General features: G+C 54.6%; 1 protein-coding gene across 2 annotated transcripts; it reads right to left on the minus strand.

Moving 5' to 3' along the window:
- Positions 1-6,753: 6,753 nt before the first annotated feature.
- On the minus strand, positions 6,754-92,105 carry RCAN1 (regulator of calcineurin 1). Of its 2 annotated transcripts, none has more exons than XM_036243871.1 (4): positions 91,863-92,105; positions 12,261-12,434; positions 10,432-10,591; positions 6,754-8,395 (listed from the first exon to the last, which is right to left on the minus strand). In XM_036243871.1, exons 1-4 carry the CDS (start codon positions 92,103-92,105, stop codon positions 8,229-8,231), a joined length of 744 nt encoding a protein of 247 aa, XP_036099764.1. In that variant the 3' UTR covers positions 6,754-8,228. The 2 variants fall into 2 exon arrangements, with proteins under 2 accessions (XP_036099764.1, XP_036099765.1); XM_036243872.1 differs by lacking the exon at positions 91,863-92,105 and adding an exon at positions 15,032-15,157.
- Positions 92,106-123,594: the final 31,489 nt, after the last annotated feature.

Here is a 123,594-nt window from a genome sequence, read left to right on the forward strand (position 1 = left end):
CTCGCCTGATTGATTAGGTCGGGCCGAGCCAGGATGCTTTTCCTTTTGCTGAGCTCAAGTCAACGGAATAGGGCACCGAGTTCTATTTGCAAACTTGCTTTTTCCATTTAAGTATAATCATGGGCGTGATGCCCTATGGGACTAGCAGGCCTGCCCACACTCAGGGGAGGGGTTGTCTAGGGCTTGTCCACCTGGGGGTAGTGTGGGAGTCTCAGGCCCCCCCCACCCCAGCTCACAGTTCCCTTCTCATCTACCTCGTCCGCTAAGCCCTGCCAGGCTGCTGCTAAGCCCGACTCAGTGAGCGATCATCTCTCCAGACCAGGACGCCCACCTGCTGAGCTCCCTTACCTCTCCACATGGCCCTGCCTGGCCTGCCCAGGTCACCTCCTGTGACTTCAGCCTCTACCCCAGAACTTGGGTCCCCACGCAGAGCAGTCTCCTCCGTCCCCTTGGTGTGTACAGCTCAACACAGGCAGCAGGGGGCGCTGCTGGCCTTGGCCAGGGGCAGCCGCATCCTTGCCCCGCTCACCTCCCCAGCCTCCCCGCTGCCTCCAGGCGGTCAGGACCCTGCACCAGGAGGCGGTGGGACGCGCTGTAGCCTGGGGTCTCCGGTGTCCCACCTGTCACTGCAGGTGGGTGGCAGAGGTCAAAGGCAGGGCTCCCAGGGCCAGGCCCCCACCTGCTGGCGTCCTGGGATCAGGGTGAGGATGCAGTTAGGCGAGTGGTGCCTAGCTAGGGCGGGGCCTGGACCACCCCTTCTCTTGTTCTTTGCTTGTCCCCGAAGACGCTGTAGCAGCCACATCGACCCAGGGTCTTCCCTTCAGGGTGGTCTCAGGAACGTGGCAGGATCACTCTGGTCTCAGGAACGTGGCAGGATCACTCTGGTCTGCGGGGTGGGCTCCAGGCCACACACTCTGTGCCCAGGCTCCAGGCGGGGCTTGTCTGTCTGGCAGCTTGCAGGGGCCCTCTTGCCTGGCAGTCGGCTGACCTGGCCCACAGGCGAGGCCGGGCATCCCGGAGGGCAGCCGTGAGCGCCTCCCCCCATCGCAGTTATTTCCAGGCGCCTCGCCCGGAGCTGTGTGGGTGGGCGCAGCGTGTTTAGAGGTGCCGGCCTCGGTCAGCTCACCTGTGCTGCCTCCCGTGCCTGGTTCTGCAGCGTGACCAGACTGTAAGAAGCATCCACACACCTACTTATGAGAACCTCTGCAAAGCAAATCACTGTCACGATTTCACAACCTCCCACGAAGACCCCAAACTGAAGCTGGCACTATTTTTACCTGATAAAAATCATGATTTCAAATGAACTCAGTTAAAAGAAGTTATTGGGCAACTGAGGCTGTAATAGAAGCACCTGAAAAGCGAAGTCTGTGGAAGACATGACCGTGCCCCGACGATGTAAGACCTGTTTATCATGTTTGCTGGAGAGTCTGTGTAGCTTATTCCTCAATTATAATGGATGGACTTCACTCCAGGAACAATATTGTATCTCTAAACCAGCCCATGTGCATACTTGTAAACAATAAAATAATTGTGCAAAACTAAAACAATAAAATAAAATAAAATAAAATAAAACGTGTTTCTATAAGAAAAAGAATGGTATATGTTTTAGTATAACTTGCAGGGGAAATGTTTTAGAAACTTCAGAAATAAAATAAACCTTGCAGAAAGTGTTTTGTTTTTTTCTTTTTTTCCAACAGTTGATTCATTTCAAATGCATCAGTGCAAATGTATTTTTCTGATCCAAAACGCCACTACTGCTCAAAGTCATGTGGCAGTGTGGGCTGACCCGAAAGACACGCTAAAATCCATTTCATTTACCACTGATTATGTGTGGGTGTATACTGTTCTTGAAGTAGCAGCGTGTTGGTTCTGAATATATAAAGAATTAGTCATATATTAAACTTTAAAGAAATGTGACCCAAGTTGGTTTTTAAAAATAAAACATGTCATGGACATATCAAGTTCTTTTGGAAAAGCTTACTTAGAATGCTCACACTAATTTGGGATACTGTTTGCTTACCGTAATATTATTTTAAGAATGTTATTTAGCCCTGGCTGGTTTGGCTCAGCAGTTAGAACATGAGTCGCAGGTTTGATTCCAATTAAGGGCATATACTTTGGTTGCTGTTCCTCCCCGGCCCTGGTTGGGTCATGCAGGTGGCAACCAGTCGATGTGTCTCTCTCACATTGATGTTTCTCTCTTTCTCTCACACCCTCCCACTCTAATGATAAATGGAAAAATATCTTCAGGTGAGGAATTAAAAAAAAAGTGTTAAAGTGTTTTCACTTGAAAAATGTTTTCACTAGGCTATGATCAGAGTTAAGACCTTCTCCCAACTTCTGTTCATTGTCCAAGATTTCAAGTTTTTCCTTTACCTTGATTTTGAAAAATTTAAGACATGCAGTTGGATGCGTTTGGGGGCAAACGCTAACCTGTTTCACTCCCGCTGTGTGCTTCTGGGACCATTACTGTGCTGCTCTCCCAGTCCAGGCCAATCCCATCACCCGGAAAGTCCTCTCACGCCCTCCCAGTCGCTGACCTTCCAGTCAATCACTCTGTTTTGAGGATGAAATTGAAAAACAAAGATGGTTTTTTTCTGTTCTAATCTATTGTCCACACCAACATAATTATGTCTCTTTCTCTCTCTCTTCATTCTTATTGCTCTAGCTGCCTGGAAATTTGTTGGATTAAAATACTGAAATGCTTATAGTTCTACTCACTAGAAAGAAGTGAACATGCCTCACGACTTGTCTGTTCTTTCTCAGTGACCTTTCACTCCTCTGCCTCTGAAATCCCCACCCATCCACCCATCCACCCATCCATCCACCATCCATGTATCCATCCATCCATCCATCCATCCATCCATCCATCCATCCTCCATCCATGTATCCATCCATCCACCCATCCATGTATCCATCCATCCACCCATCCATCCACCCATCCATCCATCCACCCATCCACCTGTCATCCATCCACCCATGTGTCAATCCATCCACCCATCCACCCATCCACTCATCCACCATCCATCCATCCATCCATCATCCATTCATGTATCTACCCATCCACCCATCCATGTATCCATCCATCCATGTATCCATCCATCCATCCATGTATCTATCCATCCACCCACCTATCTATCCATCCATCCATCCATCCATCCACCCACCTATCCATCCATCCATCCATCCATCCATCCATCCATCCATCCACCCATCAATCCACCCATCAATCCATTTATCCATCCACCCATCCATCATCCATCTACTCACCCACCCTCCTATTCATCCATCCATGTATCTATCCATCCACCCACCTATCCATCCATCCATCCATCCATCCATCCATCCATCCATCCATGTATCCATCCATCTACCCACCTATCCATGTATCCATCCATCCATCCATCCATCCATCCATCTATCCATGTATCCATCCATCTACCCACCTATCCATGTATCCATCCATCCATCCATCCATCATCCATCTACTCACCTGCCCACCTATCCATCCACCCACCCATCCATCCATCCATCCATGTATCCATCTATTCATTCATCCACCTATCCATCACCCATCTACTCACCCACCCACCTATCCATCCATCCATGTATCCATCTATTCATTCATCCACCTATCCATCATCCATCTACTCACCCACCCTCCCATCCATCCATCCATGTATCCATCCATCCATCCATGTATCCATCTACTCATTCATCCATCCATCACCCATCTACTCACCCACCCACCTATCCATCCATCCATGTATCCATTTACTCATTCATCCATCCATCATCCATCTACTCACCCACCCACCCACCCACCTACCTACCCACCTACCCATCCATCCATCCATCCATCCACCCACCCATCCATGTTCCATCCATTCACCCATCCATGTATCCATCCATCCATGTATCCATCTATTCATTCATCCACCTATCTATCATCCATCTACTCACCCACCCTCCCATCCATCCATCCATCCATCATCCATCCATCCATCCATCCATCCATCCATCCATGTATCCATCTATCCATCCATCCATCCATGTATCCATCTACTCATTCATCCACCCATCCACCCATCCATCATCCATCTACTCACCCACCCACCTATCCATCTATCCATCCATCCATCCATCCATCCATCCACCCACCCACCCACCCACCCACCCTTCCATGTATCCATCTACTCATTCATCCACCCACCCACATATCCATCTATCTATCCATCCACTCACCCACCTACATACCCGTCCATCTATTCAATCACTGTTGAATGTCTACTGTGAGCTACCAGGAATCCCACCTCCACTTGACTTATGATCTAACAGGAAGACAAACAATTTAACAATTCTGCTAAAAAGACAACACATATTACAGTGGGGAAATATGAGGCACAGTGGGAGATTCAGGAGGAGCAGCTGTGGGTGATTCTCAAGGGGAGAGACAGTGATGGAGCATGTAGAACAAAGCTTAGTAAGTCAATTCATCATCTCAGGAATATTTACTGAGTGTGCAGGCTGGGCATGGCGGCTGCCACTATGGATCCAGACAGAAGGACTGACCTGGGCCTGCCCTCGTGGGCTGCGTATCGTTGTGGAGTTAGCCCAGGCTGGGAGGGGCAGTGAGTGGGGCAATGTTCTAGGCAAAGAAACCATGGGTAACAGTATATAGGAAAGAAAGACCCTGGTGCGTTAGAAACCCTGAAAATGGCACTTAACCAGAATATGAATGTCAGCCAGAGGGGTGCCCTACTGGTCCTGAAAGAGCGAGCTGTGAGCAGCAACCCCTGGGCCCTCCTTTGAGGAGCAGAATGGTCACGGAATCTCTAATCAGAATCCGAATGCAGACTCCACATCTCAGTCACTTGCAAATCAGTTCCTTCTTTCCTAAACAAGGCCTCCATTTAAATGACCTTTGATCTTTCGCCAGCTGGGGGGAGGGAGTGTGAAGAGGAGGCCTGTGAGCGAGGTCCGCCCACCTGATGGCGCTGTAACGCTCAGATGTGGCTGGAAGACAGCCCACAGGGATGGCCTACTTGAAAAAAACTCCCTGCATGTCCTGCTTTTGCATCGGAAGGCGGGGAAATGGGGGAAGAAAGAGTGTTTCTTACTGATACTCTAAACTTCTGCCCAAAGAATTTTAAGGTAAATTACTTATGTGTAGTTTTCATTTGAATTGCTGAGCTTGAGATGTGTGTTACTGCACAGGCACTTGGTATATGGAGGCCAAGAGTCCACAGGGTTCTGCAGAGCTTAGCCCCGACTCATCTCTGGTCCTAACATGTCCATACAGTGTACTTGACTCTTTGCAATTTAATATTTAATGAACCTGTTTACTTTGTAGTGAGTGCGGCACATTTCTCCTGCAATTAAAGTTCCCTGAGCACCGGAGTCTCCTGTGGGCACTCACTCACACGCCTGCACACGTGCCGATTGCGCATCCCAACATTCCCTGCTGCACGAACATGAGGCTTGCCCGCTGTTCACCACCCTTCACTGGGTGGAGCACCTGTTTCAGGGGCTCATCTCTGCTTGGCTGGCCTTAAGCTACTTACTGTCAGGTGAGAAATACATTCTATCAAAACCTATTTAAGAGACACGTCCCATCTGCGGCAAAGGTGTTCTGCACAACCCTGCAAAAGTGTCTGTCATTTCTGCATTTTACTGAGCCCTCTCACAAGCAAGGCCAAAGAGACACGGGAGTCCCAGGCAAGCTCATGATTGAGGGCCTTCCTGTCCGTCAGCCTGGGGACCAGCGACTGAGCACCGTTGGTATCGGAACCTCAGCTGAGACTGCCCCATATACCTGCCACAGGGCAACTTATCAGACATTATCCAGAAGGAAGAGGTTTGCTGATCCGTCGTGATTTCTGCTCTCGGGTCTGCTGGCGTCACCGGCACATTCCCTCGGTTGTGGGAGGGGACCTGCTGGGAGTCCGGTGTAACTGACCACACTTCTCACCCTGATTCCAGGGTTATTTATGAAATAGGATTCCGGACCCCAAGCTTCACAAGCCACTTGTGGTCATCGCTGGGCTCCCAGCCATTCAAAAGGACAATAAATGACAGCCCCTCCTCCCTGGTGGTCAATTCGCGGATCTGTGCTCAGTCATCAGACTGGACAGATGGGACTGAAGTGCAGATTTTGCCAACATGTTTAAGCCTCAAATACACGGGGCTGTGAATGCGCTCACGGAGGGAGAGGAGCAGCGGCCTTTGTGGACAATGATTAATGTTCACCTCGATCAAGACGAAGGCCATTTGCCGGAGTTCAGCAAATCGATCCCGGGTGAGGTGCCTTGTTGGGCACAGAGAGCCCCCCTCCCCCCGTGTAAGAAGAGTTCCCCGTGAAAGGTGCCTGGAATTCAGACAGGGGCTTCCAGACAGACTCCGGACCAGGTCCCAGGGGCGTTTTTCTAACACCAAAGAGCACCTTTGGAATTCACAGCCACAAATGTTGCTGTTTAGGGGGGTGCCGGTGGAGAGGGTTCCCCATCAGTGTCCTCTGCTGGACAAGAGAAACAGACTTCGATCTGAGTTTCCTCCGTTGTCCCCTTTACTGAGTGACATAAGTCAGTGTGGTTGACCCTCCGGGAACCACAGCTGAGAAGCAGCAGTTTCTAACCGCAAACTGGTGAAGGAATGTGTCCTCCCAAGACGGAGGGCATCTAAGGGTTCACAGACTGATCGTTAGAAAGAAAGGGACAAACAGGTCACTTTTCCATAAGGGCATGTTGTGTTGGTTTATTATAGAATGCGGTTAAAAAATAGTCTGAGGTTGGCCTCTCCAGTTTAAAAGCACTTGACCAGGAACACTTGGATCTAGGCGACGGTCTCTCCTGCACCTGCCCCCACCCCCAAGTACTGTAAACAGGGTTTTGAGAACATTCATTTCTTGATAGGAACAACCGAACCTATTCACTCCTTAAGGAGAAGCACCTTCCCAGCTTCCAAAGCATGCACTGTTACTTGGCATTAGGTATTTCAAAAGGACAAACTTTGTTATGGTATTTTAAGGCCAAAAGTTAATACCTGTTTACCAGACATACACATGACAACGAGGAAAAAGTCACAGACGTTGACTGAGTGTACCAGTTCCATCGGGAATGAGTGGGGAAGGCACTGTGTCCCTCACGTCACCGCACACCCCCCGTCCACTCACATGCTTTGAATTCAAGTCCCGTCAAACACCGTAATGGTGTTTTCTATGACACACGAGTCCAGGCGGTTACTACAGCTCACTGTTCTTCCAGGCCACGTGTTTTCACCCGAGAGCACAACAGGTATGGATAATACACCATCAGCTTTATTTACAAGTTCATCTCCATGTTTTAGCAGAGTAAAGAAAAAACAAATCAACTGTCCTAACCAATAATTCCCAACGGTTTTGGCTGTGACTCATGATAAACCACCATGTGAAAGAAACAGATGAGACCGCTGTGCGGCCCGGACCCCTCAGCTGACATGCCTCACCCCCTCGAAGTTGGCAGTGAAACTGCTGTTCTCTGATTTCGGAAGCGAACCCCCACGGAGGGGCGGCCGATGGGCTTCAGTCCACGCAGGCTCCACGCGCGCCAGGCGGTGCCCACGGGCGGGCTCCGGGCACGGCCACACAGTGCTGTGTGAGGAGTCGAGGATCTAGAAAGGCGCCAGCTTCCAAATGCTCTCCTATCGTCCCAAAACATGCAGAACACGAGGGTGGAGCTCTACGGACAGAGGTTAGTTCTGGAGCTCGGGAATACACATGCACGGCCGCGGGGAGGGGCGGGGGAGCCCTGGTTTGCACACTGCACTGTGGTTCTCACCACCTTCCTGCCTCAGACACTTCGTGGTCACGAGGTGCCTCTCCCACCAGGAGAGGGTCCCCCTGGAGGGCTGCGTGGGAATGGACCCGGGTCCCGGACCCACTGACCAGCCTGCCCTTGGCAAACACAGAACCCACCGGAAAAGAACAAGTACAAACACTATCATTATCGGGTTTTCTCGAGTGTCCTTGTGCGATCACTCCAGACGCAGTGATGGGCCCAGGACATTCCCGGGACCACGGACAGTGATGTGCAGGATCAGAACCAGGACGCAAAGCCTGGACCCTCTTCTGAGCAACGTGAACTGGCACCTCCACCACCGTGATCACGGCTGCCAAGTCGTGACCGGCCACGTTCACAGTAAAACATTCCTTCCCGTGAATATGAGTTGGAATTCTTCGTCCGGGGGCCGGTTCAGCTTAAGTGGATAGGTGTGTACTCCGGCCTTCTGGTCTGGATGATCTTGGGTTTGGGTCTCTTCATTCTTTCCATCTCGTCCTCGTTCTCCTGGTCACTCTCACACACGTGGACCACCACGCTGGGAGTGGTGTCGGTCGCTGCGTGCAGTTCATACTTCTCCCCTAGAGAAAGAGATGAGCCTCAGGGTAACTGGGGCAGCAGCAAAGGAGCCACAAAGCCGGGGCACATGGAAAGGCACCTGGGGCCTGACTGCCAAGCGTCCGGGCACTCTCAGTGGGAACTGAGGGACCAGCCAGGCACGCTCTGGACCAGCATGTCTCCTCCTCCTCTGCTTGTGGCCAGGGAAGGTGCTTCTACTCATAAAAAAGATGGATGCCTTGTCTCTATCGCACAGGTGCGACTGGATGTGACTGTAACTGCGATTGAAAGGTGCAAGAGTGTCATCTGTCAGGGGAGAGTCACGGCGGAGGGTCAGACAGATCACTCGGGACCTTGGCCAGGATGCTCGTGGCGAATCCTAGCAACCTACCCGTCACTCACAACCCAGGGAGGCGGGTGTGGGGCCGTATCTGCACAACCTCTGCCGTTTCCTAGGCTGCGAAGCACAGCCGAGACATCAAACACCCTAGTCAAGCTCATTGTTAAGTGAGTGAAGGTCAAACTGATTCTATGATACCTATTTTCTTAAAAAGCTTCTCAAATAAGCCTTCTGCAAAGCAGTGGTGGATTCTAGAGTGTGAGGAATGGCCCTGGCCAGTTTGGCTCAGCGGTCGAGCGTGGGCCTGCGGACCACAGAGTCCCGGGTTCAGTTCCCGCTAGGGGCACGTACCGCAAAAAAAAAAAAGAGTGTGAGGAATTGTCGTCAGCAGTCTGACACTGCTCCCCGCAGAGACCCCGACTCCTCCTGCTCTAGCCCCGGGGACTCCAGCCCTCGGCTCTGCTGACCGCCTTGGCCAGGGGCTGCCAGGAGGAGCACACGCCTCAGACGGGCCACGTCCACCTTGACCTTCGCGCGCGATCAGCAGTAACGTGATCTGTGCTTTTCCACCACAAAGGAGACTCTAGTCTGGGCGATGTTTTCAGAAATGTAATCTTTCCAATATGAAACTGCTGATGGTTCAAGAAATTAAAACCCTCCACCCAAAGGGACATCCGATCGCTGGTTGAGGGGAAACAAGGAGCTCATGGTCTCAGCATGTCCATTTGCGGCATGGATCAGGCAGGAGGGGGGCTCACACCTCTTCCCCCCAAAACCCCCTCACACCTGCTTCCTCACCGGAACCGCTATCTGACAGGCCAGGAACCACTAACATTTTATTGTTCCCCCAAAACATGAACTGAGTGCTGTCTATGGGCCAGGCACTACTGGAGTTGCTTTTTTTTTTTTTTTAATCCTCACACGAGGATATTTTTCTATTTATCTTCAGGTAAAGAGAAAGACAGAGACAGGGAAAGAGGGAGAAACATAGATGTGAGAGAGACACATCGACTTCTTGCCTCTAGTACGACCCCGACCAGGGCCGGGGACAAAACTCAACCAAGAAACGTGCCCTTGGCTGGAATCGAACCCAGGACTCATTGGTCCCCAGGCTGAAGCTCTAACCCTGAGCCAAACTGGCCAGGGCTGGAGTTGCCTTTTACTGGATGAGCTCACATACCGCTCACAAGTGCACGGGGGATCGACACCCGTTTCGGAGGGGGAGCCGGGGCGGGCGCCGGTGTCCCCAGTGCCCACAGCGGTTCCCGCGGAGGGCTGGGGCCTCCGCTGTCTCGGGTGGGCTCCGTGGGCGCAGCCTGGGGGAGGGGCTCTTTTCGCTGCATCCCTCCCACACCGAAAAGGGCTGTGCGAATCGATCAATGGACAGAACTGCCTTCTCTGAACATTTCTAAAGGTGTGTGTGTGTGTGTCTGTTCCCTTCCATAGGCCAACTCTCATCCCCACCAGGAGCGACAGGACCTGGGTCTTCAGCAGCCCACCCAGACCGTGCTCAGTGGGCGAGGGGGTGGAGTCACGTGATGCAGGCCAGGAGGGGTCGGTGTCGGTCCGGGGTCGGTCCAGGAATGAAGCCAGAGGCAGGCCCGCAGCCTCCCGCACGGTTCCGCCGAACGGAAGATGCAGACGGAGCCGGTCCACACCGCGTCAAGCCCACGGGTGGGAGGACAGGGGGTCAGCCCGCCCCGCCCGAGGGCCGCTCACCTGGCCCGAGCTTGGAGATGGCGTATAACAGATCGTAGTTGATGACCGGGGTGGCGTCTTCCACTTGCTTCCAGCCCACGGGCGGCGAGGCGGGAGGGGAGATCAGGAACTGCTTGTCGGGGTTCGGCGGGGCCAGGTGGGAGCTCCCGATGTGGAGAGTCTGGGGGGAAGGAAGACGGGCAGATGCGGCAGCGCGGAAGGACACCCGAGAACGCGGGAGTGAGGGGCTGCGTGGCAGGGCGGCGCACGGTCTCAGGGTGTCAGCGCTGGCTCCGGGGTGACCGTGACTGGAGCCCGCCCAGGGCCGGGACTCACGGTACTCAAGCTCCACCGAAACGGACGGAAAATGAACAGAGGCGGCCTTTGTGTCAGTGGAAAAACTAAAGCCGCTGTCGTCAGGGTCAGGATGAATCCAGAACCCCCTCCTCCCAGCTCCCTCTACGGGAGGCAGAACCGGGTCAGGATGAATCCAGAACCCCTTCCTCCCAGCTCCCCCTACGGGAGGCAGAACCGGGTCAGGATGAATCCAGAACCCCCTCCTCCCAGCTCTCCCCACGGTAGGCAGAACCGGGTCAGGATGAATCCAGAACCCCCTCCTCCCAGCTCCCCCTACGGGAGGCAGAACCGGGTCAGGATGAATCCAGAACCCCCTCCTCCCAGCTCCCCCTACGGGAGGCAGAACCGGGTCAGGATGAATCCAGAACCCCCTCCTCCCAGCTTCCCCTACGGGAGGCAGAACCGGGTCAGGATGAATCCAGAACCCCCTCCTCCCAGCTCTCCCCACAGGAGGCAGAACCGGTTTCGGAGGCGGAGGCGGCTCCAGGCTGATGCTGGTCCCAGGACCCCGCCCACCCAGCGAAACCCCTCCTCTGGGCTCTGAATCAGATGCCAAAAGTGAGGAAGGAGATAAAATAATAACAACAAGGAAAAATAACCTACGATCCCAGTTTGAGGTTAATAAGTTCTACCAGTGATTAGAGGGCTGACCAGAAAGATCCTAATCAAAATCTCACCAGTTTGGGTTTTCTGTGTCCCCATGCCCCCCCGCCCCCCAATTTGCACAATGCATTTACTTGAATAATCAGAAAAGGTCGGGGAGGGCTAAGCAGTTTTTATACGAACCCCACCAAACGCTGAAAGGAGCTATTGTTCACAACTAAGCACCCTGAGTCAAAACCTGCGCCCCGTACACACCACTAGGGGGCAGGGACGGGCGTTCCAGCGAGTTCGCCTCTTCTGCTGTCAGGAAACTTCCCTAGAGGGGGGCTGCTCCCAGACTGGTGAACGCAGAGCCCCATGGGGCTCCCTTTACCAGGGAGCAGCACCCGGAAAGCTCCTTCCCCGCCCCACCAGCCCATTAGGCCCCGTTACACCTTCACGTGGAACTCGCGGGGCGGGCCCTGGAAGGGGGGTTGGCAGGAGGAAGGGCAAACCCAGCTCTGCACTGGCTGCCTGTGCCGAGGTGCGCGCCCAGCTTCAGACCACAATTCGCGGAGGGAGCACCTGCCCAGAGCCACGCTGGTCTGCCGCGTCTGGGCCCTGGAGCAGATTCACCGACACCCACTGCACAAACCCTGGGGGCCCAGTGGCCACGCCCACCCCCTGCAGGCTCCAACCTTTCTCCAGCCGTGCCCTACCCAACCCTTTAAAACACTCCCGGTGTTTTCTGAAAACAGGGGAGACGTGGCACATCTAGAGGATGAACTGGCCTTTCTCGGGATGAATTCCTGGAGTTTGAAATCAGGGTAGGTTATCACGGCAGGGAGCTCCTTTTCCAACAGGGCGGGAGGGGGAAGGGAGGAGCAAGGGTAGCGGTGACCTGCACTCACCTGAGCAAAGTACAGCTTCATCTCCTTCCCGAGAAACTGGGTCTTGTGCAGCTGCAGCCTGGCGTCTGCCGCAGACAGGGGGCTGCTGAAGTTTATTCTCACCCGTTTGAAGCTCTTGAAGTACTGGAAGGTGATGTCCTTGTCATATGTCCTAAAGAGAGATTCAAACTTGGCCTGGAAGACAAAAATGAAAGGAGTTAAAATTTACCTCCACAGGATCCTTGAGTAGATGGCTTGGTGGCATTTCTTATGGGGACAGCGGATCCTTCAACATCTCCAGAGCCCCTCGCTTCTCGGAGAAGACCGAGTTTCTGCCCCTTTCCCTCTAACAGAGGATTTTATAAGAAAGGAAGAATGGATGACTCACTACATCCACTTCACCGGTGGACAGTGGCTCACACTTAAACCACTTCTTTTGGTCACAGAAACATTCTTTTTAACGTAGAATGAGCATTTGCAAAGAGATACCCTCTGGTCACCTGTCACCCCTCAGCCTGAGGGGTGGTTCCTAAGAGCAGTGACCTTCCCCAGCCTGGTGAACTCCATTCCCACTCAGCTTAGGGACTCGTTCAAGTCCATCAAATGTTCCTTCAGGGCTTAGAAGCATGCTGCTCATCGGAGAAAACCGTCTTTGTTGAATTGGAAAACAATGACGTTAATAAGAAGCCTTGCACTTTCTAATGTAAAGGACTGGGGTTAAAAATGCTCCCACTATTGTTTTCTCACCCAACCTGTTGCTCTTTAACTCTCAGAAACAATCCTGGTCTAAAGCGAGTGGGCTGCGTGCCGGCTCCGATCTGCCTGGGCAGCGGCAGTGCTGCAGGGCTCACGGGAAGGGTGAAACCGAATGAGCTCCCAGAACTGACTTGCCAAGTTCAGTGACTACATGTTGAGGTTCAGGACAGAGCTCATCAGCCCCCTGGACAGGCTCTGAGCGAGCCCCCTGGGTGGGAGTTATCAGTAGGGCTGTTGTTGGGGGTGGGGCCTGACCGTCCAGGGCAGGATTCCAGCCAGAGGGGGAGTCGATGAATAGGAAAGCTTTGTGTGTTTTGGCTGACAGGGTGGGGGGCAGCGCGCCTTCCGCAAGGGTGAGTGATGCCCGGAGGAGGCAGCCCCACAGCAGCCTGGAAGGCAGTGTTTCTGCAGAGGGGAGAGAAGAGCATCTTCAGCTTGAGTATTTGGAGCTGGGAAGCGGGGAAGGAACGGGCCTCCGGGGCTTGTCTGCTCCGCAGGGCAGGGCTGCGGGTGGGGGGGTGCCAGCCGCCCGGGGAACTCTACCGGGCAGGTTTAAGGGGGAGTGGAACAACTCAAACTTTCACTCTTCAAATCCCCTGGCTTTTCTTGAGTTTTTGAAAACCTGTGACTTTCCCATGAGGCTGTTGCAGAGGCAGAGACTGAGAAAGTCGCCCTGGGCTTCTCGCGCCCCGTCTCTCAGGCCGGGCAAGTTCCGGGCACCGGGTGTCGGCATGGATTTGGTTTCGCAAGCCCTCGTTAATAGGCATTGTGACTAACTGCTCAATTGTGAAGTTATGATTCATAATTCAGGAGAGATGACTTTGACGGATATTTTTAGAGTCACGTCCGGGCTCAGGACCAGAACACGGGGAATGCGCGCAATCGGTTTCGTCCCTGCTGCTGTCGGAGCCCTCTCATAAACACTCTTATCTGTTCTCATAACTCGCGTCCAGTCACTGCGGCTGCTGGACGGCATCCCTGCCTCACCAAATAGAGCAGCAGCCTCACTCACAGGAGGCTAACAGTAAACACACGTTGGACTTTTACGCACAGAATCTGCTGTAATACCTCGTTCAAATACGGCAGCCCTGGCAAGCACAGTTCACATTATGGAGTTTAATTTGATTTAAAAAAAATAAAGTAACCTTCACACATCCCCATATGGCTTCAAGTATAAAGGACGTAACACGAACACCACCCCCAAACAGAACCTACACAATTCACTCATGTACAATACTGATAAAGATCAATGACGCAGCTGGGTAGGTACTGACGGAAAACCTTACATATTAATCAGATGAAGAAGAACGCTGTAGCAATGCAAATGACCAACTATTAATCACCAACATCGAGAGCTGCTTCCCAGGAGGGACACTCACCCCACACTTAAGTTATTTTTCCAGTTTTATTCTCTGTTGTGGCTGCGTTTTCTCAAGCTAGACAAACCTGGAATTACTACAAACGCACAAATACCTTGACAGCATTTATTTCCTAAGATAAAATCAATTTATCCCGAACTCTAGATGCCAAAGTGAAACATTCTGTTCACTGAGACACCTCTTCTGCAGTGGTTCTCAGCCTTCCTGATGCCGTGACCCTTTAATGCAGGTCCTCACGTTGGGGTGACCCCCAACCATAAAATTATTTTCATTGCTACTTCATAACTGTAACTTTGCTACTGTTATGTCTTAGGCGACCCCTGTAAAAGGGTTGTTCGACCCCCAAAGGGGTTGCGACCCCCAGGGTGAGAACCGCTGAAAGTCTTCACCCCAGTGGAAAACACAGTGCCTGGAGTCGGCCCCAGCTGGTCAAGGGACCTGGGCGGGTTCAAAACTGAGAGCTTTAAAAATCCCTTCACAGCCTTTCCCTCAGGCGACAGCTCGGGGTATTTAAGGCTCAAAGTATCTTGGATTTATTTCAAAAACCCCAGACCCACAAGAGAGCCACAGACCCGAGCCCCACTATCTCAGTTAGCAGTCCCAATCAACGTAATGCTTTGAACACTCGCAAAAAAATCAGTGGAGGAGAAGCCTTACCCTGGTTTCACTTTCGCTGAAGATCTCACTGTTTGCCACACAGGCAACCAAGGAGCTAAAGCTGTAGTTAAAGTTTCTAAAATGCATCTTGCCTGCTCCCAGCGAGCGCGGGAGTCGCCGCCCCAGCCAGGGAGGTCCCTCTGCGAGAGGCTGGGGCTGCGCGCGGAGCCCCGCTTATAAGGCAGCCGGTCCAGCCCCCGGGAGCGAGCGGGGCATCCTGTTTGGACAGCGAATTCCTGAGTCAAGGCCGCGAGCTGGAGGCAGACAGGGACACAGTGTGAGCTCCTGCTGGAAAGAGGTGACGTCAACAGCTGAGTCATCTTCCCTATGCTAATGAGCCGGGCCGGGAGGATGGAAACCGCCCGTGCGCGCAGCTGCTCCGCGGCCGGCCCGGCGGCATAATTTCCACTGCGAGTCACTCCATTCAGCGCTCAGCTCGCTCCGGCCCAGGCTGAACGGGACGCCCTCCTCGGCATGGAAAATGTTACCCAAGAAAAGGAGGAAGGGCCGAAGCGAACTGTAATTAGCCTCCGGGGACTTTTCCAGGCTCTGGGAAACCTGAAACCAGCCTTGGCCGGTTGTGTGATTCCTGTCACTTCCTGAAAAAAACCCATCAAAGTTTCAAATTGGGGTATTAGAGGGAACATCTGAAATCTGTCTTGGTCAATGAACACTGTTTTTTGTTTTGCTTTTTTCTTGTTTAAGTGGAATTCGTTTTGAAATACAGATTTTTTTTTTCTTTTTTCCAATTGAACTTTATTGGGTGAATGTCCTAATTCCCACTTGGATCCCACGGTGGCTACAAGGGAAGGGGATCCTTGTGCAATGGCAGGGTTTTCCCTGGAAAACGTCTCTGTTGTAATTTGAGAACTAGGAGTCTGCAACACTTTGATCCTTTTCTAACAGCGAATGAGTTCAGAGAAAGCTACAAAAACATTTTCGAGAATCTAGTGTCTGAAGTTGGGAAAAGAAACATTAAGAGGTCATCCTGCTTTGAGGATCACAGACTAAAAGGTTTTTTTTTTTGGTACGTGCCCCTAGCGGGAACCGAAGCCGGGACTTTCTGGTCCGCAGGCAGACGCTCCAACCGCTGAGCCAAACCAGCCAGGGCTAAAAGGTTTTCGTTTGCTTGTTTTCATAGGGAAGGATGAAACAGCAGGAAGAATGTCCACTCCAGTTGAAGAGCTGGTCCGACTGCCTGTCTGCAGGTCAGTGTCGAGATGGCTTGAACTTCTAGCCACATGGGTGGTTTAGGTCCTTATGTTAGCCTGGGTCCTGGGTCCTCCCCTCTCTCCTCAAATTCATTATCTCTCAAAAGCATTCTCTAGTCTAGAGCCACACAGAGACACCATTGAAGCTTCCAAAAGTTAAAGCAACCCTACCATTCACATTTAAAGATTAACTTCAAAGAATCATTAACGTCAGCCAATAATAAAAAGAATACATGCAACCGGAAAACACAAGCCGGAACATGAGCTCCTCCAAAGGAGGGAAGGGGAGTCTCGGATGAAGGAGCCTTGTTGAACTTCAAGGCTTGGTGCTCCCTGCCAACTGGAGTTATGGAAGAAACCAGGTATGGTGTTTGCTTTGCCAAATTACCCAAACTCCCAACCCGAAAATACCTAAATGCATATATTCTAAAAAAAGTTTGGAACACCGTGAACGGTACAGTACGCATCAAACACCACGGGGAAACGGGCACAGTGGACGGTGCTTGGATTGTGCCGACTCATGGCGTGTCCTGGAGGCGCACGGACTTGGGTGGTGTTGCGGGTGGTGTGGGTGTGGTAGGTGTTGGGGGAGCCTGAGGGGACAGGAGGAAGAGGCTGGACACGGAACTGCCCTCCACTCCTGCAGAGGGGCTGGACCTTCCCCAAGTGTCCTCCGTCCCCTTCCTGGAGCCTCCTCTGGCAAACAGTCGAAAGGATCAGAGGAGGGAGAAGGGGCTAGTTTCGCTGTCTTCTTTATAAACCGCCATGACAGGAAGTTCAGTTGTGGGGCAGACCTGGGGCATTTCTGTTCACCTGAGACAAGGGTGCTGGGCTCACCCACACTTGCAGCGTTGGCTGCGTGGAAAGAAAGAAAGAATAGTGAGGTATCCGGAGGTTGTTCAACTGTCTCTGCTCAGAGAAACACATGATACATGACTGATGTTCACTGGGCTGCCCCAAAGTTTAACAAAACGTGTCAGCCTGGCCGCTGTGGCTCAGTGGCTGAGCGTCGACCCTGCACCAAGAGGTCGCTGGTTCGATTCCCGGTCAGGGCACATGCCCAGGTTGTGGGCCCGATCCCCAGTGGGGGGCGTGCAGGAGGCAGCCAATCGATGTTCTCTGTCATCGATGTTTCTGTTGTCCTCTCTCTCCCTTCCTGTCTATCTAAAATCAATAAAGAAAAAAAATTGCAAGTGTCGTCCTCTGCCTGCCTTTGAACTGATTTTAAGCTCCCTCTGAATCAGATTCAGTGCCCCTGAGTGCTCCCATTTTTATATCAGGGAAAGGGCTCAACTATATTCTGATATAAAAATGGGAGCACTCGAGGCGATGGTCACCTGTAGGGAGGCTGCAGAGGATGCTATTTGGCAAAAATCACCAGGCCCAAATTACACCGGGACCCTGCACTGGGAGAGAGGGCACCGGGGGCTGGCACAGGCCTCCTGGGCCACAGCCGGGCAGGCGCAGAGCAGGTTCGCGCGCTCGGTGTGTCCGGCCGAGCGGCGTGGCTCCCTCGTGGTGCTACAACCCGGTGGCCAAGGGCACAGACACTCGCCCTGTACCCTGAGCTCACACTGCTTTAATCTCCCCTCCATGTCCTTTGGCCTCCTGACCTGACAGCTTCTGCAGGGACGCCCGTCTCTGACTGCGTGTCTGTCACACGTGGACTTGGATTTCTGGGCATCCTATGCAAAGGAGTTTATTTTGTAAATAGTGGTTTTCCCCACTAAGAATACAAATGGATCCAAAAGCAAGTATTTAAAAAATTGACTTTCAAAATAAAGAAGTGGGACTACATCAAACTAAAAAGCTTCTGCACAGCGAAGGAAACCAGCATCATAGTGAAATGGCAGCCGACTAGACGGGAGACAAACGTCCAGTCAGGGGTTAATGTCCCAAACAGAGAGAGCTCACACAACTCGACAGCAGAGGAGCAAAAAACCTGATTAAAAACTGGACAGAGACTCTGAATAGACATTTTCCCAAAGACATATAGCTGGCCAACACTGCAGGAACAGGTGTTCAAAATTACTAATTATTAGGGAAATGCAAATCAAAACCACAATGAGATGCCACCTCACAGCTGCTCAAAGGACTATGATAAATAAGACAAGAAATAGCAGGTGTTGGAGAGGGTGTGGAGGAAAGGGAACCCTTTCCTACGGGAAGGTAAGTTGGTGCAGCCACCATGGACAACAGAATGGAGGTTCCTTTAAAAATGAAGAACACAGCTACCATGTGACCCAGCGATCCCACTTCTGAGTGTTAACCCGGAGAACACAAAAACACGCATTTGAAGTCCTGTGTGAGCTCCTATGTTTTTTGCGACACTATTCACAGCAGCCAAGATATGGAAACAACCTACGTCCAGCGATGGATGAGTGGATAAAGAAGACATGGTACATATATACAATGGAATACTACTCAATCATTAAAAAAAAAATGGAATCTTGCCATGGGTGATAACGTGGACAGATCGGCCATGAGCCTTGAATACTAAGTGAACCAAAGCAGAAGGAAAGAGACAAACCCCTTATGATTTCACTCATATGTGGAATCTAAAACGAACAAACAAAATAAAACCAAATTTGCAGGTACAGAGAACAGATCGGTGATTACCTGATGAGAATGGGGTTGGGGGTGGGAGAAAGGGGTGAAGGGGTCAACTGTATGGTGAGGGATCGTAATTAGACCTCTGGGGGTGATCACTTTGTCGTAAACATAGTTGTCAAATTATAATGTTGTATACCTAAAACTTATATAAAAATAGTAATAAACAAAAAAGTCCAAACTGACCTATAGGGACAGAAAGAAATGAGTAAGTGCCTGAAGCCAGGGGTGGGGGTGGGGGGCAAGAGCTGTAAACCAACAGTAAAAATCTCTTGGGGATGATGAAAACCATCTTGATTGTACTGAGGATTTCCCAGTACACACCTGTGAACACGAACTGTACACTTCACATTTAAGAAATTTATTTTATGTAAATTATTTCTTAGCAACTTATGTTGCTAAGAAAAAAATGAAAATAAAACAGGTGGCTTTGCCCTGCCAGCATCGACCCTGCACCAAGAGGTCGCTGGTTCCATTCCCGGTCAGGGCACATGCCCAGGTTGTGGCCCGATCCCCAGTGGGGGGCATGCAGGAGGCGGCCCGTCGATGTTCTCTCTCCTCGATGTTTCTGTCTCTCTCTCCCTCTCCCTTCCTCTCTCTCTAAAATCAATAAAGAAAAAGAAAAGGTGGCTTTCCTCCTTGTCCACCCCTTGTGGTTGGGGACACAGGTTAATTCTTGCCTCTTTGCTGGGCGGATGTGAGTGGTTTGAAGGAAGCAGCGCTAAGGGCGACGTCTTGTGAGAACCCTCGAAAAGCACCCCAAAAACTGCACTCGAAACAGTCAAGCTGAGAACAGTGGAACAGGACTTGAAGGAGAAATGAAGTGCTTTCGTCAACGGAAAGCTTCAGAGGTCTTGCATTTCTTCCGTTCTCACCAGGGGAGTGGTCCGAGCATCTCGGCCTGCGCGGGCCTGCCCCGGCCCCAGGCAATTCATGCAGATTCTCATTACGAAGCTGCTGTTTCCAGGGAGGAAAACCTGAGGCTGACGTGGAATGCCACCGCAGCCGTGACAGCATTCCTAACGCATGATTAGGATGACCTCAGCCTGCCCACTAGCGGCCCCAAGGAGGCTGCGACTTCGCCAAGAATGTGGCCCCAGTGAAACTTCTACCGAGTGACCACAGCGGGAAAGTTTGACTTGGTTGTGCAAACCGAGGCAGAGTGAAGACGAGGGAGTCTGCAAAAGCCGCGGTGGGCGGGAAAAGGACACCTGCCGGAGACGGAAGGAGCCAGGCATGGACCTGGAACCCCAGGAAGCCTCGTTCGGGGGGCCGTAGCCTGGAGATCACGGGACGGCGCCCCTGCGACAGTGCACCTGCGGCTGCTCCCGCCGTCCCCTGGAGCGTGGTTCCCACAGCCTGAGCTGCTCTGCAGACAGACACACTCTTTCTCCCGCTGTCTCCTCGCTCCCCGTCTGCAAGCTGCTGGGAGCTGAGGACGGTGTTCCTGCTGTCAACTTGGAAACCGGGTTAAAATCAAATTCAGAGTTTTGTTGAGAACTAAACAACTGAACGTCGGCAAAATACCTAGCACGGTGCCCCAAACACAGCCCACAGTTGACGCGTGTTAGCTGTGTTTTTATTCCCATTTCACTGATAAAGACACTGAGGTTCAGAGGGGCACGCAGTGCTGAGGGGAGCGAAGATTCACCCTGGCCTTGCAACTGCAGATGCTACGCTTGTACCGCAAACCAGGCCCACAGAGCAGCGGTGCCGGCTGGGACTGCAGCTCATTCCCCTGCCTCCACTCCCTCAGGCCCTCGGGGACTGTGCAGGGCACCTCAGATGTCCTGTGCCCTGCAGGTCAGTGGGGAGGGGTGCACTCTCAGCACCCCACTTAAGGCGGCCCTCTGCAACGACACCACCTTCCTAACTGGCCTCTCTGGCCAACTTCCTGCTCTCCAACATAGTGTGTGATTCCCACCACATCGCACTTCCTGAAGCCAAGTTTGATCATGGTCCTCTCCTACTGCCCAAATTTCATGACTTTAGCTCATGAAAGATGAAGTTGAAGATGCCTTTTACCTAGTATTCATCTGTTCATTCATCCATGCACCCATCCATTTGTCTGTCCATCCATCCATCCATGAATGCATGCATCCATCCATTCATGCGTCCATCCATCCATGCATCCATCCATTCATGCGTCCATCCATCCATGCATCCATCCATCCATGCATCCATCCATTCATGCGTCCATCCATCCATGCATCTATCCATCCATGCATCCACCCACCCATCCATGCATCCATCCATCCATGCATCCATCCATCCACCCACCCACCCATCCATCCATGCATCCATCCATCCACCACCCACCCATCCAGCAACCCATCCATCCATGCATCCATGCATCCATCCATCCATCCATCCATCTATGCATTCTTTCACCCAAGCACCATTCTTGGTGTTGGGGGTTCAAAATGAGCAAAACAGACAAAACCCCTGCCCTGGTGGAGCTCACATCCTCAATGAGGAGAAAAGAAGAAGGAAACAAGATCAATGGGTCGAACATGGAGTGTGTTTAGATAACGGTGAGTCCCGGGAATGAGGCAGAGGGGATCGGGAACGCTGGGGAAGGGAGATGCGGAGAGACCAGCCAGGTAAGGCATCCCTGAGAAGTTGATGTGGCTGCATGGGACCTGAAGGGGCGGTGAACCAGGGGACTTAGGGAGCAGGACTTAGGGAACCCAGGAGACAGAAGCACAGAGGTCCCACGCAGGAGAGCCCGGCACACTGAAGGCCCAGCAGGCTCAGGGTGGGTGCAGAGGCAGGACGCAGAGAGAGTGGCTGGGAGCACGGCCACAGAGACCTGTAGGCGCTGGGAGGAGCCTGGCTGGTGTGCTGCCTGAGACGGCAGCCACCAGAGGGAGAAGGTTCTGGGCAGAGCAGGGCATGACCTGACTTAATGAAGCGCTCCAGTGTCTGGGCTGAGAACGGAGCGGCGGGGCAGGGTGGGGCTAGGAGTCCAGCGAGGCGGAGGCCTTCTCCAGCCAGGGGCCTGCACCCCCAGGTACAACCTCAGCTCTGCCGGCTGCCTCAGCTGGCTCCTCCCTCGCCTCCTCTCTGCCGGCAGACCCTAGGCAGACCCTACTCTCCTTCAAAGTCCATCACAGTCACCGCTTCTCTCGGAGGCTCCCTCCCCCCGAACCCCGGTGACCCCAGGCTCTCGCAGGGCTGCCGTGGCCTGGAGGTTCGGATAAACGCATGGGAAGTTCAGCGACTGCACTGGGAGGCCCACCTGAGGCAGGTGAGGGGTGTATTCCCCGCGTCGGGGCCACGGCCCTCTGTGTCCCTGACCAAAGGGCATCTGTGAGCGGTTTCTGCACTGGAGGGGCTATGGCACTGGTAACGACACACACCTGCCCAGTGGGCACCCGTCACATTCCCGGGTGTCCTTTCTCTGTCCTTGCTGTAGGGCTCGCAGGACCCCCGGGCACAGGGTGGCACCATCACCGCAGACACTGAGACCCCACCCAGGAGACACGACAGGGGGCGGGGGGCTTGTGATCTTTCTTACGGGTCCACAGCATTAGTCTCCACAACCCTTGACGTGTGGGCAGAACATATTCAACTCCACGCGTGTTCACCTGTCTTCTCTAGATGCCTGTTTCAGAGTGTGTTCAACAAGGTGCCCCGTGTAGAGCAGAAATTGTATAGAATTTACAAACACACTGCTTCTCTTTGTACTCAAAAACCTTTACCAGTGGGGTGCGTGATCAAAAACACTGGGAGACCCTCCATCTAGTTAGCAGTGTGATTAAATCCCCAACCTTCTCTAACTTCCTCAGAACGAGCGGATGGAAGAAAGAGCAAACTGACCACCCTTCCTCATTGCAGAGGGATGTCCACGGCTGTGCACGTCTAGAAGCAACCAGGGCGGGCTCAGGAGGCCAGGACCGAGCTCAGGAGCGTCTTCGGGTCTCGGCTGCGGCCCGGGGAGGGCTCCGTGGGAGAGCTGGGCCGTCCCGCAGGAGCCCCTCCAGACACAGGCAAGTCCTGGTTCTCCCGCGCAGAGGACGCCCGAGGATCCGAGTGAACTGAAGTGAAAGACCAGCTTAAGTGAAAATCGTCCTCACAGTCAATGAGCTTTAATCTCCTGAATGCGGAGGGTAACGACATTGAAGAGACGACACTGACCAGCCCGGCGCAGTTCTCACACTTAGAGAAACGGAAAAGCCTGCGCGGTCCCGGGACACCCTGCACAGCTCAGTGCGAGACGCGCACAGAGGCTTCTGGTCTGGGATCACGCGCACTTTCGGTGACTTGAGTGGAAAACACGGGTGGTTTCTTGAGGCCGGTGCTGAGGGGGCAGATGCCACGGGGACGATTCTAACCGTGCATCTGAGCAGAGCGCAGCTGTGTCTGTTAGCGCTGACAGTGGAAACGAAGACAATCATTAACAGAGGGAGGCTGGCCTGGCCGGTTTGGCTCAGCGGTTGGAGCGTCGGCCTGCGGTACAGAGAGACCCGGGTTCAGTTCCCGCTAAGGGCATGTACCTCGGTTGCAGTTTGTCCCCGGCCCTGTTTGGTCGTGCGGGTGGCAGCCACTCGATGTGTCCCTTCACATCGATGTTTCTCTCTCTCTCTCTCCCTCCCGCTCTATCTAAACAAAAAAATAGAAACATGTCTGCGAGGATAAAAAAAAAGAATAACGCTTCATACCAGATCTCCAACAGAGGGAGGCTGGAAAGAAGGAAGTGAAATAAGATAACCGACGGATTGGGGAGCAGGAGGGAGAAGAGAGCGTTCCGGTTCCCACCAGGAGAGAGGTCACAGTTCACACAAGACTTCACCCTGTTTGTTAGATTCCACGTGTGCTGGACATGCCATTAACTCTTGTTTCTTATGACCTTGATCTTTTCCAAGTACATAGAGATTAACCACCCTCCCCAACGTCTCGGAACTCACTGCCTGCGCGGCTGAAATGGAGGGACAGCCACAGGGAGCGGAGCGAGGGGCACTTAGTGACAGCTGCCACGGAGGCCGGCCGGCGCCCTCCCTCGTCCTTCCCCGGTTCCCCTTGGAGTCCTCTCGGTTGGAGTCCAGGCAGGGCCCAATCCCACAGGACGGGGCCGGTGACCCGCTGTGGCCCCTCCCAGCCCCAGACAGAGTCGTTCGCCCTGTGAGTTCCCCTGGCTGTCTTCGCGCTGCCGGAAGAGCTCGGTCCCTCCTCAACACACTCGTCTCGGGAGCCGACGCCCCTCGGCCCTGGCCAGACGCGCTGCGGTGGCAGAGGCCGGTGGCTCTGGGTGGTTCTCCCAGGGAACTGGGACCAGGCAAGGCCCGTCGATACCAGCGAGACCGGCTAACCTCCAGCAGGAGGCCGAAGGCCGAGAAGCTCACGGAGGAGGAAAAGGAGGGGCAAACAGAGCCCTGGCATCTTTAACTCCGGACAGACGTGAGCAGTTACTGAGCACCCCGCAATGCGGGTTTGGTATCCGCCCCCAGTTGAAAACCTGGGTCAGCTCAGCCTGTCCGGGCCACGTGCAGGACAGGAAGGCGTGCTCTGCCCTCTCCCCGCCGGCCTGCTTCCTTGTGCGGGGGACAGCTCCAGTGGCACGGGCGCGGTCCCTGCCCACCTTGCCCCTCTGCTGGTGACCGAAAGGTCTGCGAGTGACACACGAGGCTGACAGCGATTCACAACCACTTCGAAAAGCAGTGAGGTACAGCCACGGAACAGGCGACCCCGCCCCACCTGGACACACACATTCACCGTCAGAGAGGAGAGCGTGGGCCGACTGTCCACGAGGAACCGGGGGGGGGGGGCAGTGTCACGTGTGGCATAGACGTGGAGCCGCCCTGGCAGCCCCAACATTACAAACAAGTCAGGGACTTCCGGTCCAGATGGAGGGAGGTAAACGCGGTATCGCGTCCTCCCAAAACCACATCAAAGTTACAACTAAACTACAGAACAACCACCATTCAAAACCGCCTGAAATCAAGCTGAATGGAAGTCCTACAACTATGGAATTAAAGCAGCAGCCACATCCAGACTGGTAGGAGGGCGGAGGGGACGGGCTGGGCCCACACCCACGTGTGGCGGATAAAAATCAGGAGACTCCCGCGGCCGGGAAGGTCCTCCCTGAGGACTGAGGGGTCCCCGTCCCACACCAGGTGCCCCGCTCAGGGTTCCAGTGCCAGGAAGAGAATCCCCATAACTTCTGGCTGGAAAACCAGCGGGAACTGAGGCTCAGGGAGGCTGAGGCGGCTGGAGCCCCAGGCAGCTCCTTAAAGGGCCCGCGCACGGACTTCTCGGACTCTCTCCCTCTGAGCTTGGAGGGGAGGCGGCTCCAGGGGCACCAGAGTCATACAGGGAAGAACTGAGCTGTTTGGCACTGGAGCGAGGGCTGGAGAGGGGGCTTTCTCGGGGACAAACGTGCTGTAAGAGGCCTTTGTTCCTTTGGCGAGCCCTTCCCTGGGGCGGCAGATGCCCCCATATCTGGGACTCCAGCAACCTGGCTCACACTGGTAGCCCCGCCCTGCTGACTCCCTGAGGCCCCGCCCCACCCCACCCCACTTTCAAGCCCACCCAAGCTGTTGCCACTTGCTTAACCATAGGATTGGCCGGTCTCGGATCCTGCTTCAGGTTTTTCCTAAATTCTTTCAAACAAGCAGCATCTGGTCTCAGCGAGCCCCATACCTCTCATTAAGTAATACAAACACAGGGAGGCAGCCAAAATGAGGAGACAAAGAAACAGGTCCCAAATGAAAGAACAGAAAACCCCAATAAAAGAACTAAGCGAAATGGAGATAAGCAACCTAACAGATACTGAGTTCAAAATACTGCTTATAAGGATGCTCCATGAACTTAGTGAGAACTTCAGTGAACTTAGGGAGGGCCTCAAGAGCATAAAAAAGGACCAGTTAGAAATCATGGATACACAGTTAGAATTGAAGGAGGCATTAACTGAAATAAAGAATAATTTACACAGCTTCAATAATAGAGTACGTAAATCCAAGGAGCAAACCATCGATTTGGAATATAAGGAAGCAAAAAATGCCCAATCAGAACAGCAAAAAGAAAAAAGAATCCAAAAAAAGGAGGATAGTGTAAGGAGCCTCTGGGACAACTTCAAGCGTGCCAACATTCACATCTTGGGGGTGCCAGAGGAGAAGAGCGAGAACAAGAAATCGAAAACCTGTTTGAAACAATAATGGTAGAAAACTTTCCTAACTTGGTGAAGGAAACAGACATTCAAGTCCAGGAAGCACAGAGAGTCCCAAACAAGATGAACCGCAAGAGGCACACACCAAGACACATCATCATCAAAATGCAAAAGGTTCAAGACAAAGAGAGAATCTTAAAAGCAGCAAGAGAAAGGCAGCTAGTTACCTACAAGGGAGTTCCCATAAGACTGTCAGCTGATTTCTCAAAAGAAACTTTGCAGGCCAGAAGGGAGTGGCAAGAAATATTCAGAGTGATGAAAACCAAGAACCTACAACCAAAATTACTCTATCCTCCAAAGCTGTCATTTAGAATCAATGGACATATAAAAACTTTCCCAGACAAGAAAAAGTTAAAGGAGTTCATCACTACCAAATCGTTATTATATGAAATGATGAAGGGTCTTTTTGAAGAAAAAGATAAAATGTATGAACAAACAAAATGACAATGAATACATATCTATCAACAATGGAATCTACAAACAAAATGAACAGGTAGAACAGAAACATTCTCATAGATACAAAGAACATTTTGTTGGTTGCCAGTTGGGAGAGGGGTTGGGGGAATGGGTGAAAAAGGTGAAGGGATTAAGAAGCACAAATTCACTGCTAGACTGACAAACCTCAAAGGGAAAGGGGTTGGCGGGGTGGGAAAAAATAAACCAAAGAACTTATATGCATAACCAATGAACACAGACAATAGTGTGGGAAAAGGTGGGAGGGGGGGCGGGAGTGGGGAGGAGGGGGTCAATGGGGGAAAAATGTGGAACATCTGTAATACATTTTACATCCAACAATAAAGATTTGGGAGAAAGAAAAAAGTCAGGGGTCAATATTTAAAAACGGGGCGGCGTAAAGTGGACACCAGGAAAATCCTGCCGATTCTACTCCAAATCATTAGCTCATCTACCCACGCGAGGAATTCAAAGGCAAACGGTAAAATAAACAGCACACTCCACAGTTCAAACGTTCACCACCAACCACGTCAACTCAACCCTGAATACCGACCCCACAGTTTCATTCCCAGGAATGTATTCCAAGGAAATCCTCCTGGCTGCGGGCAGAGACTCAAATACAAACACACCCTCAAACTCCTGTATCTGGTATGATGAGCGCTCACCTGGCCAGATGTGTTGACTGAGCCGTCCACCCCGGCAGGTCGGGCTGTCCACCTGCCAGGAGAGCCGTGTGGCCGTGTCCTGCCCCGTCCGTGGGAGCTGGCCGAGCACGGCACGTTCTGCAGCCCCGAGTGCGCCCAGCGGAGAATTCTCATGTTCTCTGGGAAGCCTCCCCTCCAGGCCTTCCTTGCAAACGACCCCCAGTGCCACGCCTTCTGTGAGCAAAGCTATCGAGCTCCTACTGGTCACTGCTCCGTCCTCTCCTGCCTGCTTTCCCCATCCCTCCTGCTGTCCCAGGAGGACACCAGGCCTGTTGCTTTCAGGGACGGTCTTGCCCTCTGCGTCTCCCTTCTAACAAGACTGGAATGTTCCCTAACGAACTTCCTGCCATGGCAGCGTTAACGATGACGGCTGGTTAACGTCTAAGGCCTCCCGCGGAGTTGGTATTTACTCAGAGAATTTGGGGGATCAAAATCTCAGCCCCAAAGGGATGCATCACTTAGGGGGAAATTCCAGGCAGCGAGGAGCTACAGGGCAAATGCCCTGGACAGGTGGGCTCCTGTGGGGGGTGCTGCCTACCCGGAGAGGAGACACATATTTTCTGAGCCCCTACATTGAGCAGATTCTTGTGTGGCTATTTGGGGTTAAGAACAGACTTCCAAGCAAAAACACTCCTTTGTTCATTCATTCAACCACCGTTTATTAAGAATCTTCTATGTGCCTTCTTGAACTCAATGGCTGGGAAAATTAATATCTATTACATATTCCCGTAACACCGGGAGCCTCTAGTTCTGAGCATTTATTACATTTTAAGTGACTGGTTTCCCCCACTACCCTAAGGGCAGACCAGGCCATGGACCTGGGACACTGAAGACCGTCCACGGATATCTGCGGAACACATGCAGCTAAGTCCCCGACTCCCCGGAGACGCACAGAACAGTGAGGAGTGGCGTTCCTTCGAAAGCTCATCATCAGGTAAATCACGGCAGGCTGAGCCGTGAGCAGGTGCTTGGTAGAAAGCTTCGGTGCCTAAGACACAGTTCCTGCCCCTACATGAGCGTAATGGAGAAGCTTGGGAGACAGGACACAAGACTGCAACAAGGTAACACAGGTGCTCTCTGTCACTGCAAACAAGAGCTCGTGTTCTGGAGGTGCAGGGCGGGGTCGGTGGAGGGTAACTGAGTGAGCCCATCCCAGCAGCCAGTGAATCCAGCTAAAGACAGTCCCGTGACAAAGGCCTGGAGAAGAGGGGAGGTTTTACATGGGCGGGAAGAAGATATTTCCTTACATTTTCTCCTATCTGCTAGAAAAAAGGGTATTAGGAAAGTTAATATTTTCTTCATCCACTATCATGCAGAGTCTAAGGAGTTGCTTCTATTAAAGGGCACACACACTGTTTTCACTTTGAACAGGCCGTCAATAGTCCGCATCATGTGTGGCTTTGGTTAAGTGCTAATGTCTGTTACTCTGATGTGGATTGCCCAGGAAATCCTACTTTTGTGCAGTTTGACTTATTTCTAAAATACAAACAAGTCATGTTATACATCAAAACAAATACATGACAATATCAAACAAAATTTGCTGTGAGCCCATACACCCGAATGTGGGCCTGGAGGATCATTCATGTGTAAGTGTGGGTGGGGGGTGGGGGAGAATGCAGGCAGCTTCAATCAGGACAGTTGTGGCAGACGGGATCTTCCGGAGATGGCTGCCACATCTCCCGTCCCACATGCTCCTGTAGAACCTTGCCGTTCCCCTGAGGGGTGCGTCCCCTGCCCTTGACCACGGGAGGGCCTTGGTGAGGGCCTCCCAGTACTCTGTGGTGGACACACCACCACATGGCTTCTGAGGCCGCGTGGTAACAAGGCAGGCACTTCCACCCTGTGCGCTTGGAACCCGGCCACCATGCTGTGAGGAAGCCCAAGCAGCCGTGGGGAGGCCTCTGCCCCAAGCCCTGGCTGGGCTCCCGAGTCACAGCTGAACGACTAACTGAATTCATGACCATGCTCTCTGCAAACTCCAAAATATTGATAAAAAGAGAAATTTAGCGAAAGAAAGAAAGGTAATTGGGGCCTTTAAAACCTGTAAATGAGTAGGAGAAATTCTGATTTTTGGATTTTGGTCCCCCAGCATTCCCTTCCCCACTCCTTCGACAAGCATTTTCTGAGCCTCTGCCCCGGGTGGGGAGCCACGCTGGTCCCCAAGAGAGGGAGCGGGTGAATGAGCCAGACTGAGGGCCTGCACAGGAACTGCCCTGTAAGTCTCAGCAACAGCAGCGTGAGTGACGCAGGGCGAGGACACGGAGCAGTGATGCCCTTACAGGCTGTGACTGTGACCTTCAAGATCTGACCTCGAAGGCCAGGAAGCAGGTACACAGATGGAGGCATGTATACGTGACTTTATGCTGACAAGGCTTAAAAGGGTTCTCTGCCCACTGTCGGGGGGTGACAGCGCTGGGACCCCCTCTCTCCTGGGCCCTGGCCTGCATCACTCAGCAGCCCCACATGCTTCTCAGCTGGGCCTGGTCCCTCAGAAACCGAACCAAAGGGCAAAGCAAAGTCAAGTCAGGAAAGCAGCCCCGCTCCCCACGCCTGTCCTTCAGGTCCAGGCGCGCAGTGTCTAAGCCATCATCTGTGCGTGGGTGTGCTCACCACCCCAAGTCAGGGTCCCTCCATCCCCAGGGGCCCCGCCCCGCCCTCTGCTCTTCGCCTGCTGCGGTGTCTGTTAGGTTTCTTCTTTGGCTTAGTCCCTTCATTGTTCCACCCAGACGCCAAACCCCACTGGGAGTTTCTGGCTCTCGGGGGAGATCACAGCATTGCACAAAAGGGGCCATCTGGGCCACTCAGCCCGTGACCCGCACTTTCGAAAGCTGGAGAACAGTCCGCACCCCGGCTTGTGGTTGGAGTCCATGAGCCTTGGGCCCCCACAGAAGACAGACCTGAGCCATGACGAAGAAGGTCACTGGAGAAACGAGGAAGCTGGTCTCGGCTCCTGTGGTTTCTGGTGAGACGTTCGGCCGCGTGGGCGGAAGGAAAACCCTGCAACCACCAGGGTGGACCCGATGAGCAGACGGGAGGCCCTATATGTCCTAACCCGCAGGAGCCTACGAGCTCCCTCCGTGCTTCTTGACAGTTACATCCGTCGCCCTCGGAGGGACGCGTGTCCCCGCAGGCCTGTCCTTGGCATTCTAGACTGTGAAGCAGCCTGCAGTCTGCAGAAATCACACCAAAAGGCAGCAGCGAAGAAAGCGTCCCTCCCCAATGCCCAGAGCTCCCGGTCCCTGCCCGGCCCCACTGACTCCCTCGGATTTTCTGTAAGGATTTGATATGACGGGAGGGGAACAATTCTGGGATCTAAAACGAAGCGGGTTTGTTCTGACATCCTAAGAACAGCCCCGACGCATCAACTTCTCGTCCAACGGGAAAGAGTGACCTTTCAGCTGCGGCGCTCCTTCGAGACATGTCACTGCGAACGGGTCTGAAGCAGATGCTGACCAAATCTCAGCGGCTCGGCTGAAACACAGGTGGAGATGCTGAAAGACTTTGGTCAGTCTTGAACTGAACGAAATCCCTTACGGGTACCACGTGCTCTGTCATCAGATGAGGGTGGTAAAAAAATTCAATGAAAACGTAATTCACAGATATAAAATGAAAACAATAAACATTTCAGTGACTTGGAACATGGCTAGAAATCACATCAGGCCGATGTTCACTTTTTTTTCCATTTTAAAAAACAAAAAAACCTGCCCAACCGCCTCTTCCCCAGACATTTGCCAGCGTGCGGAGAAGTGGCTAAACTCTGTCTCGAAGAAGGATGACAAAAAGCACTGACTCCAGCCCTGGCCATCCTGCCCAGTGGTTAGCGTGTCAGCCTGCAGCCCGAAGGAAGGGTCTCGGGTTTGACTGCCAGTCAAGGGCGTGTACCTGGGTTTCAGGTTCGATCCCCAGTCCCGCTCAGGACACATGCAGGGGGCAGCCAGGGATGTATCTTTCTCACATCAATGTTTCTCTCTCTCTCTCCCTCCCTACCTTCTACTCTATCTAAAAAGAAATGGAAAAATATCCTCGGGTGAGGATTAACAAAAAACAAAACAAAAACCACTGACTCTATGCACTTGTTCACTAGTTCTTCCTTATCATTTGATTTTATTTTTTAAAACAATGTAGGTGCCATTTTCTTTGTTTAAAGTAAATAAGCTTTAACCTAAAATCATTTCCTGATAAAAGTGAGCATGGAATGATCTGAAAAATCCCAATAATGCTGCCAATATATTGTCAACAGGTGGAGAAGGATTATTTTAGAATTCAGAAGCTGATGTGCCACAAACATGTGCGTGGAAGGAACATCCTTGTAGCCTGGCAGCCAGTGGCCTTTGCGGTGTGAACCAAACCGACCAGCACTCTCCGCCGAGCACACGAGCTGGCCCAGCTCTGCCCTCAGAGGAGCCGTGGGCACTGGGCGCCTCTGCCAGGAACTGGAGAATAGGAGGAAGCAGGTTCAGAATAGCAGTGGCTTTTTCCCTGAGAGGCAGGTTTTACAAGAAATGTCCAGTTCCACTTGAGATGTGGAAAGATAGTGTGTTCTTCCCACTGGAGGGGAAACGGGAAAGGTTTGAGTAGCTTCACTTCTTTGTCCCATCTGGAAAATCAGAGAGGTGGAAAAAGCGATGAGTCACACTGCGTGACTTAGGGAAACGGCTTTCTGGAGCAACGCAGACAGACCAGCGTGAGTGAACCTTTGCCAGACCTCTGTGCTGGGGCCCAGACTTCTGAAAGGTCTATGCAGTGGGCAAGACAGCGGGTTTAGGGGTGGTGTGACCCTCTGCAACCCGAAGGGCCACAGAAAGACTCCCGCCCGGCTGCAGCCATGCCCCTGCCCCCGGCACCCGGGTACCTTGGGAGACTGAGCCCAGGCTTGGGGACTGTCCCAGCACCTCAAGAGGTCGGGGAATTTCCAGTGGAGCCAGGAGAAGGCCGGGCACGGCAGCCGGGGTGTGACTTAGGCCCTGCTCTCTGTACCCCTGGTACTCTCCCCTCTCCTCGGCCTCGCCTGCTCCCTGCCACACGGAACACCCCAGGAGACAGAGAATTTGGAACAAATAGTCTCGGCGGAAAGAGGAACACCTGTCCTGAGGAGACCAGGAGGCTGAGGTGATTCGTAAGAACCTTGTCCATGCTATGGACTGAACTGGGTCCCCCCGATTCACACGCTGGAGCCCAACTTCCCAAATGACAGTTGCAGGAAGGACGGACTGTGGGAAGTGACCAGGTTCAGATAAAGCCGAGAGGGTGGGGCCCTCCTGCTGGGTTAGTGTCTTTACCAGAGGAGGAGGGGGGAGGGGAAGACCGTGCCCACCAGGACCTGGGCCACACTGGCCCCCGGAGCTCAGACTTCCCAGCCTCAAACTGAGGAACAAATGCCTGTTCCAGCAGCCGGAGCCGACTAAGACCACGGTCACTCAGCTTCGGAAGCAGGACTGGAACCAGAGTGGGACCCCCTGTGGGAGCAGCACCGAGTTCGGACGGCCAGCGGTGTGACCCCGGGGCGCTCTCGGCTCCCGCAGCCACCGAGGACCTGGTTCTGCATGGTCAGACATGTGCCGGATGACTGGGAGTTTTGAAAGTAACATAGCAGTCATCAAATCAGGTCTCTCAATCAAATGACTTTTCTCTGTCCGGCCGGTGTGGCTCAGAGAGCTGGGTTTGCAGACTTAAACTGGGAAAGAACACAGTTTTCTAACGGGTAAAAATGATCAAAAAGGTTGAGAGTCGGCACATGTTCAGGATTTAAATTCTTTTTAATATTGAAATTTTTGAAATAGGAACAGAATATTTTTTAAACTGCTTTATCAAAATTTAACTTAAATACCATTATGGTTACTTTAAAAATCTTTGTCCTTAACTATGATGTGATGCAAATTCAAATTCTGCTTAACATCAGGAGAAATACTGTTTTAACCAAAAGCATTATTCATGAGCACTGACAAAGCTGCTATGGAATTCTACACCTAGCAGTAAATCTAGGAATACTCCGTGCAAAGTGAGCTGGCGAAAGAACGTTCAATTCTGTCTCGTGCCGTTCGAGTAAAAGGGGCGTTTCTTCTGAGTCTGCGAGGTCACTCTCGCAGCGGACCACCACGGAGCAGAAGCACTTACGGAGGAATGCGCTCGCCCTCGGAGCCCGTGAGCCTGCTGGCTTCTCCTTCTGCGTAGTTCTGATGACGCAGGTCTGATGCTTTTGCTAAATCCCATTGCTAACCACTGGGCTGCGGCCACCCACCCAGGAGAGGCTGAGATTTACTCAGGCCCTTCCGTCTCCCTCCTAGGTGATGAAGGACAGTGGTGTGTCCGTGGCCAGTCACCAGGGTGGCATGCCCATGCAGGCTGTTGCGTGCTGGTGCCCTCTGACTCACGCTGCCCTTGACCTCGAAGGTGCCGGACTGCCGGTCGCGATGGCTGCGGCAGCCTAGGTCCAAAGGGGTGAAATCTGTCACAAGGGAGCTTTCTAGGACAGACCACGACTTTATATAATTATTATTTTTGATCCTTTATAGAAACCTTCACTTTCTAACCTGGTGGTGGTTAGGTGATGCTAATCTGCTTCTGAGTTTGAACACGCATCTACAGGTGACTCGCTGTGGTTACTCAAAACGAGGATTAGTGCTGGGTGCCTCAGCTCACGAAAGGACAAGTTATGAAGATAAACTTGGAAAATTAATCCTCTCCCCAGCCAGGGTGGTGCTGCTGCCCCTCCATCCAGCGCAAAACCGCACACTCCTGCCTTGCTTCCAATGGACATAAAACAAAGTGAGGCTTAACTCCACTGGTGTTTTCTACAGCTATGACCCCCAAGGGACTGCACAGCGTGAAGGAAAATGACCAAGAGCTAGGAGGAGGCCATAACCTCAATGGCTAACATTCTTCTGAAATACTTCGGAGTAGAGGTAGGTGTGAAGTGGTTTGCCATTTTTATCAATCCATCCATCCATTCATTCATCCACCCATTTGTCCATCCATTGTCCATCCATCCACCAATCATCCATCCATCCATCCATCTATCATCCATCCATCATCTATCCATCCATCATCCATCCATCTATTCATCATCCATCCATCTATCCATTCATCATCCATCCATCCATCCATCCATCATCCGTCCATCATCCATCCATCACCCATCCATCCATCCATCATCCATCCATCTATCCATCCATCCATCATCCATCCATCCATCCATCATCCATCTATCCATCCATCCATCCATCCAGACATCATCCGTCCATCATCCATCATCCATCCATCCATCCATCCATCATCCATCCATCATCCATCCATCACCCATCCATCCATCCATCATCCATCCATCATCCATCCATCCATCCATCACCCATACACCATGCATACATCCATCCATCATCCATCCATCCATCCATCCATCCATCCATCCATCCATCATCCATCCATCCATCCATCATCCATCATCCATCCATCCATCATCCATCCATCCATCCTCCGTCCATCATCCATCATCCATCTATCCACCCATCCACCCATCCATAGAATATCTACCACAACCAGGTACTGACTATGCCAGGTGCTGGGCCCGGAAACAAATCCATTATTGTTCCTTGTGGAGGCAACAGTCCCCCAGGGACACCTGGCTACTCTGGTGGTGGCCTCTGCAGGCAGCACACACAGGGAAGGTGAGGAGGAGCAAGTGGGAATGGGGGTGCACGGCCAAGACTCCTAAGTGGCAAAGGTTCACTCTGTTCTCTGCAGAGGAAAACCCGCGACGACCTCAAGCGCCCTATAGAGACTAAGTCACGCTGCTGCAGCCCTTCCACAACGACATGCCCAAGCGCCACCTCCCACTCCGAGGAAGACAGAACCATTCTTCAAAAGACACTGCATTGCTAAGTAACCCGAGCCAGAGAAAGAGTTCTGCCATTTTAAAGTGGTTTCCATGAACTTCGTCATGGGCTAAATTGTGTCCCTCCCACACTCCTAAATTCATACGTTGGTCTTAACCGCCAGTACTCAGAATGCGACTGTGTTGAGACAGGGCCTTTAAACAGGTGGTTGAAGTTAGATGTCAGGGTGGGCTGCAGTCCTACAGATCTGTGTCTTTACAAAAAAAAAAAAAATACGGGCGCACGGGAAAGACGGTGAAGACACAGTGAGAAGGGGCCGTCTGCGAGCCCAGAAGAGAGGCTGCAGAAGAAATCGATCCTGCTGACACCTGATCTCAGACTCCCAGCCTCCTGGACTGTGAGACAGTGAGTTCCACCACCTGGTCTGTGGTACTTCATGGCGGCAGCCCCAGGACACTGACACAACCTGACTCACGCCTGTGCAACAGTGTACATCGTGCCCATTCAACGACTACTCCGCTGAGCGCCCTCACGGAAGGTCTCTGCAGAAGCCCCCGTTCCTGTCTACATCTCCCCAGTGTCTGCAAGGAGAAGTCGCTGGAAGCAAACGATTAGACAGGAATGTAAGGACAGCTCCAGCCCCCACCTGAACACACCCGGCTACCTTCAGACACGGCCAGCGGTGGACACAGCGCTTGACCATCCCCCTGGCGCGCGTCATACCTGCCTTCCCCCAACACCACGCTGGAGGCCGGTCATTCATATACTCAAAGCCATGAAACACTTGGACGCTGAGAAAGTAAGACAAGCAAACTCCATGATGATGATTCAACTTGCTTTTTCAAATGCCACATTCTTGGCGGTCATTGGGATGGGGTACTTTTTTTTCTAAACAAAGACCCAAGGAAAACAGGAAAGGCTTTCAAAGTCACCCATTACATGAAAGGAAACCACGGAGGATGCATGCATGCCAGTGCTAACAACTGTCACTCCTCCTGCCGAACATGCTTCATTTCAAACCGGCAGGCGCGAGCCGTCTGCCGTGAACTGGAAAAGTCACAGAAATGCGCCCTGGCAGGAAATATCTCTAACAGTTTCTTCCTTGGAAAAAATAATGAAGGCCCTGAATCATATTTCCTAGGATCTTAAAATACTGATGTTGATTTGCTGGCTTATTTGAAAATTCCATGGTAATAAAGTAACCAGCTAAGGATTCCACCTATTTCCACAGGGACAGTCAGGGGGAGGGGTCACTGGCTCCGCCCTTCTGCAGCTGGTCCACAGGCAGCTCCGACCTGGTGATGCCCACACCGCAGCTGCTGGCGTTGCTCGAGTCCCTGGCTCAGTCTTGAGGAGCGCTAACCTCTCAACCTTCACTCATGAACAAGCAACACCCCTCGGTCATGGAAGTCCCTCTTGCACTTCTGACCCTCCTGAGCCCCCTTTCCTGCACACTGGAGGGAGAGGCCAACGGGCTGTGCCACAAAACCTCAGAACGAAGACCTAAGAGTCCGTGGCACGTGGGTCCCACGCGCAGACTTAGAACCAAGCACTCTGGGGGTGGTCTCGTGCTGACAGCGAGCCCAGTCAACAGGGACAGGGAGGGACTGCCACTCGGCTGCGGGGCTCCGGCAGAGTCTGGGCAGACAGCACGTGCTCTGAGGACAGTGTGGTGCAGGGTGCGAGAGGGACGGCCAGCGGGAGCCTCAGATCACGAGCCTGCTGGGCTTCCCCCACCCTGGTGTCTCCCGGCCCCACTGAAGGTGTCGTGATGTGGAGACGTGAGGTCATGGACACAGAGGGGCCTGTGTCAGCTCCAGGCGGCTGCGCCCTCTGGGCCTGGCTTCTTGCGGGCTCTGCAGACAGCTCGCTCGGCAGCTCTGGCCGGGTGCACGCAGGGCGGCCAAGCCAGCGGCACTCACAGCTGTGCCCTCATGGGGGACGCAGCACACGGGGCCCCCCTGCGACCTGCCTGGGTGTCGTGTGCACTGACCGGGCTCCGGGTGACTCCGGTCACACAGCCTCAGTCCGGCTCGGCTGCTGTGACAGAAGGCGATAGACTGGGTGGCTCAGAACCACAGACGGTGGCTTCTCCCCGTCCAGGCTCCCAAGTCCGAGATCAAGGCAGCTTCAGGGTCTGGTGAGGGCCTGTGTCCAGGTTCACGGACGGCTGTCTGCTCGCTGTGCCCTCGCATGGTGAAGGGGCAAGCCAGTTCCTGGGGGTCTCTCTTTTTTTATTATCCTCACCCGAGGACATTTTTCCATTTTTTGATCAGATAGAGTGGGAAGGAGAGAGAGAGAGAAACATGGACGTGAAAGGGACACATCGAGTGGCTGCCTCCTGCACAACACAACCAGGGCCGGGGACAAACTGCAACTGAAGTACGTGCCCTTAGCGGGAACCGAACCTGGGTCTCTCTGGACCGCAGGCTGACGCGCTAACCGCTGAGCCAAACCAGCCAGGGTCTGGGGTCGCTTTTATAAGGACACTAATCCCTCTCCTGAGGACTCTGATTTCATGACCTGATTCTCCTAAAGGCCCCACCTCCAAATACCATCACACTGGGGGGGTTGGGTGCCATTACATGAATTTGGGGGGTGTCACAGACACTGGGTCTACGGCGCACAGTAAGGTTGGAGAAGCATGGTCTCGGGTGGAGCAGGAGGAAGAATGTGCGGATTGTGACCACGTGCAGAGAACGGCAAACTGTTCGGGGTGTCCTGTGGGCCGGTCACTCCCCACAGGACCCTCTCCGGACTGTCACAAACGAGGCACACCTGGTTTCCAGGGTTCTTCCGAGAAAACGTCTGCCAGGTGGCCAAGCTCATCGGAGTCCACTGGAATTTCATCGACGTTGATGGGAGTGTGCGTACCCAGGCTCCGCTCTCACCGAGTTATTCCGTTACACACGCTGATTACAAACATGCGTGCGCGCACACAGCGGAGGGAGGGACAGAGACGTCTCTCCCCAGCTGTGATCACTGAGTCCTCTCTGCACCCATCAGGCACGACGGGTGACATCACCCGATCGACCGAGGCGGCCTCCACCGCCGACAGCGCAGCAGACACACCTCCCTCCGTGCAGCTTCCCAGGCTGACGACACGTTGTCAGCGTCTTCCCCGCAGATACTGTTCCATAGATGTCACGACTCAACTTCGATGTACCCCACTTCCCCCAGCTGTTTTCTCTTGAACGGGATGACGGGGGACCGAACGTGCTGCCTGACTCTGAATCTCCGGGCGCGGGACCCTCCTGAACCCCAGCAGCCCGAGCGGCCGCCCCCCGCGGACCACACAGGCTGGGCTCCCGCAGCCCCAGACCCGCGGGCTGAGGCATAGTACACGGAAAAGACACCGCAGACGCCGCCCTGGGGGGCCACTGCCTCTCAGACTTGACCCAGGACACCCCGTGGGCTTCTGGGTGAGTGTCCCCGTCCCACCTGGTACGGCCGTGGGTGCGAATCCCTGAGCTGACCACAGGGACGGCCGACTCCATGAAGGGCCCTGGCGCGTTTGCTCCACGGTGCTTCTCGATTCTATCTCCAACTTGTGATTGAATGGGACGGAGAGACTCCAGGTGTCCGGAGGGCTGTGCCACATGACTTACAGCCATAAAGTCATGGAAAGTCGCACCACTTCCTGGTGGCACTCGGCGCCTGCTGGCCACCGGAGCCTTCTGACTAATGTGTTCCATGTGGCAGTTCTCCACGGCTGACTCACTGCCATCTCCTACTTTCCTCATTTCCTGAAACGATTCTGATGAAGGTTATTCCACAGAAAATGTGGGACGATGCCTCAAACCCAGAAACCTCGGTACAACTTTAAAGTCTTAACTCCGGGTCCCAAACGCACTTCTGGCCATCGGTCCCCGGGATGGACCGATGTCTCCGGTTCCGATGCACAATCCTCCCCCTTCTCCGGGAGAACAGCCTGCAGCGCCGGGCTCAGGACCACCGTGCGTGGAATTCAGCTCTGCAATCAGATCTGCTGGTGAAGACACAGGTGAGCGGCAAACAAGAACCTTTTCAGACCAACGCGAGTTCTGACCTCGGGAAGCGGCATGAGGACAAGGGACAGGGACCCCGGCGGCAGGGAGGCTCCGCGTGAGTGCGGCCCGACAGTTGATCCCCGTTATTCACAAGAGGAACGTGGAGCCCTCGAAACTGCTTCCACCTGCGTGTGCTCCGGAAGACAGCGCTTTACAGCGACCCGTCCTCTGCGGACAGCGCACGTCTCAGACCTTAGCTGCAGCGTGGAGACGGGCAACAAGCCGGCCCCTCAGCAGCTATTGTCGGTCTTTATTTTTTTAGACTTAGAATTCTTTTTACTATTTATTTATTTATTTATTTAATTTTCTTTCACCGGAGGATCTTTTTTCCGTTGATTTTTAGAGAGTGGAAGGGATGGGGGAGGGGAAGAGAAAGCGAGAGAGAGAGAGAGAGAGAGATCGACTGGTTGCCACCTGCATGCTCCCGACCAGGGCCCAGGATCGAACCTGCAACCGAGGTATGTGCCCTTGACCGGAAATCGAACCTGCAACCCTCCAGTGCTCGGGCCAATGCTCTAACCACTGAGCCATGCCGGACAGGGCTATTTTTATGTTTCTAGTTAGCCTCCAAAAATATGTTTCTATTTTAAAATGTGAAACCATTTGGAATCATGCAATCACTTTCACCTAAAAAAAATCATTAGTTTATTAGAATCACTGAGAAATATTGTTAGAAAATCTTTCCATCTGAGCCCTGGCCGGTTTAGCTCAGCAGTTAGAGCCTCGGCCCACGGACCGGAGAGACCTGGGTTCGGTTCCCGCTAAGGGCATGTACCCTGGTTGCAGTTTGTCCCCGGCCCCGGTTGGGGTCTTGTGGGTGGCAACCACTCGATGTGTCTCTCTCACGTCAATGTTTCTCTCTCTTCCTCCCTCTCTCCCTCCTGCTCTATCTGAAGATAAATGCAAACAAAAATGTCCTCGGGTGAGGATTAAAAGAAAAGATCTTTGCACCTGAGCGATGCGCTGGAAGTTGCGGGCCAGGTGCTGAAACCCGGGTGAGTGATGACCGGAGAGGCCCCGTCAGCAGCAGCTGCGGAGACTGTAGGTGGGGCCGATGGGGAATCGTACGCGCTGGGTCAGAATGGCCACACCCAGTCCAGGGACACATCCCTACGACAGGTAAGCACAGAGTCACCAGCCACAGGACATCTCGGGTGAACAAAACCCTCTGACTGTTTTTTTTAATCCTCACCCGAGGATATTTTTCCATTTATTTTCAGACAGAATGGGAGGGAGAGATAGAGAGAGAAACATCTATGTGAAAGAGATACATCGGCTGGTTGCCTCCTGCACGACCCCAACCAGGGCTGGGGACCAAACCGCAACCAAGGAACGTGCCCTTGACTAGACTCGAACCTGCGACTCTTTGGTCTGCAGGTCGATGCTCTAACTGCTGAGCCAAACTGGCCAGGGCACAAAACCCTCTGATTCTGACCAGTCTCCCAGACCTAGAACTTGACGGTAGACAGAGGGGGGGCAGGGATTTGACAACGGACCCTGGAGGATGCCACCTCTGCGTTCAGACTGCAGGACGTCCCACCAGACAGATGGCCCCGTGTCTCGGACATGACGACGGTCAGGGAACCAGTGAGAGACAGAAGCACCGCGGGTGCATCTCCTCTGGGTTCTGACTCAAACACACTCATGGAGCCGCTGGGGGCTGTGCTCACAGAATGTCTGTCTGACATTAAGAACGTACTTTGATCTCTCTCTCTCTCTATTCTAGCAAGGAGTCTACCTCCTTGGAAGGCATGCAGCTGGAATGATATGATGCCCGGGGGGTGTGGGGAGGCCCCCCGCTGCGGACAACTATCGAGCTGGGCGGTGAGCTGAGTACATGGATTCACCAGACTACCCTCTATGACACTGTATGTGTTTGAAAACCTCCACAATAAAATGTTAGTTTTAAAAAGTTAAAAGGCTCCCGGCCAATGTGGCTCAGTGGTTGAGAGTGGACCCCATGCACCAAGAAGTCACTGGTTCGATTCCCGGTCGGGACACATGCCCAGGTTGTGGGCCAAATCCCCAGTGGGGGGCAGGCAGGAGGCGGCCAACCGATGTTCTCTCTCATCGATGTTTCTATCTCTCGCTCCCTCTCCCTTCCTCTCTAAAATCAATAAAGAAATAAAAAAATTTTAAGTTAAAAGGCAACAAAAAATGTAGTGAAAAACTGATGAAGGATTTCAAACAGGGCCAGCACTGCCTGCGCTCATTCGAAGTAGGTATAAGATGGTTTTCCTAACTAAGTGTGAGTCCCAGGAGCTGGAAATCCACAATTTGATTTTTAACCATTTTTCAAGGGAGCAAGGTCTCTATGAGAACTTTCCCTCTGACACTAAAAGTGACCTCAGAACGCTCTGGACATGGCTTGTTTTGCAGTCACTGAATCCAGTCCGCAGGGGTCACCTTGCGGACAGGTGTCCGCGTGCTAGAGCACAGGAGCGGAGGCCTGCCTCTGCCCACCCTTCGGGGGAGACCGAGTGGCCCCGAAGTTCTGTTTCTCACAGGATAACGGGCCTGCGTGGGACCCGGCACGTGGCCTCGCGGTCCGAGGGCCTGCCGAGAAGGGTGCCCTCCTGCACCGCAGCTGAGACTGGCCTCTCCCTGCATGGCGTGCTGTGAAGGCCACGCTGGAGCCACGGGGCAAGGAACGCCCTTCGGCGACATGCCGCTCAGACCCTCTGCTGGCATGGCTCGCCCCAGCCCCTTCGGAGGCACAGTCGAGCACCCATGGCGCCCCGTGCGTGTGGAGGGCGTGGAGCTGGAGACCTGCAGGTTCGGATCTCACCTGTGACAAGACTGACGGAGACCACGTGACTGCTCAAGTCCTGAGCGAGTCAGGGCGAAGACCAGACACAAACCCAGCCCAAAGCTCTGCACGCCCGGCAGCACCTGACGGCTGACCGGCCGCGGACCTTCCCCAGGCCTGGGAAGACGCTGAACTGAATGACATAGTAAGATGGGCATCAACGAGTATCAGATGGTGGGGTTGCCAGTTTCCAGATAATTTTTCAAAACAGTAAACACTAAAATCACTTTCACACTTAATGTATTTAAAAGGCGAGAGGTGGTATCCGTTTTTCACAGAGGATGACGTTCACACACTCGGCAGCAAACAGGGACGACGATGATGAAGACAGGGAGAGCATGCCCTGGCCGGTTTCTCAGTGGTTAGAGTGTCGGCCCGAGGGCCAAAGGGTCACGGTTCAATTCCCGGTCAAGGGCAGTACCTGGGTTGCAGATTCAATCCCCAGCCCTGGTCAGGGTGCGTGGGGGAGGCAACCGATAGATGTGTCTCTCTCACATCGATGTTTCTCTCTTTCCCTCGCTCCCTCCCTCCCTTCCACTCTATCTGAAAAATCAATGGGAAAATATCTTCAGGTGAGGATAACCAATCAATCAATCAATCAGAGACAGGGAAGAGCAGCCAGCAGCACTGAAGCTAACTTCCCACGGGACCGAGCAGGTCCACATACACCCCTCGGGCTCCCTCACACGCCGGGAGACACACTTTCTTCTTTGCGGACGGGGAACTAAGGCTGCACGTGAGGCCGAACTCGCTTGGACGTTTGACTCAGAGACAGAATCTGGAGCAAAGAGACAGTGAAAGTGTTCCTGGCCCAACACAAATTCTTAAAATAGTGAAGGCTGATCCCTCGGAGCCGGTGACAAGCCGCGCTGAGCTCGAGCTGTCAGGGGGTGCCCGTGGCCCGAGCTCCTGCTGGGAAAAGCAGGTTCTCCGAATGCCGCAGGCACGTCTGAGCCGCCGGCCCCTGAGAGGTGTCCCGCAGGGACGCAATGGTGACGAGCGTGCCAGACAGACAGGCCCGGGCCGGCAGCTGTGCGAGGCCGAGACCTTCCCTAGGAGCGCAGCCTCAGGCTCGGGTGGCTCTAACCCTCGTACCCCCCTCCCCCTCCACCTGCACCCCAGAGGTGACACAGGGCGCTGGTGAGCTGGAATGACTTAGGAAAGGCATTGTCAAGAACTATCAAGAAAGAAATGATGGAGAAAAACCCTTCATCCCTATGGAAGGAGTCGGAGTTGGACCATCCGTTGTAGGCACGGATTTCCCAAACTGGTCCTTGAACAGTGACCTGCTAGCAGGCAAACGGCTCCAGGTCCTGCCGCTCGACAGAAGGCCGGGCGCCCAAGGCTGTGGAGAGCAGGCCCCGGCTTGTTTGCCAGGAGCCGTGGCACCTTAAACAGGGGGCTGGCCCAGGAGTCAGGGCCCCGGCTCCCGGCCCGGCTCAGGCAAGAGCCACCCGGGCACATCTCCCCCTCCAGCTCCGACGCTCTGAACCCAGGGAGCCCCGGGGGGGGGGGGGGACAGCAGGGACGGGGAAGATCATCGTCACATACAATACAGTTTAGCTGCTAGGATGGGACACGGTATGGGAAAAGAGGGCAGACATTTTTTTTCTTTATTGATTTTAGAGAGGAAGTGAGAGGGAGAGAGAGAAACATCGATGAGAGAGAACATCGACTGGCTGCTTCCTGCACGCCCCTCACTGGGGATCGGGCCCACAACCTGGGCGTGTGCCCTGACCAGGAATCGAACCCATGACCTCTTGGTGCGTGGGCTGACGCTCAACCACTGAGCCACACCAGCCAGGGTTTTCTTTTTCTTTTTCTTTTTTTTATCCTCACCCGAGGACATTTTTCCATTTTTTGTTCAGATAAAGCGGGAGGGAGAGAGAGGAAGAGAGAGAGAGAGAGAGAAACATCGACGTGAAAGGAACACATCAAGTGGCTGCCACCCGCACGACCAACCAGGGCCGGGGACAAACTGCAACCGAGGCACGTGCCCTTAGCGGGAACCGAACCCGGGTCTCTCTGGACCGCAGGCCGACGCTCTAACCGCTGAGCCAAACCGGCCAAGGCGGGTTTTCTTTTTCTTTATTGATTTGAGAGAGAGAGGAAGGAAGAGGGAGAGATAGAAACATCGATGAGAGAGAACATGGATTGAAGAGGGCAGATATTAACACCCTGCTCATGAAGCACTATCCGGACATTTCACGTGAACACCAGCACCGGCTTCCACGGATCATTGTCCTCATGGAGCGCACACATGGCTGTCACCCCTGCTGCCCGAAATTCCCCTCAGAGCCCCTGGGAACTTTGCGAACACGGAGATGGGTACACGTCGCGACGTATGCCAGGAACCGCTGGGACACTCGGACCACGGCCAGGACTGGGGGGAGAAGGAAAACTTGCCTGACAGATTGAGTAGCGTCAGGAAGTTTCGTGCAATCTGTGCTTGACTCACAGCCCAGGATTCTTTCCGCAGGGACGCGCATCAGACCCTGTTTGTCCTGGAAGGCGGCCGATGCGCCCGTGAATGAGCTCAGACCCGAGCTCGTGCAGGGCTCCCGCTGGTGGGCGGTCCTGTGCCTTTCGCAGGCCAGGCCAGGAGAGGACCCAGAGCGCCTTGTGCGGTGTGCGGCTGTCCTGCTGGTGCAGGTCGACCGGCCCTGGGCCTTGGGTGCCTGAACCGGCCCCTGTTCCAGGGGATTAAGTCAGTGACAACATCCGGAACGGGGTCCCACCGACAGCTCTGACCTGAGAACGGAGCTCCCATCTTCCATTTACGTGCCGCGCAGGCTCTGGCCGACCCTAATCGTAAGTTCTGACCTGAGAACGGAGCTCCCATCTTCCATTTACAGCCGCGCAGGCTCTGGCCGACCCTAATCGTAAGTTCTGACCTGAGAACGGAGCTCCCATCTTCCATTTACAGCCGCGCAGGCTCTGGCCGACCCTAATCGTAAGTTCTGACCTGAGAACGGAGCTCCCATCTTCCATTTACAGCCGTGCAGGCTCTGGCCGACCCTAATCGTAAGTTCTAACCTGAGAACGGAGCTCCCATCTTCCATTTACAGCCGCGCAGGCTCTGGCCGACCCTAATCGTAAGCTCTGACCTGAGAACGGAGCTCCCATCTTCCATTTACGCACCGCGCAGGCTCTGGCCGACCCTAATCGTAAGTTCTGACCTGAGAACGGAGCTCACATCTTCCATTTACAGCCGCGCAGGCTCTGACCGACCCTAATCGTAAGCTCTGACCTGAGAACGGAGCTCCCATCTTCCATTTACAGCCGCGCAGGCTCTGACCGACCCTAATCGTAAGTTCTGACCTGAGAACGGAGCTCCCATCTTCCATTTACAGCCGCGCAGGCTCTGGCCGACCCTAATCGTAAGCTCTGACCTGAGAACGGAGCTCCCATCTTCCATTTACGCGCCGCGCAGGCTCTGGCCGACCCTAATCGTAAGTTCTGACCTGAGAACGGAGCTCCCATCTTCCATTTACAGCCGCGCAGGCTCTGGCCGACCCTAATCGTAAGCTCTGACCTGAGAACGGAGCTCCCATCTTCCATTTACGCACCGCGCAGGCTCTGGCCGACCCTAATCGTAAGCTCTGACCTGAGAACGGAGCTCCCATCTTCCATTTACAGCCGCGCAGGCTCTGGCCGACCCTAATCGTAAGTTCTGACCTGAGAACGGAGCTCCCATCTTCCATTTACAGCCGCGCAGGCTCTGGCCGACCCTAATCGTAAGCTCTGACCTGAGAACGGAGCTCCCATCTTCCATTTACGTGCCGCGCAGGCTCTGGCCGACCCTAATCGTAAGCTCTGACCTGAGAACGGAGCTCCCATCTTCCATTTACGTGCCGTGCAGGCTCTGGCCGACCCTAATCGTAAGCTCTGACCTGAGAACGGAGCTCCCATCTTCCATTTACAGCCGCGCAGGCTCTGGCCGACCTAATCGTAAGCTCTGACCTGAGAACGGAGCTCCCATCTTCCATTTACAGCCGCGCAGGCTCTGGCCGACCCTAATCGTAAGCTCTGACCTGAGAACGGAGCTCCCATCTTCCATTTACAGCCGCGCAGGCTCTGGCCGACCCTAATCGTAAGTTCTGACCTGAGAACGGAGCTCCCATCTTCCATTTACAGCCGCGCAGGCTCTGGCCGACCCTAATCGTAAGCTCTGACCTGAGAACGGAGCTCCCATCTTCCATTTACAGCCGCGCAGGCTCTGGCCGACCCTAATCGTAAGCTCTGACCTGAGAACGGAGCTCCCATCTTCCATTTACGCGCCGCGCAGGCTCTGGCCGACCCTAATCGTAAGTTCTGACCTGAGAACGGAGCTCCCATCTTCCATTTACAGCCGCGCAGGCTCTGGCCGACCCTAATCGTAAGTTCTGACCTGAGAACGGAGCTCCCATCTTCCATTTACAGCCGCGCAGGCTCTGGCCGACCCTAATCGTAAGCTCTGACCTGAGAACGGAGCTCCCATCTTCCATTTACAGCCGCGCAGGCTCTGGCCGACCCTAATCGTAAGCTCTGACCTGAGAACGGAGCTCCCATCTTCCATTTACAGCCGCGCAGGCTCTGGCCGACCCTAATCGTAAGCTCTGACCTGAGAACGGAGCTCCCATCTTCCATTTACAGCCGCGCAGGCTCTGGCCGACCCTAATCGTAAGTTCTGACCTGAGAACGGAGCTCCCATCTTCCATTTACAGCCGTGCAGGCTCTGGCCGACCCTAATCGTAAGCTCTGACCTGAGAACGGAGCTCCCATCTTCCATTTACAGCCGCGCAGGCTCTGGCCGACCCTAATCGTAAGCTCTGACCTGAGAACGGAGCTCCCATCTTCCATTTACAGCCGCGCAGGCTCTGGCCGACCCTAATCGTAAGTTCTGACCTGAGAACGGAGCTCCCATCTTCCATTTACAGCCGTGCAGGCTCTGGCCGACCCTAATCGTAAGCTCTGACCTGAGAACGGAGCTCCCATCTTCCATTTACAGCCGCGCAGGCTCTGGCCGACCCTAATCGTAAGTTCTGACCTGAGAACGGAGCTCCCATCTTCCATTTACAGCCGCGCAGGCTCTGACCGACCCTAATCGTAAGCTCTGACCTGAGAACGGAGCTCCCATCTTCCATTTACAGCCGCGCAGGCTCTGGCCGACCCTAATCGTAAGTTCTGACCTGAGAACGGAGCTCACATCTTCCATTTACAGCCGTGCAGGCTCTGGCCGACCCTAATCGTAAGTTCTGACCTGAGAACGGAGCTCACATCTTCCATTTACAGCCGCGCAGGCTCTGACCGACCCTAATCGTAAGCTCTGACCTGAGAACGGAGCTCCCATCTTCCATTTACGCACCGCGCAGGCTCTGGCCGACCCTAATCGTAAGTTCTGACCTGAGAACGGAGCTCACATCTTCCATTTACAGCCGCGCAGGCTCTGACCGACCCTAATCGTAAGCTCTGACCTGAGAACGGAGCTCCCATCTTCCATTTACAGCCGCGCAGGCTCTGACCGACCCTAATCGTAAGCTCTGACCTGAGAACGGAGCTCCCATCTTCCATTTACAGCCGCGCAGGCTCTGACCGACCCTAATCGTAAGCTCTGACCTGAGAACGGAGCTCCCATCTTCCATTTACGCACCGCGCAGGCTCTGGCCGACCCTAATCGTAAGTTCTGACCTGAGAACGGAGCTCCCATCTTCCATTTACAGCCGCGCAGGCTCTGGCCGACCCTAATCGTAAGTTCTGACCTGAGAACGGAGCTCACATCTTCCATTTACAGCCGCGCAGGCTCTGGCCGACCCTAATCGTAAGCTCTGACCTGAGAACGGAGCTCCCATCTTCCATTTACAGCCGCGCAGGCTCTGGCCGACCCTAATCGTAAGTTCTGACCTGAGAACGGAGCTCCCATCTTCCATTTACGCACCGCGCAGGCTCTGGCCGACCCTAATCGTAAGTTCTGACCTGAGAACGGAGCTCCCATCTTCCATTTACAGCCGCGCAGGCTCTGGCCGACCCTAATCGTAAGCTCTGACCTGAGAACGGAGCTCCCATCTTCCATTTACGCACCGCGCAGGCTCTGGCCGACCCTAATCGTAAGCTCTGACCTGAGAACGGAGCTCCCATCTTCCATTTACAGCCGCGCAGGCTCTGGCCGACCCTAATCGTAAGCTCTGACCTGAGAACGGAGCTCCCATCTTCCATTTACAGCCGCGCAGGCTCTGGCCAACCCTAATCGTAAGCTCTGACCTGAGAACGGAGCTCCCATCTTCCATTTACGCACCGCGCAGGCTCTGGCCGACCCTAATCGTAAGTTCTGACCTGAGAACGGAGCTCCCATCTTCCATTTACAGCCGCGCAGGCTCTGGCCGACCCTAATCGTAAGCTCTGACCTGAGAACGGAGCTCCCATCTTCCATTTACAGCCGCGCAGGCTCTGGCCGACCCTAATCGTAAGCTCTGACCTGAGAACGGAGCTCCCATCTTCCATTTACAGCCGCGCAGGCTCTGGCCGACCCTAATCGTAAGCTCTGACCTGAGAACGGAGCTCCCATCTTCCATTTACGCACCGCGCAGGCTCTGGCCGACCCTAATCGTAAGCTCTGACCTGAGAACGGAGCTCCCATCTTCCATTTACGCGCCGCGCAGGCTCTGGCCGACCCTAATCGTAAGTTCTGACCTGAGAACGGAGCTCCCATCTTCCATTTACAGCCGCGCAGGCTCTGGCCGACCCTAATCGTAAGTTCTGACCTGAGAACGGAGCTCCCATCTTCCATTTACAGCCGCGCAGGCTCTGGCCGACCCTAATCGTAAGTTCTGACCTGAGAACGGAGCTCCCATCTTCCATTTACAGCCGCGCAGGCTCTGGCCGACCCTAATCGTAAGCTCTGACCTGAGAACGGAGCTCACATCTTCCATTTACAGCCGCGCAGGCTCTGGCCGACCCTAATCGTAAGCTCTGACCTGAGAACGGAGCTCCCATCTTCCATTTACGCGCCGCGCAGGCTCTGGCCGACCCTAATCGTAAGTTCTGACCTGAGAACGGAGCTCCCATCTTCCATTTACAGCCGCGCAGGCTCTGGCCGACCCTAATCGTAAGTTCTGACCTGAGAACGGAGCTCCCATCTTCCATTTACAGCCGCGCAGGCTCTGGCCGACCCTAATCGTAAGTTCTGACCTGAGAACGGAGCTCCCATCTTCCATTTACAGCCGCGCAGGCTCTGGCCGACCCTAATCGTAAGCTCTGACCTGAGAACGGAGCTCACATCTTCCATTTACAGCCGCGCAGGCTCTGGCCGACCCTAATCGTAAGTTCTGACCTGAGAACGGAGCTCCCATCTTCCATTTACAGCCGCGCAGGCTCTGGCCGACCCTAATCGTAAGTTCTGACCTGAGAACGGAGCTCCCATCTTCCATTTACAGCCGCGCAGGCTCTGGCCGACCCTAATCGTAAGTTCTGACCTGAGAACGGAGCTCCCATCTTCCATTTACAGCCGCGCAGGCTCTGGCCGACCCTAATCGTAAGCTCTGACCTGAGAACGGAGCTCACATCTTCCATTTACAGCCGCGCAGGCTCTGGCCGACCCTAATCGTAAGTTCTGACCTGAGAACGGAGCTCACATCTTCCATTTACAGCCGCGCAGGCTCTGGCCGACCCTAATCGTAAGTTCTGACCTGAGAACGGAGCTCCCATCTTCCATTTACAGCCGCGCAGGCTCTGGCCGACCCTAATCGTAAGCTCTGACCTGAGAACGGAGCTCCCATCTTCCATTTACAGCCGCGCAGGCTCTGGCCGACCCTAATCGTAAGTTCTGACCTGAGAACGGAGCTCCCATCTTCCATTTACAGCCGCGCAGGCTCTGGCCGACCCTAATCGTAAGTTCTGACCTGAGAACGGAGCTCCCATCTTCCATTTACAGCCGTGCAGGCTCTGGCCGACCCTAATCGTAAGTTCTGACCTGAGAACGGAGCTCCCATCTTCCATTTACGCACCGCGCAGGCTCTGGCCGACCCTAATCGTAAGTTCTGACCTGAGAACGGAGCTCCCATCTTCCATTTGCGCACCGCGCAGGCTCTGGCCGACCCTAATCGTAAGTTCTGACCTGAGAACGGAGCTCCCATCTTCCATTTACAGCCGCGCAGGCTCTGGCCGACCCTAATCGTAAGTTCTGACCTGAGAACGGAGCTCCCATCTTCCATTTACGCGCCTCGCAGGCTCTGGCCGACCCTAATCGTAAGTTCTGACCTGAGAACGGAGCTCCCATCTTCCATTTACAGCCGCGCAGGCTCTGGCCGACCCTAATCGTAAGCTCTGACCTGAGAACGGAGCTCCCATCTTCCATTTACGCACCGCGCAGGCTCTGGCCGACCCTAATCGTAAGCTCTGACCTGAGAACGGAGCTCCCATCTTCCATTTACAGCCGCGCAGGCTCTGGCCGACCCTAATCGTAAGCTCTGACCTGAGAACGGAGCTCCCATCTTCCATTTACGCACCGCGCAGGCTCTGGCCGACCCTAATCGTAAGGTGCCTGCAGCCTACACTTTGCGGTTTGCAGTCTCTTCACGTCTATCGACTCCTCTGTCTCCTGAGGCCCTGGAGAGCACGGGGAGGTGCTCCGTCCCCCCACCTCTGCAGGAACAAACTCGCTGAGCTCAGACGACCTGAGCTGCCCAAGGTCATGCACCTCGGAGCTGGCAGCATCAGCATGCACCTTCACGCCCTCAATGCCCCCGGGGACCCAAACACACCTTCCTGTGGGTCCTTGAGACGGCGCTGGAAGAGGTGCGGCTGAGCTACACGGGCGTGCTCCCCGATTTCGGGGAGGAGTCAATAAACAGGGCTTAGAGGGAACTCGGTGAGCTCATCAGGCCTCAGGTTTTGAACTGAGAAAGGGTCAAGATCACTAAAAGACATTCCCCCAACTTATCTTTTACCCCAAGAAGCCAGGGTCCAGGCATTTTTGAGCACGTTCATACAAACCCCGAACCTGCCTACATGAGTAATGAGCTCGAAAGGTCTGTGGCTCTGAGGCTGTTTAGTCCGAAGGCATGGCTGGCGGGGCAGAGCCGGCAGGCGGCAGGCGGCCCTGGGGTGCAGTGGGGAGCACCCACGCGGGGAGGCTGGGAGCACACGAGGGGGCAGTTCTGGAACTCCTGGGAAGCTGCCCCGAGGGCGGGCGCCCACCCAGATTTCCGTAGACACGGAAAAGCCTGGTCTCCCGTCTTCCACGCCCACACACACGGGTAGCAGAGAGTAAGGAGAAAGAGGGAAGACAGCGAATGGGGGTGCCCCACTGACCCTGGGGCCCCGTTTCCAGGAACACTTCCTCCGAGAGCAGGGCTGCTACACAGTTTTGAATGATGAAAACAGGGTTTATAAAGGAAACCGCTTTGCAATTCTTTAATAGTGCTGATGTGTAACACAGCGACGTGAAAGGCACCAGGAGAAAATCTGGTGGGGTGACGAGGAGGAGGAGCTACTGCGCTGAAAACGGGAAACACTGACCTGGTTTCACCATGACGGCTGAAGAAGGTCCTCGCAGGAAGCACGTGGGAGCCGGGGGAAGCTGCCCCCCCGCCCCCTCCCCTGCCATCTAGGAAATACAGGGACAGAGGAATGTCCGCCAGGCTGCTCTGACCACCTTCCAACCGATGCTGGGCTGAAGGTACAATCAGCGTAAACACGGGAGAAAAGTTCCCCAGCTCTGCCAGGAAACTCTCTGACAAGTGGTCACTTTAAAACTTCTTTTTAGGACAAAGGAATAATCCCGCGCACACTCAGAAGCCCGGGGGCACCGTCCGTGATGTCCGCGAGGCCGGCGGCCTGCCTATCTGAGACGCCCTTCTCACGCTCCCGCGCGGACAGGAATACATTCGGATGGTTTCGCCTTCCCCCACGAGTCAAAAATACTGTTGCTGGTTTGACTTGGCTGGTTTGACTGCTTAAAAGCAGAACTGCAAGGACTTTCTGCAAAGTGCTGACTTCTTTGTGGGTGACTCCTAAAAAGCGCGTTACCTGAGTAATCGGTCGATGAAGAGAAGAGAAGCGGCCCCGTGTCGATGTCAGTGAACCTGAATGTGAACTCGGAGTGTTCGGTCACGCCTGGCCCCGTGCCAGGGCCACCCTGTCCCACTGCTCAGGAGAGCGGACGCCCACAGTGCCGGCGCCCACTCCACGGCACGCCCCAGGGTTCCCCTGGAGCCCCAGCTTTTCCAGTTCCGGATCCACCCAGAAAGTCCCAGGTCGCTGGTCACTCCAGCAGGTCCATCTGCTCCACTGTGACCCGTGAACGGGGGGTGGCACTCAGGTTTCCTGGGAGCTCACCCGAGACACATTCTTCCAGGGAAGCCGACCCGCTGCCCTGCGCACTCCGTTGTGGACAGAACGTCACCAACCCGCTCCGTTTGCTCAGGGGTCATCTCTTACACTCACAATTTGGCTCAAATTCAATGGAAACTTCCCAAAGCACTGGTTTACTCTGCAGAGGTACCAATTTGGGTACATTCTTATGCTCCAAGAAATCAAATTATTCTGTATTTCTCCCAAATATTCTTCTTCCTTTGGTCATAACGGAATGGACACCTACTACGTGCCAGGCGTTCCCAAGAAACTGCCTTTTCCAGGGGAGCCAGACCCGCGGCAGCAGGAGAAGGCAGCTGCGTGGCCGTGGCCGTGGCCGTGGGTCAGGGGACCCCCAGCAGAGAGGAGGCGGAGCCTGCAGCCTCCGGGCTCTCTTGCTCCCTGCACCGGCGACACAGGGAGGAGCCCTTCACGCGGCAGCGTGAGTGGACTCAACTCTACCGAACTGTACACGTGGAAGGGGTTAAGACGGTAACTTTGACGTGATGTGTATTTTGCCACAATTTAAAAAAATGCATGGCCCGAATTGAATCACGCGGAAACAGGAGACAAACGCAAACATGAGACACCCCTCCCCCACCGGGCCGCTGCCCCATTCACATTGGTTGGGGTGGGAAAGGGCCGTACATGGGGAACGACACCCTTTCGTGATGGCTTAGCTGAGTGTCCACACCTCGCGAGAGACCAGGAGACGCTGCCTCACAGGAGGGCGCCCTGAGCAGCACAGACCTGGTGCTGACCTGCCTCTGTCCTCTTCGTCTTCAAAGGCCGCTCCTGGCGGGACCGACGGCCCGCGCGCTGGAAAACCGGAGCCACAGAGAAACGACACACCTCTCGGTGTCTCAACAAGGGCGGTCTATGTTCGAGGAAGCGCCCCTGGTGGGCTCAGGTCTGGGTCTGCTCACCACGGTCCGTGTGCACGTGGGCACAGCACTGCCCAGGCCACGGAGTGCGCCACCTCCTGTCTGGGGTCCCCCACACTGACTGTGCAGAGCTCACCCGGCCTCCGGGCCGCATGGCTGGTCGCCATGCTCGCTCGGGACAGTTTCACTCCCGCCGGACAGTGGGAAGGGACCTTCCGGCTTACGAGGAGAGGGGACAATTTCAGCGCCGTCGAGATGAACCTGGCTGCCTGGGGACAGAGGAAGCCGCCCCTTCCTTCCTGGGTGCCAAGGCCGGGCAACCACGTGGCGCGGACAGAGGCGGGTGGGCGTGGCAGGCAGTCCACGCGGGTCTCCACGTTCTGTGTGGGGAACCCCAGACTGCTCAGAAGTAGAGCACTTGGGTCGGTAGCTGCTTTTCAGAACAAACGCGGGCCCATGTACCACGTGCCTGAAAGGTGGAAAGTCAGCCGCCATAAATCATGTTGAATAAAAGACGTTCTAGCTTCCTGCCTTGAAAGCAGATGGACACGGCAGTGGACTGAGGTTGTCTCCCATCAAATCCACCTGTCGAAGCCCTAATCCTGATGGGTGGGGTTAGGAAGTGGGGCCTCTGGGGGGTGCCTAGGTCATGAGGGTGGCACCCTCATGATGGCATTAGCACCCTCAGAGGAAGGGGTCAGAGGGCTTGCTCACTTTTTCTCCTAAGGACACAGGGAGAGGCTGGCCATGTGCCACCGGAGGAGGGTCTCACCCGATGGCCCCGATCTCAGACTGTCGCCTCCAGGCTGTTAGAAACGCATTCCTGTTGTTTACAAGCTGCGCCGTGGGTGGTACGCTGTTACAGCGGCCCAAGCTGACAGTCACAGTGCCTGAAGACCACGCAGAACAGAGAACTGACCCTCCTCTTCCTACCTCGCCTGCACCTCACACCCTGGTCTGCACCAAGTGAGCACCCAGAGGACACGAAGCTCTGTCCACACCCCGGGGAGAGCTACTCCGCAGTCCGCTCTGGCCTAGCGGGACACCGCCTGTGACGTTGTCCACGGATCCAGAACAGAGGCCCACGCAGACCTCGAAGTGGATTTGGGCCACTTGGAGAGGGAACTGCAGGGTACTGGACATGGGACATGAACGGAGGGTGTGGGGTCTGGGTGGCGTGTCCCCTTGGGCACATGGGGTGTGGACACAGGAGGGAGCACGGTTGGGGACAGTGCCTGTGACCTGGGACTATGGAGGTCCTGACACGACAAACCCGGCCTGGGCCCTGGTCCGCTCCGGGAGGGACGCGGTTCCTCTGGCTCCAGTTTTTCAGGACAACGCACCAAACTCTCCCTGCTCCTCCTCCTCCCCTCTCAGAGGCACACCTGCACAGGTGTGTCCCGTGCGTACGAGCACGAGCATGGGCGCACAGGTGCGGGCCAATCACTTGTTCCCCGTGCACAGCGGGAGGCGGTCGGGGCTTCTGACCCAGGACAAACACGGGACCGGCGGGTGGACCGGTGGGCGACACGCAAACCTGCCTGAAGAGGCCAGGGGAGGCCAGCACCACCCTCAGCGCCCCCGCCTGGCCTCCTCCGACCTGGCGGCTCGGGACTCAGCATCTGACAAAGGCATTGCTTGCCTTCCACCCACCCCCACCCCGCCCCACACTGCGTTTCTGCAGCTTGGGGCTCTGCATGGGCACAGACCAAATGCTTCCAAGTAAGAAAGGCTCATCTCCCCGAGGAGAAACCGGGAAGACAGAAAAGCCAGGGAACACGCGCTGGGAGGCGCCCCTCTGTGAGGCCACCACCCACTCGAAGACGCTCAGGTCCGCCCTCAAGCTGACAGCTTCAGCCTGGCTGCGCACCGGCCAGACGCTCAGGGGACTCTTCGCCAGGCTTAACGTGCAGCCGAAGGAGCCTCTAAAAGTACGGGCTCTGCTGGCCTCTCCTGCGTCGGTGGATGGTGCGGAATGAGGGGCAACACGGGGACGGGGAGGGGCCGTGGGCTTCTCCTCTGCCGCTTCCAGTCCAGCCTGCGAGGCCGGAGAGGCCTGGAGGGAGACGGCCCCTGTCTTGCGTCTCTGCATCTCCTGGTCCTCCCCGCAGTCGGGATGGAACCTGAACCGCTGGACGACGGCGCGGCGGGGGCTCAGCTCTGAGCAGGGGAGGCGCTGGCGTTGCTGGGCCGCAGTGCACTCAGCACCGCTCCACTGCGCCCGAGGACCCAAGGGTCACGGGTTCAATTCCCGGTCAAGGGTATGAACCTGGGTTGCAGGTTCGATCCCCAGCCCTGGTTGGGGTTGTGAGGGAGGCAGCCAATCCACGTGTCTGTCTCACACCGATGTTTCTCTCTCTCGCTCTCTCCCACTCCCTCCCTTCCACTCTCTCTAAAATTCAATGGAAAAGTATCCTCGGGTGAAGATTAACAAACACAAAAACAAAATTAAGCAGCTTTCACCGGGACATGCGTCTCCTACTCGGGCCCGGGCTCAGCTGCGTGGAGAGGAAGCGGGCAGCACCCCCGGAAGCTGACCTCCTGCTCCTACTCTTCAGCGGGTGGCGGAGGGGGCCCCACCGGACGCCTCACCAGCCCCCCAACTCTCAGCACCCCGCCCTGGAATCTAGACCCGTGTGGCCCTCAGGCAGCAGGCTGCTCTGTGCGCTGTGACCCTCCCCCACAAACCCATCGAGCCCTGCCAGACAACAGCCGGCACAGCTGCCCTCGGTGCCTTAACCTCTCGGACGCGAAGCTGTCACCGGTCTAGAAAGTGTGTTTGGCGGTGGCGCCAGGCAGTGTGGGCGATGCCTCCGTCCCTTGGCACAGACAGCAGACCAGTCCTGAGACGGGCACCAGAACATGGTTTCTTTACAGAGGTTACACGACGTGGTGTATGTTTGAGAATCCTTTCCCAATCACTGACTCAAGCCACTGCAAACTTGAACAAAAACCCACAGAAAAAGGAGCCGTGATCACGCAGAGCTCTCAGAGGGAAGCTGGTTTACGAACGAGGGGGCCGTGTTTAAATATGGCAAAACTCAGGTTGGTTTCCTGATGAAACTATGCCGAAAAAAATCAAAATAAATCACCACTTAAGAACTGATTAACCACTTAAGAACTGATTAAACGTAGTCCATAAAAATTAAGCTTACATCTTCCTCTTTAAAATAAGTATCACATCGAAGCATGAACGTACTTTTAAAGAAATCAATTCCCCTAATAACGATGCCAAGCAATTCATTTAAAATTAAAGCTATGCAGAGAATACAGATAAAAATGTTAAATGACTTTACAGTGAATCGTTAGAACGATTTATTTAATTTCATAAATTACAGCAAACTGCTTTCAATGGCAAGCCTATCCAGGACCTAATTTAATTACCACGAACATAACTGGAGACCAAGCAGAGGCAGAGGATGTGCGTCCCGCTGCAAGGAGAGGCCTCCCGTTGCTAGGAGACGCAGCGCCAGCGGTTCCCCGGACGGCAGGCTGGAGAACACGCAGGAGGGACCTGCCCTCTGTCTGAAGGGCACAGGGCGTCTGTGAGACAGAACACAGCAGGGACCTCCCTCGAGACCCTGAGATTCCTAAGAGCCCGAGGCAAGATGGCCTGGGACTGACCTCCGGAGCTGGCCCCTGCCGTCCCCTTGAGGGGCTGGGGGATCAGAGTTTGAAAGCAGGTGGGTGACGTTTGGTCCAGGACCCTCAGCTTCTCGGCTGGCAGGGGAACACAGAGAACAGAACGTGAGGGATGGGGTGCAGCTCTGACCCTGCCTGCCCTCTTTGGGGCTCGGGTTCATCAATGATAAAATAAGGACAGTCCCCAGAGACTGGCAGTACCACAGGGGTGAAGGGCGCTCTGAGTGGGGCTACGGGACAGTCCCACTGCACAACGGGGCGGCACTGCTTTGCTGTTTATGTGTTGGGTTCGGTGGAAAAGTTCATTTAAAAAACACATTTCAGTCCCGCTGGTGCAGCTCAGTGACTGAGCCTCGACCCTGCACCAAGAGGTCGCCGGTTCAATTCCTAGTCAGGGCACATGGCCAGGCTGTGGGCCCGATCCCCAGTGGGGGCGTGCAGGAGGCGGCCAGTCCATGTTCTCTCTCATCGATGTTCTCTCTCTCTTTCCCTCTCCCTTCCTCTCTCTCTCAAATCAATAAAGAAAAAATATTTTTAAAAAAACACACCTGGAGAGAACATCATGCTAAGTGAAACAAGCCAATCAGAGAAAGACAAATACCACATGATCTCACTTATTTGTGGCATATAATGAACAAAATAAGCTGATGAACAAAATAGACCAGAGACATAGAAAGGAGTACGGTTCAGACGGACAGACCTCAGAGGAGGGGGTGAGGGTGGGATGAGATGGACCAAAGAACCTGTATGCATGTCTGTGTAACCAGTGGACACAGACAACAATGCTGGGGGGGGGGGGGGATAGAGAGGAGGGTGTCGGGGGGGGAGAAACATCTGTAACAAAAATAAATTAATTAATAATAAAAACAGAAAAACAAAACACACATACACACATTTCATTAAAAACAACAAAAAACGAGACCATTTCAGAACCACGGAGGTGGATGGCTGAGGCCCTTCCAGTGTGAACGTTCCGAGACCCAGGACGTGGGCGAATGCGGCTGGGCTGGTCTCTGCTCCCAGAGCCCGGCCACTCAGCCGGGAAGCCTTCGGGGACACCGCTGCTCTCGTGGGCGAGGCCTCGGCATCACCAGCCGTCGGAGGACGCTGGTCGAATACGGGTTTGATGGAAACGTAAAGATTTCAGAAGAGACCCTCCAATTTGGGGACCGAACGTTTCCGACTTCTTTTCTGTCTCAGTTCCTTTGGGACACACTGTGGCACGGTGACGGTGATGGGGAGGGGAGAGGGACAATGCAGAGAAAGAACATTAAGTCTCGAACCCGGACAGTGGCGATGACCCAGCAAATCTCTCAGCACTAACCATCACTCATGAAGATGCTCCATCTGGTCTGGTTGGGCCCCTCTTGAATGTCCTGTCGCCGTGCTTGCTTTGCCAAGTTTCCCTCCGGGCCTGCTCACAGGCCCTAATTATCGGATGTTACAAACCAGGCCAGCCGGGCCCCACAAACCCACCCTATCCAACTTCGGGTGGCCCGGCCCACCATCCGCGGCCTCAGTGGATGTTTCACACCTTTTTGTGTGTGTGTGTGGTACGTGCCCCTAGCGGGAACCAAACCTAGGAGACTCTGGTCCGCAGGCCGACGCTCAACCACTGAGCCAAACTGGCCAGGACATACACCTTTTTAAAAAAATTTTTTTTTCTTATCCTCAGATAGAGCAGGAGGGAGCAAGGAGGGGAAAGAGAAAGAAAAACTTCGATGTGAGAGACACATCGAGTGGCTGCCACCCACATGACCCCAACCGGGGCCGGGGACAAACTGCAACCGAGGTACATGCCCTTAGCGGGAACCGAACCCGGGTCTCTCTGGACCGTAGGCAGGCTGATGCTCCAACCGCTGAGCCAGACCGGCCAGGGTTGCACCTTCTTATACCCCGGAGTCTTCAGTTGAGCCGACGGCCTCGGCCTCCGCTTTCCGAGACCATCGAGGCCAAGAGGCCGCAGGACCGTCTCCGCTCGCTCCGCGGCATCTTCCCTCTCAGGCCGACAAGGAACCGCCCGCCTCCTTCCCGGACACCAAGTCCTCATCTGCCCCTCGGCTCTGCCCCGCCTCCTCCACGCCTCAGTCCCCCTTGTCATCGCTCCTACTCACAACTTCCGTTGTCGCTGGTCCTCTGTACTTGCCCCTCTCGTTAGAGAACCAGCATTATCCGCCCTGGAACCCACGCGGACGAGGCTAAGAGCCGCCGGCGCAGCTGGGAAGTGCCGGCTCCGCTCGCAGGGCCCCAGAGAGACAAGTACAGAAGGGAGGGGAGGAGGACACCTAGCAAGTCCTCCGGCTGCAGGGGCCGAGGCCTCGGGCGGAAAGGGCTCAGCGAACGAAGCCCACACGGACAGAGAGCGGACGGAGCAGCTCAGAACCCCGTCACCCACGCGGGCGGCGAGCCAGACCGACAACCTTCACACCGGCCCCACGACCTTCACACCGGCCCCACGACCTTCTCACCGGCCCCACGACCTTCACACCGGCCCCACGACCTTCTCACCGGCCCCACGACCTTCTCACCGGCCCCACGACCTTCACACCAGCCCCACGACCTTCACACCGGCCCCACGACCTTCTCACCGGCCCCACGACCTTCACACCGGCCCCACGGACCTTCACACCGGCTCCACGACCTTCACACCGGCCCCACGACCTTCTCACCGGCCCCACGACCTTCACACCGGCCCCACGACCTTTACACCGGCCCCACGGACCTTCACACCGGCTCCACGACCTTCACACCGGCCCCACGGACCTTCACACCGGCCCCACGACCTTCACACCGGCCCCACGGACCTTCACACCGGCTCCACGACCTTCACACCGGCCCCACGACCTTCTCACCGGCCCCACGACCTTCACACCGGCCCCATGGACCCAGGAGACACCAGGCCCCACGACCTTCACACCGGCCCCACGACCTTCACACCGGCCCCACGACCTTCACACCGGCCCCACGGACCTTCACACCGGCTCCACGACCTTCACACCGGCCCCACGACCTTCTCACCGGCCCCACGACCTTCACACCGGCCCCACGACCTTTACACCGGCCCCACGGACCTTCACACCGGCTCCACGACCTTCACACCGGCCCCACGGACCTTCACACCGGCCCCACGACCTTCACACCGGCCCCACGACCTTCTCACCGGCCCCACGACCTTCACACCGGCCCCCACGACCTTCACACCGGCCCCACGGACCTTCACACCGGCTCCACGACCTTCACACCGGCCCCACGACCTTCTCACCGGCCCCACGACCTTCACACCGGCCCCATGGACCCAGGAGACACCAGGCCCCACGACCTTCACACCGGCCCCACGACCTTCACACCGGCCCCACGACCTTCACACCGGGCCCACGGACCCAGGAGACACCAGGCCCCGCGCCTTCCGAGAGCGGACTGCTCGGCAGGGTCCTCCGCGCAGAGCAGCGCGGCCGCTGTGCAGGCGACCTACACACACTCGGAGGTCCTTTCGAGAAGACAGCTGACTCCGTGGTCGCTCTGGGGGGAGAAGTTCGTGGGAATGCCGTCCAGCAAAGTGAAAGCCGAAACCACAGGGGAGGAACACGTGGGATCCAGGAGACCCTGGATGCGACTCGGGGTCAGAGAAGGCACCTCCGGGGCAGGTGAACCTTGGATCCGAGAAGCCCGGTGCACAGTGAGGTGATTACACGGGGCGCAGGGTGGCTGTGGGGCCTGCGGGGACCAGGGAAGTTAGGAAGGGGGGGATGTAGTCATCCAGGCAGGTAGCATGCTGACACAGCATGCTGACACACTGAACAGGCAGTCACCTGAGGACAGGGAAGAGGAGGCAGATGGAAAGCACTTTCCAATGTGAAATCTACAAAACTTTTGGCTGAATAAGGATGAGAGAGAAGGTGTCAACATGTCCCGTTTCCGGCACGAAAAGACTGAGTGGACAGGAGGACAAAAGAGGCAGCGATGGCCAGTTCTCAGCCGTGAAGCCACAGCCGGGCTCGCCAGGCAGAGCTGGAGGGGCTGCAGGGCGTCGGTGGGGGGTCCGAGCCCTGCGGGGGGTGGGGGGAAGGGAGGGGAGCCCACACTCACAGGCAGAGCTGGAGGGGCTGTGGGGCGTTGGTGGGGGGTTCGAGCCCTGCGGGGGGGGGGGAGCCCACACTGGCAGGCAGAGCTGGAGGGGCTGCAGGGCGTCGGTGGGGGGGTCCGAGCCCTGCGGGGGGTGGGGGGAAGGGAGGGGAGCCCACACTGGCAGGCAGAGCTGGAGGGGCTGCGGGGCGTGGGTGGGGGTCTGGGCCCTGCAGGGGCGGGTGGCAGCCCACACTCGCAGGCTGTGGCTGAGCAGGATCAGTGGGCTGACCCGGCCAAGGTCAGAGTCCGGAGCACAGCCAACGTGCAGGTGGCCGGTCAAACCTGTACAGGTCAATGTCTGCCGTGCAGATCTAAGATTTCATACTGCCCTGGCCCCTGCCATCTCTCTGACTACCTCCCTGACGACTGCTTTGCTTTACAGAAGACAGAATACAATGAATTAGTCAGGGGTCCTAAAACAGACGGGCCTCTCATTCCCCGTGAACACATGTCCTGAAACTGCCACAGTGTCAACAGGCCCCGGGCTCAGAGGTGGTGGCCTGGCAGGTCCCGGCCCTGAGCTCTAACTGCATCTGGACCACTGATCTGCAATGACCCTGAGCAGAAGAATTTTTGTTTTTTTTTCTTTTAAAATGCTTTCTACTCTATTAAAAAAAAAAAAAATCACAACCGCCGATCTGTCTCCCAGGCCGGCGAGATTCGTGTGGAACTTGCCGTCGGTCTGTCTTCACTCTGACACCGGGGGCAGGGAGCCGAGGGAAGACACATTCGGCATTACTTTCAGACCCACAGCGTCTGCACTGCGACTACCTCACCAGCTCAGAAGAAGGGAGCCCGAATGAGGGTTCCGGGGAGCAGGGAGAGGCCCTGACCTCTGCCCTCCCAGCACACTGACAGCTCCCTCCTCTGTCCTCAGGTGTGCCGGGACGGGACGGGACGGACGGGCGGTCTGCGGCCGCACAGCACGCGTCCTCCAGCGAAGGTGCCAGCGGCTGGGGTCTGGGCCTGCCGGAGCAGAGGCGGGGGAGTGGAAACAATGACAGCGTCCCCCCCTCCCCAGGCTCGCTGTGCGGAAACCGGCTGGCCCTGCGGCCGTGGAAAGTGTGAATCCGTTCTGGCCGGGGGTTCGATGGCTGCAGGATCAGATCAGGCCTGATGTTCAAATATCACTGCGGCTCACTTGAGCCGGTATCCAGGTATCCAGGCACGTCCCCTGCAGGGGCTGCGGGGATTCTATGCTGCAACCTGATCGGCCCAGGGCAGAGCTCGCAAGAGCAGGCGCCCGACGGGCTTCTGAGAACGAGGCTGGAGGTGGGCTGGGAGTGGGGCCGCCTGGGCCAGTCACCTACCAGTGTCCCAGGCCCCTCAGCTCGGTGGGACCTCGCCGTGACCCTAAGAAGTGTGCGGCACGTGTCCTGCGCTGTGGATGAGGACCCAGAGACCTGGATGTGGCACAGAGCGGGGCTCAAACCCCGGGCCCTGTGAGTCGCCCCCTGAGACGTGCCAGCTGTCCCCGCCCCGCGTGTGCCCACTCACATGGTGTACGAGCAGCTGAAGGTCCGGGGAATCACAGAGAGGCAGGCAACGGGGTGTCAGTGGACGGGGCCTGGGGAGGAGGTGAGAGGGGGCAGTTTCAGGCTGAAACGTTGAAAACGTCCTCTACACAGCGGCAGGTGGAGGACCTGAGAAACAAAAGCACTGAGCAGGAACCCGTGTTCTAGGCCCTTCCAGAGAGGGGCCCGGCGTCACCCCAAGATGTCTCGGTCTCCGTGGGAAGTGCCTTCAAGCTGCAACGTTTAAATAACATGTTTGAGCTTCCTCACAATGTTTTTCCCAAAAGTGTCTTGGAGTCGAAAGCCACCTGTTCCGACGTCTCAACCAACTCAAGGCGCTGCTCTCGGGCCACCTGCTCCCGTGCAGGTGACAGCCACAGTGGAGCCCCCTGCTGGAGACAGAAGGGAGCGATGGCTGCTCCGCGTCTAACAAGGAGTTGATACTGCCCTTCAAGATCTTTCCCATCTGAAAGAGCGTTCTGCACCCCCTTTCACACTTGAGAAGCTCCCTCTGGGGAGGAGAGGAGTCAGAGGAGGGGGAGGGGAGAAATACTTCCAGCCCGCTGGCCCCCGGCTCCTCTCCCGTTGGCTACTCCGACCCTGGAAGTCAAGAAGCCCAGAAGAACAATCATTTCCAGGCCTCAATTCCGTTACTAATGAGAAAGTCACTACAAATGAAAAACCTCTATTGCACGCAGGCCTAAAATAATATTAAACATGATCAGGACAGCTCGCGTGACAGTTTCCACAGAGTATTAAAGAAAAAAAGACTTTAAAAGGGGTAGGAAACCAGGTGGCCTACGTATCCACCGGTGTCCCAGAGAGTGGGGGGTGGGAGGGAGGCCCCCAGGGGCTCAGCCACGTCCCTGCAGGGCAGTACCTTCCACGTAGGTCACGAGATCAGGGACCAGCCTCATCGGTGACCTCCGGCGCCGAAGCTGTTACCAAAGCGCCAAGAGGGCTGCCCCCTTTCAAGCCGGACAGTCATTTTCTCTGCCACCTGGGCTGGATGGGGGTGAAGAGGAGGGAGCCCAGTGGCCACCAGATTTAAAGGGTGTGATATTGCCCTGGCTGGTGTGCTCAGTAGTTAGAGCGTCGGCCCACACACTGAAGGGTCCTGGGTTCGATTGCTGGTCAAGGGCACACACCTGGGTTGCAGGTTCGATACCCGGCCCCGGTTAGGGTCATGCAGGAGGCAACCAATTGATGTGTCTCTCTCACATCGATATTTCTCTCCCCACCCTTCCACTGTATCTAAAACTCAATGGGAAAAATATCCTCAGGTGAGGATCAACAACAACAGAGTGTGAATTGTATTCTGTGATAAGAGATGCGTATTTGGTCTTGTTTCTGGCATAGCTTCTACAACCCTTGGAATGTCGGAAGTGATGGGAGCATAAAAGTGTCTTCTGTCCCGTGAGTGAGGTGACTCCTGGACACCACCTAAGCACAGGGGCTGGTTGCCAGGGGAACCAGCAGGGGATTCGAGGGCTGACCTTCCAGTCCCATCCCTGACCTCCAGGGGAAGGAGAGGGCCTGGGGTCGGATCAGTTGCCAGTGGCCGCCGACTTCAACCGCTTTGCCTCCACATTCACCCCAGCGACTGCTCCACGAGAACCCGAAGGACAGGGCTCGGGGCTCCCGCTGGCGAGCCGCACGGACTCGGGGCGAGCACGGACGCCCCACGCCCCCCACGCCCCCCACACCACGCCCACGCATTCCTCCATCTGGCTGCTCCCGAGTTACAAGCTTTTGTAGTGAACTGTCGATCTAGTGAGTAAAATATTTCTCTGAATTCTGTGAGCTGCTCCCGCAAATTAATCGAGCCCAAGGAGGGGTCACTGAACCTGCCTGGTTGGTCAGCAGCCCAGGTGACAACCTGCTGTGTGTGGGGGTCCGTCTTGCAGGACTGAGCCTTCACCTGTGGGTTCTGATGCCACCTCCAGGCAGACAGTGTCAGAATGGAGGTGAGCTGCCGGACACCCGGCTGGCACCCGAGAACTGTTGGTGTGGGGACCCCTGCCACACACGCTGGAACTGGGTCCAGAGTCATTAGTGTCACAGAGACAACACCTGATGCTCATTTTAGGAGCAACAGTGCTAACGAATTCTTGTCGCTCCTTCCCCACCAGTCTTGCTGAGGAATGACTGACAAATACAAAAACTGCTGTTTAAGGTGTATGACATCATGGATTACATGCATACACATTGTGAAGTGGTTACTACAATCAAGCTAATTAACATATTACCTCACATAGTTACCTCTCTGTGTGTGAGTGTGGAGAGAACACTTACATCTCTTTCCTGAGCGAATTTCAAGTACACAGCACAGTGTCGCTAACCAGCGTCTCCACGCAGAAGTGACTCCTCTCACAACTGCACACCCTGTGACCCGCATGTCCCCCTGGCCCACCCCCAGCCCCTGGAGCCACTGTTCTACTCTGCTTCCTCCAGAGACAGAATTGCCCTGAGAGGGGCCCGGGTGAAACTGTGCCCTAAACATGCATGTTGAGGGCTAACCCCTGGCACCCCTAATTGTGACTATATGTGGAGAACGGGCCTTTAAAGAGGTAATTAACTTTAAAAGAAGCCTTTAAGGGAGCCCTAATACAACCTGACTGGGGTCATCATAAGAGGAGGAGATTAGGCCCGGCCGGTGTGGCTCAGTGGATTGAGCAGCGTCCCATGTACTGAGAGGTCTCGGTTCGATTCCTGGTCAGGGCACATGCCCGGGTTGTGGGCTCAATCCCCAGTAGGGGGCGTGCAGGAGGCAGCCGATCAATGTTTCTCTCTCACCTTGATGCTTCTCTCTCTCTCCCTCTTCTTCCTTTCTTTCTAAAATATCAATAAAAATGTATTTTTTTAAAAAGGGAGTTCAGACGCATGCACACGGAGGAAAGTTCACAGGAGGACGAAGGGAGAAGGCGGCCGTCTGCAGGCCCAGGAGAGAGGCCTCAGGTGCAAGCAAACCCGCGGCCTCTCAGGCCTCGCCAGCCTTCAAAGCGGTGAGAAGATCAATGCGTTTGTTCAAGCCGCCCAGGCTGTGGACTTGGCTGTCAGCCCCAGCAGACCGAGTCACAGAGCCTCCCCTGGGCTTTGAATCCCGATTGGTTGATCAGCTTAACCAGAGTCGACAGAGATTCCATGACCAGACTGGCCACTGCGGAGGCCTGAAGCCACACACACACACACACACACACACACACACACACACACAGGCAAAGTTCACAGACGCCGTGAAGTCTGAGAGCTGTGTTTTTACGCCCAGTTGTCTTAGGACAACCTCCCCCGAAGCTCTTGCAGAAGACTGGGTTGCTCCTGCTCTTGTCCAGAGTCCTGAGGACGGGACAGCCAGAGACAGCTTGCAAGGCCGTTGGGTGCCCGGCCTGCTGACTGTCACCATGCAACACTGTTGACTTTAACCTTTTGCCCATATTCTAGAGGCAGAAAAATCTCATACCTTATTTCAAGAAATCTCTATTAATATCCCTTCCTAGCCCTCAGAAGACATTAGGAATCCAAGATGAAATCGGAAACTCAAGTTAGCTAGAAATATACAAACTGTCTCATTCAGAATGAATTTATCAAAGCAAAATAATGAGAAAATAGAAGCCTTCCAACACCAGAGCATTACTCTTTCTGAAATTTCTACCAGGTCTAAGAAAACAGATATCACCGTGGTTAAAAAAAACTGTACTTTGTAAAAATAAATCTTCCTAATTATAGTTTGCTCTTGTGAATAAGTCCTCCAGTACAGCCTCTTGCAAGAGGTTTTCCTTCACCGCTCTCCTCCTCTCTGACAGCAGTGGAAAATTACCTCCCCTATGAAACATAATCCTGTTGATAGGACACCTATTAAGGTTTTCATCAAATTGCTCGGTGAGATGGTGTAACTGGGGACAGGCAGGGGAATCGCAAAGGACGCAGGGGACGTCGCGGCACGGGGGGAGACCGAGAAGATCAGGCCTCGCTCTTGACTTGGCATCGCGTGCGTGTGAACCGCCAGGACTCGCAGCCGGGCTTCTCCGAGCCCCTGCAGCAGCACGCACCTGCCCGCCTGGAGACAGAGTCTCTCTGAGATGAACCTGGACATGGTCTGGTCTGACTCTCATCAGAAGATTCCTAAGAGCATCATGAATCCAAAGGACAAAACTAAATGCACACTGAGCACCATCTCTACACCTTCAGGTGATGTGTGGCTTTAGGAGCAAGAGCAAAGGTGATCTGTTCTCTGAGGGTTGTGCTGGGCATGCATTTAATGGACACCACGTCTGTATGCTGGAAGGGCAATTTTGTGTGTGTGTGTTAATCCGCACCTGAGGATTTTCCCACTGATTTTTAGAAAGTGTGTGAGGGAAGGAGAGAGAAAGAGAGAGAGGAGAAACATCAATGTGAGAAACATTGACTGGTTGCCTCCCACATGCACCCCAACCAGGGCTGGGGATCAAACCTGTAAGCCAGGTTTGTGCCCTTGACCAGGAATCGAACCTGAGACCCTTCGGTCCGTGGGCTAACACTCTAACCTCTGAGCCAAACTGGCCAGGGCAAAGGGCAATGTTTTAAATTGTTACATAAACTGTGTACTTTGGTTCTGATGAAAATAATTTACAATTATTCTTGTTTAAAACAATGTTTCCTTTTTCTAGGAAAATGAGTAACAGAATTTCAAAACAGTTTAAGAATTTCTAAAGCTCATGTAAGATTTCAATTTCACCCTTTGAACTCATTTTGGTGACTATTACATTTAAAGCTCTACTAGATCGTTAGGGACAGATGGAGGGACATGTAGGTGCAAATTTATAGGCATTTTCAGAATAATGCATGAACTCAGAAGCAGCATATACTAAGATATTATTTCTACTTTATGGTTTCTATTAGACCATAAAAAATCAAGGATGCATGCTGCAATCTCTGGAATAACCCCTCACAGAACAGTCAAGGAATGTATAAGGAACAAGTTAGCAGAGTGGAATGATGAAATAATAAAAAGGTAATAATTGCATCAAAAGAAGACAAGAAAGGCAAAAAAAAAAGGAATATAAAATAAGTGAAACAAACAGAAAACAAACAGTAAGATGACAAAAAGTAAAAGAATGGAAAAGGTTTTATAATATAATTACTAATCAGAAAAAGTGGACATAGCTGTCTCATATTATGCAAACAGACACTAAGATAAGAATTTCTAGCAAAAAGGAGGAGCATTTAATAACGATAAAAAGGCCCATTTGCCTGAGGCATATTCTAAATTTGTATGTACTTACTAATAATGTGTAAAAGTTGACAGATCAGAAAGGAGAAACTAATCAAGATCACAGCTGGAAATTTTAACACATCTCTCAGCGACAGCTAGACCAGACAAAACTCAGTAAGGCAATAGATGACACAAACAACACAAATGACAGATGTGACCTAACTGAGTATACACTGCTGTTGAGTGGTACACCTAACAAATGCAGAATGCACATTCTCTTCCAGTACACATGAAACTGGCTCTCTGTTAAATCACAAAGCAAGTCTGAAAGAACGTCAAGGGACTTAGATAGAGTGTTTTCTGACCATGCACTGAAATTAAGCTAGGGATCAATAACATAAAAGATAATTAGAAAATCTCCAAATGTTTGTAAGGAAGCAACGCATTTATAAATAAGCCATAGGTCAAAGAAGAAATTACAAAGGAAATCAAAAAGTATCTCGAAGTGAAAGGTGATGAAGATATGACACATCAAAACCGTAAGATGCAGCAAAAGCCATATTTAGAGGAAGATTTATAGCATTATATGCAGATATTGGGGGAAAAATACCAAAAATCAATGATATACATATTAATCTCAAAAAGTAAGAAAACTGAACTGCAAATAAACCCAAAGAAAATACTAGAAAACAAATACACAATTGAAAAAGGTTAACAGTTAAGTATCGACTCTTTGAAAATATTAATAAAGTTAATAAACCTCTGACAGGACTAATTAAGAAAAATGAAAGCACAAGTCGCCATTATCAAAATTGAAAATGGAGACATCACTACAGGTCCTATAAACATTAAAAAGCCTATAAAAATATAATTAAAAGTTTTATGATGATATGGTTAAAATTTTAAAGAAAATGAACAAATTCCTAGAAAAATGCAACTTACAAAACTGATAGAAGAGAAAATCAATTAGGTCTATATCATATTGAAGAAATTAGATCTCTAAAAAGCTTCTCCAGGCCCTCACAGAAGACCAGTGAAATCTCCCGAACATTGAAGAAATAACATCAATCTTAGATCCTTCGAGGGAAAAGACAGAAGGGGGAGCTCGTCCCACTTGTTTAATGATTTTAACTTTTGATTCTAAAACTGGACAAGGATGTTATAAGAACAAAGGTTACTGCGGACCCACATCTCCCATGAGCATAGATATAAATTCCAAAACAAGAATAACACAGCAAAGCTGGAGGTATAAGGAAACACTGCACCACCACTAGGGAAATGGGAACATAAGGGTGGGGCAAAAGCAGGTTTACAGTTGTTCAAATGGAAAATAATATAATAATTAATTAACAATAACACAAGAATAAACTCCGTGTTTCTCATGCTGACCACCGTGAACCACTTTTACCCCAGGCTGTGTATAGGTGACATGCAGGAGAATGTTGATAGCAGCACCATTATGACACCCACAAACCAGAAAACATCCGAATGACCATCCATGGTAGAAGGGTAAATAAAGTGTGATATACTGACACCATAAAATAAACACATCAATGGAAAGGAACTATTACTATATGTGTGATGGTCAATTTTGTGTGTCTACTTGGCTGGCCACAGTGCTCTGGTAACTAGTCAAACGTTATTTTGGATGTTTCTTTAGAGGTTTTTTTTTTTTTAATGAGATTAACATGTAAACTGAGCTCTGAGTATGAAGACTGCAGTTTGCCCTCCCTAAAGTGCGTGGGCCTCATCCAAGAAGGGGAAGGTCTGAGTAGAACAAAAAGACCAGGTCTCCTTGAGCAGGGGGACATGCTGCAGCGGAGGACCCCCGACTTCACTCCGGGGTCCCCAGCGGCAGCCCACCCTGCACACAGTGGACTCGCCCGGTCCGTCATCGCGCGAGCCAAGTCCTGAAAATAACTGCAGACATACACATCGACGGGCTCCGTTTCTCTGCAGAACTCTGACTAATACCGCATGGATGAATCTCATAAACATACTGTTGAACTGAAGAAACCAGATACAAACAATTAGAAAAAATGTGTCCATTTATAGAAATTGCAAAACTAGTCTTTTATCTATCTATCTGTTTATCTATCTGTCCAGCCATCCGTCTCCCTCCCCAGTTTCATTTCTCTGGGGACCCCTGACCGGCACAGAAACCTAGCAGAGTTTCAGGACTTACGTCTTCCCTCTGCATCCTGTGTGCGCCGGCTCCCACGTGGACACGCCGCGCCCTCTGCCAGGGGCCTCTGCCTGCACCTCCCCCGGCTGTCTTCGCCCCTCAGACTCGGTGTGAATGTCACTGCCTCGGGGGGACCTCCTGATTATCGCTCGTCACTGTCCCCACTCGCTTCACTCGGCACAGCGATCACCATCCATGCCCGACAGACGTGAGGAAGGTCACCGGCTCTGCCATGAGAAGGTACGTCCGTGGTGGCGAAGACGCTGCTTCGTGTCCCCTGGGTCCAGGCACGTTGCCAGAGAGCTCGATAAGTCCCGCTGGACGAAGGACGGCGTGAATAGATGGACGTCGGTGAGCACACCTCTCAGGACGTGAGCTTCGGCGCCGAGCTGACCGGGTAAGAACCGGAACCTGCGGGGAGAACCACCCTGGACTCCTTTCCAAAACCACGTCTCTTCAGCTGAGGGTTTCCTCCGCGTCACCAGACACACACCCTCCGGGTAACGAGCCCTTCAGCCAGCGCCGACCAGCGCAGCACCCAGTGCCCTGCGGGCCGGGTCTCAGGGCGCTGTGGTTTCAGCCGGGGCTTCCTCCCACGGCGGAGCCAGGGCCGAGGGCTGCCCGGTCCCAGAAGGCGGTCAACGGACTAGAAGATGGTTTCCTGATGCAAGAAGCTAGGAATGTCGTGGGTAAGTAAAACTCCGTTCCTGTCGAAACAAACCCATCTGGCCAAGTGCAGCTGTGCAGTGAAGTGATCAGAACGATGGATGGTCTAGAGATCTCTGGACACAATCATATTGTCTTGACTTGGGAGAGATGATCGGGAGTTGTCCAGTTAGTAAGAACCCACCAAGCGGGACTCATAGCCTGTGTACAGGTGATGGCGTGTGTGGGGCTCAGAAGAAGGAACCTCCCACGACACAGGGAGCTCACCAGGAGCCCGGGACCAAGAGGACCCGGATGCAGCTGACCACTCAGGACACTGCCAGCCCCGGCCATCGGAGTGCCGGTCCTTGTTCCCCACCAGGTCTCCCCGTCTTTAGGAACAAAGCCAGTTGTCAAGAACCCATGTTAATTCGTGTAGCATTAAAAATCACCTGTTTCTGCCCTGGCCGGTTTGGCTCAGTGGTAGAGCGTCAGCCCGCGCACCAAAGAGTCACTTCTGGTCAGGGTCGTGCAGGAGGCAACCAGTAGATGTGTCTCTCTCGCATGGATGTAGCTCTCTCTCCCTCCCCATCTCTCTCTCTCTCTTCACCCCTCTCTCCCTCCCACTCTATCTGAAGATAAAATAGAAAATATCCTCAGGTGCCTCAGGTGAGGATTTTTTTTAAAAAAAACCACCTGTTCCTTGTGATTCTAATTCCAAGAAAAGACATTTCCTGGCCGAGGCCGCTGTTCCCTGGCAGACCTCCCTGTGTGACTTCTATGTACCCTCGTGAGGAACAGGAGGCGTCCGCCCACCATCACTGGGGAACCTCCGTGGTCCGACATGGTTGGCTCACCAGGAGAAGGTGGGAACGTGGGGGGAACTGAAGAGAGGAGGCTGGGCTCTGAGCGGTCACGCGTGGCGGGGGCCACAGGTGCCCCCGGGGCCATGATGTGCCAATGCCGCATGGTGTCACAAACAAGTGCTGCTGGCCTTCACCCTGAGAGAGTTGGACCTTCCCTCGCTGAGGGGACAATCCGCCCCGACCCCAGTTTACACAGACGAGGCTCCAGGGACAGTCGCCATCTCGCCAGGACGGTGGGGAAGCTCATCTCAGCTGGTCTCATCTGAGCATCCCAACCCCAGACAGAGGCCTACTAACGAAAGCCCAGTATTTTCAGGTCGGAAATGCTCAGATATTGGCTAATTTATGTGTTTGTGGGTTTTTTTTTCAATCCTCACCCGAGGACATTTTTGCATCTATCTTCAGATAGAGCAGGAGGAAGAGAGAGGGGAAGAGAGAAACACTGATGTGAGAGAGACACATCGTGTGGTCGCCAGCCACACAACCCCAACCAGGGCAGGGGACAAACTGCAACCAAGGCACATGCCCTTAGTGGGAACTGAACCCGGGACTCTCTGGTCCACAGGCTGACGCTCTGACCGTTGAGCAAAACCGGTCAGGGCTGTTTGTGGTTTTTAAATCCTCACCCGAGGACATGGTTTTCATTGATTCTAGAGAGAGAGAAAGGGAGGAAGAGAGAGAGAGAAACATTGATCAGTTGCCTCCCCTACACACCAATTGGGGATCGAACCCACAGCCTAGGTACGTGCCCTAACAGGCAACTGAACCCGTGACAACACTCCAACAAACGGGGCCACCCGGCCCAGCAGGTGTATGTATTTTGACAAAATACTGATCAGCCCCCACCCAATCGCCACGTGCGGACAGGGTGCCCACCGTCAGACAAGGCACAACCTGCTCTGGCCACGTGCAAAGCCACCTCTCCGGCCACGTACATGCAAAGCCACCTCGCCGGCTGACTGTAAATGCCTCCTCACGAATTATGAAATAACTGAATCATTATGAGTAAGATTTGGCTTAAGATACGGCAGAGGAACCCCTGACTCTCGGGCTTCCCTTCCGGGAGGTCGCGCAGGGATGCTAACCGAGGAGTGCTTCTGCGTCTTCTGTGTTCACTAAGGGCGAAGCGCCCTCGTCACACGCGAGCGGGGAACCTGACCGGGAACACTGCCTGTTCGCAGACGGTGCCAGAGCACCTCCCAGAGGGTGGCGGGCCTCAGCGAGCTCCCGGTGGGCTGGGGGCCTCTGGCCGCTGAGCCGACTCGCGGGAGGAAAGGACGGATGGCTTCTGGGGGGGAACTGGGTCAGCAGACGCGATGAGGAAGGCCCGGGCCACCTGCCGGCTGCCTGGGTCTCCCCACCAGGCATCTGTGGAGGGCCCACTGTCCTCCCTCGCAGGAGGCTCCTGCTCCCCGGGGCCCAGGCTGGGGTAGTGAACGAGGTGCGGTCCCTGCCCTCGGGGGTGGGTGTGCAGACCGGAGGGTGACCCGGAAATCCTGGGCCATGGAGGAGAACTGCTGGCTCCCACCCGGCACGCTCAGGCTGGAGGTCTGGGGAGGGGACGAGGGACTGGAACCAGCCGCGAGCGTGGGGGACAGAACAACTTGGCCGCTGCAGACGGCGTGGAGAAACCGCGTGTCCCTCAGAGGGGCCTGGAGGTGGCCTGTGCGGGCCAGCAGGGTGCGGCTGGCGCGACGGGTAGGATGTGAGGGCCACAGGGAGCGCGCCCGGGCTGGGGTGGCGATGACGGGCGGCAGCCAGGCGCTGTGGACTCGCCAGGCTGGGTTAACCGGGTGCCCCCGCCCGGCGGGCCACATGGAAGGGCTCAGCCACTCCACCCACACGGGGGCAACAGGGCCTGTGTGCGGACCGCATATGCCCACATTTCTGAGCCCCCACAGCAGTGCCTGGCACAGAACAAACACGGGGACGGTTTACCTCCACGGCACGTGACCACGGACACGGAGCACACGGCGGGGAAGTCCCGGGGCCACCTCCCGTGTGCGGGGCGCTGGCAGGAGGCAGAGAGGCTCTCGGCAGAGGGAGAGTCACCAGGTGCCGAGCTCTGAGAGAGATCCCGAGCTGCTCCCGGCCACGGGAAAAAGGAGCAGCACCCACGGCACGGCCAGACCCCTCGGCATCTGAGTTCGGATCGAGCTGACTTTGTCGTGACGACTGGGAGCGCACGGCCCACGGTTCACTGGAGCCGAGTGCGAGAAAGTGCCCCGGGCCAGGCTCTGCCGTGGGTGCTCTCGCCCGCAGCACCGTGGACGCCTGTGCCCGGCTCCAGGAGGCAGGCCCACCATTCACCTGAAGGGCTGACTTCCCACCTGGCCAGCAGGTCCAGGCATACACGCGCCCCCATGAGCCTGTGAGCTGGTGTTCCCACAGCTCCCGCCGAGTCCACAGGGGCTGCCCTGGGGGCCTGGGACCCTGCTGCCAGAGAAACCAGCCCCCTCTGCCCGGCCGGGACGTACCCCCATGATCAGCCTGGAGAGGGGGCGCTCGGGGGCCCTGCTGCCAGAGAAACCAGCCCCCTCTGCCCGGCCGGGACGTACCCCCGTGATCAGCCTGGAGAGGGGGCGCTCGGGGGCCCTGCTGCCAGAGAAACCAGCCCCCTCTGCCCGGCCGGGACGTGCCCGTGATCAGCCCGGAGAGGGGGCGCTCGGGGGCCCTGCTGCCAGAGAAACCAGCCCCCTCTGCCCAGCCGGGACGTGCCCGTGACCAGCCCGGAGAGGGGGCTCTCAGGGGCCCTGCTGCAGCAAGCGTCCCAGACAGGCTGCAACAAGCACTGTGGCCGAGAGCGGGCGGAGCGGCCATCCCCCAGAGAGGGAGCTAACACCCCAGCATTTGCCGCCCACGGACCCCTCCTCCCCGGAGCCTGCGTGGGGCCGCGAGCACGCGCCCAGCTTCCAGGAAGCCGGGGTGAAACCCAGGTGGCGCGTCACCTAGCTCTGCCCGCTGACCTTCACATGCGCGTGCAGGGCCTCCCTCTGCCAGAGAGAGATGCTGCACAGGGCAGGTCCCCCTGCTTCCTCCCCCGCTTCCTCAGGGTGACTGCGGGAGGGGAGAGTTACGGAGACCCGCAGCGGCCGAGTGGCGGAGCCCGGACACCCTGAAGGGGGCTGGCCCGGGCAGGAGGAGGTCCAAGGGCCCGCTCCGGTGCTGGGCCTGGCCCGGCCTCCCGAAGGCTCTCCCGTGTCCAGTGTCCTCTCCGACGCGCAGCCCACGGCGCCCGCGGACTCCTGGGGTTCAGACGTGTCACAGGGCACGGGAGCAGCGCCTGCTGTCTTGCCGGAAGCCCCAATGTTTACGATCTCGGGCGATGAACCACTGAACACACTTGGAACAAAAGGGCACATTTCCTACAACTAACATTCCTGGGGCTGCTGGGACTGTGCCTGCTGGAGGCCAGAAGCAGGCCCTGGGCAGACACCGGCACTGGACCTCGCTGGCTCACGGCACCGCCTCGTACAGGAGTCTGGAACAACCCTGGGGTCCCCCACTCGGGGCAGGCCTGTGTGTGGGAGACTATGGCTGTCACTTAAAGGAGGGAAGTAGTCCTGGCCTCTGTGGCCAGCGGTTAGAGCGTCGGCCCTCGGACCAGTGAGCCGCGCGCTCGTTTCCGGGCAAGGGCATGTCCCTCGGCTGCAGTTCGTCCCCAGCCCTGGTCGGGGTGTGCGGGAGGCACCAGTCGGTATGTCCCTCTCACGTCAATGTTTCTCTCTCTCCCCCTCCGTCCTTCCCACTCTATCCGAAGATAAATAGAAAAAAATATCCTTGGGTGAGGATTAAAAAAAATAAAAAGAAGGGGAGTGGGACAAGGGGTGAAGGACAAGGGCAGAGGGGAACCAGAACAAGGGCTGGGCTCCCCGCCCCTCGGACCTGACCTGCCGTGTGACTCGGAGCCGCCCCAGCCCCCCCGGGCACACTCGGCGACGCGAGGTCCTTCCCAGAGCTCGCAGGGCATGTCGGCCCGTACACGGCACGGTTGTGGGTTCAATCCCCAGGGAGGTGAGTACGGGAGGCAACTGATCAATGTTTCTCTCTCACATTGTATCTCTCTTTCTTCCTCTCCCTCCCTTGCTCTAAAATCAACAACAAAACAAAACAAACATCCTTGGGTGAGGACTGAAAAACAAGTGTAGTTCCTCGGCAGTACTGACTGCGTTTCAAACGCTCCGTGCCCGATGCCCTGGACGGTGCGGACGCAGAGCACATCCACAGAGACATGCCCATCAGGCACCGCCGAGACCGTGCTAGCGGAGACATGCGGTCCGCAGAGCACCTGGAAGTCACTGTTCCAGGAGGAGAACAGGAGGACAGAATGCGAGGAGGACAGAGCCCACACAGAGCGAGGAGGAGGAGCCGGCGTGTCTGTGTGCGGGGCCAGGTGCAGGGCAGGAGAGCCGGCGTGTCTGTGTGCGGGACCAGGTGCAGGGCAGGAGGGCTGGCGTGTCTGTGTGCGGGGCCAGGTGCAGGGCCGGAGAGCTGGCGTGTCTGTGTGCGGGGCCAGGTGCAGGGCAGGAGAGCCGGCGTGTCTGTGTGCGGGACCAGGTGCAGGGCAGGAGAGCCGGCGTGTCTGTGTGCGGGACCAGGTGCAGGGCAGGAGGGCTGGCGTGTCTGTGTGCGGGGCCAGGTGCAGGGCCGGAGAGCTGGCGTGTCTGTGTGCGGGGCCAGGTGCAGGGCAGGAGAGCCGGCGTGTCTGTGTGCGGGACCAGGTGCAGGGCAGGAGAGCCGGCGTGTCTGTGTGCGGGGCCAGGTGCAGGGCAGGAGGAGCCCTCGTGGACGACACCTAGAGACAAGCTCAGCACCAAGCCGGATAGCAAGGCATGGCCAAGGCGGGGACACCATCGCGTCGCCCCTGAACGGTCCGTGCAAGACAAGGACGCCACCTGCTGCCACTGCCACTCAGTGGCGAGGTGCCACGTGGGTAAGAAGAGCACACAGCGTCGTGCAAACTGCAGACTAGAGAAACAGGACCTGTGTGAAGGAGATGCCAACTCTGTGCTGATGGCATGAAAGTCGACCTTGCCAAGTAGAGCAAGACAGGAACCTCAGATTCAAGGTGCCAACCCACCCTCAGTAACTAGGACCTCAAAGCACTCTCGCCCCAAATTCTCACGGGTCTGGATGTTGCATTTTTGTTTTCCTTGTTTTGGGGCGGGGGTGAAGGGGAGATAGTTTGAATGTGACAGAGTAAGTTTCAAGCTCACAAATAAGCATAACCAAATGAAACGGGCCAGGAAAAGAAATTCTGAAAGAGACGATGAATGGGGGAGAATTAATCCCATTAATTGTTAAATAGGATAAAACGTAGGGCACAGTCATTAAAATAGTATGAAACTGGTTCAGAAATGGATAAAAGATCAACACAAGAGTCCCAATTCTTTTGACCATTGAGCTGATGTTTCAAAACTGCAGGGAAAGAAGTGAGCAGTATTGAACCCCACAGATAACGTGCAAACCCCCCCCCCCCGCAGAAACCAAAGTTACTCATGCCAAAATCTCCAGCGAATGAAAGGCAAACATCAAAAATAAAAAGGTAAAAGCACTAGAGGAAAACACACTTCTAGACATCTTGGCCCAGAAAGGACTCTCTAGGGACGAGACAAACTCAAGAGACAGGAAGGTAACATTTCTCCATCTGGACTACATATGAAGAGAGTTAAAATTTCTGGGGTTAGCCCTGGCTGGTTTGGCTCAGCGGTTAGAGCATCGGCCTGCGGTCCAGAGACCTGGGTTCGGTTCCCGCTAAGGGCACGTACCTCGGTTGCAGTTTGTCCCCGGCCCTGGTTGGATCATGCGGGTGGCAACCACTCGATGTGTCCCTTTCACATTGATGTTTCTCTCTTTCTCTCTCCCTCCCACTCTATCTGAACAAAAAATGTCCTTGGGTGAGGATAAAAAAAAAATTTCTGGGGTTAAAAAAAAAATACACACCATAAAATCAAACGGCAAATTGGAAGACACATCTGCAATATATCTAATAAAAACTCTTAAAATTCATATAAATACAGACCAAAGCCTTATCAGAAAGTGGCAAAAAGATACAATCAGTTTACAGGAAAAACAACAAATGACCATTAAGCATAAAAAGATGGTCAACCTTGTTCCTAATAAAAGAAAAGCAAGTTAAAACAAAGGGATACTCTTTTCACCTATCATGAGATCCCTGCAACGATCCAAAACAAGCCCCTCTACTGGTAAGACGCGGGGAAAGAGGACGCTCGTACAGTGCACGGACTATAAATTAGAATCCACACTTCAGTGAGCAGCCCTGGCCGGTTTGGCTCAGCGGTTGGAGCGTCGGCCTGCGGTCCAGAGAGACCCGGGTTTGGTTCCCGCTAAGGGCAAGTACCTTGGTTGCAGTTTGTCCCCGGTCCTGGTTCGGTCGTGCGGGTGGCAACCTCTCGATGTGTCCCTTTCACATCGATGTTTCTTTCTCTCTCTCCCTCCCCACTCTATCTGAATAAAAAATGGAAAAATGTCCTCGGGTGAGGATAAAAAAAAAAAAAAAAAAAGAATACACACTTCAGTGAGCAGATTGGCAGGATCTATCAAATGCTCAGACATTTCATTCCTAGAAATGTATCTCATCAACATTTACACAAATAGATTTATGTGTTAGGATGCTGCTTGCAACATTGTTTGTATAGGGGGAAAAAAGTGGAAACAACCTAAATGTCTCTCAGTAGGAACTGCTGATTAAATCAGGTTTATACTTCAAATGAAAGGCCAGACAGTCATCAAAAGAACTGCACTGAGTTCACTGGAAAGATGTCAATGATAGTTTTAAAAGGCAAGTAGCAAAAGAGTATACACCGTGTACTATATACACATATGTAGCATACATACAATTGCATTTCTGTTTCTATATGCACTATGTATATTATACATGTACAGATCATGCATGAAAGAACGCATGTAAAACTTAACAGAGGCTACCTCTAAGAAATGGGTTGAAAGCAGAGGATGGGGAATTTTTAGTAAATGCCTGTCTGCATTTTTATAACTAAACATCACTTTCATAATGAATTCCTCTTCAAATCACGCAGCAGTCTAGACAAATGTAATAACCCACGCTGGCACCCAGCCAATGGTGCTGATCCCCAGCTGAGCACTGCAGACGGTCTCCCTGATGCCCTCACACACCTTACAGCCAGCCCAGGGTGGACCTAATATAACTAACTGGTGGCGACTTTGGCTGACATCGGCATGTACTGGCTGTGCTCTCCGGCTGGGAGGTCGGACAAGGGGTGTGTTATCCTGGACCTACAGCACAGAGAGCTGGTCCCCAGATCCCACAGTGCTAAGGCCCCCGCTCCAACCTTCCCTGGGCGCAGCTCTGCCGTGTCAGCATCTCGAGTTCCGGTAACGGGGCCAGACTGCGGGGCAATGCTGCTGCATAGATATGAGTCAAGTTTTCAAAGGCAGGTTCATTTAATTAAAAGCACAGCAGGCTGCTGAGCACTAAACCCACAGCCTGCATCTCATTAAAGAAGGTCCTCACCTTTCCCGGTCCAGGCGGTGGGAACCAGCACAGCACCCGGGTACGGAGGTCACAAGCTGACCGACTGCCCTCCTAGGCTGAGATCTGGAACGATGACCAGCCACCTTCCATCAAAGCTGGCGGCTGGCTGGCCGGTGCGGCAGGAGGAGATTCAGCAGCTGACGATGAATGTCTGAAAAGAGCTGAGTGGGCCCGAAAGGCACTCAAAGAGTGAGCACGAGGAGGGAAGAGAAGAGAAAGGGGAGCGAGGGTGGAGGGGAAGAGCCCCACCAGCTAACATGGCATTTCTTGTCCGAGTCCAGTACTTACTAACAGGGCCGGGCAGCCTAGTGCCTCTCATCAGCAGTGATTTCATGCTTTAGAGTTGACGGGGTTCTTATATGCATTCTCTTACTTGAGATTTGTTTTTTTTTAATCCTCACCCGAGGACATTTTTCCATTTTTTGTTCAGACAGAGTGGGAGGGGGAGAGAGAGGAAGAGAGAGAGAGAAACATTGATGTGAAAGGGACACATCGAGTGGCTGCCACCCGCATGACCAACCAGGGCCGAGGCAAACTGCAGCCAAGTCACGCGCCCTTAGCGGGAACCGAACCCGGGTCTCTCTGGATCATAGGCCGACGATCTAACCACTGACCCAAACTGGCCAGGGTGAGATTTGTTTTTTTTGTTTTTTTTAAAGTGTTTCATTTCTTAAGTGGTTTTCAACTTTGTAGCAATGTTTACTCCACGTTAAAACATCCTTCAAGTCCCAACATCCTGTGTGGAAATTATAGCCTGTGTTAAGTGTTTACAAGTGATAACAAGCCACGCTAGTCTTCTGGTCTGGCACACTTTACTACAATATTCTAAATGTCAGCGACATCTAAGCCTGTGAACGTCACACACGTGCACACACATCACTGCAATGAGCTTAAAACCGAAGACTCGACTGGCCTAAAATAATGTATGCAACTTGTAGAAGTGCCTCAATTACTCCTGGGAAAACAGGGCTCAATACCTAATGGACTTAAAAGAGCAACACTCTCACCCGGCTGGTGCGGCTCAGTGGTTGAGCGTCAACCCGCCAGTTGGACTCCCAGTCAGGACACAGGCCCAGGGGGTGGGCCTGATCCCCAGGGAGGGGCGCGCAGGAGGCGGCCAGTCGATGTTCTCTCTCATCCATGCTTCTCTCTCTCTCCCTCTCCCTGCCTCTATAATATCAATAAAGAAAAAAATCTTCTCTTTAAAAGAGCAACAGGCTCCCTTTTACTTTACGCTGGGCTGCACTCCCACTGCAGTCATCACGCGCCCAGCACCTGGCGGGCCGGGTCCGAGGCACAGGGCACGCGGCAGTGAGCGTGCAGACACGGTAACCTTGGCGTTCTAGGAGCCTCAACAGAATGGCTCATATACTAAACACTGACTGCGAGCCTGGTGGTATTCTTTCACCTCACAACGCCGCTGGACAGACAAAGAGACTGCAGCACACGGCAGTGAGGCTCCCTGCCCAAGGTCACGCAGCCAAGGCGCTGGCAGAGCCGGGGTTTGAATCAGGCCGACTTGGCTCTGGGGCGCACTCCTCACCACTGTGTCGTTCCGCCTTTAACATGCACATTCCAAGCTCAGGCAGGTGTCTGCCCGTAAAGGGTGGGCATTCCTGGGTGAAACATGCACACGCTCAGACACTCCCACCTCGACTGAGCCATGACAGTAAGATCAAGCATCAGACGACCCTGCCAATGGGGTCCCTGTGCCCTTGTAGCGAAAACAAAGGACGAAAAGGAAATAAGTGAACGGACAAAAATGACGGGGCCACCCAACGGAAAGCCTCCAACCACGAATTCCCTGCCCTGGAGACGGAGCCCGTGGGGAAGCCGGGTACTGGAGGCACCGCGGCCTCGGGCTCACCGCCGCGCCCGCTGCGCTCGCTTCGCTCCGTCCTGCTGCTCTTCCAGGGAAGATCCCAGCCAGGGCCCTGAGGCAGCCGCTGGTTCTGGTCCATTCCAAGCCGCTGACGGCGCACGGTGCTCTGCCCGGCCTCGGCACAGCACCGCTCTGACCACCGCAGGACGCCCCACACCCGGCTCTCCGCCGCCACGCGGCTCGCCCACGCGGACGCTCAGCCCCGAACATGCTCTGAATAAACCCTCGGGATGCGCGGGTTACAGAGTATCCTACGGCCCATTAGCAGTATTTCCCAACATGTGCAAGGATCAAACGAGTATCTGACGAAACAGTACGTTGGGGTCCAACGGTTAGCCTCCTCTCTACATGTATGAATCACTTTGAAGAAATACACAAACTCAGAATCGATTTAAAAACAAAATCCACCCTGCAAATCTTGTGTCAGGGTAAAGCATGTGGCTGGCTTTGGACCTCTTGAAATCAGCTCTTCTAGAAAGAGAGACGGTATAACCCAGCCCGGGATCACCTCCCAAACGTCTGCAGTGTCTCCGGGCCAGTTCCCGAACTGGAAGCCAGGGCATTTTGCTGATGGGCCGTCTGGTTTTAGGGGCCACAGAAGAGTTTTATACACAGCAAGCCCGGACTTGGGGGTCTCCATCACTACCTGAGATCTGCAACTTAGGACACAAAGGTGGGTGAAGAAAAGGAATCAAGATCCAGAGGAATTCCCCAGCATCCCAGCTCCAGCCCAGAACACTGCCGCTGCCCGGCCCTGAGCAGCAGGCGATCCTGGAACCACGAGAGGATGGGGCTCCCAGGAGAGAAGGCTGCCCAGCACGCAGGTGTGCCCGGCCACCAGCACGCAGGTGTGCCCGGCCACCAGCACGCAGAGAGCAGTCCACATGGTAAACCTGGTATCTGTGGCCGTCGTGTTTCATCTCAGTCCTTTGTTTTTCTTGAATCCTAGTCCAAATAAATTGCAGCGAATCTGAGCAGCACTCGGCAGAACATCACAAACCGCGCCTTGGCAGAGTGGAGTGGGAGGGTCGTTCCTTCAGGCCAACAACAGCGCCTGTGTTCCAGTTTAACCAAGGGGTCTCGTAGCTCAGTAGCGGGAAGGGTCCTCAGGGAGGTGGCTGTCATTCCTTGGGGTGTCTGTGTGTGTGTGGTGGTGGGGGGGACCAGGGGTGTCGGGGGGTTGTCTCTCAGCTTTAATGTTTCAACTACAAACCTGACTTTGTAATAGCTCCTTTGTCCCAAAGGTGTGACTTCTCCCCTCTGAAAATGCCCTGTCTGTCTTTGATGCCTGAAATAAACTCAACCGGCTCCAAGGCAGGCTAGATGTGACAATACCTCCCCCTGGTGGCGAGGGCTGGTGCAGGACAGCGCTCTGTGCCCAGGAGCAAGGGCTGGCAGCCCCTGACCGGCACTGGGGACAGCTCTGCCTGTCCTCTGACCTGCCTCCCGCGTCCTCGCTACTGGCACGCTCTGGGTTCGCGTGGGTGGCGGAGGGGCAGGAGAAAGCCGCCCATTATCCACAGAGAACTCAGGGAGCAGCATAAACACCAGTGGCTGGGAGGAGGGAGACCTGCGTGAGTCCCGTTCAGGACTTAGTGAGCACGGCGGGGAAGAGAGCCTCCTCTCTGGGGCTCCCCTGGGGGTTCTGACAGCCTGGCGGGGAACGAGGCGCCGTGATCCCATCTCGACAGATTGTGAAGGGAGGAAAGTAAATACAGTATTCATCTTAGAAGGTTGTGAGAAGGATGAAATAAAATGATGCACGTAGAATATACGGCCCAAATGTTAGTGCCCAATACATAGGGTGTTTATAATTAATTGTGTAATAATTACTTATACAACTAACCACCCAAACTGGGACATACTGTCTTCCTGTCAGTAAGTAATAGCTATAAGGAGGTTTGGAAAAGTCTTGACAGATTTAAAAAATACATTTCAGCCCTGGCCTGTTAGGCTCAGCGGTCCGTGGACTGAGGGTCTCGGGTTCGATCCCGGGCCCATCAGGGCACATTTGGGAAGCAACCAGTCAATGTCTTTCTCTCACATCAATGTTTCACTCTCCCCCCATCCCACCCTCCATTCCACTCTCTCTGAAAATCAATGGAAACAATATCCTCGGGTGAGAATTAACAACCAAAAAAAAGAACATTTCACTTAAGGGTCCTGGCTTTGTGAGGCTGTCTCTCCGGCAAGCTCTGGAGTCTCTGGGTCAGGTAAAGCCTCCGACACGGGTCCGCTCTGATCAGTCCACGCCAGTGCCCAAGGCCGGTGGAGAAACAGGTGTAAACGGCACGTTCTCGCCTCTCCAGCCACAGACTAGCAGTCAGGCCTCCTCCCACTGACCCCGCAGGACAAGGCGGGGAGGGTGTGAAGGGAACCGGGAGTGTCACTCGAAACACACCTCCGACGGGAAGGTCACTATGAGCTGAGGCGATGAGGCGGCCGCGGGGCAGGGGAGTCCACCGCCCCCTCTGCGTGCAGGCTCCTAGGCCCCGCCAGGGAGCACCCGGCTCGGCGGGGGGCGAGGGGTCTGCACACAACCTGAGCCAGCGTCCCCTCCGCCTGGAAGCCTGCTTTCCTCCGCCAGGCCCTCCTCCTCTGTCTACTTTCTTTTCTGAAATCATTTTTATTTTTTCAATTACGTAAGAAAAAATATGAACAATAAAATGGCAATAAATATGTATCTATCAATGATTGAATCCAAAAAAACAAAATAAGTGAGTAAGCAGAACAGAAACAGGCTCCCAGACAGGACATTTCGGCAGTCGCCGGGTGGGAGGGTTGGGGTGACAGGTGACGAGACCGGAAGTCCAGACGGGTTGTTACGCAGTCACGGGGTGTGCGGCACCGGAACGCTGTTGATGGTCCTGGAATAAACGGGGGGCCGGGTGGGTACGAGACCACTCTTCTCTTGAGCTCGTCTCGCTGAGGTTCCTCCCGGTGGCGTGTGCTCCACGCACTCAAACCGCTCTCCTCCTGTTGCCCGTCTTTTCCGTAAGGAGCTGTGCTGACCGCCAGGAGGGTCAGGGGCAGCGTCCCCCACAGGTGCAAGGTCGGAGAGGCCGCAGGGAAGAGGGCGGCTGCATGGGAGGAATTCTCTTCTTGAGCAAATTCCTGCTCGCAACAGTCTGATTTAAGCCGTGGGGACGCGGGCCACTGGGCCACGTCCCCCGGTACCAGCACACAGACCTCCCGAGGGCACCCGGTCAGCTGCTCCGTCCCGAGGAAGCACCAAGGTCTGGGAAGCTCAGGAGCCAGCCCAAGGGCGTGCTGTCGACTGAAGTTCTGGTACGCTCTTCGGTCACACTCACAGAACACACGATGAGAGAGATGAGTGGTGTGTCTTCCCTGCCCACCGCGGGCTCCGCGAAGGGAGGGTGGTCCGGGCCCGTCTAGGGCTGCGCCCTCACACTGACCTCGCCAGGACTGTGCGGCAGGGGTGACTGTCCTCTGCACCTGAGCCGGCTCGGGGATGGTGACCCGCCTGGGGCCACCGCTGGCCTCCCAACCCGCACAGTGCTCGGCACGTAGCGGCCCGCACCAGCGTTTGCTGGATAAATGAGTGACGAAGTGAGTGCACAGATGAAGGGACAGAACCGGGGTCAGACCCAGGTCTGTCCGGCTCAGTGCCCAGGCCCAGCCTCTGCCTGCACACGGCGTGTCCTCAGGGCTGCCACAGTGTGAGCACACGGACACCCCGTTCCCTGGCGACGTCTGGCTGAAGGAGGAACAGGGCCGGACAGAACCTCCCCGCAGGCCTCGGAGGGTTCGGATGGGAACCTCACAAAACTCACATGCGCCACCCACACGGTCAGGTGGCCACGCACGGGCTTCAGGCCGCTGGAACTGGGTCCGGGGCTCAGGACAGCACTGACCGGCTGTGGGACCCGGGACAGGTCACCTGGCCTCAGTTTCCACATCTGCAGAATGGGGGTGATAACAGTACCTTTGTCCAAGAGTTCTCGTAAAACGATGAAATGATATGTAAGGCACGTAAATAAACAAACTGTGGTGTTATCTTTAAAATAAAGCAGAAAGTCTGACAGAAAATTGGGGGTAAAGTAAAACACGCTACTATGGTGAGCAAAAAACTAAAATCCACACTTAGCTGCCCGAACGAGGTCACACTTTTGCCTTTTAATGTGGAAATCAGGCCAACCCCAAGCTCCTTCCTGCGGTGTAATTACGGTCACCGTGGGGCTCAGACCGCACCTGCCGGAGTGGGGGCAGAGGGGTAGAGCCGGACCTGCGCGTGGTCCACAGGCCGAGCGTCCCGAGCCCTCTCGGAAGCTTCGGGTACGTGAGAAACGTAATAACTCGCCTTAATCTCACCAATGAGGTGCTTCATGTTTAGAGGCGAACACTATATTTTACAGAGTTGAAGCTGGAAAACTATCAGGTTAGAAAACACCTTAGTAAACATTTGACACCAGCTGCTCCACAGACAGAGACGCGTCCCCAGGGAGAAAGAGCAGGGGTGGCTGCTGTGCGGGCACCTGGGGATGGTCAGCGACCCCGCGCGGCCACTCGGGCCCCTCCCGTGTGGGCTGCACTCACCAGTCTAAGGACCAGGACGCAGACCGCGATCCCGCTCCGTCTGGAACGTCCTTTCGTGCTGGTTCTGCCGGCAGCCAGCCGCCTTGCTGCGAGCTGCCCCTGGGGCGCAAGGACCCGAGGGAGTCTCCAGCCAACAGCCCCCAGGAACCGGGCTCCCAAGGGCCCCCGGAGCTGCAGTCCTGCCCCACGCTCGTGAGGGGCCGGGGGCCACGCTCCGGGGTCCAGCCTTCCCGTGGACCACGCTGAGCCTCTGCTGCAGACCTGCAGGCAGGGCAGGAGCTGTGCGGGCACCTGCCCCACAGACACGGGCAACAGACATGCATGCTGCCCACGCAAGGTGTGAGTTCGTCTGTTACACAGCAGAGGACAACTACACACTGACCAGACTGCGCAGTCACTGTGTCCGTCATTGTGACACGCAGCTCTGTGCATCACAAGCCGTGAGTTCTGCCAGCAGCCCATGTCACGGGGGACGAAGGCACAGGCAGGTGTGGTGAAGGTTAGCTTCGCCTCACACCCTCGGCCACACGCAGCGGCCTCCACGTACTTCGAAAGGGGGCGCAAGTGTAGCACCCCAATTCCATCTGTACAGGCTAAAACGTAGATAACAGCACGCTACACCCGCTAAAGCAAACGCAGTGAAGGGTGTCTGCGATGACGGAGACCTGTGCGACAGGCGGACGACGCCTTCTCCGGCGCCAGCATCCCGGTTCTGACGGGGAGCGGTCCTCACAGACGGGAAGGTGCTCTCACACCTGCCTGTACCCCAGAGCCCTGGCAAAGAGGCCCAACAACAGAGACGTACGCTGAGCGTGTCGCCTCAGCCCCTCGAGAACACGGGGTGCGCCTGCGGCTGGCGGGAACGGGGCCACGTCACAGAGCAGGCCGACGGGCCCTCAGCGACAGGTGTGACACAGACTGGTCGGCCGCCTGATCACGGCTTCAGAAAGGAACAATGCAACCGGCAAGGTAAACACCGGAATCGCAGGGCCGGGCTGCAGCTCCCCTGTTCCAGCACGAAGCCCGTTCCCGGCCCCGCGTGGAACAGTCCGGGGCTTGAAAGCCTGGCGTTGAGATGACATCTGAAGCTGCTGCTGCTGAAGAAGCGGCACAGTGACAGTGGGTGGTGGCTGCACGGGGGCTGGACCGGCCGAACCCTCGCCAGGGTCGGTGGTGACGGGGGTCCGAAGAACCTCTTGGACATAAACAAACAAAAACCCCAGCTGGTTTATTTCAGAGACAGAAATTCTAAAATTAGGGAAATAGCAGGTCACCTCTAAAGTACACTTTGCAGTATATACCATGTAGTTTTCTTTTTTTAATCTATGTATTTTTTTCTTTTTTTATTGATTTGAGAGAGAGAGGAAGGGAGAAGGAGAGAGAGAAACATCGATGAGAGAGAACACCGACTGGCCGCCTCCTGCACGCCCCCCACTGGGGATCGGGCCCACAGCCTGGGAGCACGGGTTGACGCCCAACCACCGAGCCACACCTGCCGGGAACCATGTAGTTTTCTTAAAACACACAACATTCTGAACATCCCAAATTAAACCGTCCCATACTGGTTTAATACCTTTCCACTCAAGGTTTAAGGGGAAATTCTGTGCATAATTTAATCTGAAAAACGACACGCCTATGACCCCTGGTCGAAAGGTGAAGTGGTGTCCAGACGCCTGGATTTCACACTGAACTAGAACCCGGCTGTCTCTCCTGCCGGACGTCACATCTGACACCCGCTGCCACAGACGGACGAGAGTCGGGAACACAGCCACACACATCCGACCTCATGAGCGAAGCTGTGGACCAGCGGTGCCCGGGGATCTCACAACCATCTCCGCCATCAGACTGCCGCAGGGTGTCCTGACCCCAGGACAGGGCCCGGCCGACACCGGGGCGGAGGGAGCAGCAGCCCGAGAGGATGGGTCCAGGCCATGGCGGCAGCCCCACGTCAAAGACAAGGCTCTGATCTCAGGTGTCACCTGCCCTCCAGCTCGAGCGCACAGGCTGGGAGCCAATCGGCCTGCCTCTGGCCACAGGTCTCCCACCACCAGTGAGCAGACCCAGGAACGGATCCGGCTGAAGGTGGCACCCAGGGATCAATTATTCAACGATCTTTTCATGACACAATGACTCTGGTCAGGGAAAACCCCTTGTGGCTAGGATGACAGTCCCCAAGCTGACTCCCAGTTAGAATCTCCTGGGGGAACTTTCCGGGGGATGCTTTCCTGATGCCCCCCGTCCCTGAGGCTGGAATGGTCGGAGTGGCCTGGGCTTGGGCGTGTTTCAGACTGCTCGGGGGTCTCCACCGACACAGACATTGAAAGCCACCCCCAACCTGCTTGCATGCCTATGCGGACACGTCCTGACGTCTAAGGAAGTCATGGAAGAATCGCAGGTCTCCAGTGGGCACTGGTTCCCAGAAAGGGGAGACTGCTGTCCAGAGGAGGCAGTCTGTTTGTGACTCGCACTTACTGGCAGCCTCCAGGCTAAGTTCTCTCAATCACGTGTACATTCGTGTCTCAGCAACAGGAAAACGGGAGCCACTTCCACTGCGGTGGGGAACGGCGGCTGCCGCGTGGAAACTAGAATATTTCCCGAGAACTCCTAAGTGTCGGTTAGCTTGGTGACGACCGAGTAGCCCTCCTCCCAGGGCACACAGGCGGCCCGCGGCCCACGGCCCAGAGCTCGTGGGAGCAAGGGGGAAACACCGCTTTGCTTTCTCAGTGACAAGGAAGACGGGCACGGAAGAGTAGTCACACGTGTGCAGGCAAATATCTGCGTGCCACCAAGTATCTCATTTTAATAATAGTCTTCATTTGTAACTGTGCACTTGAAATTAATGGCATTACAGCTTCAGTTATTTTTTAGATGAACATTTGACGACCGTAGTCATTAAAAGTTATCTACAAGTAACAATGACCCAGCTGACAAAAACAAACTTCACAGATCAGACCCCAGCTGTCCGGCGAGGAAACAGCTCCTGAGGTCGATTCCCAAGTGAACTGGCAGTTCAGGTCGATCTCTGTCCTTTCAGACTGAGGTTCAGGGAACATGGACGTAGGTAAGAGAGCTTGACCCCGTCTTTCCTTCACACCATCTACCACAATCTGGGTGTTCGTGCTCCCGCAAACTTCACATGCAAACATCCTAACCCCCAAAGATGATGGTATTTGGGACACGATCAGGTCATGGGGCAGAGCCCTCAAGGTGGCTCAGTGCCCTCATACTAGAGCTGCCCGTCACAGACCCCTCCTTCCTTCCACCGGTGAGGACCCAGGAAGAGGTGAGAGTCTGCCCGCGGAGGAAGGCCCTCCTCCACCATGCTGGCCTCCAGGGCTGTGAGAGATACCTTCTGCGGCGGTACTTTGGCCCGGCAACCCTGACGGGCGAGGAGGGGCTGGGCAGACACCGGCAGGGACTCTGTAGCCTCCACGAGGGGCAGCGCCGCTCGCCTGAGGCTGACACATGTTCACTGCACCACCCAAAGGTGAGGCCAGCCTTCAGGAAGAGCCCAGTGCCGTCTGGCTGGAGCCTCGGCTGCCACATCTTCCCACCCGGCGTGGTCCCGGCACGTGGGCAGCGCTCTTCCGGAAGGCCTGCCCACGGCCCTCGTGACTTCTGCTCTCAGTGCAGGGCAGAGCATCTGCCGTCAGGGACTGACCAGGGACTGGCGCCCTCAGGCCAGTGGTTTGAGTCTTTATTTTACATCTCGCAGGGCGCTCTGGACGGGCAGCCAGTGCACAAAGGTCCCTGCCCCACCAGGAAGCCCTGGCCCTCCGGATGGAGAGGAAGGCTCGGGTGGACCACTGTCCTTTGCTGCACCTCCAGCATCGCCACCTGAGTCCCATCCCCTTCAGAGCGTCCCCTGGCAACAGCCAGAGCCCCCAACAGTCTCCTTGCTTCCTCTCTTGCCACCCCTCCCTTCCCGAAAGAGAGTAACTTCGGAATCCCCACGAGGCCTCTAAGGCTCTCCATGGACCAGGTCCCTGGCTGCCTCCAGCCTCAGCTGCCACCGCCCTTCCCCTCTCACTCCATCCCCAGCCAGGAGGGCCCCTTCCTGTCCCCTGAATACACTCAGATCATCCTCGCCCAGGACCCTTTGTGTCTCTGTTCGTTCTGCCTGGGTGCCAGACACACGAAGTCCACACTAAGAGCTGCTCCGCCAGCCGAGTCCAAGCAGCGCAGAGGCCTCCTGGGCCCTCGCTCCAGTGGCCTCATGCTGACCCTCTGGCAAGTCCTCTCTCCCTGTACTGTCCCCAGAGCCTCTGCACCCCTCCCTGGGGCCTGGAAGGCTGATCCCACTTGTGGACTGTATTGCTTGACCTCCTCACTACCAGCTGGGTTCAGAAGCCAGGGCCAAGTCGGGGTGTCCCTTCCTGCCTGTCCCTGCTCCGCGTCTCAGTACCATCCAGGGCCAAGTCGGGGTGTCCCTTCCTGCCTGTCCCTGCTCAGCATCTCAGTGCCATCCAGGGCCAAGTCGGGGTGTCCCTTCCTGCCTGTCCCTGCTCCGAGTCTCAGTACCATCCAGGGCCAAGTCGGGGTGTCCCTTCCTGCCTGTCCCTGCTCCGAGTCTCAGTACCATCCAGGGCCAAGTCGGGGTGTCCCTTCCTGCCTGTCCCTGCTCTGCGTCTCAGTACCATCCAGGGCCAAGTCGGGGTGTCCCTTCCTGCCTGTCCCTGCCCCGCGTCTCAGTGCCATCCAGGGCCAAGTCGGGGTGTCCCTTCCTGCCTGTCCCTGCTCCGTATCTCGGGGCTACACCTTCACATCTCAGCTCTTGCCAGGCCGGCCGTCTCCTGGTGCTCCAGCAACACCCCCAGTCGATTCCTTGATCCTACCCCTGAGGACCAGCGCAGGGTCCCTGATAGGGCCCGACCGGCACCACCCCACCCTCCCTGGCCCAGCCCTGGTCACTCGCCAGCACGTGACCTGCTCAATTTTCTCCACTGCACTCACCACTACCTGAGCGTGCTGTGTCCTCTTCCGTCTTTCTGCTGTGTCTCCTCTCCTCAACCCCTAGAACGCACCCAGGAAACTCACTGTGTCCCCATTCCACCCGCTGGGCCTAAAACAATGCCTGGAACACAGTGCACATTCGATAACTAGCGAAAGAATAAATGACTCAAGGGATGAATGAATACCAGCCACTGTCTCTGCTCAACACGTCACCTCATTAGTAGGACCTTCCCCGATTATCTTGCATAGAACAGCAGTCTCCTTGCCCTGCCAGACCTCCACCCCCACCACCCTCACCACCCCACCAACCCCACCTCTGAGTCTTAACTTTCTTCCTTTGGCACCATCAACTCCAGACATACTTGATTTTTTTTGTACGTCTGTTTCCCCCAACAAAAATCCAGCCCTGCAGGTGGGAATGCTATTTTCTTTGCTGCTGTGTCCTCAGAGCCTAGAACAGTGCTTGGCCCATAGCAGAGTCGCAGTAAACGTTTGTTAGGGCGAACAGCAAGCACAGTGGGCACAGTTCCGCACACAGCCATGTCAGGGGTGTGCGCAGCACCTCCCGGAAAGGATGTGAAGTGTGACTTGCTAGACGACACCCATGCAAATAAGTGCAGCCTTAGGTGACCTGACCCTGCTCCACTGGAAACACAGCCTCGGACCCCGAGAGAGACTGGAAATGCTGGCTAGACACTGGCCTAGGAAGGTTTCAGAGTGAGTAAGACCCTGTATTTGTGACAACTGTTGCATTAGCAGGCGTGCACAGCAGCTTACCTAAGCTCACAGCCCTTGTAAACCCTTCCTGAAAGTACATGGCATATACATTATGATCAAATGGGGCCCCAGCACACATCTCCCTCCCGGCGCTGCTCCGGGCTGCAGCCCTCTGACGGCGGACAGAGCGGGGAGGGCCCAGCCAGGCGAGCAACGCGCTGCTGTTCTGCCGGCTGCTCTCCGCCTAGGGCACCTCCCAGGAAGGCTTCACTCCGCCACACCTACATGTGCAGGTCTCCTTCTGCACACCAACTGCAGATCCGAAATACACCCCCCCATGACTCATACCTGCCCCCTCACCCCCCGCCGCGTTCTGAGTGCTCCTGAGGGCCGCCCGTCACTCTTCCAGGGGGCAGATTCCGGAGTAAAGGTCCCCCAGGCCTGGAGAGTGAGCCCCTTCCTCCAACACCATTCAACCCAAACTGGCCGCCCGCAGGGCAGTGAGCAACCGCGACGCTCACCAGCCCTGGCTCCTCTCCCACGAGTGCAGGTGGAAACACTGGGTCACGCCGCGCGAGTCCTGTGAGTGGGGTGACCCCTCCGCTCACCAGTGAGTGTAGGGCGACGGCACGAGCTGCCCGGCCACTTGGGGTGCCCATTGCCCCGCCGCCCGAGTGGACACCCGGAGCAGGGGCGTCGCTGGGAGGCGAAGGCGGTGACCTGCCCGGGTCCCCGCCAGGCGCACAAAACCTGCTGGGCGGGCTGTGCGCGCGGCCCGGCAGGTGCTCAGGGACCCGGGACCCTGGGGCGCGACCCCACCCCAGCCGGGACAAGAGGGAACTGCGACAGGTAGGCCAGGGGTGTCGCGGCGTCCCGGGGGTCCCCTCCCCGCCCCGCGCCGGCCGGGACCCGCACCGCCTCCTCCGGCAACAGGTGTCCGCCCTCCGCCCCACGGCCCGCGCGCCCGCGCTCACCCGGCACAGGCCGTCCACGAACACGCGCGGGTCCAGGTGGCAGGCGATGGCGGCGCTGGGCAGGTCCTGCAGGTCCACCTCCTCCATCTCGCAGTCGATGAAGCTCCAGTCGTCGCCGCCCTGGTCCACGGCGGCCGCCCCCGAGAACGGCGCGAAGGGCCGCAGCGCCACCCCGGGCCGTGCTCGCGCCTGGGCCGCCTGGGCCGCCTCTCCGAGCCGGGGCCCGGCCACGCCGTCCTCCATCCCGGCGCCCGCGCGCCCCCGTCCGCGGCGCCCGGCTCGCGCTCTCGGGTCCGCCGCCCCGCAGTTAACCCCCTCGCGGTCGCGCCGCAGCCGGCGGCAGTCACCACGGCTCCGGCAGACGCGGCCCCCGCGCGCCAGCCCGGCCCGCCGCCCAGCCCTCGAAGGCGGAGCTCCGGCGGCTTTAGCAGCTGGCCCTTTAAGGCTGGACCGGCTGTTACTGTGTCCCGCCCTCCCAGGAGGGAAGGCCAATAAGAGAGCGAGTTTCTCTTCACGTGACCATCATCCTGCCCTGAAGCCTGACGCCGCCGGCAGCCATGTTGGTTAGGGGCAAAGGCCTCTCTAGCCAGTTCCGCTTTCCCAGCAGCCGGTGCCCTCCGCCCGGCGCCGGGAACGGCCCTGGGCACCGGCCGGTAACTGGGTGCGTTCCCACGCGGTGACGTGTGGAAGCACGCGGGCCAGCTGCTGGAGCTGTGTGAGGTCCAGGCCAGGCCGTGGCTCCGTGCCGCGGGCCGGTGGTCGGCTGCTCACCGCGTGCTCCTGCAGGGAGCTGCAAATAAGGAGCGAGCTAGCCCGTGACCACAGCCTTCCCTTGACGTTCCAGCGCCAGTCCTCGTGTCCGGGCTGAAAGTTACAGAATCAGAGTGAGGGTGCGGCTCACCGCGGGTCCTGGGTGCAGGAGGACAGACCAGAACGTCGGTCCTCGCCTTTGGGGAGCTCATGGGGAGGCGGAGTCCTCGTCTACGTGCCCCTGCCTCCCTGCACGGCGCCCGGAGTTCCTGCCCCCGGGACGGGTGGACACTGAGGACCTGGGCCTGAGTCTCGGCTTTGCCGCTCAGTGCTGGGCCGGGTAGCCAGCGGGTCCTTTGGGTGAGACTCCAGTTGGGCCCAATAGGGGCTGCCTGTGTGTGCACGAGGTTTTCTGGAAGAGGTGAACCTAGACCCGTGTTCTCTCCTTACCCTCCCGTTAGGAGCGGGGACTGATCATAATAAATCGTGCATTCAGCTAACAGCCGAGATGTATTCAGACCGTGTGCTTTGGTGGCTACTGTGACCATCTTAGGCCAGTTCTGTCCTCTGGAAGCTGAACCCCGGTGGGCGTGGTCATAGGCAGGCAGACCATTCATAAAACAGAATGTGATGCGGGGATGTGGAGAAATTGGGACCGTCCTACATTGCTGGTAGGAGTGGGAGTTGGTGCAGCCACTTTGGAGAAACAGTTTGGCTGTTCCTCGAACAGTTCACCAGAAAGCTACCGCAGGACTCAGCACATCCTCTCCTAGGCACCGACCCGACAGAACCAAAAATGTGTCCACACAAAAACCTGTACACGAAGGTTCATAGCATCATTCTTCATAATAGCTCAAGAGTGGAAATAGCCCAAATGGTCATTAGCTGATGAAGGGGTAAACCAGATGTATGTCTATACAATGGCCTATTATTATTCAAACGTAAAAGCAATGAAGTTCTAACACATGTCACAATGTGGATGAATCATGGAAACATTATGCTAAGTTCAAGAAACCAGTCACAAAAGGCTAAATATTATTCCATTTACATGCAATGTCCAGAAAAGGCAAATCCATAGAGGCAGAAAGTAAATTGGTGGTCGCCAGGGGCTGGGAGCAGAGGGAAGGGGTGGGGGGTGACTTCCAAAGGGTACGGGGTTTCTTTTAGGGGTAAGGAAAATATTCTAAAATTGGATTGGGGTGATGTTTGTACAGCTCCATGAAAATAGTAAAAATCACTTCTTGTACTTTATAGGGTGACTTTTATGGTATGTGAATTACATCTCCATACAGCTGGGCTTTCACAAGAATACGAGAATGTGGTGAAGACCGGAAGGGGTTAGGCGAAGTGCTCCATGAGTGCCGAGGTGAAAACTTTCTGTAAACCCAGCTAGACGTTCTGAAAGGGGAACAGAGAGGAGCCGGCACCAGTCTGGGAAAACAGCTCGCAGCCAACCTGTTGCTGGGTGGGTCCCTGTTGTGTCATCACCCTTAGGACAGGAGGCTCTTTCCCTTCTGGCTAACCCTAAGCCTCTTACAGCAGCAGACAAAGGATGGAGAGCAAAGGACCGGAAACATCCAGTCTGAAAGGTGCAGGGAGTGAGCATCCCAGCTGGTACCTGCTGAGCTAAGAGAGGTCAGGGCAAGTTCAGCCTCAGGCAGGTGGCGAGGACAAAGTTACCTGTGACTGACTTTACAATGCAGTCAGTCATTACTAAGACAAAGACAGAGACCGACATTCTTTCGGTGACGTTGGACTCCCTCCTCTGTCTGTCTCCTCTCCCAGGCAGCAAAGAGGGATATTTCTCAGTTGTCTGTATGACTCCAATAATAAAAGCAATTCCATTTGGGTAGCTCTTAAATAGTTCGTGGGTGTACACATAAACTAGCTCAGCTAATCCTCATGAACAGATGTTATTTATTACTCCAGAGCCTTAGAACTGAGGCTCAAAGAAATTGAATGATGTTCCCACAAGCAAACAGGCAGCAAATGGCCAAGCAGAACACCAACCCTGCTCATCAAAATGGGACACAGGGGTGATGACCCTAAGGAAGAACCTCCCTAGAGCAGTGGTTACGCAGGGCACACTCTCAGACACCCCGACCTGTGCCAGGCACGATGATGCTTAAGTCGTAGATTCAAAATCCCAGGACACAATGATGGAGGCTCTCAATAAATAGGGTTCACGTCACGCCTCCACATCCGGGTGCCCAGGGCTCCTGTCCTATTGCAAGAGACGTGTTTAGTAGTAAAACGTCCGCTTCTTTAGAAAGTACAGTTGTACAGTGACTGCGACCTTTGCCACGCCTTCTCGGCTTACGCAAGGCAGGCGCTGTGCCTTCTAGCTTCACCGATCCAACGATCACCACCAGCCGTCGGTGGGCTCTCCCTCCCAGGGGAGCTGTCGACTTTGCAGGTGGAAACTAAGCAAAACATGCTGCTGCAGGGTGACGCAGGCCTTTCTAAGGGTGCGGGCGATGAAACGGGGGTGAGCCTCTCAGAGCTTGTGCACCATGAAACCTGTCCGACATTCCTCAAACCTCCTTTGGGAATGGTTAACTGTCTCTCTTTCCACCTGCAGCAGTGGAACCTGAGGTGTCCCCCTGCTTCCTGCGCTGGCCTCTGTCTGTCCAGAGAGCCTTCCCTTCTCATTGGCTCCCAGGAGCAGGTCTGGCCCAGAAACTCAGAGGAAAAGGGCCCAACGCGGGTCCAGAGCCGCTCTGGCTGCACCCTCTGTTCCCTGCAGCGTCACTTACAACAGCAAGCTGCGGGAGCCACCTAGGGGTCCTGGCGGACGAGCCCTTAAAGGAAAAATGGTACAAATACTCAAGGGAATACGACTCGGCCAGAAAAGAAGGAAACTTACCATTTGTGACAGCGTGGATGGACCTAGAGGGTGTTCGTGGTAAGTGAAATAAGTCAGACAGAGAAAGACACATACTTATAATTTCACGTATAGTGAAATTTCGGAAAATAGCACACATGAGTAAACCAAACAAAATAGACACAGACCCATGGACATAGAACAAGCTGATGGTTGACAAAGGTAGAGGGTGGGAGCATGGGCGATATGAAAAAAGAATAAATAAAATGATAATGGACAACACAAACTGCCACCATCAGCAAAAAAAAAAAAAAGCTGTTTTCAGTGATTCCTTTTTTTGAAATGGCAGAAGGGGCACAGGCTTCAGGTTGCGTACCCACCACTGCCCGTTCGACGCTTTCTCAGTGCCAGCCATGGTGATTGCTGAGTGTCACAGGAGGGAGCGCTCAGGAAGCCACTTTGGGCTGTTTGGATTCTTTTTTTTTTATCCTCACCCAAGGACATTTTTCCATTTTTTGTTCAGATAGAGTGAGAGGGAGAGAGAGAGAAACATTGATGTGAAAGGGACACATGGAGGGGCTGCCTCCTGCACGACCCAACCAGGGCCGGGGACAAACTGCAACCGAGGTACGTGCCCTTAGCGGGAACCGAACCTGGGTCTCTCTGGACCGTAGGCTGATGCTCTAACCGCTGATCCAAACTGGCCAGGGCACTGTTTGGGTTCTTCGCACCTGTCTCTCACGCCGAGTGCAGCCCAGCTACGCGAACACGCGTGTGCGCCCACGAACAGGCCCGTTCCTTTGCCAGATGGGAGAGTCTTGCTGCCCGATCGCTTCCCGTTTTGCTCTGGAAATCGAAGGGAGCTGTGCCATAGGCCCTCGACGGAGGCTTATTAGGTGAGCCAAAGGCAGTTCCGCATTCTGGCCAATTACAGACATGTACACGTGTTATCTACGACGGAAGGCGAATGGCTGACTGTCCCAGCATTTCCTTTCGCGAAGAAGGAGCTGTTCCAAAGACGGCTCAAAGGACCAGCCCCTTAAATAGCTTCGTCCGACTTTCTATTTCATTACCGCCTGTGAAATGGATTAAAATATACCCTATTTTGTTTCAAGAAAGGAACTTTTTGCCTTACTCAAGCTTCATTCTTTTTTTTTTTTTTTTTAATTTTTACCCGAGGATATTCTCTCCATCTTCAGATAGAGTGGGAGGGAGAGAGAAACATCTATGTAATCAAGACACATCCCTTGGTTGCCTCCCACACAACCCACACCAGGGCCAAGGTCCTAACCGCAACCAGGGTACGTGCCTTTGACCAGAAATCGAACCCGTGACTGTCTGGTCCTCAGGCTGACGCTCTAACCGCTGACCCAAACCGGTCAGGGCTCAAGGTTCATTCTTAAAATTTACTCTTAAAAAGCCCTCTTGGCCCTGGCTGGTTTGGCTCAGCGGTTAGAGCGTCGGCCTGCGGTCCTGAGAGACCCGGGTTCGGTTCCCGCTAAGGGCACGTACCTCGGTTGCAGTTTGTCCCCGGCCCTGGTCGGTCGTGAGGGTGGCAGCCACTCGATGTGTCCCTTTCATGTCGATGTTTCCCTCTCTCTCCCTTCCACTCTACCTGAACAAAAAATGGAAAAATGTCCTCGGGTGAGGATAAAAAAACAAACAAACAAACAAACAAACAAAGCCCTCTTGTCTTTTATGGTCTCTGATGCTTTTACAATCAGAAAACTCGAGTTAGAATTTGTCAGAATTTGGTTGCTTTGCCTTTCCAAGTTTAGAAAGAAAGTTCACTGACTCTGCCTTTACTCCACGCTGTCTTTCAAGGCCGCGGACACCTGAGTGGCTTCTGTGTGAATGACCGAACCCCCTGGCGCCAGTTTGAGGGACACAGTAGTTAAATTAAGGACGCCGGGCATGTTGCTGGCCAAAGGCAGGGATGCCGCAGCCTCGGAAGGTCCTAGCAGCTGGACCTCTGTGGCTGTGGGGAAGCCAGGCTGTCATTTCGGGCCACCCCAGGCCGTCGAGGAGGGGATGAGCGAACGAGCACACGAGCGCCCCCTGCTGGACGTTCGCGGCCCCGCGTTTTCTGCGATCTCCCGTTGTCCCACGTCCTCCTTTGGAGCTCAGACCACCGCTCCTGCAATAGCGTTGCGCAGTCTCCCGCAGCTCCAGAAGGCAGTCGCTGGTCTAAGTCCCGGTTCTGTCCTTCGCCGTCTCTGTGGCCGCTGGGACGCACTTGGTGTGCAGGGAGGTGCTACAGAGAGTGTCCTTTCAGAAGTGTGAAGGTCTAGAAACCGCGTCCGAGCGATGCCTGGCACACGGGCTCTGAGTGCAAGGGTTACCTTTCTGCTCTTGGTCCTGACCGCTCACTTAGACACTCACCCTTCGACGTTACAGTCTTTAACCACAGGATGGCAGGTAAATGGATCGTCCCCTCCGGCCAGTTTCTAGGGAGGACTCAATCCATACCAGGGCAGGCTCTGGGTCTAGGACCCTTTAGCTGCCGTGCTTGTTATGAGTTCTCCAGACTGAGGGGTGGGTGATACATGAACAACTCCCCCAACCCACCCCCAGCCTATTGACTGTCTGCCCTCGGAAGCCACCGGTGTGTGCTGCGCTAGCCTGTCCCAAGACCTAGCTGATGTCATTGTCATCATGCAACAGGACACTTCCTTGTAGGGCTTGGGGTGGGACGTCACCGTGCCTCTCCTAGTGTCCTTCCTCAGGGATGGCTTTTAACGGCTCCGGTGGGCTCCTTTTCCCTTTCTGATTCAACCTTACGTGTAGGAACACATTCATGTGCCTATGACACCTAATAGAGTGAGGGGAGCCGAGCTCGCCACCCCAAAATAGGCCTCTTTGGGATACTGATGATTTAAAACGAGTTATTTTTAAGAAACAGAACTCAGGAAAAACCTTTGGCCTTCCCCCCAATGACGGAAAGAATTTAGATGGAGGACCTGCTCCGGGAGGGAGCTATCCCCATGGGTAAGGAGCTCTGTGTGAACTGTTGTGACGGACAGGGAGGGACCTGGAAATGCTGGGGCTCCTCTCCCGTCTCACTGTCTCCAGGTGGCCCAGCAAACGTCTGTTTACTAAATACTGACTCTTGTCATCTCCCTGTGAAGGGCCTTACTTCCCTTGGAGGTCCCAGACCCGGACCCTCCTCCGTCCAGAATGACTCCTGTATGTCACTTCTCCTCCCTGTCTTTGGGACCCTGATGCGGAGGGCAACTCCCTGTGCACGGGTACTGAAACTTGATTTTCTCCCGTCAGTCTGCCTTACGTGGTTTTAGTGATCTGAGCAGCCAGAACTGAGAGGGAAAGCGGAACGTTCCCCCAGCCAGCGCCTGGTGTGTGGAGTAACGCCGAGTGGGTGTTCCTGAGCTCACCCGGAGGGCAGGTCGCAACGCTAAGCCAGGCTCATGAGGGCCTGACTGCCACCGACTCTGACTCCGGGGACTCCCATGCTCACTGGTGCTGGGGATGATGCCGGCTCGGGTCAGACAGAAATCCTGCCCTCACCAAGTGGACCTGGGAGAGCTGGGAGGGGGTGGGGCGGGCACACACGCCACCGCCGGCTGCTTGCTGCCGCTGCAGGTGATTTCAGCGAGATTAAATAGATATTTAACCTCTAAGAGCTTCTGTTGTCTCTTTACATAGACTCTGTTCTTAAATGATCGCTTTATAATCAATTCTCTCTCCGGAGTTATAATTTAATTAAAAAATTGTCATGGGCCCGTCCGGTGTGGCTCCGTTGTGTGTACCAGGAGGTGGCCAGTTTGATTCCCGGTCAGGGCACATGCGCCGGTTGCAGGCTCGATCCCCAGTAGGGGGCGTGCAGGAGGCAGCTGATCAATGTTTCTCATCGATGTTTCTCTCTCTCCTTCCTTCCTGATGAAAAGTCATTAGGACAATTGTGATGGGTCTGCTGAGTGACCCCCACATAGCCTTCAAAGCAGCTTCCCAAAAGGTCTGAGCCGGCGGGAGGTCACATCCGCAGCGCAAGGCCCGTGCAGAGCAAAATGGCTTTATCGCCTGCGCCTGGGTGCAGGCGGGCTGGGCCGAAAAAGCTCAGCATCAGTGTTTTTTTTTTTTTTTTTTCTGGCTTATATAGACTACAAAAGAAAAAAACAAACAAACTACATTCTCTTGGTGCAGGGCTGACACAAGTCGTCTCAGAGGTGAGGGAGGGGTCTGCCTCAGCAGAGTCAGGGCCATCATTAATCTCTTGTTGTTTTTATGGTCCCTCTGTGATTTCCAAGGGCACCATTAACCCCTTATCTTTATGTTTCCCTGGGCGTCAGTCCCAGGGTTGTTTTTTTTTTTAAGAAAACTACTCGGGTGTTTATGTGCAGGAATAACTGGTCAGAATGGAGTTTAATTTTGTTAAAATGTTACTAACCCTTTCACTTCCCTGTTTGTCTTGCTCCTTGAGTGTGTGTGTCATTTATGAGCTTGGTTTCCTTACGGGAGAAGGACCAGGTGGCCAGCACACACGTCCCCTGCTGCTGAGTGGGACGGCGTCCAAGGTGTTTTGAGTGGGGATTCTGCGTGGCAGTCCTAGGCAAGGACGGGTGGGGGTTACGGGTGAGGTGCCCGCCAGCCTGTGATCTAGGGAGCATGCCAGCAGTCGGCCCGTGGGTGCCAACATCAACACGCGAGGTCTTGGCTTCCCCCAGATACTGTGTGTCATTTACTGAAGAGCCATCTGTAGTTTTGCTGTATTCTGTTTGCTGTGTGTGTTCACAGATGTGTGCATTTGTGTGTGCGCATGTTTATATGTATATGTGCAGGTGATGTGTATGTACAGGCATGTGTATTGATGTGCTTGTGTGCTTATGTATGTACGTGTGTAGTGTGTGTCTTTGTGTATGTGCCCTGTGCATGTGCACGTACGTGTACATGTCTGTGCATATGATAGCATGTATGAGCATTTCTATGGATAGAGTGCATGTGTGTGAGTGTGTGCATATGTATGTGTATATTTATGAATGCCAGTGCATAAGTGTTGTGTGCGTGCATGTGTGTGCATGTGTTTATGTGTGCATATGTGCGTGTGTGCTAACCGGTATGGCTGTTCCCTACACGAAGGTTCCTCCCGGGACCTCTGCTGATCCTGGCCCTGGCCTCTCTGAGGTCACTTGGCTGCATTGGCTCCTTGGAGATCCTAACCTCCTCCAAAGCCTCACTGGTGGTTTGGGTTGGGTCAGGGAGGGGACTTGAACCCTTGCAAGCTAAGCCCCTGGAGCCTCCTGACTTTCAGCCACAAGTACTGTTCAGCACCCATCTGGGTGTTTCTGAGCCACCTGAGACCAAGACCGCCTGCCGCAATGTGGAAGCTACACTGCCCTTTTACTTTATTATTATTATTATTATTATTATTATTGTGTTCATCTTCCCTGAAGATATTTTTCCATTGATTTCTAGATAGAGTGGGGGCGGGGGAGAGAGAGAAACATCACTGACAGAGACACATCAATTGGTTGCCTGCCTCCCACACCTGCCCCAACTGGGACTGGGAATTGTACCTGCAACCCAGGTATGTGCCCTTGACTGGGAATCGAACCCACGACCCTTTGGTGCTGGGGCACCGCTCTAACCACTGAGAACACCAGCCAGGGCCGCCCTTTTACTTTATAAACAGAAATGTTGTCCTCCTGAAACCCCTTCACCTGAGTTTTCAGTTTAGTCTTGGTCCAAAGAGAGTCAGAGTTTCCCTGGTCTTCGAGGCAGAGCAGCCCCATGTCCTGTCTGTCAAGTGAGCAGGGGGTGGGGCTCCCTTTACACAAGGAGGGTCCCTGGGTGGACTCCGCCTCATTTCCATTTCAGGCAGAGTCAAGCTGTTCAGAAAAGTCACAGCCCCAGTGTCATAGATGGTGCGGTGGTGAAAATGTTCAAAGTGTTCCTCACCATTGGCCAGCCCTCTTGGTATAAATTCCTAATAAAACTTGGCTTTACTCTATGACCCAGCAATTGTGCTCCTCGGTATTTCCCCAAACGAGCTGAACACGCATCCACACAAATTGCTGCAGGAGCGTTATGGCAGTTTTACTCGTGAGCACCGAACCCTGGGAGCCGCCGTGTCCTGCGCCGGTGGCGGGTAAATAAACTGGTGCATCCAGACGATGGAATGTTCTCCAGCGACAGGAAGAAATGAGCTACCGAGCCACAAAAGTACATCTTACTAAGCGAAAGAAGCCAGTTTGCAAAGGCTACGTACTGTAGAATTCCAGCTGTAGGACATTCTGGAAAAGGCAGGACAGCGGACACGGTGAAAGGTCAGTGGTTGCCAGGAGTTGCTGGGGGAGGGCGGGGTGAATGGTGGAGGAGCATAGAGGACTCTCGGCAGTACAATGACTCTGTATGATGCTGTAACTGTGGAGGCATGTTATTACACTGCTGTCAAAACTCACGGAATGTACAATACAAAGAGTAAACCCGAGTGTAAAGTATGGACTTCAGTCACCAGTCCTCTATCATATTGGCTCATCGATTGTAAGAAATGGGCCACAGTAATGTACGATGTTAACAATGGGGGAAACTTCTGGAATTGCTTACAAATGGTTTGCATTCTGAGATTTTCATCAACAGACTATCGTGAACAACGATTATTACACCTACTTATAAAAACACAGCAGGGGAGACTGCTGTGTGTGGGAACTCTGTACTTTCTGTTGAATTTTTCTGTGAACCCAAAATTTATCTAAAAAATAGTATATTAATTTTTTAATTGCCTAAATATATAGCCACAAAACACATGATTTAAAGCAAGAAAGTCAAGTACACTTGATGGTGCAAACTAGTTGCAAATTGTACCTCTCCAGGATAACACTGGAGAACATAAGTCGAAAGAATCATTCTGTTCTCAGCAGCTAATGCTGAGGGGTCCTTATAGATCAGAGAACTCATTGTCTGTTGGAACCACCCCTCGCTGATTGCCAGGTGAAGGGAGAGCAAGCGGGGAAACACTGCCACCTAGTGGTGGAGGACGGACTTCCAGAAACGTGGCTCATTGCTTTGCACGGGCCATTTTCTGTGATCCTGTCACTCACGCTGGGGAAGAGCCCAAAGCCCTTTATAAACGCTGGAAGAAAGGAGGAATGGGAGAAGGAGGGAGGTGAGCGGGAAGGAGAGGAGTTAGGTGCCCAAGTGGCCAGGTACCTGACATTTTCCATCAGACAGACCTAGGCGGAGGATTCGAGACGGAGAGCTCAGAAGGCTATGGCAGAATCTGTTTCCTTGAAAACATCTCAGAATGAAGAGCTTAGAGTGAAGCTTGGGGTCCACGTGCTTCCCTCTGGGAGTTTCGGTGGGAGCCCTGGTGACGTTTGCTCTGGGTTCAGATAATGTTGGTGCGAAGTCCTTGCTGTTTCTGAGACCCCGGGAGCAGCGGTGGGGTGGTGACCGTGGTGAATCTGCGGCTGGCAGCTGTCTTTCGGACACACCAGGTTGGAAACTCCCAGGGCCTGCCGCTGTGGCCTGGGGGGCACTGACCCCTCCCTGGACCTTGGAAGGGTTCATGGTGTTCAACCTGCAGGTCTAAACACAAGATAATGGCTTCTGAAGCCGAACATTCAAACCCACCTGCACCGCTGGTGTAACAGGTCGCGGCACCAGAGGGCAGTGGATTTGAGCTCAGGTGTTGTCACCCTAGGTGAGTGTAAGAGGAAGAAGACCCCGGTGACAGAGTAGCCAAGAATGGTGAAGGGGACCCCCACGGTGCTCCATTTGGGCTGTTCTGAACACTGTTGCGATGCACATTGGAGAACAAGTACCTGTTCGAGTCCCTGCTTTCAGTTCTTTGGGGTACGTCTACCCAGACGCGGAATTGCTGGGTTACAGGATAATTCTATGCTTACTTTTTTGAGGAACGACCAAACTATTTTCCGTACATGTTCTTTTCTTTTGCTTTTTAAGCAATACATAATTTGTTTGGCCCAAGTAACCGAATAGTTTGGGATGGAACCCACCTGGGGTTCATGTGGTACCCCTGTACTGTCTCCCCACCTCTCACCTCGTCCCCTCCACCTGCCCATCTGTTTCAGGCTCCCCGTGATGGTGAGAGGCAGCCCCCCCTCCTGCCATGCTCATCTCGGGGACTCGGAGAATTTTGGAGAAACTTGAGGATTCTGACTGGGTTTCAGATGGCAAGGGTGACAGTTGTGACCACATCCTTGCCAGTCCTGTGGATTGCCCTCCCACCTCAGGACAAAATCAATCTGTCTCTCCACCCCCGACAACATGTTTATGAACGAGACCCCCGCTCTTCTGGTGTGCGGGGGCTGCATCCATCAGGGTTCTGCAGAGCAACCGACCCGGTCGGAGACACATTACATACATATAACACTTTATATACATCATATATTATATGTACACATGATATAGATTGCGATTATATATTACACACATTATATAGGCATTATGGGCAACATTATGTTTTCTGTGGTTTTCTCGAAGAGCAAAGGGATTTTCCCAGCAACGCTTTATTGAGAACACCGCAGGGAAGGGGACCCCTCTGTATCTCTAGAACGCCTCTGCTGCCCTGTTCCGTGGGGAACAGGAATTGTTCAGTCATGCGTGTGTTCTACTGGTTTGCTAGCTTGCTTTTCCACTGACACTCTCTCCTGGAGATCATCCCATGGTAGCGTGGGAATGATTCCTCCTTCGTGTCTTTCTCCGCCCTGTAGTGTTCCGGGCCCTGACCGATGATTCGGCCCGCTCCAATGGTTCTTTCCGGCCCTGTGCGACCAATAACACTGCTCTGCGAACAGCCCCGAGCATCTGTCTCACCTTTTCCTGGCAGATGTTTGGGGAAGATTCCCCGGAGTGGGATTGCTGGGTCAATGGGCAAGCACATGTATACGTTTGCTGGATGGTGTTTGAAAGGGTCGGTGATGTTTAAAGGGTGAAGGTAAAAGTTTGCAAAAGGTGGAAACTGTGGAAATTGTGTTGCTTGCAGGACCTTTGCTCAGCCTCCTGTTGAGTGCGGATAAGGACTCTCTGGATTGTCCGCGAGGCAATGGGTCACCCAGCAGATGCTGGACGAGGTACCGGACCAGCCCTCCTGCAAGGTGGACAGTGGGCCAGATAAAGTACATCAGCAGGAACTGCTGGAAGCTAAAAGTGGGGTATATAACCGACACCCCAACCCTAATTCTAGGCTGACCCCTTCTCGGCTCAGCCCGCCTACACCCAGGCGTATGCGATAAAGCCAGTTTGCTCTATAGTGGCCTTGCGTTGTGGATGTGACCTCCCGCCAGCTCAGACCTTTTAGTGTTAAATCCTCCTCTATCGTATTCATTTGAATAATAAGTTGTTGTCTGTCTCTCCTGCTCTGTGAAGCCAGAAGGTTCATGTTGAACTTCTCGGCACAGTGTCCCAGTCAAGCAAAATATCGTGTCGACGGAGTAAGACTGTGTTCCCGCTGCAGGTTTTATCCCCTGTGTCCCTGCAACGGAGCCTGTTAGTGCACAGAAAGAGGCCGGCTTGCCATTTCCCGGGGATGCTGGCTCCGCAGCATCATTAACATAGTGCACGGTGCGATCATTTCAGGGAAAACAATCCACGCTTGCCAGGGGAGAATTCTGGCGCTGAGTATCCCCCAATGACGTCACATGCCCCTCAAGTCCCGTGGGAAAGAAAACATCCCTCCTGCATTGGACACTGGATCTCCCTCTGCCTCAGGTCCCCTTTGGCTCACTCCAAGGGTCCAGCCAGGACTTTGGGTGCTCTTTGCCTGCAATCACCTCTGAAGGATGGGGGTCAGCCCCTGGAAATTCGGGAAGGATTTTGCCTCCGTGTACCTGGGCATAGTGGAGGCATGCCAGCCAGCCAGATAATGATAGGTGTGTCATAAATTCCGCGGGCTGTCCCCCAAAATTGGGGCGTCTGGGCCCCATGATCTAGGGCTTCTGTTAGCAAATCAAGGCTTCAAATTCCTGGAGGTTGATCACCTGCCAAAAACCCCTTTCCCCAGGCGAACGTGCCCTGAAGGAAGGACCTGCACTCCTCGGATACACGATCTGCCCTCCTAATGAGCCAGCGGCTTTTGAAAATGCCTGTGAAGGGACAGCAGCCTGGTGGGGAAAACAGGAGGGATCAGGTGATCCATTCATTCAAAAGCTTCCTGTGGAATAAATGCATTTCACAGGTGAGTCCTGGAGACAACAAGGCTCCCTGAAACCCGACCCTGCAGGCTGCAGGAAGGGCCGGAGGGAAGACGGGGCCTCTCTGAAGACAGCCTGCAGGTCTCCGGGCGAGTTTCACGGGGAGGGCGTACCAGCCAGGACGGCGTTTTGATAACGATGCCGCGGATTCATTAAGAAGAAAGGGCATCAGAAAAATCCAGGCTTGACAAAGTTCAGGTGGGTCAGAAATTTGGTCATCTGAATTGTTAACCTCTTTTTTTAAAAAAAATTAGTTACTCTCTTTGAATTGGCAAAAATAACTTAATATTTAATGTTACAGTGTTTAATATAATAAAGGGGCTGTACGAGAGTCAGAAGTCAACACCGACTAAAAGGTACTCACGGGTGACTAACTCCCGCCCAGCCCCCCGCCCTGGTCCTTTCCCTGCGTTGAGCCCCCAGCCGGCCCCCAGTGGTACCTGCTACCTGAGTGACCTGGGCCCCTTCTCAGAACTGGGGAGAGAGGAGAGGAGCCGGGCCTGATGAAAGAACACTTCCCAGCTCCGGCCAGGGCGCGGCACCTGTCATCCAGGCTCCTCGGCACCCTCTGGGCAGGGGGTGGGCCCGGACTGAGCCGGGAAGGACCCAGGCCAGTCTTACCTGATCGCCTTACGTCTCTGTTTACCAGAAGCTGAAGAGGTTCCCTGAGGGAAGGCGCTGATTTGGGGAATCTGGAAACCTTTGGTCTACATTTTTTAAAGCACTAGAGTAAATAAAGCAGTCCACCCCCCCCCCCGCACAGTGCTCCCCGTCACCCCATCCCAGCCCACGGGGACCGAGTCTGTAGCCAATGCCAACAGCGTTCGATTGAGCACCTCTATTAGCAAAAGGGACTCGATATCCCGCTCCAGGAACTATATTAATAAATACTAACCGGGCATTTACAGATGTAAATAGTTTCTTCATGCAGTTTCCGTGTTAGGAATGAAAGGGGTGGGAGAGAAGAACAGGGTGATAACTGATCATAACTGTGCTAGCCGCAGTTATAAGAAATGGTGAGCCCTGGCCGGTTTGGCTCAGCCGTTGGAGCCTCGGCCTGCGGACCAGAGAGTCCCGGGTTCGGTTCCCGCTAGGGGCACGTACCAAAAAAAAAAAAAAAGGAAAGAAAGAAAAGAAAGAAAGAAATGCTGAACATCCTTGCTCTGTTGATTGTGATTGCTTTGTTCTGATTAAAGAAGCCCACTCTGCCCTGGCTGGGAGCCAGTGCTTTGGGAGTTAACCCTGAAATTCGACCCATTCTCCTTATCCGAGAACTGCCCCCTGCCCCCCCCGCCCCCCCCATCGTGGAGGGACTAACCTTGGCGTCCTGGAGGCTGACCAGCTCTGGAGAGAGCTCAGAGCGACCTGGCCCCTCGGCTGAGGCGACTGAATGACTCCATTTTTATCAGCAGTGGATTTTCCTCGGCATTTTTCCAATAAGAGGTTAATTGCCCCTAGAAGTAAAGGAATTTTGCCTGAGGGTATAGTTGCCCCACGTGTTGGGAGGCGTTTGCAGGTACTCGGGGAGCTCGGTGAATAATGCTAATTTTGACTTCTGTCATCACCGTCACACCCACTACTGTACCAAGTCCCTGGGGGGTGGGAGGGGGCTTCTGTCTTTCAAATCAAACGATCAAGAGGAATCGGGGCTGAGTGTCCAGGAAACCGTACCCCAGCCGCCCGTGTAAGGCAGCGCTCCTCTACAATTCACTGTGCGTCTCTGGTTATCCCTCGGACGCCTGACAACAGGAGCAGTTTCAGGGACAACCAGCGCTCGCCTACACTGCCCGCAGTGTTGGAATAAATGCTCACATACGATTCAACCTTGTCTCTGCCTGATTGGCTCAAGTAGGGACAGGTGGCCCGGACCCATTCCTGGTCTGGCTTAAGTAAGAGAAAGTCACACTATGAAACATACGCAAGAAATATGTAGAGTGTTGATACAAAAAATCTCTCAATACAGGTTTGTATTCACTTCCCTCACGCTAGGGGGTGGGGACCATCCCAGCGGGGAGTTCCCCCTCCCGGGCGGGCCTTCCTGCACCTCCCCTTCCAGACCCACAGGGAGGGGGGGGGCTGAGGTTACAGAGCGGTTACAGGGACAGCACAATGTCCTCCCACTTGCTCGGGGGGAAGGGTCGGTACTTCATTCTCAGACCAGGCAGGGAGGCTCCAGGTGGGGAACCTGTCAGGCAGCCCTGCTGCAGGCTCGGGGAGCTGCCCACCGGACTTGGGGTCCAGCACAGGGACATGCAGATTTATTTCGTGCTCGTCTCTCTGTTTGGGATATTTGTGAAAAATTGCTCGATGTCTGCGTTTCAGATCGAACCACCTTGGAGGCTGTGCCTCTCCCCTCTCCTGGGAGCCGGTTCTGGGTTGCTCATGAATTGCTCTGTTTGGGTCGCCAGTTCGGCGTGGGTGGGGTCTCCCCGGCGGCGCTGTTGGCGTTTTGGGCAGGACCATCCTCTGCTGTGGGCACTGTCCTGTGCAGTGTAGGATGTTGAGCAGCATCCCTGGTCTCTACCCACTGGAGACCTGTGATACCCCCCAAGCTGTGACAACCCAGATGTCCCCAGGTGTTGCCAAGTGCCCCCTGGGAGGCACGATTACCCCGGTGGGAAGTCGCAGCCCCACGGTGGGGTGACCCATTTGGACACGCCCGGCCCTGTTGCTCGTAGATGCTGAGCCCTGCAGATCCAGGCTGCAGCCCTCCACCTTTCAGGGAGCAGAGGGGTGCTCGATGCCCCACCCGGACCTCTGCGCATCCCGCTGACTGCTCCCCTCGGGGGCCCCCTCTCGAGGCCCCTCAGCCCCTATCGCCCCCCAGCGGGCGGCCTGAGGCTGCTCAGTGCCGGGTCCTTGCCTGCACCTGTGGGCTCTCAGCCCTGCACCCCCCGATCGCCCGTCCACGCTCTGCCCCACCTCCGCTGGGAGGACTTGGTCATTTTCCTGGCGAGCTTCTCGCTCTGGCTTTCCTCATGCTCTTCCCTCCGCTGGAATACTATCTCCCACCTTTTTTGGGGGGGCAGTTAAACTTCATCTCAGGTAGAGCTTAGCCCTCCCCAGCCCCCAGCAGGGTGGAGCACCCTCCTACCTGCTCCTAGTTGGACATTGCTCCCCCCCCCCCCATTTTAATTGCTTGGCTGATTATCTGAGGCCTCTCAGGAACATGGGTCCTTAAGGGCATGGGCTACGCGACGTCACCCCTGTGTGCCCAGCCCGAGCACAGAGGCACACCAGCGGGTCACAGGGTGCGTCCGTTCAATGCCGACACCCCTGTACAGTGCCTGGCACTGGGCATGTGCGTCCCAGATATCAGGAGAGATTAAGTCCCTGGGGCTACGTGTCCCCAGACGCAAGCCAGGCTGCCGGGGCACAGCTCCAGGCCTTGCTGCCTCCCGGGGGCATGTCCTTGGCAAACCCTTACCCTCTCTGTCCCAGTCTCCCTGTGGGGTGGTAATACCAGGATTTGCCTAGAAGGTCGTTACAGGAATCGTAGGAGGTCATGTAAGCTTCCTGCTTGAAGAGCCCCTGGTGCCCGTGACCCCGTGACCCCGTGTCCCCGTCTGCCATCTGCGTGTCTGGGTGCTGGACGGAGCTGGGTCACACTGAGGGGGAGCTTTGCTTTGGGGGTAGGTGATGAGTGAAGAGGGGAGGGTGACAGGGTAGGGGGGAGTCCTCATGAAAAAACAGGGGTGCCCAAGAATAAGATTAGAACCTTGGAGAGGGTGGGAATATTCCAGAAACTCACTCACTGTACAGGAATTTAGGGTGTGTTTTGGGTTCTCCTTCCCTTACTTGGTCCTTGCTGCCCAGGACTCAGTTTCTCTGGATGCCTGACCACTGTTCATTACCTCGTTTCCACGAGGAAAACGCATTTCAAGGTCCACCCTCCCGGCTCGGCAACGCGCATGTTAAGAACAAGGACCACCGGTTGCGTCACACCGTGGTGGCTGCTTCTTCGGGGCGAGCGTCTGGCTGACCGGGACCTGCGCACCTGCCCGGAGGCACTTCTAACCGTCTGTGTTTACGTCGCTGGATAGTGGACTCAAACCTGAATTCGCCTCCCACAGTTCCAGTTTGCGGCAGTGGGAAGTGACCTGGTGTGGTGTCAAGTCTGGTTTTGTTTTGTTTTTTTCAATATATTTTTTCTTTTATTGATGTTAGAGAGAGAGGGAGAGAGAGAGAAACATGGATGAGAGAGAACATCGGTTGGCCGCCTCCTGCACGCCCCTCACTGGGGATCAGGCCCACAACCTGCCCTGAGTGGGAATCGATCTGCGACCTCTTGGTGCGGGGTCGACGCGCAGCCACTGAGCCACACTGGCCGGGCTCAAGTCTGGGTTCTAATGTCTGGAGGGAAATGGCCTCCAGCTTCTGGACAAGGTTACTGTGGCTCGAGGGGAAGCCAGTCCGGGCGTGTCCACGCCCACGCGGACCTTCACCGACTGTGTCAGCCTTGCCGGTGAGAACGCGCTGGAGGCAGCCAGGTTCTCTGCCAGCCGTGGAGTTAATCTGCTTGTTCAGACAATAAATCAGGCAGGCAGGCAGCAAACATTTGCCGACCCCCGTGCTAGGTGCCCCGGTCAAGCATGGCCCACAGTGGCCTGGCGTGGTGCTTCCGCGGGTCCCCCTTCTGTCGGAGATGCCAGGGCCAGGCTTGAACCCCCGGCTCTGCCACTTTCCAGGGTGATTTGATTCCTCTGCATCTCAGTCTGCTCATCTTTAAAACGGGGAGAGTGATTTTAGCTACATCACAGGGGCCTGGAAGGACGGGATGCGCCCACCCACTCTGATTCGCACAGTAGGTGTGACGGCTGTTTGGGAGTTCAGGGCCGTCCGACGGTCCTGCCAAGAGAAAGAACCGATCAGAACCCGTCGGCAAAGCCTTTAGTTGGTCCTCTCGGTTTTGGGGACATAGGCAGCTTGGGTGAGGAATGAAGCAGGGAGATGGTTCAATTGCTTTGAGTAACAGACGAGCAGGTGGGGGCCGAGTGTGAGCAGGTGGGCGCAGAACTCAGGACCAGGTGGAGTGGGGGAAGGGAGCCCTGTTCCAGGGAGAGGGCCTGACCAGTGAAAAGTCCTGGGGCCAGGAACGACCCAACGCTCTTAAGAATCGGTATGTCTCAGAGAAAGACAGATATCGCATGATCTCACCTACCTGTGGAATCTAATGAACGAAATAAACGGATGAACAAAATAGAACCAGGGCCTGGCCGGTATGGCTCAGTGGTAAGAGCGTCGCCTGCGGACCGAAGAGTCCCGGGTTCGATTCCAGCCAAGGGTATGTACTTCCGTTGCAGTTTGTCCCCAGTCCCGTTTGGGGTTGTGCCGGTGGCAACCACTCGATGTGTCTCTCTCACAGAGATGTTTTTCTCTCTCCCTCCGCTCTAAGCTGAAGGTTAATGTAAAAAAATATATATCCTGGGGTGAGGATTTAAAATAAAAAATAGAACCAGGGACATGGATACATGGAATAGACTGGCATCTCAGAGGATGGGGGTTGGGGAAAGGGGAAGAGATTAACCGAAGAATTTATATGCATGTATACATAGCCCTTGGGCACAGACAATAGTGTGGGGAAGGCCTGGGGTGGGGCGGGGGCTGGGTGGAGGGGGACAAGGGGGGGAATGGGGAACACCTGTAATATTGTCAACAATAATATATATATAAAGAATCTATGTGTCTAATATTTGAATTTTTGACATTTTTCCACTGTGTCTCTGATATAACTAACCCCCAAACTGCTGCCCATCATTACCCCTAAATCGTAAGTGAGCATCTCCCATGCCTTGAGCCACACGGCCCCGTCTGCCAGGACAGTCCCATGGTGTCGGCCTGTAGACCAAAGAGTCGCAGGTTGTGTCTTTCTCATGTCGATGTCTCTCTCTCTCTCTCTTTCTCCTTCTCCCACTCTATCTGAAGATAAATGGGAAAATACCCTCGGGTGAGGATTTAAAAAAAAAAAAGTGCCCAAATAGATTTCATTTAAAATACCGCCGAGAACCAACTTCTGGTTCAAGGGCTCGTAGCCTGTTCTCAGCTCTGCACCCCTTGGCTAGTCCGGTGCAGCTCCCTCTGAATAATGCTCTTTGTGAGTAAAATAAAATGCAATGGATCCCCCAGAAAGCCAAGGACATTGAAATGCAATCAATATTAAACGTTGAGAAACTATAAGAATGTCCTGGCCAGGTGGCTCAGTTGGCTGGAGCATCATGCTGTGCACTGAAAGGCTGCGGGTTCGAGCCCTGGTCAGGGCACATGCCCAGGTTTCAGGTTTGATACCCAATTGGGGCTCGTACTGTAGGCAACCAATTGATGTTTCTCTCACATTCTCACATGGTGTTTCACCCTCTCCCCCGTCTCTCTAAGAACCGATGAACATATACTTGGGTGAGGATAAAAAAAAAAAAAGCCCTGGCCAGTTTGGCTCAGCAGTTAGAGCATCGGCCTGCGGTCCAGAGAGACCCGGGTTCGGTTTCCGCTAAGGGCATGTACCTCGGTTGCAGTTTGTCCCCGGCCCTGGTTGGTTGTGCAGGTGGCAGCCACTCGATGTGTCCCTTTCACATCGATGTTTCTCTCTCTCTCTTCCTCTCTCTCCCTCCGGCTCTACCTGAACGGAAGATGGAAAAATGTCCTCGGGTGAGGATAACAAAAAAAAAGCTAAAGATAAAACAAAGTGATACATGCACTTCGTCACGAACACACTCAGTGACGTCCGGAGGCAGTTGGAACAACCAGCGAGGCCCTGGAGCCCCGAGGACGCTGGGAAAACTCGCCTCTGGAGGGAGGCGCCGACGCACCGGTGGTTTCCGTTGGCGGCAACATCACAGATCCCAACACCATTGTCTTCTCCCCTAACTCAGAGTGGGAGGGGTGCTGAATTTCAGTCTGAGACTCGTGAATACGAAAATGTGATTTTCCTGCAGGAGCCTCCCGAACCCATGCGTGTGTGCTCCGGGGACTCGGATTGGGGCGTGCTCCGGGACTCGGATTGGGGCGTGCCCCGGGGACTCGGATTGGGGCGTGCTCCGGGACTCGGATTGGGGCGTGCCCCGGGGACTCGGATGGGGGCGTGCCCCTGGGGACTCGGATTGGGGCGTATGCTCCTCCGGGACTCGGATTGGGGCGTGCCCCGGGGACCGCGATTGGGGCGTGTCCCCGGGGACTCGGATTGGGGCGTCGCACTCCTCCGGGGTACTCGGATTGGGGCGTGCCCCGGGGATCGGATTGGGGCGGCTCCGGCACTCGGATGGGGGTGCCCCGGGGGAAAACTCGGATTTGGGGCGTGCTCCTCCGGGGACTCGGATTGGGGCGTGCCCCGGGGACTCGGATTGGTGGCGTGCTTCCGGGACTCGGATTGGGGCGTGTCTCCGGCACTCGGAAACTCGGAAACTCGGATTGGGGCGTGCCCCGGGGACTCGGATTGGGGCGTGCTCCGGGGACTCGGATTGGGGCGTGCTCCTCCGGGGACCTGGGTTTGGGGCGTGCCCCGGGACTCGGATTGGGGCGTGCTCCTCCGGGGACTCGGATTGGGGCGTGCCCGGGACTCGGATTGGGGCGTGCTCCGGGGACTCGGATTGGGGCGTGCTCCTCCGGGGACTCGGATTGGGGCGTGCCCCGGGACTCGGATTGGGGCGTGCTCCTCCGGGGACTCGGATTGGGGCGTGCTCCGGGACTCGGATTGGGGCGTGCTCCGGGACTCGGATTGGGGCGTGCTCCGGGGACTCGGATTGGGGCGTGCTCCTCCGGGGACTCGGATTGGGGCGTGCTCCGTACGACTTCGGATTGGGGCGTGCTCCGGCACTCGGATTGGGGCGTGCTCCGGGACTCGGATTGGGGCGTGCTCCGGGACTCGGATTGGGGCGTGCTCCGGCACTCGGATTGGGGCGTGCTCCGGGGACTCGGATTGGGCGTGCTCCGGGGACTCGGATTGGGGCGTGCCTCCGGCACTCGGATTGGGGCGTGCTCCGTGACTCGGATTGGGGCGTGCCCCGGGGACTCGGATTGGGGCGTGCTCCGGCACTCGGATTGGGGCGTGCCCCGGGGACTCGGATTGGGGCGTGCTCCGGCACTCGGATTGGGGCGTGCTCCGGGACTCGGATTGGGGCGTGCTCCGGCACTCGGATTGGGGCGTGCTCCGGGACTCGGATTGGGGCGTGCTCCGGGGACTCGGATTGGGGCGTGCTCCGGCACTCGGATTGGGGCGTGCTCCGGGACTCGGATTGGGGCGTGCCCCGGGGACTCGGATTGGGGCGTGCTCCGGGACTCGGATTGGGGCGTGCCCCGGGGACTCGGATTGGGGCGTGCCCCGGGACTCGGATTGGGGCGTGCTCCGGGACTCGGATTGGGGCGTGCTCCGGGGACTCGGATTGGGGCGTGCCCTGGGGACTCGGATTGGGGCGTGCTCCGGGGACTCGGATTGGGGCGTGCTCCGGGGACTCGGATTGGGGCGTGCCCCGGGGACTCGGATTAGGGAGCCTGTGCAATCACCCCCCAGCTCATTCTGTGGCCACAGCCCGGAAACAGGGGGGAGGTGGTTCTGCTGACTCCCAGTGCCTGGGTGACAGAGCCCGGCTCCTTTCTCTGCTGACTCAGAGCTGTTGATTAGTGCATAACCCACCTTTTCCAAGCAGGTGCACGATCCTTGGCCGTTTCTGTGACTTCAGTAACCGCTCAGCTTACAGCAGGCTAACAATCATGCCTTCAAGTCCCATGAAAGAGAACTTGAACAAAGGTCCCGCGTCCTCAAAGAGGTGAAACGTCTAACTTATCTCCACCTAGGAGACCCGGCACCTGACAGCAGTGCGTGTACACTTCATTAGAGGGAGAGAGAGAGACAGAGAGAAAGAAAGAGAGAGAGAGAGACAGAGAGAGAGACAGACAGAGAGAGAGACAGAAAGAGAAAGACAGAGAGAGAGAGAGAACTGTTAAGCCAGAGGTAGAAAAATACAACCCGTATTTTGTGAGCTGGGTTTCTGCTGAAACGTGAGCCGGTCGGATTCTGGGAAAATTCAGCTTCCTGGTTTGAAGACGGGCTCATTCGGGTTTGGTGCGTATCAAGTGCTCTGCCCTGACCCAGCCTTGGCAGCTGTCATACATACCAGTGCACCACCGACATGCCTCAAACACCACTTCGACTTACACAGAGGAGCACATGCATCCAAAACATTTACATCTTTGCCAAGGAGGGCTGCTTTGAGATCTCCCTCTCCGCGCTTTTTCCTCCCCCTCCAAAATATCTAGGCCTTTCCCCTTCCTGCCGTGTGTCTAAGCAGCTTTAAGTCTTCCCTCTGGCCTGCCTCCCTGGACCTCCGAGGCCCATCTGAGGGGGACTCAGCCACAGTTCTGGCCGCATGGTCTCTTGTTTGGTCGCAGATAGCTTGCGGAGGCAGGGCAGGGACCACTCCCCAGGCTGGGAGGAAGGGGCTGGAGGGGTTAGGGACGTGGCTCGTTTTGAAATCTGGTTTAAAGGCAACCGGCGTGTTAACAGATGCTGGAGTGGCTTCTGTGAAATGCAGGGACCTAAATGCGGGACAGGTCTTCTTTCAACAGGCTCTCTCATGCCCTGGCCAGTTTGGCTCAGCGGTTAGAGCGTCAGCCTGCGGTCCAGAGAGACCCGGGTTCGGTTCCCGCTGAGGGCATGTGCCTCGGTTGCCATGAGCTCCCTGGCCCTGGTCGGGGTTGTGTGGGAGGCAGCCAGTCAGTGTGTCCCTCTCACATCGATGTTTCTCTCTCCCTCTCTCTCTCCCTCCCTCCCACTCTATCTGAAGATCAACGGAAAAACATCCTCAAGTGAGGATTTAAAAATGAATAAATACATAGAAAAGCCCTTTCACCTACAGGTTGTAGTGCTTTTTTTTATCCTCACCCGAGGACATTTTTGCATTTATCTTCAGGCAGAGCTGGAGGAAGAGAGAGAAACATCGATGTGAAAGGGACACATCGAGTGGCTGCCACTCACACGACCCCAACCGGGGCCGGACACAAACTGCAACCGAGGTACGTGCCCTTAGCGGGAACCGAACCCGGCTCTCTCTGTTCCACAGGCCGACGCTCTAACCGCTGAGCCAGACCGGCCAGGGCTGTGGTGCTCTTTTCACTTGATGAGAGAAGCAACCATCCGAGTCTCAGCAGAGGGAAACCCAGTCTGTTATCTTGGACTTGCTGAAAGACAGGTCGGTAGCCCTGGCTTTCTGGGGAAGGGTGAAGTTGGAGTGTTTGTTTTGGGGTTAAAGACAAAGCTAGCCGACTCTGGGCAGCGGCGCCCCAGCCTCGGGTGCTCGGGGAAGCCGGGGCCCCAGATTGGGCTGAGCATGCACCCAGGGGGGACGTGCTGAGAGCCATGATGTGCGTAACGCCCCCTGGGGAACCTGGAGCCAAGGAAGGAGGTCACCCCCCTCTAGGCTCCAGCTGCTGTGGCTCTGTGGGGCTGGGGCCAGTCCTCCGTGGGGAGAGGAAGGAGCATCGTGGCTTGAGCATCCGCCTCGGGTGGAGGCGGGAATCAGTGGTTAACCCCTGTGGCACGAGGAGACGCCTGGGGTTCCTGCGCGAATCACACGAGGGGTGCGAGGAGGAAGACACATGAGGCAAAGATGCCCTTGGAAAGAAGAGGAGGTGGCCCCTCGTCTGCCTTGGCTTTATCAGCGGTTCACAAGCTACCGGTTCCCTCCACCTGTACCCGAACGGCAGCGCCACTCGGCCAGCTGGAGCTTCCCTGATGGCTGACCACCGGCTGGATGCGCAGGACATTGCTTCCCTAAGAAAACACGATCCTAAAACATCTGGACAATGAAACAGCACGTGAAGTCCCTTCAGCAAACACCGCGTTCGACCCTGTAGCCAATGGTGCCCAGAGCCGCCGCGAGCCGGCGCTGTTCTAGGTGCTGACCGAGCGCCCGGGGACTGGAGGCGGGCTCCCTGCCCTCCGGGAGCTTCCCTCTGGGGACTAGGGTGGGAAGGGGGTGGTTTGCACAGGAAGATCACGGAAGGTGGTCTAAGGAGTGGCTTGAGCAGGGACGGAATGAAGCTGTGTGGAGAGAAGCCAGAGCGTCAGGCAGGGGCTCTGGGCAGACTGAGTGCAGCAGAGCGACGGGGGACAGTGAGGCTGGCGGCAGGGATCTGAGCGGAACCGGAGGCTCGGCCAGGCTGCCTAGAGCTCCGGAGCCTCTGGGAGACCTTCGGACTTGGTTCTACGTGTAAAGGGAAGCCACTGGAGGGACCCGAGCAGGGCACTGACGTTATCCAGGCTGCGCGTTTAAAGGGTGACTCCAGCTGCTAAGTTCTGAACAGATGTTGGGACCAGTGTGGAAGCAGGGAGGGGAGTTAGGATGCCGTAGGAGGGGTCCAGGCAGGAGATGGAGTGCTGGGCCCTCTGAGGAAGCCAGGACCGGACACTTGCTGCCCTGCTCCCCGGCACCCCACCTGCTGCTTTCTGACATGCTAAGAAACTGTACCCTGGCTAGTTGCTCAGTGGCTAGAGCATCGGCCTGCAGACCGAAGGGTGTGTCAAGGGCATGTAGCTGGGTTGCAGGTTCATCCCAGGCCCCTGCTGGGGTCATGCGGGAGGCAACCAATCCTGTGTCTCTCTCACATCGATGCTTCTCTCTCTCGCTCCCTCCCTCCCTTCCACTCTATCTAAAAATCAATAGAAAAGTAAGTTCAGGTGAGGATTAATGAAAAATAGAAAGAAAAAAAAAGAGTGAGCGGCACCATGGGGACCTCCGTGTCATGTGGTGGCATTGGGACCTTTGCAGAACATCTTGTATTGTTGATAGGGTGCAGGACAGGGTCTGAGAAGGGTGCTGTACCCCTCCGCCCTGCTCCTGAGTGGAGGGTGCCATTGTTAAGCTAAAGAACAGGACCTCAGATTCTGGGGTTCCCAGGAGGCTCTGCTTTCAATGTGAAATAAATAAACACTCAACAGCCCGTTCAGAAGAGAACATTTAGCAGCAGCATTCAGGAGACCGATGGAGGCAGGGGCGAGATGTGAGCAGCCAATGAGCCTGCGTGACGGACACCGTGGCCCGGGGCCGGCAATCTCCAGAGGGAGACAGCTCCCAGGGTGGAGGTCTACGCGAAAGCGGACCGATCTCACGCACATGTGGAATCTAAAAATGCCAGACTCGTGGGTGAGAGAGTCGACTGGTGGCTGCCAGGGGCTGGGAGTTGGGGGAAAAGGGTAAAAACGTCCAGCTGTAAGTTTTGATGACCTAATGGGCAGCACCGTGATTAGAGGTGATGACTCGGTATTGTACACTTGAGAGTAGGTCTTAAATGTTCTCAGCACACTCAGCAAAACATGGTCATTATGGGAGGGGATGGAGGTGTTCACTAACCTCACTGTGTTCATTTCACAGTGTACATGTGTATCTAGTCATCACGTGTCCACCTGAAACTTACACATGATGCATGTCAGTATATCTCAAGCTGGAGAAAAGGATGCTCAAAACCTTATTTCACAACGGTCACAATTATTGTTATGACTGTTGCTTTACATAAGGCCCAAAAGTGATCAAGCTGTCTTCTGAATTATTTCAGAGAAAATCGTGTTCAAGAGTCAGTCTTTCACAAGTCACTGTGATTCAACCCAGCTCAACTCCACGTCATTTCACCCTGTGGCATCGCCTGTTTCTACACCAGGACAGTGACCACCTCCCAGGGTTGCTGAGCATATTAAATAGAATAATGGGAGACTTTGGAAAGTAATTGATACTGTAGTAAAGAAAGTATAAAGAGAAGAAATTATTGTGCTACATAAATTCCTAATTGAGACTATAATGCTTTATTTGCAAGATGGATAATTATGACATAATAGTTACATATATTTTATTGAAATTAAATTACTCTACCTGAGCCCTGGCCGGTTCGGCTCAGCAGTTGGAGCATCAGCCTGCGGACCAGAGAGTCCCAGGTTTGGTTCCTGCTAAGGGCACATACCTCGGTTGCAGTTTGTCCCCAGCCCCAGTTGGGGTTGTGTGGGTGGCAACCACTTGATGTGTCTCTCTCACATTGATGTCTCTCTCTCTCTCTCTCTTCCCCCCTCTCTCCCTCCCACTCTATCTGAAGATAAATGCAAAAATGTCCTCAGGTGAGGATTAAAAAGAAAAAAAAGAGACACCAGAAATTTGATTAGCTTAAATTCAGAATAAAGTCAGGGGCTCTAGATGAGAGTTCAGTTGCTCATCCTTGGGGAGAACACTCACTCTTTAAGAGGGAAACTCGGTTACCTTGCTCTGGGCTCTGGGAGACCTTTGTTGGCTCACTTTCTGATTCTGAGCTTTGTCCCACTCTGGTTGGTGACTGCCCAATATGTGAGACGTCAGAGCATACATCACAGAGTGCGAGTGCTGCAGGAACCCCGAGATCATCTGCTCCCAAGTCCTCATCCAAGGTGATGCCCCATCAAGTGAAAGTGACCCCTAAGGTCAAGGTCACTGAACTCACAACTCCTCCTGTTGAACACAGGCGCCTCCAGGGAGAAGGAGCTCTCTCCCAGGTAAACCTTCTGTTCCAGCCTTGTCTCTTTCTGGTCCAATCAGATTTAATTCAACCAAATTAAAAAGGAAAACCCAAATCTTACTAAGATTTTTGGGTGTAAAATCATGAGCTAAATGATTTCATTCTAAGTGTGTTGAATAAATAAATACATTTTAAACATCTGACTTCAAATTTTTAAGACATGTGTTTCAAAATATAAGTGGCAAAAGTTTTTTCACAAAGCATGGCCTTGGCATAGTTGGGTTTACAGAGTGTACTTAAGGGTCTTCAAAGTATACAAGTGTGTGATCAAAGTTATTGATGACGCATGGCATGGGACACCACCGTGGATATCAGAGACTAGAGTTCACTGAGGCTGTCTTCACTCTGCAGAATTACTCAGCAGGGTAGAAACCTTGTTTTGTTTATGTTTATTTCTCTATTATCACTAGCTGAGCCTGTGCCACAAAAAAGGTCCTCAGGAAAAATCTGTGGTGTAGTGGATGAATGAATGAATGACAGATATATGATGAATGGAAGATGGATGGATGGGTGGATGGATGGATGGATGGATGGATGAGTGGATGGATGGATGGGAGGATGGATGGATGGATAGATGGATGGATGGATGGATGGATGAGAGGGTGGGAGAATGGATGGGTGGATGGATGGATGGATGGATGGATGGATGGATGAGTGAATGGATGGATGGGAGGATGGATGGATGGGTGGATGGATGGATGGATGGATGGATGGATGGATGGATGAATGGATGGGAGGATGGATGGATGGATGGATGGATGGATGGGAGGATGGATGGATGGATGGATGGATGGATGGATGGATGGATGGGAGGATGGATGGATGGATGGATGGATGGATGGATGGATGGATGGGAGGATGGATGGATGGATAGATGGATGGATGGATGGATGGGAGGGTGGGAGGATGGAGGATGGAGGATGGATGGATGGATGGATGGATGGATCGATGGGAGGATGATTAATGGATGAACTGGATGATGGGTGGGTCTTAATTCTGTGACTAAATTAGCAATGGTTTTTGTAGATGACAATTTCATGACTATATTATGTAGAGATGATAACGTAATCTTGAGATGTGGTGCACACTTTTTCATGGACCTATAGTTACAGGTAGAATGATAAAAACAAAGGTCTGGAAAGTCTCACTACGGCCGGCTTCTCCCGGGCACCCAGAGCTTCCTAGCTCCTGGTGGGTGACAGGTGTTTGCTGGGTGTGTAGGAACAAGACGTACTCTAACTCCATCCTTTCTCTTAGCTTCATCTACCTTTCTTACTCTGACAGATAATTCTTTCCAGTGCTTCCTGTAAAAAATGAAAGTTTAAGAAATTGAATTTTCTAAACTCGTTATGTGTCCATGGATGCCCAGGGACACAGATAATGGCTTTTTGACATGTCAAGGGAGTTGTATTTTAGATAAATGTCATGCATTACAGGAGAGCGAGGTCAATTCCAGAAGCGCTTCCGGCAAGTGGTTGGTCAGAATTTTGGAGGCTTCTCCTCCTCCTTCCCCTTCTTCCCTTCTTCCTCTTCTTCTCTTTTTAAAACATTTCTTCCATCGTCCATCGAGTACTCGTTCAAAATCGAGTTGGTTTTGAGAGCAGTGCAAGGTCCCGTGAGAAGGAAACAGGAAATGCTCTCACGAGCTTGATGACCTCATGGTAGGGCGACCGGATAATTCATTGTCCAAACGAGGACTCTTTCAAGAGTGACAGGGGGTCTCCTAAGATGACAGGCATGACCCAGAACTATCACTGGCTAAGGGAGACAAAGTGTCACCCTGGCTCTCCCTTGTGCTGCCGTCAAGATGTGACAGCCCTGTCTTCTGGGACAACACAAACCATGAGGTCGTCATGTCAACACGAATGTCCTGAGGATGACACTGTGACCCCAAACTCACAGTGACCATCCTGCTGTTCTCGATGAACAACTTAGCCAAGGCCGCACGTTGACACAAGACACCGTGGCGTCTAAATCAGGCGATGGGCCTGAGAACCGCCAGCTCCCCACGACGTTCGTCACGTTGGCTCCTGTCATGTCCTGAACAGTGTGCGGGATGCTCCCCCCATGCCCGAGTCCCTGCCTCCTCGTCTAGGCTGCTGCTCTGATGGGAGATACACCATTGCAGGGCACTGGGCGAAGTCAGGCAGGGGAAGGCGGGTTCGGGGGCAAGACCGGCTGGAGGAGAAGGCAGAGCAGGGGACTTCTGCTCAGCTGTGCATGTGACTGATGTTACGGGTTCGTCACCATCCCTGAGGAAGGAGGGACCGCAGAGAAAGGGGATCTGTGGGAATGAGGCCCTTCCTTCTGGCAGAACAGCCCAGACAATGACTTTCACACTGTTCATTTATAATTTCCCGGGTTTTCTTTGAGTCCCGGGTCCCCTGCGTCACATTCCTCCTGAGGCATGATGGGACAGCTCTGCAACGACCAGGGGCCACTTCATCACCAGCACTGTTGCCTCTGGCCCCCCATCCTGGAATTCGTCACCTCCGTGTGACCCTCCTTGGCATTTAAATAGCTAATCTGGTGCTGGCTGCCCCGTTCCCAGCGTGTAAATCTCCCGGTGACTCTGACCTTCACAATTCTATTTATTCGGTATTTCCTTCATAGGAACTGACTTGACCTTTGCTAATCATTAAAAGTGTTCGCTGAGGTATTCACCAAAGTCATTAGATAAGAATTTCTGTGAACGGCGTGTCTTGTGACATTAGCTTGTCCCCCAAAGTAGAAAATCAACGGAGAAGAAAGTTTTGTTGTTGTTTTGTTTAGATTTTATCCTCACTTGAGGACATTTTTCCATTTTTTGTTCAGATAGAGTGGGAGGGAGAGGAGGAAGCGAGAGAAAGAGAAACATCGACGTGAAAGAGGCACATCGAGTGGCTGCCACCTGCACAACCCCAACTGGGGCTGGGGACAAACTGCAACCGAGGTACGTGCCCTTAGCGGGAACTGAAGCCTGGTCGCTCTGGACCGCAGGCCGCTGCTCTAACCGCTGAGCCAAGCCGGCCCGGGCGGAGAAGAACGTTTCTGAGAAGGGCTGGGGTGGGCCCTGCGTGATGAAGCAGGCATTCACTCGTTCATTCGTTCACTCGTTCATTCGTTCACTCGTTCATTCGTTCACTCGTTCATTCGTTCACTTGTTCATTGGGGGTGCTTTCTCGAGCTCCTGCTGCTGCTCAGTCCTGCTCACAGCAGTGACACAAAGCCCCAGGCTCCTCACAGCCGCAGTCCCAGGCGGGTGGAGGAGGGGCACGGACACTGAGTCCCCACAAAATACTCTGCGTCACAGGGAGCTGACTGCTGTGGGGAATAGGAGGCAGGAAGGGTGACAGAGCCGACGAGTCGTCTTTTAAAATAGGGTGTTGAGCCCTGGCCGGTCCGCTCAGTGGTTAGAGCGTCTGCTCACCGACCAAAGAGTCGCGGATTCGATTCTGGCCAAGGACTCATACCTCGGTTGCAGTTTGTCCCCAGCCCCTCTGGGGCCGTGCAGGTGGTGACCAATCGATGTGTCTCTCTCACATCAACGTCTCTCTCTCTCTCTCCCCCCTCCCTCCCACAGAGTAGCGTTATTACTGGTTAAGATATGGAAACAACCAAAGTGTCCTTTGATGGATCAGTGGATGAAGAAAATGTGATATATATATTGCATTATACATATAATATTCCATTATATATCTCCGTAGATCTATATAAATTGTAAAGAGTTCTGCTATCTTCCGTCTTCCCTATTTTCAGCTTTGAGACCTATAATCATTTACAAATAATTCATTAAAGTTTATTTTAATTGATTTGAGAGAGAGAGAAACATCGGTTTGTTGTTCCACTTATTTATGCATTCATTGGTTGATTCTTTTATGTGCCCTGACTGGGGAGCGAACCCGCAACCTCGGTGTATTGGGACGAGGCCCTAACCAACTGAGCTACCTATTTTGTTTAATTACAGGAAATCAAAGAAATGTGCAGAATTATATGATATAAAAGTTAAACATGGCTTCCTAAGGTTATCATTGAAAAGAAGAGCATTCTACTTCCTACGTTCTCGATGGAACGATGTTTTGAGAGCCGATGTCAATGTGAGTAAAGGGACCCAGGCAGTACAAAAGGGTAAATCCAACTCCTGTCGAGTACACAGCCCCGTGTGATACACACGGTCAGTTGCCGGGACAGAAGAGACTTCATTAGTGTCATTTTTCTTCAAGGACACTGCCCGGGGCAGCTCTCGGTCAGCCCATTGGCGGGATTCAAAAGCAGACGCTCCCAGAGATGCCAACCTTCCTATAACCAGGGCATGTCTACCAGCTTCGCCTGAGTTAGAGTTAACGGCATAGGCAGGCACCTTTAATTTGGTTCTTTGTGAAAACAGAGCACCCGGGACAGTTGGCTGGCTATTAAGAACAAACTGACAGTCCGGCCAGTATGGCTCAGGGGTTTAGCGTCCACCCAAGCTCTGAGAGGTCGCAAGTTC

Source organism: Molossus molossus, unplaced genomic scaffold (assembly GCF_014108415.1).
Source record: "Molossus molossus isolate mMolMol1 unplaced genomic scaffold, mMolMol1.p scaffold_m16_p_5, whole genome shotgun sequence".
NCBI lineage: Eukaryota > Metazoa > Chordata > Mammalia > Chiroptera > Molossidae > Molossus > Molossus molossus.

Bases quoted from the DNA above. Each gene is read 5' to 3' on its own strand.
- RCAN1 (XM_036243871.1), bottom strand. From the start codon at position 92,105: ATGGAGGACGGCGTGGCCGGGCCCCGGCTCGGAGAGGCGGCCCAGGCG. The intron at 10,592-12,260 runs GTGAGTGCAGGT...CCTTCCCCCCAG, and splicing joins TGAAGCTGTACTTTGCTCAG to ACTCTCCACATCGGGAGCTC. The intron at 8,396-10,431 runs GTGAGCGGCCCT...CTCTTTCTCTAG, and splicing joins CATCTCCAAGCTCGGGCCAG to GGGAGAAGTATGAACTGCAC.